Genomic DNA, 140552 nt, shown 5'->3' on the forward strand with positions numbered 1-140552 from the left:
GACAATGGTGGGCTAATGGAAAGATATTGAGACATCCTGGCTCTCAAGACAAGAGAGGATTTTTTCCACACTCTAAATAAATATGTATCATCACAGACTGAAGGAAAAAGTATTTTAAAAGCAGGCTTGCAATTGAGGTTTTCTTCCAGAAACTGAGGGACAGTCATTTGGCCAGTAATGTCAGCGAAACGCTGGCTTGTCCCGATGGCTAGAGGTACACTGGGAAACTGTTCAAAGGCAATCGGTAACTTGTATTAGAAAGGGGATTTTATCTTATATGGAAGTGTAAAGCCTAAGGTTGCATCTTTTTTATTATACAAGTTACACAGTAATGTTTACTCTCCCTTACTATTTCATCTTTGAATCTGTGGCTTTTCTATTAAATCAACCTTTAGTTTATTTTTACTCCAAGTAAACTGTGTTCCCCCAAAGTCAACTGATAACGGAGGGGCTAGATTCATACCTTCAGGGGTGATGAACCAGAGAGGAACAATCAGAGGTCTGGTAGTTAAGAACTCAGGGAGGATGGATTTGGGGAGACTTGGGAATAGAAGGGCTGTTGGTGTCACCCTGCAAGAAGTAACTAGGCTAGTAGAAGACAGGGTGAGACTTTGTGCTTGTGAGCAGGTGGCTTGTGTCAGGGATCTGAGCCATAGTAGCACAGCATTAAGGGACCCCAAGGTTATGGGGCAGGTGATAACAGAACCCCTAACTAGTGGGTGATCCTTAAAACCATCACAAAAATAGTGTAACATTATCAGTGAAATAAGTACAAGAGTTAAATATATTTATATTTTTTAAATCATCCCATTCTAGCAAACATTTCAGAACAGATCCTTAGTTTTGTCCAAGTCCTTTTCACGCTACTTTTGCTGTGATACAAAGAATTTAAAATGACCTCAGACAGCTTTACCCCAAATGCTTTTCCCACCACTTCAAGTGGAGTATCATGTACAAGGGGAGACCATAGCACACAGCACTTCAGCTGATCCGCTAACAATGGAACATTCCAACTCAGTGTCATTTAGAATGGCTCCCAAAAAAGCCAAGTACATGCAATGTTGTAGCTGAGATTTTACAAAGTCAAGGAATTTGGTGGTTCCCATAGCAGTCAAACCAGTCCACATACATAGTATGTTCTATTCTAGTCACATGTTAATTTATTCTTTAAGGTTAAAAATTAAATTACAGCTGTTGTGGGAACGATAACTTTGAATTTCCTGGTACTTTCCTAACCTTTGTATGTGTAAAACTTAAACCACAATGTTATTAAGGTAAGTCATCAAACTATTCAAGGACACTAACAATATTTGTTGAGGACAGAATAAGCAGTCTTATTACCCTCCCAAAGTTTAAAAACAATCGTTCTGTGGGCACATTAAAAAAAAATAAATAAATAAAAAAAAAATCACACATTCAAAGTTCCAGCAGAATGGTTCTAGTTTGGAAAGTTAACTAGAAATGGTTTAAGGTCAGGATGCATTTTTCCAATCATTTTTTCAATTGATGTAGCTTAATATGATTGAAAAAGCCCCATCAATATGCATTTGAAATAGCATTAGCTGGCCCTATTTTAGTCTAGGGTGAAGTCTTTATACATTTTTAGAAGGTAATATTTGATTTAGTTCTAGAGTTATACTTCATTCCTCCCAATTACCAATAAAATAAATCAATAAAGTAAACCTTTCATCTAACCTATGTTCCTAAGAAACAGGATAAGAATTGTTCAATATTTCTTACCTCATGTCCTTTACCCTTAAATTTTGCATTATCAAATACATGTCGCAAGGCTGGAAGTCCTCTCTCTGAAATTAACCTGTGAATATGAAAAATGTCCTGAGTTAATATGGTTTTCAACTTTTTTTTTTTAAACAGTTATTCAACTAGAAATTCTAAAGCTTAATATTTGTGATATTTTTATTAGGGCTGTCGATTAATTACAGTTAACTCACGCGATTAACTCAAAAAAATTTAATCGCAATTATTCGCAGTTTTAATCGCACAGTGAATAAATTTCAATTGGTATTCTATTGTTTAACAGTGAGATTAATCGCACTGTTAAACAATAGAATACCAATTGAAATTTATTAAATATTTTGGATGTTTTTCTACTTTTTCAAATATATTGATTTCAGTTACAACACAGAATACAAAGTGTACAGTATTCACTTCATATTATTTTTATTACAAATATTTGCACTGTAAAAATGATAAAAAATAGTATTTTTCAATTCGCTTCATACAAGTACTGTAGTGCAAACCCTTTATCGTGAAAGCGCAACTTGCAAATGTAGATTTTTTTTTGGTTACATAACTGCACTCAAAAACAAAACAATGTAAAACTTCAGAGCCTACAAGTCCACTCAGTCCTACTTCTTGTTCAGCCAATCACTAAGAGAAACAAGTTTGTTTACATTTATGGGAGATAATGCTGCCCCCTTCTTATTTACAATGTCACCTAAAAGTGAGAACAGACATTCGCATGGCACTTTTGTAGCCGGCATTGTAAGTTATTTACGTGAGATATGCTAAACATTCATATGCCTCAATCAGGATCAGGGCCCACATTGTACAGTGCCTAATATGAACACGTAATAAGAAACAGTCCCGGCCCTAACAATTTACGGTCTATGTGGAAGAGAGAGGACGGCCAGTGCTAGTATACAGATAACCAAAAGGTTAAAATTGAATGCTTCCAAGACACCAAACTATGATATCCTAGAATAACATTTAGTATACTTAAAAGACACATCTTCACAATATAGGGATTCAGCTCTGTTTACTGTCCCACTTAAAAATCAGTTTTGCATGCAAAAGGAAATAATTTTCTACTCCTTAACAATGCTGCCTAACTCCTACAAATATAATCTCAAGAGCAAGAGTTTGTATATCTATAAAAATCAGATTTTACTGCACTTCACAAGACTGTGGATAATACCCGGAAAATATCAACAGTCTGAAGTCTCATTTTGAAGGATTTCCCAATTAAAAAAAAAAAAGACAGAAGAAATGTTCCTGAGGCAGGCTGAAATTTGAAGTAATCTGAAGGACGGACAAAAGATATTATATAGACAAAAATGCACTCTCATATACGGCACTTTACCAATAAAAGAGTTTTCATGTCCCAAAGCGCTTACAATAAAAGTATGACTTAGGATAACAGCACTATAAAGGTAAATGAAGAACAAAAGGATCAGGTACATTCCGCAACAATAAGCTAAATATATTCATCTCTAACATCCACAACCTAAAACTTGGTAATGACCAAGTGGGTAATGTTGAAACAGATAAACTCCCTAAATCAATTTCTGCCAGGCAGCCACACAAAGATTATTATTTTTTTAAACACTGAAATCATCACCTGTACATAGGAACATTGCGCAACAAATACCTTTGAGCATCTAATTTAGGTATCGGCCTTTTAACTGCTTTCTGTGTAGACACAGTAGAATCCTTCGTTTGAGATGGTTTATTTCCATCTTGCTCTGACAAATAGAACACAACATACTATAAATCTATAATGCAATGATACCAACTATCATTACTCAAATTAATGTTTTATACATCTTTATGTTCTACTCATATCTCCCTGGCTCTACCAGTTACCAGTTTTCCTCTGAATGTTTACAGTGCACATTCTGTATATGTTACTGTGAATAACTGATCCCTGTATGTTCTCTCCTTCCCTTCCCCCCAAATCCACTTTATAAAAAAGTGTTTAAAAAGAAAAAGGAATATTCTTGATATCTTAAAAGAATGATCTTTTCTGGCAAATAATAAAACTATTTCCCATCTTAATGAAAAGCTCTACTTTTAAAATGTGTACCTTAGTTTGTTAATTGTAACCAACAATACATTGTGTGTGCTTTAACAGCAAAAATCAAGGCTATAAATTATAACTATGGTGTCAGGAGTCCTTCAGGATTTTTTTTTTGGGGGGGGGGGGGGGGGATGAGGAGGGGAAGAGAGGAAGAGTTAGCTCCAACAACAAAATAAGGGTAACTAGACTAAGGCCTGATTGTGCAAAGATGTACACACATGCTTAACTTTACACAATGCATAATCCTATTTTCTTTAACAGTGCGTAAAGTTAAGCATGTATTAAGAGTAAGTCTTAAGTGCTCTCAGGATAAAGCCGTGTGAAGCTGGTATCTAGTTAGGGAGGCAAAACTTTCTCAAGTGCCCTAAGCCAGTGTTTCCCAAACTTGGGACACCGCTTGTGTAGGGAAAGCCCCTGGCGGGCCGGGCTGGTTTGTTTACCTGCCGCAGCGGCGGCCAGCACATCCCTCAGCCCGCACCGCTCCCATTGGCCTGGAGCAGCGAACCGCGGCCAGTGGGAGCCGCGATCAGCCGGACCTGCGGACGCGGCAGGTAAACAAACCAGCCCGGCCCACCAGGGGCTTTCCCTACACAAGCGGCGTCCCAAGTTTGGGAAACACTGCCCTAAGCCAATGGTATTCAAACTTTTTTCATTTGCAGACCAGTAACAAATTTCGAATGGAGGTGTGGACCCTTTTGGAAATCTTAGACATAGTCTGTAGACCCCCACTGCCCTAAACAGATGGTGATTAGTTCAAAACTGAATGAAAAGTAGGGATGCTGACCAGAGCCACCTGAATAATGGCCATGCCACTTACATTTTAGAGAGTTATAGTAGAATAACCAACAAAGCAATACTTTAAGGCAGATCCATGAACAAAAACCCGCTGATTTCAACAGGACTATGTGGTCACGGGGTCCATCCTTACAGTTCTCATCACAAGACTAGGGTCAATGTTAATCAGATTTATTACAGTAATACTTAAGGGCCAACCAAGAACGGTGCCCCATTATTGTAGGCACTGTACAATCTGTACACAAGTTCTTATATTACATGCTTTATTCTCTGAAGTTCAGAAAATTCAAGCGTTAGGAAACTCATTTTCACATATCAACGTTAGTGTGCTTATCCAAACCAATCTATTCCTAATCAATAAGTGTTCTACTTTTATTCTAAAAAAGATGTAAACCAAGAATCAAGGAATGCATACGTAAAATCTAATATTTGAGAAATCGAAATTTAACATTATTCATAGTCAAAGTATACCATCTTTATATATAACAACTATCCAGTCAACTTATTTGGCTATCAGATATTCAAGTCTTTCAAATTTTTAAAGGAAGAATAAACGAGCTACCATAATGAGTCAGACCATGGTCCATCTTGCCCAGTATCCTGTCTCTGACAGTGGCCCATACGAGAGCCTCAGGAGGCAATTATGGAGTGATCCACCAATCTTCTGCTCTTGGCTTCTCGTGGTCAGAGGTTTAGGGTTGCCCCAAACATGGGTTTGCATCCTGATCCTCTGGACTAATCGCCATTGATGGACCTATTCCTCATTAACTTATATAGTTCTTTTTTTTAAGCCAGCACACTTATTCGGCGGAATGTTACAACTCCTGTTCCATTCAAAAAAAGTAACACTTTGCAATGTATGCAAGTATTTTATTACTGATCATCTGAAGCAAGTGATGTTCACTGACTATTTTGTTTCAGTGTTGTAGTATTCATTCCTTTTCATTGATATTACAAGAATATAGATTTTTTTCAGAATAAAAAAAAGTATATTGAAAGACCTATTTTGTTTTACAGATATTTTGATGGGGTGTGTACAATATAGAAAATGTTTCCTTCCCCTGCAAGGTTTATCATGCACAATCAGGTCCGATTTTAATTTACAGAAGCAGGAGAAAAAAATTCCAATCAATTTCAGATAACTAGAATTTTATAAACCAATTTAACAGAATATGACACTAACATCACAGTCAGTTTCATCGTATTTCAGTATCTATGATGTAATACAAATTCTTTAGTTCTAGAAGATATTCACCTTCATTGGTGAGGGCTCCTTCAACATCATCTCTCCCTGGGGAGGAAGGAGGTGGAAGAGGTGGAAATGTTTCATCTTCTGTATCATCATACTCAGGAAGATCAAACAAGTTGTTTGCTAGTGGATCTATCATCTTCACAGTTAAGCTTTTTCTCCTAAAGAAGAGGATATTAAAAAGATGCACATCTTTTGTCTGAAGATACCTGCATTTTATGAAAAATATGTTTGCCAGTTAACATGACGGTATCAAAATATTAATTAGTCCAGGAGATTAAAAGGATGGAATACTTACACAGATAATGAAACTGTTCAGCCCTCCTGTCTGTCCCATAAATTGACTAGTCAAAAATTGTCCATCAAAACAGTTTGACAGAAATATTGGGTTGTTAACTAAACTATTTTATGACACGTGTCTGCTTTCCATGGAAAACATTGACTTCGTCAAAAAACGAAAACACTCTGGGGTAATTTTGATGGGGGGGGAGGGGAGAAAATCAACATTTCCGGGGGGGGGGGGGGGGGGGGGAGAGAGAGAATAACATAAATCTTTGTGCTTCAAAGCATAGTTTAACCACAAATTAACTGGGCTAGAATAAAACCTTCCCCTTTCGCCAAGCTATTCCATAATGACCCATTATGAGAGGGGTGGGGAACCTACAGCCCGCGGGCCGGAAGCCCCAGCCTCGGCTTGCCCCACTGCGGGGGAAGCTGGGGTTGCCAGGTCGTTAAAAGTCCGGTCGGCTCCACGCAGTTCCCGGAAGCGGACGGCATGTCCCTGCAGCCCCTAGGAGCAGGAGCGATCAGGGAAGCTCTGCAGGTTGCCCCCAGCGCCAGCTCTGCAGCTGTGGGGGTGCACCACGCAGAGCCTCTTGGCTGTGCCTCTGCCTAGGGGCTGGACATGGCAGCCGCTTCTGGGAGCAGTGAGGAGCTCCGGCAGGCAGGGAGCTTGCCTTAGTCCTGCTGCCAACCAGGAGCCAGCTGAGGTAAGCGCCACCCGGCTGGAGCTCGCACCCTGAACCCCGTCCCAGGTCGGAACCCCCTCCCACACTCTAACTTCCTCCTGGACCCCACACCCAGCACCCCCACCCCTCCCCGGTAGGAACCCCCTCCCTAACTCCCTCCCAGAGCCCTCACCCTAAGCCTTCTCCCTCACCCCAATCCCCTGCCCCAGCTGTGAGCCCGCACCCCAAACCCCTCGGCCCCAGCCCCACCTAGGGTGACCAGACAGCAAGTGTGAAAAATCGGGTGGGGGGGTATATGGAGCCTATATAAGAAAAAGACCCAAAAATCGGGACTGTCCCTATAAAATTAGGACATCTGGTCACCCTAGCCCCATCCCAGAGCCCACACCCAAACTCCTGCCCCAGCCAGGAGTCCCCTTCCACACCCTGAACCCCTCATTTCTGGCCCCACCCCAGAGTTTAGGGGAAGCCCCCAGTCTCTACATCACCGCCCAGGCTGTGTGTGTGGCCTGCTACTGATTTTTTTCTGTGGGTTGGGGGCCCTGATAGAAAAAAAGGTTCCTCACTCCTGCATTATGAGGATTTTAGTGCTTTCTTCTGAAGCAGTTAGTCCACTGCTAGAGACAGGTTGGACAGGACGTCAGCTTGACCCACTCTGGCAGTTCCTAATGTCCCCAAAACTAGAGAGAGAAATAGTTGGCCTCCGATTTCCTTCAGTTACAGGCATCTCAATCGGTACCTGCAGCAGCAGCAGGCATCTCCAGGCATGGGTGGCTGCTAGGACTACCCCTGTCCCTTTTACATGGATAGCTCAATGGTTTGAGCATTGGCCTGCCAAACCCAGGGCTGTGAGTTCAATCCTTGAGGGTGCCACTTAGGGATCTGGGGCAAAAATCTGTCTGGGGATTAGGCCTGCTCTGAGCAGGGGGTTGGACTAGATGAGCTCCTGAGGTCCCTGCCAACCCTGATAGTCTATGAGTCTCTGCCGGGGGTCAGCAGGCTCCGGACCGGACTACAGCTCAGCCGGCTGCGTGAGGCGGGCAGGCAACACGTTCAGCCCCGTCCCTCCTCAGTCGAGGTGCCCAAGAGATCCCACTCCCCTCTCGCCCCCAACCAAGGCAGCGGCGCTGCCGCCTCACCCGGAGCTCGCCTGGGTGCAAAGTACTAACGAGCCGGCCGGGTCCCGGACCGCTCAGGCCCCTCACAGAGGGAGCCGCGCCAGCCAGCCCCTCCCTTCCCAATCGGGGGGGAGGGGTGCTTGCCCCACCCGCGGAGGAAGAGCAGGGTCTGAGAGGACCGAGCCGCCATGGGAAGGGGGGGAAGGAACCCGAGACCCTTCGCCTGACAGAGCCTCCCCGAGGGAGCCCCTCTTTCACTCCGTCCCCGAGGAGACCCAGCTGAGCAATGGGGAGCGAGGGAAAGGCGCTCTGTACCTCAGGGCCGGCCCCAGCCTCGGCCTCGCACGGGCCCCTCCTCCACGTCCCGGCGGCTGGAAGGCAACTGCAGCGCGCCCGCCGCTCGCATGCTCCCGCTCCCCGACAGGACAGTCACACGGATGGAGGAGTAACGAGGAAAGACCGCGAGAACACGGTCCTGCTCGCGACCTCTGCCCTTCCCGTCAAAGCTTAGCGCGCCTCCCGCCCTCAGTAATGAAATCTCGCGAGCGTTCAAAAACACCGCGCGCGACGCGCTCTCGCACCCCACCGCCCCTTTGTGCTTAGGCCTCTCTTGGCGCCAAAAATCGCAACCCAACGGCCTCGCTCGCTCGGTTTGAGGCACTTGGCGCGTGGTGAACCACCACGGCTTCTCCCTCAGTCTCTAACTCCCTCCAGCAACAATTCGCCTTTTTGAATGACGCCTCACCTTAGCATTGTGTTGTTCTTGGAGACCCCTTATAGTCCGGAGTCAGTAATTCATTAATAATTGCTAATTGACCCCAAGCATTCAAAAATTAAAAGTCAAGCCTGCCAAAGATCATTAGCTTTGTTCCATAATACACTGTGAGCTCTTATTATTTTCCTTCTGGGTTTTGAGCCTTTTGGTCAGTCTCAGGTCATGGTTTCATGCATTTTCCATAAGTTGAGGGCTAGGAATCCACCCTCCCCCCAAAAAATTATCATATAATGACAGGCTTTCAGGACTTGGGGCTTTAAGGAATACTTAAGTTGCTGTGAGAATTAACAACACTGCATCAAATATAATACAATATAATTGAGCTACACTTAAAACAATAGGATTGAGGTTTTATCATATAGTTTACCATGGGCTGCCTATGTTGCCAGAATCACAAATAAAAAGTCACTTTTCAGTAGGTCTCAGAAATGTAAATTGCAAGTGAAAAAATCCTTTTCCAGTCTGTCTTTCATATTTCCATACAAATATGAGATAAATCTTGACATAATACATTTATCTGGTAATTTATTTTATTCTTAATATGACAAGTAAAACAACTCACTTTTCAATGAAGCAAAATAACATTTCTATCTTTCAGTTAAAAACTAATTTTACATCTGATACTGTAAAACTATTTCATCACCAACTGCCGGAACATAATATATAGGAAAGAATGTATGCAAAATACTAAGCAGACTATTTGTTTAGTAGCTGTTTGAAACTATTAAATTTAAAAGTCATACATGTTTGTCAGCATTCCTGTTTGCATTTATTTCTCTGCTTTCTAGATATCGTGTCAAATCTCTCTAATTTACTGCAGCTCACTAGTTTGAAAAGAAATATAGCCAAAGAAATATTAATAGTAACATGGCAAGTGTTGTGCTTACCAATCAAAATACATAATGCGCTTTACATAAAAATGTGTAGATATATAATAACTAATTCACATTTAATGTTGGTTTCAATAATGACATGTGAAAGGAAGCATAATTACAGAAAATAAAAATTTCATAAGCCATAGTAACACTGCTCTTTGTACTACAAATCTAATAAATAATAATAATAATAATATCCCTATTTACACATTAACAGAAAATCTCCACAAAAGAAGGAATCATGTGAATAATTTATATGTGGTGGTTTGAAATGTGAATATATTGTTGATTCAAAAGTGTTACTGTGTTGTATCTTTTTCTTGAGGGTTTCTTCGATTTGTAATATATTGTTGCCTAAGAATTAATTGGTTTTGGATTACTTAGGCTCTGCGAATAAAGGGATATATCTTTGATTGTGCCAAAGGTGGAAAAATTGTTTTTCCAACCATTTGCTTTTAAGTAGTGTGAGGATATCTTGATTTATTCAGAGCCTTGTCTACACTAGAAAACATTTATAATAATTTCTTGTGGTTCCTAATACTGATACAGCTGTATGAGGTTAGCAACACCAAGATCCCTAACAGACAGCTCCTTGGTATTGGGAGCTGTTTTCAGTACCATATTAATAGTGTTCCCTGTTTTCAGTTTTTACCAATTTCTAGCGATAAATTATCAGGTTTTTTATTAAAGGATTCAATTTTTACTGATCTACATCTGTTTATCAATCCACTCAGTATTTTTTGGGTACTTTTTGGGTACTTATTTTTGTTAAATACTAATGCTTTACGTGATTGTTGTGTCCTGCAGCTCCGAAATTGAAGCAGTTTCACAGAAAAACACACAACACATATATGGTGGTGGTCGGAAAAATCAAACAATGTTAATATCGTGCTATGGTTAGCTCACAAGGAGATGCTGCTCACCTATTTCTTTAAATCCATTTAGTGCAGCGCTGAATTTAATCAATCATGGGGTGAAAACGCAAATTTGTGTCTGAATGCCTATAAGAAAATCCCAGTGTAGGCAAAGCAGTTGTTTTCACATATATTAGCTAGTGAAGTAAACCCAGATTCCTTGCTAGCAGTTACCTTGACCTGCTCATGCATGTAAAACTATAAACTGCCATTTCCACACTAGGCTTATACAAAGCGTTAGTTACCACATTAGCTTACACATGGTTAAAAACTACCTTTTTACATAGTGTGGAAAACACCCTCAGGTTTCTGGGCAGATTTGATGGCATGGTCTGGTACAACTTGGTGCATATTTTATTGTCTTATTAACCTTTCTCCACAGAAATCATAATATGGCCCTTTGTTTACCTTGGTTATTAAAACAGGTAGCAGGGACACCTATTTTGGAGGCATAGTCCTTACTTTCATTAATGTCCATTTTCTATACATGCCCTATTTATATATTTTTTTAAATATTGGCAAACACGCCCATTTCTGTTTTGGCTTTTTTTAAGAGTTCTCATATACTTCTATCATAAACATTTTCTTCAAACTCAATCATTTTTCCTACATGTTAACGGTTTATTTTAAAAAAACAAGATGCATATATGAAAAAGATATAAAAAATTATATAATTTTAGTTTATGTTTTAAGAAAAAATGCATTTTAAAATCTATTGGAGTTTTTTCAGAAAGGATTAGCAGATTTGGAGCCAATTCCGATCTCAGTTACACTGATGTAAACTGATTAATTATAGTCTAACTGGTCTGAGAGTCACTTTGTGGTGCTAGATTCTGCTCTCAACACATTGCTGTAAATCTGGAGCAACTCTTCTGAAGATAGATTAGTGTAATTCAGAGTGGAATCTAGTCTACTGTATGTCCAACAGAATTTAAAGTTTCAGTGACTTTTAGCACTAGGCCTAACAGACTGGTTTAGCTATATATTTTTGCTAATTACTTGACTATTGACATCTTGGTAAATTAGAGACCAGTTCTTCAAACCTTTACTCCCATGAGCATTTTTATGCTAGTAATTCCACAGAAATTTGGGATTATGTATCTGAGTGAAGATTTACAGGATTGGACCCTCATTTATTGCATTTTTGAATGTCATTAACAAGTAAGAGTTAATAAATTGGTCTTGTTCCTGTAGTCAGATCAATGCAGAGTGCTAGTGCCTTAAATGAGACTCTGTGCAAAAATAATGGTCAGCCTATGCAGATCAGATTGAAGAATCTGGGCCATTGTTTTTAATAACTTGATATCTACATGCCATAATATTATTTTAATTTGTATATTCAGTCAATTCAGAATATATATTTATTTTCTCATTGTAACGCAAAGTGGCATATTATAGGCCTTAAAAGATATAGGGTTAATAAAACACATTTTCCTATTGCTTTACAATATTTCAGAATTGTGTTTGCAGTATAAGTATAGATTTTACCACAGGAGGGAGCTATCTCTTAATCAGATATTATCAGTTACTTGGGGCTGGGGAGAAGCTATATGTTTGATGATCAGACCTGTGAAAATGATAAGATAATTTTACCTTTTGTAATTTAAAAGGGGTAGGTAGCTAGGAGTGATATAATAAATTATTTTGTTATACAAAAACAAACAACATTGAAGGGAGAAAGTAATTCAAACACCAGGAGAAATTCTGCACCTGACAGGAAAAAACATTTCCTTATTGCACAATTAATTTTGTTTAAATCACCTTAATAAGCCAGGTGATTCTAGAGAAGAAGACAGAAAAGAACTCCAGTGGAGAAAAAAAGCAGCAGACTTTTAAAATCCCACTGGCAAATTTGTGTTACCATAATTAGGGCAGGCAGTCACTACAATTGCATGTGCAATAGCAGTATTTGTGTATACAATCAACAAGTTAGATATCTAAGTGTTCTGAAATTATCATAATTGACATCACTGGTTACTTGCACATGTAATTGGATTTGCACAGTTAAAAAGATCTGGCTAATTGAAAAGTCATTTTTGGTGCTTGGTGAACAAGTAGTTTTTGATATTCAGTGCATATTGAAGAATAATTCAAAGATTTAGACAAAATAAGACTGTGTTAAAACAATACATTTTCATAAGCAAATGTAAAGTGGAATAAATGGCTGCTGTAGAGAGAAGCTCTGGAGGATAAGAAAAAGGATTTGGAAAATAAAATGATGGCTCATGTATTATCAGAAGAAAAAGACACCCTGAAATGGAGGTGCTCCTAGAAACTAAGAGCTGTTTTCTGGATATATGAAAAAATAGGTTTAATAACAAAAGAAAAGCTAACAGTCACAGTGAGAAATGGCTACATCAATTTCTTGTGACAGATAAATCCACTTCTGTTCTAGAGAGAATTCTGTCAAATGGGTTATCAATGGTAAGCATATCCTATTCATGTTGAGGAGTAGTACATCTAGATCAAGAAGGGCCTGTGAGTCAGGACACTTGTCTTGAATTCTATTCCTGGCTAGGGCAAGTTATTTCACCTTTTGTGCCTTTGTTTCTCTATGTGTAAAAGAGGGGCCCGCCTCATCCAGGCCTTGGCTTTACTAAGAAAAAAAGTAAGCTTTTAACATGTTAGTTAACATGTAAAATCCTAGTGTAGCCAAGACAAGTTGTAATTTTAACATTTTAGTTGGTTGAGATAAACCCTATGCTCCCCACTGGGGTTTACCTCAACCAGCTAACACTTGTTAACACTAAAACTGGCTTGTCTACATTAGGATCCAGATCCTCAGCTGGTGTAAATTGACATAGCTCCACTCCTTGGCTTCAATGGTTCTGTGCCAATTTACACCAGCTAAAGATCAGGGCTAGGCTTTTAACATATATACCTTTTTTCCTAGTGTAGACAGGGCCTAAAAGACACATGAGGTTGAGATAATGTCAGAGTGAACATCCTCTGGCCCACTCATCAGTTGCATAGCTCAAATGACATACAGACAGTGATCTACAACAAAGGGGTACATTCAGTAGCTTGCCTCACACAGAAATATCTCTGTATGAAAGGTTGTCAGAGAATTACTGAAAAGATGCATAATTGCTTACAGTGACACTGTCAACTTGAGATGTTTTAAAAATGATTATTTTCAGTTTTCTGGTAGGGCACCCTTTAAATATTATATCCTGAATTTTAAAAATAAAAATTCCTTTACAAAGTTGTAATAGTTTTTCTGCTTCTTTATTGATGTTTAAAGAGGTCTTTTGTGCTAATAGAAAAGCAAATAAAATGCTGGAAAAAAAGACGCAACATTCAGTTTGAAGCAGAATAATTTTCTTGATAATTAATACCTTTTAGATTGGCAAATAATTGCATGAATTATCTCCTAAAATTGCATTCATGCTATAATTAAAAGTTACTTATTTGTTTTGTGTAGCATTTTGTTTCTGTTGATATGAGTGCATCTGGAGTGATGGAATGTGAACTCTGCTATTAGCTTTTACAATAAATGTGTTATAAATATCACTGAAGAGTGTGTGTAAGGGTAGTGAACACACTCAACAGCCATGGTGATTTCAGTGCTAAGATTCAAGATAGTATTTATTATCTACAGACGCTGACTTACACAAGCGTTCCGTTCTGGAACGCCTTGCATAACTCGAATTTTGTGTAAGTCGGAAACGTATACCTGACCATTACACAAAACAAACAAACAAAAACTATTTCTAACTTACGGAACTTTTTTCGTAAGTGCAGATTTGCGTAAGTCGGGTTTGTGTAACCCGGGGCGTGTCTGTATAGTAAAAGAATGCTTTAGAGACTGACATCCTAAAAATACTGGCAGATAGAACCCATTTACGTATAGTCGAAAAGCCCTATAGATGTGTTAACTGGATCCCACAGTACAGTGTGTTAGCCTTAAGGCTTTACCTCATTTATTAAGAAAAAACACTGAAATTCTTTTCAAAGCCTACAGCATAGTTAGTGATCAGTCTTAGAAGAAAATGTGCTACTGGGAGGGTCTGATCCAAAGCCCATTGAAGTCAATGGAAAGATTTCATTGTCCTAAGACAGTATCCATTTTTCAAAATTAAACTGTTATTGAAATAGATGCTGTATTTCATAAGTTCTTTTGATTGCTCACCTTATAATTAATGAAAGTAGATTTGGGCATTGAATCCAGGGGCTCAGTTGTGAGCCTTTCTGTGCACTGGCACAGAGGGGCAAAGGCGAATAATGGATGAAACATGTATCTGTCCCACACAGGCCACCTATGTCTCTGGAGTCTGTGTGGGGTGGGGAAATAGCAGCCGCTTCCTGTAATCCTGTTTTAAATACAAAGCACAAATTAAATGGCTCTCATCTAGTTATGGTACAGTGACGTTCTTCTGCTTAATTTATGAAGTATTAGCTTAGTTGTTGTACCTTTCAAACAACCATTAACTTACAGGATATTCTGGTGACATGGGACCCTAATATTCACCCTTATGAATTATAACTATTTGGAACAGCTTAAAAAATAAAACAAAACTGGCCAACAAATTATTAGAATGCAGCAGAGAGGAAAAAGCAGAGCTGGATTGTGTGGGTTTCCTGTTGTCTTTCTGGAAGCATTGACACTGCAAAGTAGGTTGCTACAAGGAAACGTCTAAATGCTAAGATGCTTTTAAAATACATATAACATTGCTCTTTCACAGATTTCAGAGTATATCACATTAAATGAACTGCTCTATCATGTCATCCAACCCTCATAACTGCATAATAATCACAACATTCATATTGTTTTGATCCATTTTTGTGACTTCCGATGGGAATCATGTCCTCCTCTAATTTCACCCTCTATGTCACTGGACATAGCCCATTCTCCTTTTGAGAGAGATATGTTTCTGTATATTTTGCTCGTTGCTCTTGTCTTGTAATCCCCTTTCAATTTATAGTTTTAACCAGTGGCACCATTTTGGATTTTGAGGGAGGGGGAGGCAACTTTAACCATGATTCCATTCCAGGGGGTACTTAGGCACCTGAAAACTCTAGTTTTTTTGCAGGTAATAACTTAGAAATTAGCTGACAGGAACACTGTTCCTAATTCCTATTTGGTAAAATCCAGGCATTCACAAAGGAATCAGTGTTTCTGTGACCCAGCCTATGGACCTGATCCAAAGCCCATTGTTGGCAAAGGAAGAAAGACTCCCGCAGACAAGTGGAACTAAATGGCAGAATAAATGGCCACACTGGGGTGCTGCCATTCGCTACAAAATTAGAGAGTTGGGGAAAAAATTTAAAGTTTTAAGTGTAATTTAAACAATATTTGTGATGGTGGCAGCTCATGCTTGTTTCTTCACAGCAGGGAAAGGTTACAAGTTTTCTATTCTTCAGCACTGCTCTTGCAGCCCGGCTGTGCTTTACTTTCTGCATTTATCTAAGTGTAGACCATGGGGAAAAAAATCAGTTCTACAACTTTTAATTCATTTCACTTTCAACATCCTAGTGCTCCAATGTTTGGGTTTCAAACACTGCACAGGAATCTTGGTCTACGAACTATTTTCAGTCAGATACATAGCCTTTTAAAAAGGGTTTTGGAACCTGTTGTAGTCTATGGTTTTATAACTTTTTTTTTTAACATAAGTTATAGATGCTGGAACTAGCGGTCCTGGGGGTGCAGCGCCCCCTGGCTTGAAGTGGTTTCCATCACATACAGGGCCAGCACAATGGCTGCATGATATCTAGATTATTCTTGGCCATAATATTTTTGGAGATCTTTCTAATTCATCATGAAAGAAATGTTCAGATTATGTGTTGTAACTTGGTCTTTCACCACTAACATAAATGAGCTGAACTACAGGGGTTAAGATGAACATTTTAAAGTTTGTCAAGGGGGAAAGTAGCATTAGAGAGAAAGTATGTGCATTAATTAACAGATGGGGAGGGGGGATGAAATTAATGATGGCTCAAAAGTAGATGAGGCATCACACTTTAAAAAAAGGTTTCAGAGTAGCAGCCGTGTTAGTCTGTATCCGCAAAAAGAACAGGAGTACTTGTGGCACCTTAGAGACTAACAAATTTATTTGAGCATAAGCTTTCGTGGGCTACAGCCCACTTCTTCGGATGCATAGAATGGAACATATATTGAGGAGATATATATACACACATACAGAGAGCATGGAAAGGTGGGAGTTGTCTTACCAACTCTGAGAGGCCAATTAAGTAAGAGGAAAAAAAACATTTGAAGTGATAATCAAGATAGCCCAGTACAGACAGTTTGATAAGAAGTGTGAGAGTACTTACATGGGGAGATAGATTCAATGTTTGTAATGGCTCAGCTATTCCCAGTCTCTCTTTAAGCCTAAATTGATTGTATCTAATTTGCATATCAATTCAAGCTCAGCAGTTTCTCCTTGGAGTCTGTTTTTGAAGCTTTTTTGTTGCAAAATTGCCACCCGCAGGTCTGTTATTGAATGACCAGACAGGTTAAAGTGTTCTCCTACTGGTTTTTGAATGTTATAATTCCTGATGTCAGATTTGTGTCCATTAATTCTTTTGCGTCGAGACTGTCCGTTTTGGCCAATGTACATGGCAGAGGGGCATTGCTGGCACATGATGGCATATATCACATTGGTAGATGTGCAGGTGAATGAGCCCTGATGGCATGGCTGATGTGATTAGGTCCTATGATGATATCACTTGAATAGATCTTTAAAAAAAAATCTCTTAAAAAGTCACTGTATAATTAAATGATGGATGTTAGCAGCATGGATCTATAATAAATTTTGGCAGCCAAATCTTACAAATTGTTCAGATTGGCTTGGGTTTATGTGCACTGAAGGGTTTATACAAATAGTTATGATAAATACAAAGGATTAAATTGGAACGATTTGAGAGAGTAAACACGTCAATGAAATTCACGGATGATACTCTGCCCCCTCGGAAATATTAAAGAGTAAATAAACAGGAGCTAAGATTACTTACCAGCTGGAAGAGAAGGACGTACAGCACAGCAGACACACAGCTATGAAATGGCTGTGTAAGGGCAGCAGTTGCTTGTATCTGCACAAAAAGACCAAGAGCTCCTCAAAAGCTGTTCTGGGAAAAAGGTCCTAGAAAAGTGCCACCCTGAAGAAATTTGGTAAGATCAAGGCATTCACAGAGGAATCAGCCTTTGTGTGTAACAGCCTGTAGAGCCCTACCTGGTAACCTGACCCAAAGTCCATTGTAGGCAAAGGAAAGACTCCTACAGACAAGTGGGACTAAATGGCCACACTGGGGTACTGCCATTCCCCAAAATATTGGAGAATTGGAAAAAATAGGAAAGTTTTAAGGGTAATGTAAGCAATATTTGTGGTGCAACACCTCATATTGGTTTCTTGACAGCAGAGAACGATCGCAGGTGGTCATTCTTCAGCACTCCTGTTGCAGCCTGAACCTTGGGCTGGCTGTGGGGATAATTATCTCCTGAATGCGTGTGGGGCAGCAGCCCCCCCCCATTCCCTACCTGAGCAGCCCTGTGTCTACTGATGTCACAAGAAGAACAGGAGTACTTGTGGCACCTTAGAGACTAACAAATTTATTAGCTGTCACAAGGGGCTTGCTCCTGCCTTCGTAACATGTCAACCCGTGAAGTTGAGTCTAGGCAGATCATGATGAAATTTGCAGCAGGCATCTTCTGACCTAAGCACAGAGGTTCCTTTCCCTGACCCCTCCCTGAACATGTTTGTTTCAATGAAAAGAATGAGTTTGAAAAAAGTGCTGCAGAAGCTCCCAGCCCTGCTATTGGCTCTGCCAGCTACACCTCTGCATTCCTATTGGCGGAGCAAAGAATAGCCAGCCCAGGGAGAGGAGAGGGGGCCTGATTGGGATCCTGGCAGGTGGGTGGGCACAAAGCCCGCCCATGTCTAAAGCCCCCTCCCCCAGCCTCGCAGGAGGGACCACTGGACCTGCATAGGGGGGACAACTCATGAATAACAGGGTTAGGAGTGAAGGTCACAGGTTGCAAACGAGGGCTGCAGAGGGGGACACTGAGCGGAGAACCCCAGACAGGGGCGGGGGGAGAAGAGAGACTTTCAAGCAGCTTGGCTGTGGCGGGGGGGGACACACTCAGCCAAGCTGCCCCTGCTGGCTGGGGTGGGGAGGGGGAAGATGAGTCCGTGAGGCCAGCCACGTGACTGCTGTCCCCTTTGTGTTTTGCTTTGGCTGCTGCAGTTCTTGCCAATCAGGGGCTGGAACCAATCGCTCAGGCGCCTAACCCGCCTCCTGATTTCATGACAGCCCCGGGAGCCAAGCAGGCGTTTGCATGGGCTGGGCCTTTTGTTGTGCTCCAGGAGTGTGGCTGTCTGCTCCCGCTCCCGCTCCCGGCTGGGGCAGGGGGAGGAAGGAGGCAGAGGAGCGAGCAGCCTCTCCCAACGACACTCGGGGAGGGGCTGTAGCTCCCTTCACCCTCCCGGGGGGGTGAACAAGAGGGGTGGGTGGGTGAAGAGAACTGAGTGACTCCCCTCCCTGAGTTCCTGCCCACGAGGGGCTCTGTCCGAGAGGTTCCCCTCCCATGGGAAACACCGGATGCACGAGTGAGAATGAAGGGAGAGTAGGGGGACCAGTTTTCAGAGTAGCAGCCGTGTTAGTCTGTATCCGCAAAAAGAACAGGAGTCCTTGTGGCACCTTAGAGACTAACAAATTTATTAGAGCATAAGCTTTCGTGGGCTACAGCCCACTTCTTCGGATGCATATAGGTGACCAGATGTCTCGATTTTATAGGGACAGTCCCGATTTTTGGGTCTTTTTTCTTATCCAGGCTCCTATTACCCCCCCACCCCGTCCCGATTTTTCACACTTGCTGTCTGGTCCCCCTAAGGGAGAGAGACCCTGAGCTCCCTGGCCTGGCCGCAGCAGCCTGGGATCCGGAGCAGAAGGGCGCCCTGGAGCCCCAAGCCAGCACCTGACCGGTTCCCGAAGGACAGCGTAACTCGCTCACCCCCCATCCCCCGGACCCTGGGAGGGAAACTCAGGGCAAAGGCCAGGGGAAGGGCAGGGGCTCCCAGGCAGCTTCACTTCCCAGTGCCCATGTGCAGCGGCGCCACACTTGCGCACTGGGGGCGCCCGAGGCGTTCGCACATGCACAGTAGCGGAGAGGGACACATTTTGAGAGCGGGCAGTGTTCGCTTCCACGGTGCGGCTCGGGGAACTCCTCGCTGCTCAGTCGGGGAGTGGCCCCGGGCGCCGCCGGACCAGGAGCCGCCAGGCGCGTCCCTTAGCTCTGCTTAGCGAGGGAGAGCCGGCTGGCCGGTCGGAGCAGGAGCTACTGGAGAGGTCGCCCGGTAGCCCGGCTGCAGCGGGAGCTGCCGGAGGAGCCCCTAACTCTGCCTAGCGGGAGGGAGCCCCCTGGAGCTGGCCGGAGCAGGAAGGGGATTTTCGGGAGTTTAAGCTCCGTTATTCCTATTTAAAATGCCTAAAAAGAAGCCAATGCCCATTCAGCTGAACCCGGCTCCAGAGAGTTCCACCATCAATGGGACCAGCACTGCGGAGTGAGTACCGCCTCTCTGGGGTTTGGGTGTTCCTTCTGTCTTGGCGTGGGGAGGGAGGATGGGGCTGGTGAAGTTAAAACACACGCTTTGCTCTGCTGCTGCGTCTATGGGGACGGTGCTCCGAAATCTCGGAGTCTGGGGATAATGGGAAACGTTATTCTTGCACACTCTTTAGGACTCCAGCAATGCAAAGTGAGAGGATGTTATTTTACAGGAACTCCTCAATCTCGGTTAAAAAAAAAATGCACACAGCAGGTGTTAAAGGGTACTGTCAACATGATTTAAAAAAACAAATACCTGCCGTTTAAAAAAAACAAACCACACAGGTTCTGTTAGAGCAGCATGGCCTAATTAAAAAAAAACAAAAACAAGTTTGTTTGTTTTTTTGCTCCCTTGCTGATATGTGTCTTTTCAGAAAGGACAGTGTCTCTGGTGACACAAAATTTTGTCAGAGATGCATAAAGTAAACAAGGTGAAAAAATTGCGAAAGTTATAATTTAAGTTACAGTTTGTAATTCTAGTAGATACAAAATTTTCAGATGGAAATGTGATTGCCAAGTTAATGGTATCGTTTTAATGTATATATTGTAGAATAAGTACTTAACAAATGTCAAGTAAATTTTGCTTTTATAATAGGAAAATTTTATATACGGCTGTAGAAAAAGTAAGTTGCAATGGAAATCGGAGTGTCATTTCCCCCCTTTTATTGTATGATAGACTGAAAGACAGATTTACTAAAATGGACTGCAGTCACCTCAGCTGTCACATTTGCTTAAAAATAATACTATTGTGGAAACTAGATACTACATCTGAGCTTTCCTGGGTATAATGAAAACATTGCAAAAAAAAAAAAAAAAAATCAGGAGGGAAATAGCTATACATGGTGGAAAGGGAGGTTTGACTAACTGATTTTGATTCTTCATTTAACAACAACAAAGATTGCAATCCTTAAACCGTTACACTTTAATTATGGGTTACCTGTGAATTTATGGGTAAGGAAAGATGTTTGCTTGAGAAGCCTGTATTTAGAATGAAGTATTACAAAAAGTTTGCTAAAGACAACAGGTTTGCACTCATCACTTCATTCTTAGCCTGAGGTTATGAGAGAGATAAATGGAGGTTTGAAATACCTACATTCCCTGGAATCACAGGTTGCTGTCCCAGAAAGGTCAGTTCAGCCCCTTTGCTTTCTTAGGCAGATAAAATGAAGTTTGTGGGTGGGTTTTTCAGAGGACACCTGAAATGGAGGTCCTGTTAGTCATGTGGGCCCGACACCCGCAATTGGTGACAGGTTTTCAGATGAGCTCAGCTTCCATTGTTACCTATATAATACTCTGATTTTCAAAACTACATAGCAGCCAGTAGCTCCCATTGTGACATTTATAACCAGATTTTCAGAAGCACTTAGTGTGCATTGTGCTGATCTTTTAAAAAAAAAAAAATTAACTACTTTGGTGCCTAAATGGGAGCTGACTTCTTCTGAAAATCTGTCTTGGACAGCAGGTGTAGAGCTCTTCTGAGAATTCTGGCCTAAGTGTCACATGGGGTTTGCCCTGGATTGCTTGGTAAAGATTAATATAATGATATTTATATAACATTTCCTGGTGAAGGACCTTCATGGTGGTTAAAAATCATAATTTGATGTAACATTACACAACTGTGAGAGGTGGATATCGTTATCCCCATTTTACAGGTTCCCCAGAGGAGAAGCTGAGGCACAGGTAAATTTTCTTTTTATTTTGATACCTAAAATTTAAAAGCACCTATCAATTGCATCTCTCCAATGTTCCTACTTTCAAGGGATGTTACTTCTTTTAGTTGCAAATTTCCATATAACATTGCATTCAAATTTGGAGTCCCCTCACTTCTCTTGTTGCAAGTTATTTACCTCAGAAATAAAGAGTCATGAAACTAAGGTTATATAGAAAATGTTGTTTACACTGAAGATCTGGATCTCACCGTTTTCAGTTTCTTGTAGTAATACTTGTTATGTGTTTTCCCCCCCCCCCCCCCCCTTCCCCCCTTTTTTTTTTTTTTTTTTATTTTTTTTTTTTTTTTTCCCCCCCCCCCCCCCATTTTGGATCTTTGTTATATGTTGCATCTCATATTTAAGCCTTGGGAGGTTGAGGTATACTAGGTGCTTTTGATGACACAATTAATATAAAGAGCAAATCCAGCAACCTGCCCATACTTACACAGAAACAATTAACCAATCAAAAACACTCAATCCTCCCAACAAATACTAACCCTCATTGTGATACTTCCTGTGTGACTTTTGATGCATGAGGCAGAGCTGGGAATGAATCCCCAATCTTACTCCATTTCTATGATTTCTGAGACCATATTATACTTCCTTTTGCCTTCTACCCCTTCCTTTCCAAGTTCTGCCATGTCATGATTGGTTAATGCCTGCTTTCTACTGCAGCAGAGGTGCCTGAATTTCAGTAGTGTTGTATGCATATCACTTGTAAAGTTTTGGGGAAGAAAGGTGTTATGTATTTGTAAGATTATTACCTTTTTGACAGTTCATTTGCAAGTTTTAAGCAGTCCAGGCCTATTCAGTTGCTGGTCATTTGAGCCCCTAGTAGTTACTCCTTTGCTGGCCTCGTACACATACTTGCCAGTCCAGCGCCATTGTCCAGGTTGTCCCTGTATTCTCTTTCTCTCACCTGTTCTGTTGTATAGTGAAGTTTTTAAAATATATATTGCAAAGCCTGGTTCTCATTTACACTAATGCCCCTTTATAATACCAGTGGTATAAAAGTGGCTTTAGTGTAGTGTACTTTAAGGGTATGTACACTGAACATTTAGCCCCTGAATTCCCGTGGCTGTTGCCTACAACCAGTGCTTCATTCCCCATGATGTGGATTGTTTATTTTAATCATTCACCCAGGCTATTTCAGATTCATCTGGGGCTCCCCAATGCACTTGTCAGCCCAGCAAATACTATGAAAACTTGGTGCAGGTCCTCTGCCAAACTGTTCACTGTTCTTCAGGGTAGTGTTAAAAATAAAAGTCTCCTAGGAGGGGGGATTGCACCACTGCTGTACTCTTTGCATCCACTGCTACCAGAGGGAGTAGCTACACCACAGTGGAATTTAGTGCAATCCTGACCAGATTCATGTTAGTTTTATTCTAGTGCTGCTGCAAGTGGGGAGCAGAGATTAGATAGAGAGGGCAACAAGCAAACAGAAAATAAGCAAACTAACTAATCAGAGTGGAAATAATTTTTCTTTCTCCTACTAAACTATTTGTGATAATTCATTGGCTTGATAGCCAGGAGAAACAAGGAAACAATGTCAATTTTTCATTCCCCTAAAACTTCTGCATTCCCTTCCTCCATTTGAAATTTTGGAAGTGTTCCAGGTCCATGTGAGGTTAAATATGCTCATTCTTAAGGCCAGGCTGGATCGAGCATCCTAGACAGAACCTATTCAGTGAAGCAGAGAGAGAGAGAGAGTAGTTTTAGAGATAATACTTCTTTTTATTCTAATAAAGTTTCTTGTTTATTGTTAGAAGAAAGCGACTCCATGTGATTCCTAGGCTGTGTCTTAACTCCAAAAAACAAAGTGTGTTTTTTATATCGAGATAGCTATCTCGATGTAAAATTCTAGTGGAGCCAAGGCACAGGTAGTTTTTACCTGTTTTTACCTTGATGTAGCTAGTCAAGGTAAACCCCAGGTGGAGGAGTATAGGGATGACCTCTGCTAGCAAAATTGAGCTAAAAACTACAGTGCCTTGTCTCCACTAAGATTTTATATCGAGATAGGTATCTTGATGTAAAAACACTTTATTTTTCTAGTGACGACGAAGTCTTTTGCATTGCCACATGATAGTCCCGTGATGGAAAATATGAAATGAAAGCACAGTATTGTCTTAGAACTCCTAGCTCCTGATGTCTCCTGAGCACTTCTGTCCTCTTAATTTTGCACTGCATTAATGACTCATCTGAAACACAACAGCAGAAGTCCCAGCACAACTAGCAGCAGCAGCACACTATGGGTAAATCTGCACCTAGAGCTAGAGGTGGGATTTCCAGCTTGAGGAGACATACTTGAGCTAGTGTACTAAAATAACATACTTGGGACAGTGTAAGTGGTGGAACAGGCTAGCAGCCCTGAGTACATAGAAGGGTCTCTGATGGGTGCATGCTCAGGGTAACTAACCCATCCTACTGCTTACTCTGCCCTAGCTACATTTTATGTTTAGCATGCTAGCTCAATGAGAGTTAGTGCAAGAATGTCTCCTGGAGCTGGGAATCACATCCCTAACCTCAAGTGTAGATATACCCTAAGGGCTGATTTACAAACAAGCTTGCACCAATTCAGCTAAACTGTTTTCCTAAACCCAATCTAGTTATTTTAGTGCAAGTCTATGTTTGAATATTTGCTTTGGAATAAAAGTGGCTGAACGTGATTTAGTTAAAATTGGTTACACCAAGAGGCAACACCTGTGCAGTGCATGGTGGCTCCAAGGAGATTGGTATAGTTACACCCTCCAAGATAATCTTTCACTAATGTTTACTAGGTGTTTTGTTGGGGCTCACTGAAAACTATCAAATAAAAGGATCTGTATAATGTTGGGTTATAATTTAAACTGATTAATTCACGTAAACTCCATAGTTCATGTCTAAATATTGAAATAGCCTCAGAAAATTGGATAAACTTATATTTGCAAGAATACCTATGCACAAAAGGGTCTGTAAAGGAGAATCTGGATAAACTTGTGGGGTCTAGACTACATGTAAAGAGACTGGTTATGAACGCATATGGTATTAATAGATCTTCTAAAACCATGTACTGGATTGTTGTAACATTGGTAGTAAGCACTGTCCTCTTTTTGCCATTTGAGACAAGTAGGTTAATTTGTGTTTCCCCAAGATGACTTCTGTTCCCTTCTGAAAACAGCCATTAATCGTAGAAATGTAGGGCTAGACAGGGCCTCAAGAGGTCATCTAGTGAGTCCACCTCCCCCCCTCTCCCCCACACACACACTTGAGGCTGGACCAAGTAGCCATCCTGCAATGTCTGGCATTGCTGAAGTACTTACATTTTTAATTACAGAGGTAGCACTTGGGACCTCTCTAGATTACTGTGCTTGCTCATGAGACATACCACCAAAATGCCTGCCTACTAATGGGGCAATTCTAAAGTTCAATTTTTACCTTGACTTATTAGATAATCGATACTCCCCTTTCTCTGACACTATAATCTGGACTTGTGTGGAGTGCCTAAAAGTGTGGGGCCTTCCTGATGAAATATAAAAACAATGTAAAGTTACAATTGTAATTGAAACTTTACTCATTTGGTATCACTTTTTTGTGTATTGTATCATACAAAAGTTTTAATTGCATAAGAACAGCCATTCTGGGTCAGACCAATGGTCCATCTAGCCCAGTATCCTGTCTTCCAAGTGTGGCCAATCCCAGGTGCTTCAGAGGGAATGAACAGAACAGGTAATCATCAAGTGATCCATCCCCTGTCGTCCACCCCCAGCTTCTGGCAAAAAGAGGCTAGGGACACCACCCCTGCCCATCCTGTCTAATAGCCATTGATGGACCTATCCTCCATTAACTTATCTAGTTCTTTTTTAACCCTGTTATAGTTTTGACCTTCACAACATCCCCTGGCAATGAGTGCCACAGGTTAGCTGTGTGTTGTGTGAAGAAGTACTTTCTTTTGTTTGTTTAAACCTGCTGCCTATTAATTTCATTGGATGATTTCTGGTTCTTGTTTTATGGGAAGGAGTACATAACATTTCCTTATTCACTTTCTCCACACCAGTCATGATTTTATAGACCTCAATCCTATCCCCCCTTCATCTTCTCTTTTCCAAGCTGAGAAGTCCTAGTCTTCTTAATCTCTCTTCATACAGAAGCTGTTCCATACCCTTAATCATTTTTGTTGACCTTCTCTGTACCTTTTCCAATTCTAATATATCTTTTTTGAAATGGAGGACCAGATCTGTAGGCAGTATTCAAGATGTGGGCGTACCATGGATTTGTGTAGAGGTATTATGATATTTTCTTTCTTGTTATCTATCCCTTTCCTTGTGGTTCCTAACATTGTTAGCTTTTTTGACTGCCACTGCATATTGTGCAGATGTTTTCAGAGAACTATCTTCAATGATTCCAAGATCTTTCTTGAGTAGTAACAGCTAATTTAGACCCCATCGTTTTGTATGTATAGTTGGGATTATGTTTTCCAGTGTTCATTACTTTGCATTTATCAATGTTGAATTTCATTTGCCATTTTGTTGCCCAGTCACTCAGTTTTGTGAGATCCCTTTGTAACTCTTCATAGTCTGCTTTGGACTTAAAGGTGATTTGAATTGAAATCTCAAGTTAGATTCTTGTTTGTTTATGGATTTCCAGAATATTCAATGTACAGAAGAATATACTTTATCAGCATCTGAAAGTATGCTGAGCTCCTCCAGTTCAGATAAAAGAAATGATCTCTGCTCCAAGAAAACAATTCCAAGCCAACTTCACACATGATGCAACAAGAGGTAACAGGACAGTAGGGTGAGATATAAGAGAATGGAGAGGGGCACCACCAATAAGATTATGTTCTTACTGAACAAGGCTAATGACGGTATGATGAAAAAATATTTTTGAATGAAATAAAAAAGGAAGAATTAATAAGTAGAAGATTTAATTAGCACACTTCTTGGAGGCATTGTGTAAGAAGTGGGTCTTGGGAAGGATTTAAGAGTCTGCAAAGCCACTATCTTCTCCTATCTCAGGAAAGGTGTTTCATGCATAGAGAGTGGCATGGAAAAAAGGCCACAGGTGATTGTGGGCTGTTTCCTACTATAGGGAGATTGATGCTGCTGCAATCTATGCAGCAGGGATCGATTTAACGGGTCTAGTGAAGACCTGCTAAATCGATGGCAGAGCGCTCTCCGGTCAAGCCCGCTACTCTGGCTCTACGAGAAGAGTAAGGGAAGTTGACCGGAGAGCATCTCCTGTCGACTCAGCGCATTGAAGATACCGGGGTAAATCGACCTAAGCTACGTTAGTCACGTAGCTCGAGTTAGCGTAACTTAGGTCAGCTTACCCCTGTAGTGAAGACAAGCCCTGTGAAACAAGTAGAGAAATAGGGTATAAAGAATGGCAGTATCATTGACAATGCAGAGTTGGGCACAGGGTGAGATACCATATATACTCGATCATAAGCCGGTTCGTTTATAAGCCAACCCCCGCAAGATGGATAAGTAAAAATGGAAATTTTTTATGACCCATTCAAAAGCCGACCCTATAATTCAGGGGTCAGCAAACTTTGGCTCCTGGGCCATCAGGATAAGCCACTGGCGGGCCAAGATGGTTTGCTTACCTTGAGCGTCTGCAGGCACGGAGGTAAACCTAAGTAAACAAAGTGTCCCGGCACGCCAGCTGCTTACCCTGACGGGCTGGGACAGCAACTGGTGGGGAAATTTTTTTGGGGGGAGAAGCTGGGAGTCAGAGGAGTAACCCCTGTGACCACCTCCCACATGACCCCATCCCTAGACTGGGACCCCCACACTCTCCCCATCCCATCCCATCCCACCTTATGTGGGGAGGGTCAGGGGAGGATGTCTCTGACCTGGCTGGAGCTGTTCCGCCAGGCTGGGCGGTGCGGCTGCAGCCTGCTCCGGCGGGCCGGGCTGGGCGGTGCGGCTGCAGCCTGCTCCGGCGGGCCGGGCTGGGCGGCGCGGCCGCAGCCTGCCAGCCCCGGAGCTGCAGCTGCTTCGGCAGCTGGGGGGAGAGCAGCGTGGCCAGAAGCGGAGAGATTCTGGCCCCGCCTCTTCCCTTCTGGCTCTGCTGGCTGTGCTGCCTCTCCTAGCTCCCTCTGTTGGGGGGAGGGGCTGTGTCCCACCTCTCTCTCTATACCCATTCATAAGCCGACCCCCTTCTCTGGTGCTTCCCTTTTTTACTAAAAAAATTCGGCTTATGAACGAGTAGATACGGTAAACAAATATTGTTTCTTTTAGTCTTTGTATAATGGATCCAGTCCTTAGGATATTCAATGCACAATTAAGAGTAATTCCTGAGAAAATTTTGAGTAAAGAAATACCTTTGCAGCATTGGGCATATTTTAGCTCTCCTTGCAGCCTGTTCGTTCTGTCAAATGGGATTAAAGAAGCCACTGAATAGCTGGTCCGATCCTCTGCTTACTGTTGCCTGTATTTGATGGCCAGAGAAGAGTTCAGGAAATTATCTCATGCAGAATTGGCTTGGAATTGAATTCATAATACAATTTGCAAATGAACTATACAGTGACTCATTTCATATGTACCTCACAGGTTTCTCTTAGCCAAAACATCCTGGGCCAAAATCTTCATCCAGAAAATTTTGTGTTATGCCTAATGGGGATGAAAAGGCACCTTGACTCCAAGCAGCACTGCTGTTGTCTCTTCAAGTCTGTTTTATAACATTCTTTCATTTTTACTCCCCCCCTCTCCCCAATTATGATGATTTTTCCTTTGCCATTGCAAAATGGACCTAAACGAAGAGTGTAACAGAGTTAGATAGGTTGGGCCAGATCCTGGCAGTTCTGGGCCTCTGAGGATTTGTTCTATGTGGGGGAATCATTAAGAAGTGTAGGGCTACCAGAGTCTTTTTTACCACCATGTCTTTAGGCTTCCTGCAAGTGGATTTAGACAACGTGGTTTAAAAAGCAAACAAACCAAAACCCACTGCTTGTCTCAGTAATGCTCCCACTGTATAATTTTTTTTTTTTTTTTTTTTTTAAAAGCTCAGTTTAGAAACAGTCCATACACAGAATTCCCACTGACTTCAATGGGAGCTCTGAGCTTGGAATACTCTACCAGATTAAACTCTAAAGCCTCTGAAAATTGGAATTTTATAATTGAAATAGCTGAATAGCCATTATAGCTATCTTTTTATATATATATTGTAGATTTAAAAAAGTGTCTCTCTTAAGAGCTTATGTTAAAAGCCGTCTCCTTGTTCATCCCCTGTTGATAACAGGTCAACCAGTCTTTCAAATATGTGTGGTACTTAGTAGACTGGGCATTATGAGTTCAAGATAATTCCAAGCTAACTATGAACCTTTTGTTATTAAATAGATCCTTCAAATTAAAACCCTACCCAGTTCATATCCTCCAGTTCAAATCTGCATGTGGCTGATATTTTCCTTAATTGCATTAGAAATTTAGTTTTAATAACACTTAATGTTATATTCTCTTTTTTGTTATCTAATATAAAAATAATGGATATTCAGAATCTGCAACACTATCTTAATTTTCTCCACTGTGACTGGGTATATGCATTTAAAAAAAAATCCTAAGTAACTAATTATTTCAAACTAATACAAAAATATGCACAAACACTAAACAAATTAAACAAAACCTACATCATTCATTGCTTCTGACAAAATAAAGTCTATCCATCTGGTAAGGATACAGAAGGATTTTCAGAGGCTTAAAACTGATGTTCCAGCTAGTAGCAAGTCTTATTATACACTTCTGCCTGTGTGACAGCAAAATATCAAAATATTGAAAAATGAATTACAGTAAAATCACTAAGACAACTTTGGTTTTGTTTAGTAAGCATAAATAAATTAAGCATCAACAAAACTGTTTTTTGTTTAGCGAAGTAAGCTACAGTATAATGAACTGGAGTGGAAAAAAGCTTGTCAGATCACTTTTAAATTGGCTAGTTACAGTCTAAACATTAAATAAATGTATATAATTGTTTCCTATAATACCAAATTTGCAAACACTATTTGTAAGCTCAAAAATGTGTCTTTTTTGCCAACAGAAGTTGGTCCAATAAAAGATATTACCTCACCCAGCTTGTCTCTCTATTATCCTGGGACCAACAAGGCTACAACTATTTCTGAGATACTTTACTGCATTGTGATTAATTGCTTTGTTCTTCTGGATATATACTGAAGTACTGTATAAACATGATTAATTTCACAGTGCACTTCTCTCTAAAAGACTATTTCTCTTTATACACAAAATCTCTGGCTTTATTTTAATTTCTGTTTTAAACAGTCAATATACAGCAATAGAATTAGATGTGAGAGTCCAGCATCACAACAGGGATACTATAACAGAGCACCTATAGTTCCATACTGCTACAACCTACTATATCAAAGACCTTTTAAAATATTTTAATTACTTAAACTTTGTATTAATTTGTATAAATATTTAAAAAAAACTAAACAAATAAAAGTTCTATTAGAAATGTAATTGATTCAGTATCATGAGAATAATGGCACAGGTTTCCCACAAGTTAAAATATTGTCCTATTAAGCAGTAAAGTCACAAGAATGCTCTTTAGTTTTATTTATTCATTTGTTTTAACAAAACTGAAGTCTTAAAAATATTATCCTTGCTGATCAAAGGAAAAATATTCTGAACTCCTTCCAGTCCTCCACACACGCAGCATACATGTGAGTGCTGTACTATCTTGAGCTTGGAAATGGTTAAAATCTTAGCAATGTTAAATAGAGATTGTTTCCTTTTTTTAAAGAAAAGTTTAAAAAATGTACTTCATTATTTTAATTGCTGCACATCCTACAGTTCTATAATCCAGAGTGACTTTGTGTTTTGTTTTTTAGAAATACCACAAAATATTTTTTTAATTTGTCATATATATTAAAAGGTCAGATTTGCTTTGATGTAGACCGCCAAAGGATAAATGGACAAGTGTCTACCATTTCCCGTTTAAAGAAAAAAGCTCAAAACCATCAACCAGACAAAATAGATAATCTTTGCTCTTTTTCACATCTCTACACACTCAAGTACCACAGAAAAATTTGTAGGCCTGATTCTCTACTGCTATGCACCTGGTATAGTCATTCACACCTATGCATAATAAGTCCATAATGTTTCCATTCCCATTTTACTTTACTTGCATTTAGCATTTTTGGGGCTCCAAGAACAATACTACCAAACTTGCTTGAACCCAGTTCTCTGCTGATGCATGCTTGCTGCATCTTTCATTTATAGTTTTAGCTTTGCTGCTGCTGTTACTGGTAAACACCCATTTGGAAGACATGGGGAACCGGTGTATACTTGAGTTCCGCCCACCGCAGTTCAAGAAAGTGTCTTCCTGCCCATGCATGAGACAGGAAGCACAGCTGGCCAGAAGCAAAACAGTGTAACTGACTATACGTTACGTTTATTTGTATACCTGTGATACGCACACTGAAAAAAAAGTGGGAATTTCTATACATGGAAGAGAGAGAGAGGTGTTGCTTATAGAGTGGGTACCAAATTTTTGGATATGAATGTCATTGTTTTTTTTTTAAGTCACTCTTTACTGTTGCTAGAAGCAACCCTGGGGATTGCCTGGGATTTATAAGGTTTCCAGACTGTACTGCTGTCAGCCAAAAATTCCTCTCCTAGGAGGAGCAATGGCTGACAACTTCAGGTTCTAACTTGCAGAATTTTCATTTTGTTTCTCCCCCTCCCACAGGTTTTTCTTTGGAGGGAGCAGTCAGCTGTAAGTGTTTTCTAGATGCATATTGTTTTATCATTGGAATGTCATGACCAAATGATTTCTGTTGTGGTAAATGTTCAATAGTATTAGTTCAGACAAATATTGCTTCTGAGGAGACAGTTCATTGGAAGGCACATGCCAGCCGTGCTGCCAGTTACTGCCCACAGGGAATGAACCACTGTTTTGGAGAAGGGAATAATTCACTGCTTAGTAACTCTTCTCAAACATCTGCTAAGGCGGAACCCATTGTTACCCACAGCTATCCATACAGTCATGCCTGAACAAGAAGAGAGTGAATTGCAATAGATCTTCATCTACTGTCAGCTTAATTTATGATCTTGTGCCTATGTTGAATCAATTCTGAGACATTCCATCAGGAGAGAGTATGGTGTGATGTCAGTGACCAGATGATACATAGGAAACTAATGTGCAGGAAAGTAGATTATTTTAATTTACCATCTCTGTGGGACTTGGTAGCAGAGAAGCTACAACAATTCTGTCCACCAGATTCTCTATAGAGTAATATCTTTTCTTTTTTTCCTTCTTATGGCACTTATTTTTTTTAAAGACCTTACCAGCAGCATTTTTTCCTGGATTTTTTAAGTCTGTTTTGTGCTTCATTGAGAGGGGGAGGAGGTATTGTGAGTCAGCAGTTTTGATTCTCAAATAAAGGCATTTGAGGATAGCTGGATGTGTGATATAAAGTCACAGCAGAGCAGAGGTTCATTTGATTCAATGGCTGAGTCAGCAAGAGCAAGTTGCATAGTTTGTCATAACTATAGACAGACTTGTGAACTTTATATCAAAAGGTTGATTTAATCCCAACAAGCTTTTTGGGGGAGTTTTTTTATTTTTTGTTAATTTTATTTCTCTCCTCCGCTTCTGCTCCATTAAGCTGGCTCCAGGTTGTGACAAAGTTCCTGGTATGTGTGTGTTGCTTCCTTGTCTCCACATATCTAAGGAATGTGTATGAGATTGTGAGTCATGAACGTCTTACTTCTAATCCTGGCTCTGCCACAGACTTTGTAGCCTTAAGCAACTCATTCCATCCATTGTGCCTGCCATCCTCATCTCTGCTATGAAAATAATAATATTTACCTACCTGTCCGGGGAGTTGTTCAAAATGTTTTACAAAGCAATTCATCTTCACATGTAAAAGTGCTGTATCATCTAAATATTATTTGTATGTAAAATATATAGTAACCCAATAGAAGGGCTATTTTGTGTATTAATTGTAACTGGTAAGTTGACCACCCATCAACTGGTTACACCAGTGGTCCTCAACCTATTTACCATTATGGGCTGCTGCATATGCAGCTCTCTGTGTTATATGAGCCTCATCCACAGAATATTTATACTATCTGTATGGCCCTGAGAATGTCACATGGGCTGCAGCTGTGTGCTAATTGGGCCACAAGTGGCCCCCGGGCTGTGGGTTGAGAACCACTGGATTACACAATTGTGTTTGCAGTAGCTGGGTGGCGCAGCTTTATAATGTATAAATATATCCACTAAGACTGGGTAGAAGCCATTGGGATACTTTTACATGAGGGATCTGAACATGGGTATCTGGAGAAGAAATGCTAATGCACTAAATCTAGTGATATATGTATGAAGGCCCATTCTGCTTTGAAATGAAAATATAGTTCTGCATCACAGAAATAGATTATTGAATACAAAACTGTTTAGGCTCTAAACAAAGGGAAAGAAAGGTCAGCTGTTCAGTGAAGGTTATTTAATTGCTAAAGGATTGGACTGTTACCAGAGTACAGAGGGCTTTATATGTTGTTTGTTGTTAAGGATTAAACTAAATCTTTGGAAAATGGATAAAGTAGCTTGAAAAAATCCCTCGTTTGATTTTTTTTTTTTTTTTTTTTTTGTAATTTTATTTATTTATTTATTTTGTATAGTGTTTGCTTTTATGTGTATTGTTGGTAACTTGGAGACTGGGGAAAAAATCAATGATTTTTTTTTTTTTAAATTGGAATTTACCTTGATTACAGGTAGGCATTATTTTTATTTTATTAATGACTAACATCATGTGAAGTGAAATTTTGCTTGTTTTTCAAGACAATTTAACCAGATTTAAAGCACCCTCAAACTTTAGGGAAATTCAGACCCAGATCTGGATCTCACCTCCATTCTAAACTAAATGGTGGATTTTTCTGGTCATGTCAACTGTAAGTTAATATTTACTATTAGTACATCATGATGTATTGTATACCATGGAAACATTGGACTGTTCTTAGTCACTCTTCAAAGCTTTCTGGATATAGTACTTGCTGTAAAAAGTTTGAAAACCTGTAGCTCCCTTGTATTCCATCCTAATGAAAAGTCCCACAGAGTGACTGGCAAACCGTAACATGTATTTTTACTGATGAGGGGCAGTCTGTGTATCCAGAAGAATTTCCAAAGAACCCTTTAAACCTATTCAAGGGACACAGGCTGAATGCTTTAAAAAGCATTCCTTACGTGTTTTGGTAATCACTCTGTATTAGAACTGAAATAATTTTGAAAATCTAACATTTGCTTTCTCTGAATGTTTGTCTACGTCATTCAGATCATGTGACTAGCATGCAGAAGTTCTAATTAGATAGATCCACATGTGTTATGGACGCAGAAATTGTTTGACATGCAGTTTCTGTCAACAGATTTATATTAGATAGTTACTTGTCAGAAACTGGATCAGAATACATTAAAGATGTTTTTTATAAAAGTTGATTCCAATTGCAACTGAGTAGGAATGAGTGCCACACCGAAGACATGTCTACATGGAAACACACAGGAAAGTTAAGGTGAATCAACTGAAAATGTGAAGTCAGTGCACATAAATTTAAAAAATAGTTTAACCCTAGTTTGCTGTAACTTTGAACTAAGGACATAAATGCCTGTCTAAAGTGCATTAAACCCCCAAGGGGATGCTCTCAATGTATGTACATTGACTTCACACCTTTGATTTGCCTTAACTTTCTTGAGTGTCCCTCTGTAGACAACCCTTCACAGTAGTGTACACCTTTGACAATAAGATCATTAGTTTAATTCAAGAAGAGGCTGCAACAACAATAGTTTCCATATACTCTGCACCTTGGGATCAAATTATTTTTCTTCTTGGTATGGTTTTCCAAAGGTGAGACATGGGTAACTGTCACCGCTCAAACAAAATCTGTATGAAAGCTGAAGCAAGATTTTTTTTTTTTTTTTAAATGGGAAATGTGTAGCTAGCTTGAAGTAGTAACTTTATGGCTTAGCCTATGCTTAAAAGTGAGGTCAACATAACTGTCAGTCAGGGGTGTGAAAAATACACACCCTGGAGTGCCACATCTATGCCAACGTAACCGTGGTGTGGATACCGCTATGTCTATGGGAGAATGCTTCCACCAGTGTAGCTACTGTCTCTCAGGAGGTGGTCATACAATGACAAAAAACCCCTTTGTCAGAGTAGACTTTGTCTACGGTGATCTCGCTATGCCAATACAGTCTCCATAGGGTAGACATACCCTCTATAACAAATCAAACCTTATCTGTTGTCTAAAACATTTGAAATAGTTGTGAATTGTGTGTGAGCTGCCCACAACTGAGTCGTTTAACTAAAATTCCAGTCTTAGTTGAGTAAGACCACATCTTGATTATCATATAAAATGATTTAGCTAATGCCTTTGGTGCTGAATACTCCATGATTAGCAGCATGTTCAGAACATTCCTCTTCTCTAGACATGTTTTAATTAAATTTCTAAATTTACCCTTTATAAACCTCAGTTGGTAAGAGGCTAATTGAAACCAGTATTTCGCTCCACTGTTTAAGTAAGACTGAGATATTTCAGAGAGTCTGGAAAACATGCCATCCTGAGCTCTTGTATGCAGTGTAGTTGTAGCCGTGTCAGTCCCAGGATATTAGAGAGACAAGGTGGGTGAGGTAATATCTTTTATTGGACCAACTTCTGTTGGTGAGAGAGACAAGCTTTTGAGCCACACAGAGCTCAAAGTAGGTACTGAAGAATAGCTCTGTGTGGCTTGAAAGCTTCTCTCTCTCACCAACAGAAGTTGGTCCAATAAAAGATGTCACGTCACCCACTTTGTCATTCTGAGCTCTTGACAGTTTTTTCCACTGACCAGCTTTTTTGCACTCTGTAGTCTGCTAGCAGAAAACCACAGGGCCTGATTTTCAGAGGTGCTGAATATCCATAATTCCCATCTCATTCAATTGGAGTGATGGATGCTGAAAACACCTGCAAATCAGGCAATTGGATTTTCTGTGCCACTAAGCACTACACTCTCACACTCCAGCTCTTACTTTATAGAAAGACAGGAGAGTTTACTGTAACTTGAAATCTAGGACAACTGTATTTTAAATTCTGTGACATGCCTGTTTGCCCAAGAGCTATCCCCATCATTACCATCTCGATCTGTATCTCCTGTTCTTATATAGAGAAAATATATATACAGAGATTAATAGTACAGTGGAAAAACAGGACCTCTGTAAGCAAAAATAGATTGTTGGTGCTTACAGCCTGCTACTGTAATTTCTGAGAGATGTTTACCTTCTACTGCAGTAGTTTCTTTTAATCCATTATGTAGGTGTATGCTTCTGTCTACAAGCAAGACCTAAATTGTCTGTTTCAAGATTCCTGTTGATTATGATGGAAGAGAATGAATTTCCTTTGTCAGTTATTTCTGAGTTCTTACTGAGTTTTCAGTATCTTTTGTTGTTGTCGTTCTTTTAACCTCTGATTGAAACCCTTGTTTATAGCAAACTTGAGTCTGGCGGTAAGGCCTCCTGTGGAGGTCTTGTTAATTGGGCAGAAGCAACTAATAAAATTGTCGGGTTTTGCACCAACCTCAGTCCCCGAGGCTTCCCTTCTTCCTATGATCTGCTCCAGTGTCTGTTTTTGTTTCAGTTCAGTTCATACATGTTACTGAGACTGCCTGCTCGAAAAGCATATGTTTCAGGTTTTCTGTGACATCAGGAACGCTGTGGCAAAAGAGAAAGAACCAAGAGAAGGATTCTTGGTTTTTCAGTCCAATCTATAAACTTCTTTTTCAGATTTATTTTGTGCTGTTGGTTGCAGAGCCCTTACTCTGCAGGATTTGTGCCAGAGCCCTTCAACTCATCTGGCCACCTCTTTACCTTCCTCGTCTGAAGTTTGTTTTCCAGCTTTTGAAGGTTGAGGACATGGTTTGTCAGTCTGGAGAGAGAATATTATACAAAACAAAGTGTGCTTGGCTATATTTTCTTTTATCATTGAAGGTCTGGTTTTTAAGTAGAGCTGTCTCCATTTTGGTCCTCATTGATGTTTGTGTCCTGATGATACTAAACCTGAAAATTGTATCTTAATCCATCCCAGAAATGAGGTGATGGCTAACCTGCAGGCAACTCCTGACACTAACCTTTTTTATTTATGGGCTACTCAAGGGCATGTGGGAAATTGAGCAGTTTCTCTGATGACTGACTGCAGTGGCAGCCTCTATATTATGGGCTGATCCTCAGTGGTTTAAATCAGTGTGAGTAGCTCCACTGATTTCAATGGAGCAGCTCCACTGATTTCAATGGAGCATCTGTTACCAGTTATCTTTAAGAAGGCTTATGTTTCCACTTGGAAGAAGCAGGAGGAAAATAGTCTGAATCTCTTCTTTTCTTGGCAATATATGAGGACTTCCTCAAGATCCTAACATACTTCTGGCTTCTTGTCTAATCTTAGTCTGCATTGCTTCTTGGGTAGGTGGCAATGGGAGAGTGTTGGAGGAAGATCTGAACCAGGCATTAAAGACTACTTCTGAGTGGATACATTCTTCTCGCATTCTTCCTAGCTGCTGGGCAGGTGTTCAGTAATTTGGCATATGCTGAACTACTGTTTTGGGGGAAGCTGTTAAAATAAATACATATTATGCTGTGGTAGAATTTCTAGAAATGGCTCCTCTAGTTCATCCTCATCAACCCTCAAGGCCTCAGAGAAATTCAGACCAAAGAAAAATGTAACATCTTCTATCATCTTGGGCACGTCACACCATCATCTTTGCCTCAGTTTCTCCATAGGTAGAATGGAATAATGATACTTGCCTTCTGTTCTATAGTTCATTGAGTTATGCGGATCTGATGTGGTATAGTAGAGCTTATTATTGTTTATTTTTTCAGAGGAGAGGATCCTAAAGGTCAGAACATGATTTAGCCTTTATAGAATGTAGTGAGAAAAGGAATTGTGCCATTTACTTGGTTGCTATCAATTACCATATCTTCACTGGATGTAGGAAAGAACTTGATGAATTTTCTACTCTATCCCCCCCCCCAAAAAGCATTCTTTTAAGCTTCGCTATGCTCTTTGTATGAAAGAATGGAGCAACCAGATGCATAGGAAGGAACGGGTTGTGTCCAGGCATGTGATAAGTTTGCAGTCCTGTCTGTTTTTGCAACAGAAATACTGCGCAATAGTTTTTGCAAAGTGATAGAGGAGTTTTGTTTCAGTGGAACTACTCATGGAGTAAAATACTACTCTGTGTTAGTCAAGGTAGGAGAATCTGGACCTTAGAGCGCTATTCGAGAAAGATGTGAAGCACAAGCTAGTCACATTCAATCAATACCTAACATAGAAGTCAGTGAGACAGAAGCACATACTGCAGGGCTTTGCTGAACTGGGGCTTATATATGCCAACACATATGAAGAAACTCCTATTTGGATTTTTTTCTTTTATCTCTATTAAATAGATGGACAGATAAAGTTAATGCATTGGTGCCAAATACAGGTTATCCAGTCGTGAGCATTAATTTTGAAATCAAATCTATTGTAAAAATGGAAAGTAGATTATATTGAAAATTGACAGAATGTACAGAAATTATTACTGTTTTTGTGGCAAAGAACAGTGTCCTTGGCACATTTTGAATGAATTTACATATCTTGGATAAATCTTCGGGGACTGTGTTCTGGCTGTCATATTTCTTACGCAGCATTTGAGTTACACCACAAGTAAAGAGAGACTGTTGACACTAGAAGAAGCTTTTGTACTAGCATAAGATATTGCTCTATGCTACCTATTATTCCACAAACCATTTCTTCTGTGAGAAGAAAAATAAATGGGAAATTTCTCTTATCACCTAATTTCAGTACAGTCGTGCAGAATAGAAACCACTTTGTCTTTCAAAATGTATAAGATGTCCTCATGATCTTAGTTCAGAATTTTTTTCAGTCCCTGATTGCGGTGGTTCATGCAAATCATGTAGTGCACTGCCTACTTTCTTTTTAAAGTTGACAGGTGTGTAGGCGCTTGGAAAAGCGTTACTGTCACTGTTCCAGAAAACAGCCCCCAGTAGATCTGAAGGATACTGTACCTTCTTGTGCAGTCACAGAATCGCCTCTTTTTGAATAGATTGTAAAAATACACACACCTAAAATTAATAAAAATCAGCAACTCGTAACAAATATTTGAAGTATTCAGGCACAAAGATTTACAGATAACTTATTACCTCAAAAAGTATTTTAAAAGAGTATTAACGTGGTATATTATTAATTATTCTGTCACAGATGTGAATCCAAAATGATCTTACCCTCTTTTAAAATGTAAATAGAAATATATTTGGTTTGGTCTAATGGGTTTGGCATTATTGCTAGTGTGCTTTGAAAATGAAGAGTTCTTTTCTGCTTCTCTGGGGCTAGATTGTGACATTACCATCTAGCACAGAGTAAGCGGTAGCAGTCTCCTTTCCAGTCTCCCAGCTGCTCCAAGGAGGGAGCATGCTGCTTCACGTTTCAAGGTACGCTGTCTAGATTGATGGGCCTTAAAAGGGACCTAGCAACCTAGCTTAAGTGGTAGCATCTGGATGACATTTTGCCCCTTCAGGAGTCCATGGGTGAGATTATGCACTGCTCCTTTAGAAGGCCCAGCTCTGTCCCCAGGGACAAGTAGGGACTAAAGTGGATTTTAGCCAGCTGTTCACCCTTCAGATTCTGGACTGCTCAAGGGGCCCTTTGTCTAATTTAGTTGGCTCTTGGAGCCTAAGTTATGGTAGCCTTTCTGGGCTTCCCTATGGGCAGCAGCACTGGTTAGATTCTCCACTGTCGGCATTCTGTGCTGTTGGCCCTGCCCCTGACACACTCCTTCTGATTCCAGCTATGCTCCTGGCATACCCTCTGTGCCGTGATTGCTAGAGTGACAGCCCTGGCCAGAACAGGGGCTTTTACCTGTTATAAAGGGGCCGGCGCAAGATTATGAACCTCTCCCCATGTATGGCAATATTATTGATTGATTGATGGGAAGCTGATCTCTGCTACTACTCACACACAATCTGAAAAAGTAGCCCCAGTTACATAGTTTGCAAGAAAATCCTGCTTTTCAATTGGTCCGCATGCATATGCCTAAATTTAACTTAGACCTATGCACAGCACATTTGTTCTGGTTTGACTTTATTGCAGTGAATTGCTTAGAAATGCAAAAGCAGAATTGTGTAATTATTGCAGTTACAGAAATGTCCCTTGTGCAAGAGGTGGAGAATTAAGTCTGCAGTGTTGTGTCTGAGGGCAGGAGGGAAGAGGTAATGCAACATACCCCAAGAGGTTTATGACTAGGCAGGATGGGAACCAGAGCCAGCACCCAACCCTGTAAACCTAATACTTTGACACTGGTGCTGCATTTTCTTTAAAAAGACATAAGTTCTGCTGCTTAGTTGTGTGTGTGTGTGTGTGTGTGTGTGTGTGTGTGTGTGTGTTTCTCCCCCTCTCCCCCCCCCCCCCCCCCTTGCCCCAGAAGGCATTCTGTAGGCTTAGTCCCTCCAGCCTGACTATTCAGGCACGGCACTTTCTAGTGTGGCTCTGGCTGAGTTAGCTATGCAGCTTATATATTGGTTACTGCTAGCTAGCTGATCATGTATTTATTGTATGTGCTATCCTATGTAGAATTATAGGGTGCCTTTAACAAATGGAGAGACCTTACTGATCATGGCTACAAAAGCTGGACTCGTTCACTACTGCAGGGTCTAATATCTGTGCTTGTGTTGGAAAGCGATAGAAATGAATGGAAATGGTACCACCTGTTGATTTAAAATAATACTTGGAATACTGAAACATTGGATGGCTTGATTATTTCTTGCTTTGATGGAACTCTGGCAAAGGCATAGCTTTTTGACAGTGAAAAACTGACTCCAAGACCGCATACAGCAATGGTGATGAATTTTAATAGGTAGTTTGTCTTTGAATAAGAGTTTATATAAAGATACAGTATCTACCAGAGTGTCTTCTGCACCCAGACTTTTTCACGCTCAATTACTACCTCTTCCAGCTGATCAAGCTGCCTTAATGTTTCTCAGAGTGCATTAGTCTTGAAGATACTGGTTTATGAATTCCCCATAATCTTCCTCTGTTTGTTTCGTAAAATTTCATATGCAAGGCCCTGGGACGACATATCTACAGAAATTTGGGGATCTATAGGACTTTCTCCCTTCCTCTTGCTCCATATTCCTTACTCTACAACTTGGCTCTTACAGGGAATTTCACCTGGTAAGGACCAAAAGAATAGAGATTTCCCTCTGCTCTTTCCAGACTTCTGAGTTCCCTGGGTTAGTTCAAATTCCCCACCTTTGAGAACTTAACTACCAATGTGTTGTTGCTAGAGATTTGTTTGTTGTGCAGATCGCCCCTTCCCTGACAAACTGAAATGTTATATTTTTTTTATCTGTGGCAATTGATAAGGATATTCCATATGAGCAATATGGCAGCTGTAAGATTTGCAAAGAGAAAATGCTGAATGAGTTGAAATTTTTCTTTTCCTCAAAAAGGATATTGAAATGTGGTCTGGCATCCTGTCTATATGAGTCTGGTTTCTTGGTCCTTCCAGTTGTATATTTCTACCACTGAGGGCAGGTCTTCACTACGGCGGGGGGAAGGGGGGAGGGTCGATTTTCAGATATGCAAATTCAGCTACGCGAATAGCGTAGCTGAATTCGACGTATCGGAGCCGACTTACCCCGCTGTGAGGACGGCGGCAAAATCGACCTCCGCGGCTCCCAGTTGACAGCGCTTACTCCCACCTCCGCTGGTGGAGTAAGAGCGTCGATTCAGGGATCGATTGTCGCGTCCTGACGAGACGCGATAATTCGATCCCCGAGAGATCGATTTCTACCCGCCGATTCAGGCGGGTAGTGTAGACCTAGCCTTAGAGACAATCTCTTGTTTCCTCTGACTGGCCTTCAAGAGGGTGCAATAGCGCCTTAAAGGGAAGCTTTGTAGGAAGCCTTTTGTTAGCAAATGTAACAGCCCCCCTCAAGACTACTTGCAAATAAAGACATGGATTTTGGCACGCCCCCCTCCCAGTAGTCAACAGCATACAGACCAGATTTTCTAGAGTTATTATTATCCCCCCATTCAGGCCAGACTTTCAGAAGACCTCCATCCCCATTTAGGCACCAAAATCCGTGGCCAGAGCTGAACATGGTGAGTGCTGAACGCTCTGTTATTTAGGCATATGCTTTTCAAAAGTGCCTAAGTGACTTAGGAGCACAAGTCCATTGAATTTCAATGAGACTTGTCCTTCTAAGCAACTTGAGTGCTTTTAAAAATCCTGCCCTAGGTGCCTAAATAGGATCTGAGCTCTTTTGAAAGACAGGCCCCAATTATGGTGTCTGAGCACTTGTACATCCGTCTTTGAGCTCTTTTGAAAATCTGGCCCTTTGTGTTAGACCCAGGACAATGTGTCTTCTGCATAGAAATCATGTTAGACAAAAATGATTCTTTAGTTTAATACACCTTAATGGACCATATGTTCTTGATCATCACAGGCCCTATTTAATGCAAAGAAATAAATAGCTGAAAAGGACACTATGAAGGAGTTCAGTTTTAATTGGAGCATACTGAAGCTCTGGAAAGGTGCTCCAGTTAGCCATAGGGAGCCATTTTAAAGGATGCAAAATTTGGATGGGTGACACAAAGAATATCAAGAACCCTTCCCTCTCTTCACCCTCCTGTAATTTTATAGCTTTCCTATAAAGCATATACGGCTGTACTTCCAAAGTGTATTTATCTGTATCCGCAAAAAGAACAGGAGTACTTGTGGCACCTTAGAGACTAACAAATGTATTAGAGCATAAGCTTTCGTGGGCTTCAGCCCACGCATCCGAAGAAGTGGGCTGTAGCCCACGAAAGCTTATGCTCTAATAAATTTGTTAGTCTCTAAGGTGCCACAAGTACTCTTGTTCTTTTTGCGGATACAGACTAACACGGCTGCTACTCTGAAACCTGAAATTTATCTGTCTTTGTATCTCTTTATTAAACAATATGTTCAACATTGGTTAGGAATGTGCATGGAATGTTTGTTTAGTTCTCCTTCAGTGACCAGGTAGGTGAGGTAATATCTTTTATTGGACCAACTTCTGTTGGTGAGAGAGACAAGCTTTCAAGCTACACAGAGTGCTTCTTCAGGTCTGGGAAAGGCACTCCGAGTGCCACAGCTAAATACAAGATCGAACAGATAGTTTAGCATAAGTAGTTAGCTCATATGCTAAGGGACCATTCAAGGTGAAGTGGCCCATGATGAATGGACAATCTGGTCTCTTACTGGCGAGCTGTGAGTGTAGCACATGGCCATTTGATTAAACTATAACCTGCTGAAGACTTCAGCTGACATGGTACACTCTCTGACTTAGTAAATGGACATAAGGTGAGTGGGTCTGTCAGCATGTGCTCTTTGAAAACATGAGCTGCTTATTCTCATCTGTCAGCAAACTTCCGGTGCAGGGTTTAGAATTTGCTTGCATCAATGCTCAAGAGTTTACTGTAACATAATAAAGGGTACTTAACTCCTGTTAATCATTGCCTGCTCTTATTTTTATCATGTAATTATCACAGTAAGAAAAGAGACAGAGGACAGCTGCATTCCCCCAAATATATATTTTACTTCATCTGATGCTAAGTTATTTTTTCACTGGGCATATTTGAGAAAATTCTAGTGACTAGTTTGCTTTTTGTCTTAGGCTTGGGAAGTTAGATGAGAAAAAGTACCCCTCTTTCTTTACAGTTCAGCTTTATAACAGTGTCTGTCTGCTGGACTTCTTTAGCTATTGAGCTTTTCTACATGGAAAAATGTTTTATTACAGCTATGTTGAAATAACTGTTCCATTATAGTGATACTGGTGTAAGTCCCTGTGTGGACACTTGATTCTGGTATAACTACTCTGCTCCCAAATTATTCTGTTAATATCTGAATAAAATCACTCTGATCCCAGAATAAAGTGTCCATACAGGGACTTATAACCAGTATTACTATAGTGCAGAAAAATGATTATAGTATAGTTTATACCAGGAAATTTTCCCATGTAGACTAGTTCATATGTAAAGTTAGCCTTACAAAATTACACTTGTCCAGGGTGAGTAGATTGTGCATTTTTTGTTAATAAGTGAGTAAAATATTATATTTCTACTCATCCTCTTGGTAAGGGTGAATGAGCTGATCTTGTGCCTGGGCTAGTAAATCTTCAGCATTATTGCAATGAGAATAGGCTTCAGTATTGGAGAAATAGACCTCAGGAATTCTCATACTCTGTATACAACTTGCTTAATAAAGTGATAATGCTTAGAAAGAACTAAGTTAACCTTAATTGTGCCTTGTCTAACTCAACCGTTCAGACTTTTAACTGATCTAGGAGTAGGGTGGCGTACAAGCTCTGATAGTGATCGTATTCAGGGAAAGGGCTGTTAATAATGTCTAGTTTTTTGTTTTGTGTGTGTTTTTTTTTTTTTTTTTTTTTTTAACCCTTTCATTTTCAGATAGTTGGATTAAGTTTTCTCACAAATGGGCTCTTAATTGAACCTGCTTACCCTTTCTTGAAACCTTTCTTGATGCTAATTCCGTGTCTGCTGTGGAAGCTCAAAGAGGGATAACTTCTAATTTTGGGTGCTCTCTTTGGCTCTGAAGGAGCAGTTTAGCGGAAGTGAAGTGAGGGAAGTCACGTGCCTGATACTTTTACCATCCGTTCAGACTTATTGCTATATTAAGATAATTTGTCGCTGCTGTTTAGAGAATCTACCTTGCAGCAATTGAAGTGGTCTGTGTCTGGCTGAGAACTTAGAATGCATCTTCCCTTCCATCATGGTTTTGAAAGTGAATAGTATTTATAAAGTGATGCTTAGAAATGGTTTTTCTGGATATCATCCTTCACTTCTTTAAAATCATCCCTAGAGAAAGTGTTCCTGCTGCATTCTCTAAAGGGCTGTGAGCCAGCTCCTGAAATCCTTACTCTCACAGCACTAAGTTCATTGGGAATGTTGCCTGGGTAAGAGCTTCATGATTTGGCTGAGCAATAATTTGAAGGCTTGTCCCTAGATATTTGCTGCAGCTGCAATTTATTATTGTTGTTGGATTCAGGAATCTGTGTATCTGCCTGGGTTCTTGTTCGGATGTACTGTTTCTTAGACATGACATACTTTTAAGACCTGGAGCTAAATTATGGTTTGTTTTCTTCATGTAGAAGTTGAACGTATTGGCTGCTGTCCCAAATTTAGCTGTCCTTTGAATTGCTATATTTGGCTCTTCTTCTTTATTTTTCGACCAATATTAAATCAAGCTTTCTGGTTGGCATGTTATTGACTAGAAGAAGTAATGAACTTGAAACCTTTTTGACTGGTTATTATTGAATCAGTTTATTTGATCCCCGCAGTGGCTATTTTATGTATGTATTTTCTGTTTGTGCATGATTGGAATGGCTTAATTGCTTTAGTCTATTGGCTATGCTTTATTTGCTCCTGTTCTCTGCCTGTGGTACACAACAATTTAGTCTCCGGAGGATTATAATACTTTGGTGTAATTCTGGTTGTTGGGGGTTGATGTGTGAGTACTAGGTGGTCTTGGTGCCCTGTGACATACAGGAGGTCAGACGAGATGATCTGATGGTCCCTTGTGGCTTTAAACTCTCTGACTTTCTTTGTATCACAATGGAAGTCAGAGGTTTTTGAATGGATTGTCAGATCTTTAATCACATGTGCAGATCAGTGTTTAAAACATTTAGACAAACTTTGCAGGAAGTTGCATATCACCTATTAAAAATCTGAACCCAAAAATAGTTTGTGTGGAGGTGGTGTAATATTAATCAAACCATTAACCAGTACTGCTGAGTCATTGAACCCACTAGGTGGATCAAGGAGTTCCACCAGGCATGAATTTGGTCCAGTGCCTCAAAGAGGAGGGGGATAGATATTATCTAGCTGCTCTTGTATTATTTTGTCTGTACTGAAACTATTTACATACACCAAGGACCTAGTTGTGTGACTCTTGCTAGTGTGCACGTAAGACGTGATCTGGCAAGATGATGCATGTAAGTGCAAGGATTCAGGGTCTTACTCCAGTAGTCTTTGATTTCAGTGGTGGTACTCCTCTTACCCCTGCAACATTGCTTAGTCCTGGTCTACTTTTAAAAGTTAGATTGATCTGGCTTTGTCATTCAGAGCTGAAAATTTTATGCCCTGACTGCTGTAGTTAGATTGACCTAACCCCCAGTATAGACATGGATAGGTTGACCGTAGAGTTCTTTCAATGACCTAAGTACCACCTCTCAAGGCTGGTCTACACTAGGCGGGGGTGTCGATGTAAGATACGCAACTTCAGTTACGGGAATAGCGTAGCTGAAGTCGACGTATCTTATTTCGACTTACCTCCCGTCCTCACGGCGCGAGATCGACGGCTGCGGCTCCCCCGTCGACTCCGCTACCGCCGCTCGCCCTGGTGGAGTTCCGGAGTCGACAGGAGCGCGTTCGGGGATCGATATATCGCGTCTAGACGAGATGCGATATATCGATCCCCTATAGATCGATCGCTACCCGCCGATCCGGCGGGTCGTCTGGACGTACCCTCAGAAAGGTGGATTAACTGTATTGATGCAAAAACCCCTTCTGTTGATGTTGGAAGTGTCTATACAACGGTGCTGCAGTGCTATATCTGTGCCACTGTAATGGCTGTAGTGTAGACATATCCTCAGTGAGCTCAGATAGCTTAATCAAATTACACTCTCTTTGCTGCATAGGACAAATTTAGAGGCGCTGCAGAAGAAGCTGGAAGAGTTAGAATTGGATGAGCAGCAACGTAAACGTCTTGAAGCTTTCCTTACTCAGAAGCAAAAAGTTGGGGAACTGAAGGATGACGACTTTGAGAAAATCAGTGAACTGGGAGCAGGAAACGGCGGCGTGGTCTTCAAAGTATCTCACAAACCTTCTGGCCTCATTATGGCAAGAAAGGTGAGAACCTCCGTGGCAACAGGAGCTTTAATGATGCCTTTTCAAAGTTTAGTGCCCATCAAAAAGTGACATTGACACACAGAATATTACTAAAGACCAACTTCCAGGAGAAGTGGAAATGCCTTCTAAAAATAGCAAAGGTCAAATACTTCTTTAGCCTCCATTTCCCCTGTCTGCGAACATGGTATTATGTTCCACGTTGTAGCGATGAAAGGCCAATAATCCCCTCCCTTTTTTGTTAGCAGGTTCTCATATTTTGTAAAGTAGGAGGTATTTTATTTACTGCCAAAAATCTTCTCTCTCTCTCTCTCTCTCTCTCTCTCGCTCTCTCTGACGCAAAATCTAAATACACTGTAGAACCTCACTAATGACTAGGATATCCACAACTAATTACTAAATGTTTTGGATTAGCAAAGCGGCATATCCTGTCCCCTAAGCCAGGCTTGTGTACAGAGGCTTAATACATTTTACACTGTTGGGGTTGGAGGAGGGGGAAATTCTCCTCCTCATACCTCTCCCTCCACAGGCTGCTGAGGAGGAGTAGACCTACTCTGTGTCTGCTACTGCACCATCAGGGCTCCTTTATTGTGGAGCAGGGGGAATGGCCGGTGGAACCACTGTCTCAGCCCCCCTGCCTCCTTCACTGGAATGCAGGAAGAGCCCCTTGTCTGTGTAGTAGGAATACCCTGCCACAGGGAGAGCTCTTTCTGGCGAAGTAAAAAATGTAACTTTATGCATTTGGCAAGTGTCACGTAATTATTTAATATTGCATAGCATGCTACTAAATCATGTTTATTAGAGTAGTGACTAAGGGCCAACCAAGAATAGGGTCCCATTGTCCTAGGTGCTGCACAAACAGAGCAGCAGACTGCCCTGGCCCTGAATAGCTTGCACTCTCAATAGACCACGCAGACAGGGGAAAGGGATAAATACACAAGTAGTGTGAACAATGTGATGGTGGCAAACATCATGTTAGTGCCACAACATATTTATTGTTTGGGATTGTTTTAGTTAGGAGGGGATCAGCTAAACGGAAAGCGGAGGGGGGAATAGGGTAAGAGGGGCAGGTGTGGAATGAAGCTGACTGAAAAGACCGTCTTGGCGGGTGGGACGAGGGGGAGCAAACAGCCAATCAGCACAGGGCAGAGGCTATCCGAGAACTTTCTGCAGTTCTCACTGGAATATCCAGGGGTCCAGAGGTCCCTCCTTTGGCTACTTCTGGTTCTACTGGCCAGAGTCTCTGGCTGCCTGTTCTCTGCAGTTTTCCCCCAAGGTCATATGGTGGTGTGGGTGGGGGAGTGGAGGCGAGGCATCACTTGGACCTTAGTGCTCCCTAGTGGAGGAGGAGGTCTCCCCTCTCCAGTTCTGGGTCCAGGTGGTGGTTGGGAGCGGGGGAGGGGAGGGGTCCATGATGGTCCAGCTCCATTTCACCCCCTCTACCCAGTGCAGCAGTCTGGCAGTTTCTGTAAGAGGAGTAGATTGAAAACTTTCCATCAAAACTCTTTTTCATCTGAAAATTGGGATTTCAATTACATGAATTTTTTTCACGAGAAGCATGTGTTTTGTGGAGTTTTTTTTTTTTTTTTTTTTACTTTTACTGAAAACCAAAAAACTTCGATTTTGAAATGCTGCTCTGGTATCTCATGAGAACTGTAGTTCAGATGCATTATGCCCCCATTCTCTATGTGCTGGGTTCCCTGGCCAGACTACATCTCTCATCAAGCACTGTGGTCAGGAACGTCTATTATGCCCTGCTTTGGCTCAGCAAGAGAGGAGGCCATCATAAATCACAGGAGATGTAATTCAGCTACGGAGCTTGGCCCATAGAGGGGAATGGGGCACGAGGCACCCAAATTATAACCCTTGTGAGGCACCATGGCAGAATTTCAAAATCAGGGTTTTCAGCTGAAAGTTTTTAGTTTAAATTTTTGGCTCAAAAGTCAAATATTTCCACAGAAGATTTTCAAGAAAGTGACATTATTTTCATTTGCATCAAAATTTTCCACAAGGGAAAAAAACATTTTCCAATCAGTTCTCTTTAGTAATATACATCACTATAATGTTCTGCTATCAAAGCTGTGGGAATCAAGGCGAGTTGGCCCTTTTTCAGGGTGAGACTTTTGAAGTTCACAGATCAGTGAGAGTCTCTTGCACAGAACCAATTTACTTGATTTTTTTTCCCACCCATTTTATAAAACGTTTAGAGGGAATTTCAGCCTAGTTTGTGTCATTTAACACTTATCACTTATAGGCTATTCAATCAATTATCTTTGCTTAATTGCTTTCCTTCAATGTGCCCAGTACCATTTTGTTTTCCATAAAGTATTCTCTGAATCTGTACTCTTTCTGAGAGAAATAAAAATCCCTTATTTTGCATTAGGCAAAACATAGTCTAGCTAAGCAGTGTAATTTTATAGCTTCTCTTTAGATATATATTCATATTGATGAATTTTTTTTAAATGCCCAAGGTGTGACTGAATTTTGTTCTTCGCTGAATGTATTTGGGACATGGCTTGCAAGCAGCTGCAGAAAGACATCTGCCCAGATGTTTGCAAAGCAATTAGGCATTGTGACATATTTTGCTATGTAACTTCATTCATGGATTTTCCTCAGTATACATGGTCTAAATAACTAAAATAGATCCATTAACAGTAAATAGATGGAAGAGGAAAAAAATGCATTGGAACAAAATGTTCCCACTGAAGAACTTCTTGAAAAGATAAGATAAAAATCCCACTCTTGGTAATATTAAGTACTATACATCAGGTATTCTTTTATGCTATAATTAATGTCTCTCAAGAACTGTGATTGTCATAGAGCAAAGAGTAACATGTTGCATTTTAACAATTATAGTAGATTATCTTACTTGCCTATCATAATTAGAATTTTAATTTTTATCAAAAGAGCAATTTTCTTGCTACCACTGCAGGTTGGGAAGATTATCTTGCATTTTTGTTTTAATATAGTTGTTTTCTTTTGTATTTTGGGTGTCTTTAAATTGAGGAAGAAAATGTCTTTACACAGTACTCTTATCTGCAATGTTGGGGGCTTACTTGTGTAGTTCTAGAATATCAGAAATGTCCTCCACTTGAAAAATAAATAAATAAAAATCCACACCTTTGGTGCACTCACTGTATAATAAGACTTTTTTATATCTTAGTTAAGGTCTATTTGATGTTGTGTTATTTATATTAAATATAAAATATTAGTTTAAAAAAAAAAAAGCATTGTTTAGAATGTTTGTTTTAGTTGAAATAGACCATTCCCTAGTGGCCACACACATGCACAGAAAAGTTGCATATTGCAAATTGCATCCTTTTGTTAGTTTCACCAGAAAAGCAAGCTATTAACTGGACACAGAGACTTAGCTATCTCCTGTCTTCAGACCCTTCCATTCATGTCAAGTTGGAGACATAATGGTGCGGCTCATATGGGGAGCTTTCATTGCTCTATGTGTACTGTATCTATTCTGAGGATAATTCCATTGCTATAAATCCAGCATCTTTTCATGAGCACTGGAATTCACGTACTGTTGTTTTTGTAAAGGGTACAAATGTGGAACTTCCCCAGTAACAGGTATGCCTACAGTTCTATAGGACGATAATGCTTAGTATTATTATTTTAGTGGGTTAAAATAAATATTGCAGTATCCAAGTCATGTATTTTTCTTTTAAATTGTCACTGAGGGAACAATAACAATTGATTTATTTTACAGTTAATTCACTTAGAGATCAAGCCAGCTATTCGAAACCAGATCATTCGTGAGCTACAAGTTCTACATGAATGTAACTCTCCATACATAGTGGGCTTTTATGGAGCTTTTTACAGTGATGGAGAGATCAGCATTTGCATGGAACACATGGTAAGTACATGTCTATCTGTGTGTGTTAATCTAAATTTTGGTATCAAACTCCTGTGAATATAAAATCCAATAGATACCGTATTCTGCATATATTCAAAGAACCTCTGTTAACATGGGAGCCTTTTATGCATGTATGGCGAGTGGAATATTGGAGTACAGCTCTACCATGCAAATCTGAGGACTTTGGATTTAGCATGGTTATGTTTTTACACCCTTTCCAGAGATTGATCCTCTGTATCTGTCATAGCCCTACAAAAGTCCCTATATTCTTCTCCTTTATCCCTAGTCTTTTCGAATCCACATTATAGCGACCATTCTTACAGCCAGTCAACATGCTGTTTAATCAGTCAGAGGCGTTACTGTTGCGGAGTATGAGGGGAAAAATAATCTCCTTTTACAGCAACTGCCAGCATCAGTGTGACCACCAATGTAAAAAGGGCTCAGATGTTTTTACCACTTGAAAACCTGTTCTGAGCTGGGGTTTTTTGACACAATGTTAAAAATACCTGGACTGTAATGCCAGTGGTGGCTTATCATTGGTGCAGCTGCTGTAAATATAGGTATTTAATTTTTCGAGTGTAGATGCATTCCCTCTGTTCTCTCTGAAATGATATCTGCCCTGCCCATTCTTTCTGAATTCCTAGAGGAATTACAGAGGAAACTAGCAAGACCAGAAGCACCATAAACAATGGTTGTTTCATACCGACATAATTTTTTTTAACTTTTTCATTTTTAATAGAAAAGTACAGATTATTCTAGCCATCTGCCAGCATTTCTCTAAGCCATATGGAGCCCAATGTTTAGAGCAATTTTTCTGTGATTAAAGGTTATTCAGATCTCTCCCTCGTTCATCAGGCAGAGGAGGCTTTGAACAATTTCTGTTCAAAGAGCCACATTTTCTAGCAAATAAAATGGTGTTTATAAAAAGAAGGTCTCTTTATTTTCTGGGGATATTATATAGTGTTATATTAATGTTGCCTTGACCTTCTTTAAAGGAAATCTTTAGGGAAAATGTATGGTTGCCTAGGTGCATGTGATCTAATTTCTTTTATTATGTGCAAACAGAATATGGTGCTATCCAATAATATATATACTTGATGCTTTAAAGAGGCCAGTTCCCCAGAGCTGAAACCAATCATGAGGAAAACTGAGTGGGTGGAAATGCTTAAACATAAAAACAGGAATGATGATTGGTAATTGTATTAAAAATGCTTTGATAGATGCCCAAAAAACACAATTCTGCAATCATGAAAGATGATTTCTTTTGGTTAAAAGCCATCTTGGTTAAGAGGGGAGGTGAAATAAGTGCGTGCCCTGTGTGAGTGTGTATTACACATACAAATGGAGAAGCTGATAGCAATGAATACAAATACAGCAGTTAGGAAATGCAGACAATTGATAAGGGAAGCTAACGTTATCAGTCAGTAGGAGTAAGAACAATAAGAAGGAATTCTTTAAATATGTCAGGAACAAAGAAAATCCTATCAATGCAGATTAAGTGGGGATTTAAATTATTGTCCTTGTCCAGCTGAAAATATCAGAAGTGAATCTTAACTTCAACTAGCAACAAGTGCTTGATAAGCAAAATATTTGGGGTCTGCTCTTAAAAGCTGCTGAGCACCTAGACTTTCAAGGCAATTGAAGGTATCAGCACCTTGCAGGACTGGGGACTGATTCAAAGGTCTATTGATTGCCTTGGAGAGTGAATCCTTCTGTCTGATGAATCAATTTCTGAGAAAAAAGGACTGCATGTTTTTTCTACATATTATATAATGTATGTATTTTACATATTTTCCATTGGCACTCTTATTTATTTTGCCTGAATTCATATTTGATACATGAAGGTGAGTACAACATTTAACACAGGCTCATATGCACTTTTTAAAATCGTTCCCCTGGGAACATTGGGATGCACTCCTTTGAATGATAAAAGCTTGCATTGTAGCTTGTATACTACACTTCTACCCTGATATAACGCGACCCGATATAACATGAATTCGGATATAACGCGGTAAAGCAGTGCTCCGGGGGGAAGGTGGGCTGCGCACTCTGGCGGATCAAAGCAAGTTCGATATAACACGGTTTCACCTATAACGCGGTACGATTTTTTGGCTCCTGAGGACAGCGTTATATCAGGGTAGAGGTGTGTATGGTTCTCTTTAGAGGTATGAAAAGTGACAGAGCACTTCCCACTGCTGAGTTTTGTAAAAGGAGGCAGAAAAATATTATCCCATGCCCAGGGGTATGATTTCAAGAACTCTGGAATATTGCAAATCATCAGCCATGTAATTGGATCTTGTTTTTGTTTAAAGAAATAAAATTTAGAAGTTCTGTTTTTGTTATGTAGTCTCTGTTCTAGAAAATCTGCACAAGGCTACTGTTGAATTTGATCATAATTGGTTGCTAAAAATAAGTATCATTTATGCAGCTTTTCTTCTCTGAAGCTCTTAGCAACAGAGTTGCTTGAATTTGAAAGGGTGCAAGTGCATGTGTTAGTAACTTATTTAACTCTGGTAAAATGAGTGGAGCAGTTACTCAATGTGAAATTTGAAAAACAATTTTTTTTCTATTTTTTTCCTATTGGTGAGTCATAGCCTGTCCCCTGTGTCTGCATGACATATTGGCACCCTCAGTTGCCATAAATACTGTCTAGAGTTCGTACGGTACTTGCTATCAGTGGGGTTCCAGGGAACATGCTAGTGTTATTTGTTGCAAAAGAGACAGGTTGACATTACTTGATTTCTGAGTGCAGTGGCGCTGATAAATAGTTAAATGATTCCCTATCTAGTGCTCAAAGTTCTTCAGAACCTCCCGTTAACCTCTGAGGTTGGTCTTCAGGTGTCTTTCATAATTGCTATACTGTCTACTCAGAGTGTTCAGGAAATAGAATTACAGAATCAAAACATATACAGACAATGTATGAAAAAACAGTATATGGTTGTGGCCTTCCCTATGTTCCTTGTCGTCTTAGATTATAAACTTTCAAAGATGTCAATCTCTGCGCACCGTACATAGCATAATGGGGTCCTGATCCTGCTTAGAGCCACTGCGTGCTACTGGAATATACATAATAGACAGGAAGATTGTCCCATCGAACTAGACTACTGTATTTCCCATCCAGATAAAATGATTTTGAGGTCTGGTCTTGCCTTTATCCCAAAGATCAACTCAGACCATCACAGATCACAAGATATCAACCTTCCATTCTGCCCAAATCCTGAGCATCTAAAAGAGAGACAGTGGCACCCCATGGACATGCAGAGAACAGTTAAAATGCATCTAAATACAACTGTAGGCTGCAGAAAGCTTACTGCGCGCCTAGTGCTTTGTCACTGCTGGTCATGGACAAGGCCTCCTTAGTAAGGAGAATCAGCCTGTGGATCATAGATTCATAGATTCTAGGACTGGAAGGGACCTCGAGAGGTCATCGAGTCCAGTCCCCTGCCCGCATGGCAGGACCAAATACTGTGGAATTATACAAGGCCAGAAGACCATTAAATGACGCAAGGGTCCACCTCAGTGGTTGCCAGGTCTCAGGTTGTTTAAACTGATTAGTATAAAACTGATTAACCTTTTCTAATGACCAGTTGCACTTTTTCCCCTGATACTCACCACTACAATATAAAGCAAAAAGGATAGTTTATTTCATCACAAGCAATGGGAAACAGCGCATTGTCTGCCTTCAAAATTATAAGATTTTTTTTTCCTCACAGGCTGTAGGCTTTAAAATGTTTTGGATAAATATGATTAATGTTTTAATATTCAAACACTTATTATTAGGATGGCGGGTCCTTGGATCAAGTACTGAAAAAAGCTGGAAGAATTCCAGAGCAGATTTTGGGCAAAGTTAGCATTGCTGTAAGTATATTTGTAATGTACTCTGGGAAGCAGGGACCAGATGTCTCCATATTATATTAGGATAGTGCCAGATCCAGAAGGCAAAAGCAGCCGGTTTGGGGGATTGAGGAAAATTTAAGTGGGACAGGCAAATATTACTAGGCTTTAAAGTGGTTTTTCTTTTTTTAAGAGAGATTTTTTTTTTTTTGTAATACATGTCACCACTTTGTAACTAAGGGCATTTGGATGGATCACACATATTCCATTGTGTGTGTTTGCTTTGATTTTCCACTAAGGGATGTCAGCTGCTGTTACTACCACTGGGTGGGAAAAGAACCAGCAAAATAATTAAAATGGTCTATTCAATGTTTTGAATGTTACCCTTTAAGTATCTGTACTGCAGTAGGTTGTGTCCATGACATTTCTGGTGGTTGTTTGGTTAACATGATTCTCTTTTATGGGCAAAGTGGAGTATAAATTTTAACATGACTGCCTTTTATTTTCTCTTTGAATTCTTGCCAGGGTGTGTTGTGCTTTTGATTGTAGATGACGTTTTGAAATTCTTGCTTGGACGAAACTCATGTTTTCATTTTTACTAGTTTTACAGCTTTGAAATGTTGAATTTTCTTTTCTCTAGGTGATAAAAGGTCTCGCATATTTGAGAGAGAAACATAAGATAATGCATCGAGGTAAGACCATGCATTATATCCCTGGCTTCTCTTTTCCTTGTATATTGAACATCAATAGAAATCAAGAGGTGGTTTTTTTTTTTCCTGTTTGTTTTTCAGGCTTTTATGTCTCCGCTTGAATTTTTTTTCACTTGATGGATTGTTTCTCCAATCTCTCTTTCGACCATTAACCCTGTAGCTGGTGGGTGCTCTCACCACCTCAGTATGTTGCAGGTGTGATGAGCATTCTTTGAAATGTTAGCATTTCAAAGGAAATTCTCTGGCATGGGAGGCAGCTCTGCATGCGGCTTCCATCCCATCACTATGCAGTGGTGGTGATGTAGCTGTGTGGGTCCCAGGATGTTGGAGACACAAAGGGGATGAGGTAATAACTTGTATTGGGCCAACTACTGTTGGTGAAAGAGACAAGCTTTGAAGCTTACCAACAGGTAAGCCCAAGCCAATCAATGAGAGACATGTAAGAGTGGGTGTTTGTGTGATTATATATCTGATATACTCTCTTGCTTTATGAAGAAAACTGTTAAAATACATTATGAAACAGTATTTATGACATTATAGTTCTCTAATTGTAATGGGTTTTCTTCTGGTCGCAACAGGTCTATTAGCCATCTTAGCTAAAAGCTTTGAAGCGGTTCAAAGAAATACAACACGCTGCTTTTAATTTCTGTTAATTTCCATTATCGCCATTAAGACTGTGGTTCCTCTTTAAATTAAAAGTCACAGGCTTTTAGTCGATGTCTCAGGCATTCATGTGCTATTTATAGAAGTCTACCAATCAGAAGCGCAGCCCTTTATATTTATTACCTCGTTGAACGGTTGTTAACAACATGGGTAATTGTTAAATCACATAAAAAAGAGGCAGGAGCTTAGTTCTAAATCTGCCCAGGTCTTTGAATAGACTTCACTGTGGGGTAAACACCCCTATTGTTTCCTGCATCGTTTACCTTAGCCTTTTAAATCCAGCTGTTTTTTTAATCGGCTGCATGTCCTACTAAGTCAGAAATGGCGCTTGTGAAATAAAACATTCTGTAGTTTCTTAGGTCACTATAAATTACGCACCAGAGATGGCTTACTCTACATTTTTGTTGCCTCAGCTCATTGCAGTGATTATACAATATAGCTCTCAGTACTGACCATTCAGCTAGTCTCTTGCATCATTTAGGATTCCACAGACTTTTGGTTATAAAAATATTCCATTCATCAGACTAGTCACTTGATACGTGGTTGTTAGCAAACCCAAGAAAGGATGAATAGGAACGCATGTAGATGTGACAGATTGAAGAACCATTTTAAACATGATGCAATAGTGGGATTTATTACATGTTCTCTTTTGGGTTTTACAAACAGTTGAATATAGGCTTCTGCCAAAGAGGTAGTAGGGTCTTCATATGGATTTCTGATGGTAGCTGCAAAGGAATGTGGTTCTTAGTTTAGCGCTTAACAAGGTTTCTTGGAAAAGAGACCCGCTGTTTTAGGGCAGACCAAAAATGTGACACTTGCACACTCTCAACACCTAGGTCAGCAATGGCATAACTCCTTTGACATCAGCGGCCTCTAATGACAGTGCAAAATTTGATCCTTCAGTATTAAACATCGTAATGATGGGTGTGGGGAAGAAGGAGAATAAAATGAACTATATAGCAGTGTGGCTTTTTTTCTGTTTTGTTTGGTGGTAGTGGTGATTTTCAGGAGGGGTTGTTTGAGGGGGTTGTGTTGTTTGAGATTTTCTTGTTTGTGTTTGTTTTGCAACATTTAGACTTGCATATTTTTGTCATTGGTATATTTTTGAGGTTATAAAAGGGAAAATCAAACCACACCACCTCTGGTGGTGATCCCATCACATCTTGTAAAAAGACATAGTTTGGCCTAGTCAGTAGATGAATGGGACACCTCCAAAAAAACACCTTTGTAGTGTTGATAATTCAGTAAGTTGGTGGCATTCTTCGGTCTGACCTCTGTTCTGATGGAGATACTGGCTGCATTTTCAAAAGCTCCAAAATGACTTAAAAGCCAAGTACTATTTTCAACAATGACTTAGGAGCCAAAGTCTCATTGAAAGTCAATGGGATTTAGGCTCCAAAGTCTTGTAAGCATTTTTGAAAATTTTACCCTTGATCCTTTGTAGAAATCATAGAAATGTAGGCCTGGAAAGGACCTTGAGAGGTCATTAAATCCAGCCTCCTGCACTGAGGCAGGACCACGTCCCTGACATGTGTTTATCTAACCTGTTCTTAAAAATGGAAAACAGATGATCACTGTCCTCTTTATAACAGTCCTTAACAGCCTTCAAATACATTATCAGTCTTCCTTCAGTCTTCGTTTCTGAAGACTAAATGTGGCCAGTTTTTTTTTTTAACGTTTCCTCATAGGTCAGGTTTTCTAAACCTTTTACCGCCTTAGTTGATCTGCTCTGGACTCTCTCCAGTGTAGGAAAGATGTAGACAAAGTGTTGTGCCCAGAATTGGACACAGTACTCCAGCTGAGGCCGCACTAGTAACGAATAGAGCGGGTTACCTCCTGCGTCTTATGTACAACACTTCTGTTAATACACCCTAGAATATTAGCCTTTTTCACAACTGCATCACGTTGTTGACTCATGTTCAATTTGTGATCCACTATAACCCACAGATGCTTTTCAGCAGTGCCACCACCTAGCTAGTTATTCCCCATTTTGTAGTTATGCGTTTGATTTTTCCTCCCTAAGTGAAGTACTTTGCATTTATCTTTATTGAATTTTATCTTGTTGAATTCAGACCAATTCTCCAATTTGTCAAGGTCATTTTGAATTCTAATCCTGTCCTCCAAAGTATTTGCAACCTCTCCCAACTTGGTGTCATCTGCAAATTTTATAAACATGCTTTCCACTGCATTATCCAAATAATTAATGAAAATATTGAATAGTACTAGTCCCAGGACTGACCCCTGCAGGATCCCACAAGAGTCACCCTTCCAGTTTGACAGTGAACCATTGATAACTATTGTTTGAGCATGGTCATTCAAGTAGTTGTGCACCCACCTTATAGTAATTTAATTTAGACCACATTTCCCTAGTTTGGTTATGAAAATGTCCTGTGAGACTGTGTCAAAAGCCTTACCACACGGAGCTGCTCAGCACTATGCAACTACTGCTCTAAAAAGGGGTTTGGGATCTGTACCTGGTTGCCTGAGGCAAGTGATGATGGTGGTTCCTTTATTTGTTGTTGGCATGGGCCTGATTCAGATCTTTTCATTTGTTGTTGGTGGGCTCAGATCCAAACCCACCTTACCATTCCAAAACCGGGAGGGGCCTATTTTCTGCTAATTGTTCAGCTGCATTGAGAATCTCTCAAAAACAGGCATTCTCATAGGATTTAGGCCCAAGGGGGTAGAGATCTGGTGAGAATAGCTAGTGTTGTTTTATGGTACCTAACTGAACCTGAGCCCCACGAAAATCTGGATCTGAGAACCAACCACCACCTCCTTTCTAGTTTGACACTAGATTCTTACTTAAAGGTGGTCAGCAGTGTAAAAACTCGTGTCTCTTTTCTGAGTTAAATTCTGCCACAGGTTGTGTCGAGATACCACAAAGTCTGGGTTTCTGTTGGACAGTTAATGGTGATACTCTATTCTGTACCCAGCCTTTTCTACTCGACACACTGAAAACTCACATGGTGGGAAGTGCTTCTTGCTACTTATAAACTCTGAAACTTAGTTTTAAAATTAACTTGAGCTAATATTCGCACTTGTGGACCTCCTGCTGCCAGTCATTATCTTGGGATGCTGGTGTTAGTGGAAATCAATGAGAGATGGCAAACCACTGTTAAAGTGCAGTGAAAAACATTTTAAATAATTTGAATAAGAAGTCTGCTGTTTGAATTTGTTGGTACATATCAAGGAGCTACAGATGTCCTTTTGTTTTTAAATCCCCAATAAAGCTGGATGGAATCTCACTTGCTGTCTCTGATACTGAGCCTCCATGTATTTGAGCATAAGCTTTTGTGGGCTACAGCCCACTTCATCGGATGCATAGAATGGAACATATAGTAAGAAGATATATATACACATACAGAGAACATGAAAAGGTGGGAGTTGCCCTACCAACTCTAAGAGGCTAATTAAGATGAGCAATTATCAGCAGGAGAGAAAAAAATTGTTAGTCTCTAAGGTGCCACAAGTACTCCTGTTCTTTTTGCGGATACAGACTAACATGACTGCTACTCTGAAACCTGAGCCTCCATTCTATCACCGTCACAAACAGGTGTCACTTTTCACTCCTCTGGTGGCTGCCATATAACACACTCAATAGCAGAAGTTTTTAATTAAAACTTGATTTTAAAAAGTTCTCTTTCACAGTTAGGACATGGTGAGAATTGCATCTCTCCATGGGAGCTCTGTGAATGCTGCAAGGAGTAGAATGAGGGATTAATCCAAAACCATTGTAGTTAAAGGGAGTATTTTCATTGACATCAGTGTGCTTTGGATCAGGCCTACAATGGAGCTTTCTTTGTCAAGTTGATAAAGATTTATGATCTTTCGAATGTATATCTTGAAGTGAATGCCAGCGTGTTTCATTGTCCTGGTTGGTGACCTATTGAATAGCTTTGATGACTGATTTTTGGGAGTGCATTGAGGACGCTGACTTTCTGGCTTAGCAGGTGCTAGATATGAAGCATCAATCAGTCAGTTGATGTGAAGGGGCTGATTGTGTCATTTAGGAAGTGATCTCTTTTTTCTGATGTTTGGCTCCTCACTGGCAGTGTCATCTAATAGAAGTAAAGCAGGCAGTGCTTAGAGTAGTTTAGTAGAAGCGAAGATGACACTGGCAAGGCGTGGATTGAACTAGTACACAGGGCTAAGGTGTAGTGGCACCTCTTCCACTCTCCTTCCTTGTTCTCTGGACTCTAAGAATCAGTTAATTAAAAAAAGTTTGTGTCTCTAGCCATTGTTGCCGGGATACACTTGGGTCACGTATTTGAGACTAACTGATGCGGTGACGGCTGCCTGTTTGCACAACCTGAAATAATTCTGAGGTGTGAAGCCCTGCCCGTTCATTTTGATGGGCGTTAACTCAGGTGCCCACTGATAATACCTTAAATGTCAACATTCCTTACAATTTCATTGCTCATCAAAGCATGTATGGAGGAAGAGTGAAAATCTTCTTATGAAGATCTGCCCAAATCTACTGTGAGAGACAGCCCATTTGGCCCCAGGAGTGAGTGGCTTTGGTAGATACAGCCACTCCTACCCATATACATACCCAATAAAGGAGTAACCTAGCAGCGCCCAGCTGGGCCTCTCCACCTCCCTCCCAAGAGGGAGTCAAGCTCACAAACCCCAGTGGAACATCTGAGGCTCGTCAAGGGGAAGCCAGACCCAAGAAGCCCAGTGACGGCAGAGCCCCTTCGTGTATTCAGATCCTACCAAGGGCGAGCCAAGCACCAGGAGCCCAGAGAACATGCATGATTAGAACTTGCACAGTCTGCCATGATGGGTGTCTCCGATGGGCAGAGCTTGGAAGAGTAGCACTCTATTTTCCAGACCGAACCCTGACCACTGTCCAATCACAGAGAACAGGGAGCAATCCCATAATGGTCAGCTGGTAGAAGTCCTCTAGCTCCATTCAAATATATAGTAAACCTTGTAAAAGGCATCGGTCAGAACTTAACCTGATGATACTGTCAGGCTCTGACAATTTTTAGCCGAACTTTAGGGCCAGCTGTCCTTGTGGTGGGTTGGCCTTAGCTTTAGGTTTGTAAATCAGATAAGTTCTGCTGTGGTAGCTTTGTGGGGGGAGGGATAGCTCAGTGGTTTGAGCATTGGCCTGCTAAACCCAGGGTTGTGAGTTCAATCCTTGAGGGGGCCATTTAGGGAGCTGGGACAAAAATCTGTCTGGGGATTGGTCCTGCTTTGAGCAGGGGGTTGGACTAGATGACCTCCTGAGGTCCCTTCCACCCCTGATATTCTATGACTCTGTTTAAGTGCAGTCGTCCCTCACACTCATGGATGCATCAGAGGCTGCTCTTTCAAAGTGCATGGACCAACAGAAGTTCCTCCTTTACATTCCTTCAGTTTATCTATGTTATCCACTTACGTGTGCTCCATACAGCCAACGAACTATATATCGGCAAACAGAGCGTTTTGTAGTCAGCTTTGATGTGCTGTGCGTTAGCAGGGTCAGGAATGTATTCAGTGTACACACACTACGTATTCTCGGTAGAGAAACTCTTTTAGAGTTGTGGGGTGCTAGGCAAAGCAGAGAGTTTAAAATAATATTAAGATGAATCCTTTGTACTTTAAGGTGATACCACGAGCTACAAGATCAAAAGGAGGAGGAGCAGTCAGTATATTTCCTTATCTTGACACATGTACATATCTGAGTTCCACTCCAGTTCCAACTTGCGGACTCTCACTTGTCTCAGTGTAAGTCCCTGGTGAGTGTGGTACAGGTTCCTCTCTGGGCCCAATCGGCAGAGGAAATGCCTTTGTGATAGCCACAGTTAAAAAGCGTTGGCTCTTTAGCTCAAGCAGCAGCAGCTCTGGAGGACCCAGTTCAGTCCTCAGTGTATTGGCCACGTGACTTTGAGGGACCACAGAGGGACACTGTATAAATAGGCTGACTTCATGCCCCACCTCTACCCCTTTATCCTGCTATCTAAGGCACTTGGCTGATTTTTAAAGTTAAAGTAGCTTTCTTACTCCTATTTGGAAATGGTCTCATTTCCTGAGACTTCCTTGATCTCTGTCTTGAATAAAGAGCTCCTGGTTGCATATGGACCTGGAGCTGGGGTACTAAATAAAGGACAGCCCAAGCAAACTAAACTGCTTGGGAAAACTTAGGCCATGTCTACACTAAGATCGCTTTGCTTATCTAGCTATATATACTATTATATTATACCAGCAAAGCGCTCCTAGTGTGGATGCACCTTGTTACCAACAAACGTGCAGTTTTGCTGGTATCGCTTATTCCAGTTCCCCCAAGCAAAATAAGCTATACCGGTAGAAGCACAGTTTTGCCAGTATAACTTCATCTACACTGGGGGCTTTTGTTGGCACTGCTCTGTCATATCTCTTCGCAACCCTGACAGCCATAGCTATGCCATCAGAAGTCAGTAGTGCAGAGTAGGCCTAAGATCCTATCACACACAGCAAAAAGTGTCAGCTATTTAAAGAAGATGGTATATATAATCAGGCATGTATTGTACCAAGGTAAGTTCCCTTAATGGTAAGATACAAAATGTGAACTCACACCGTGGAATGAAAGTCCCCAAATGGTCCTATTTCAAATTGAAACATGTGTATTATCTCTCCAGCAAATAATCCCTGGCAACTATGCTGATATTGTAAGATTACAGCAATCAAGTGACTTTCTACAAAAATATGGCTTCACAAATAAATCTCTGCTGTCTTGGGCCAGTTTTTTAGTTGTTGTGGTTTGTGACCCAGTCATACTTGGTCCAGAAAATAGACCCCTTCAGGATCCGAACCAAGAGAAAAAACATGAGGCAAGTTTGGATGTAAAGATTTTAATCAAATTCCTTTGCTCCTTCACACATGCTCTCCCTTCTCTGAAACTCAAAGATGTTCAGATTCAAGCCTCTGGTTCGGGCTCAGCTCTACTAATAACATTTATTAATACAGAATGTGCTTTATAAATCAAATGTTCTTGTCACAGTTTTTGCAGCTTTGCATTTAATTCTGCGTAGTACTGGTTGTTTTAAACCTTCCCTGCAGTGCTGGAAAATAAAACCACTCCCCTTCCCTCCCCTGAGCTGCAGGCACATGCTTTCTCTTTCTTTGATGCATTTAAACAAAACATTCAGGATAATCTCTATTCTCAGGTAGAGTGAAATACAGAATCAACGTTATGGGACTAAGCTATGTGCCTCTGTCCTTTAATTTTTCCGGACTGTGTTTCTTGGATCACATTGCACCGTCGATATCTTTTGGAGATTGGGTGGAATTAGGGTATATCTACTTAAGAGGAATCAATAGGTACTTGGAAACTGCATTAATGTAATTGACTGCAGCTACTGTTGGTCAGCGTAACTGACTCTGCAGCATTGCCAGGCAATAAAACACAATATGGCAACACTACAAAAAAGACACTCTTACATTTTTTACAAAAAAAAAAAAGGTATTTTGTCCTAAGATGTTAACAATAGAGTGCTCCTGAGGTCCAGAGCTAGTGTCACTGGTCCAGAACACTTTCCAGCACCTAGCAGAATGGGGCCCTGACTTCTAGGCATTACTTGAACACAAATAAATAGTAATCATAATGCTGACTTGGAGAAGGAGAATGAAGGGGAAAGGCAAAACTTGGTGGTGACACAAAATTAGTTAGAGTAGTCAAAAGCAGGGCGAATGATAGACCTGCAGAGAGACCAAGTGAACCTAGGTAACTAAACAACATGACATTAAGCATAGCTACGCTGGGAGGCTCAGCTTATACTAATCAGGCTGTGTCTACACTGCCACTTTCAGCGCTAAAACTTTAGTTGTTCAGGGGTGTGAAAAAACACCCCCCTGAGCAACAAAAGTTTTAGCGCTGAAAAGCGCCAGTCTAGACAGCGCTTTGTTGCCGGGAGCCACACTCCCAACTATAAGGCTACCACCCCTCATTTGGGGTGGTTATTTTTTATCGCCGGGAGAGCTCTCCCCCAGCCGTAAAGCATGTCTACACTGCCCATGTCACAGCGGTGCCATGGCCACGCTGTAATGTGGGCAGTGTAGACATACCCTTAGGGCTGGTCCACACTAACCCCCCACTTCGAACTAAGATACGCAACTTCAGCTACGTTATTCACGTAGCTGAAGTCGAACTATCTTAGTTCGAACTTACCGCGGGTCCACACGCGGCAGGCAGGCTCCCCCGTCGACTCCGCGTACTCCTCTCGCGGAGCAGGAGTACCGGTGTCGACGGCGAGCACTTCCGGGATCGATTTATCGCGCCTAGACAAGACGCGATAAATCGATCCCAGAAGATCGATTGCTTACCGCCGGACCCGGAGGTAAGTATAGACGTACCCTTAGAGAGACAGGTGGATCCTGAACTAGCTGTGACCTTTCAGGAAAACTATTCAGGCATCATTATGGCCGTGAAGAAGTCATTAGGGTGCATTAAGAGGAGAATGGAAAATGTTATGCCTTTAGATAGCTTAACTCACTTGGAATGCTGTGTTTAGTTTTGGTCCTCCTCTCTAATAGGAGAACTGGAAAAACTTTGGAAAGAAAGAATTAAATCGAGTGGACGTAAGGCAGGGATGGCTGGGGAAGAGGAAAGGAGAGGCAGGTAGTGTGAAGAGTTTACCAGGCTAAGAGGATTAGGACTCTTTTACAAGGAGTTAGCGGAGGTGTGATAAAGCAAAGGTACATATACTCTCCCATAATACCAGAATAAAAAGGCTCCAGATGATATGGAAACAAATTTCCATACTGTGACTAACCCATGAAACTCCTTGTTGCAGAATATTAAGACAAATGACATGATAGTTTTATTGTATTTTTGTTGTTGTTTGTTTTTTAAAGAAACCATCACTACGTGAATAAAAATAGCAAATAGCACCTGCAGATGAGCCAGGATAAAATTCCAATTGCTATCAGCTGTACTTTCATCTCATGCACTAGTTGTATTTGGGGAATTTTACACACTCTGAAGCAGCCAGCATTGGCCGGTGTCAGACACGTGATACTGGACTAGGTGGATTAGATAAGTTCCCTGTGTAGAGAACTTGTGGCAAGGCTGAACAAACAGATTTTTATAACTAGTCGCCCGCGCCGCTTCCCGCCGCCCCCATTGGCCCGGGATGGCGAACCGCGGCCAGTCGGGGCCGCGATTGGCCGAATAAATAAATAAACTGGCCTGGCCTGCCAGGGTGCTTACCCTGGTGAGCCGCGTGCCAAAGGTTGCCGATCCCTGTGTTAGAACAATGTACCAATGGTTGTGGTGGATTATTCAACACTGAAGTCAAGATTGGATGGATATATTTTTAAAAGATCTGCTCTAGCTCAAACTTGAATTAACTCAGGGAAGTTCTATGGCCTGTGTTATACAGGAAGTCAGACTCGATGACCACAGTGGCGTCTTATGGCCTTGCTTATGAATCGCTCTATTTAGCACCCTCGTCTCTTCAGTGTTGTATATCCATCTTTCTGTCTTGAGAGGACTAGCTGGGAATGCTCAGCTCCGTTCCTCAGTTGTCTGGAGGAATTGATGTTAAGTGACATGCGACATGCCCTTTCACCTTCTCCAAGGGTTGAGTACATGGCTCCTGCAGCACACGCCGGCCAGCTCTTCTGTGTGATAGCACAGAGCCCGGGACTGATCTCCAGGGGATTGTCCTTTCCCTCAGCGTCACAGCCAAATGCTTCCATTGTGAAGGGTGTTTTGACATGCTCGTTCCATTTGGGCAATATAAGTTGCGTTGGGAAAATACTGGCTGCAGAGAAGCCGCTTAAGAGTGACCTGTTTACAGAGGTTGCGGGTGGGGAGTGGGCAGTGGAGTTCCAAACATCATGTTCTCGTCCGAATCAGAAGCTTTAAGGAGACACTGAATATGCTCAAAGCATGGCAGGCTTTATTTCAAAGTCCAGGGTTTGCTGGGCTGTTGTAAGAGCTACACTATGTGATTATCAGAGCTGTCAGTAGAAAAACACATGCAAATTTAAGCCTTCAGAAGCCAGCTGTATTCCAGGTAGTCCCCAGCACCGGAAGCACTGTGAGAAGTTCACTGACAACGGAACGCTGACATTTTAATTGTTTCTTTTGCCGTGAAAAGATGAAGATGGAATGTTTGTGCTGCTCAGCAAGAGCTGTCAAATGAGATGACGATAGGTTTTTTAAAAATGTCGCCTGTGCCTGCATTACATACCGCACTGGTGGGTACCTGCATAAATATAGCTAATATAAATACGGCATTCAGCATTATTCCAGGGGCTGCTGTGGCGTATGAACATTCGCACCCTCACCTGTCCCAAAACAAGGCTAACAAGCCTTGTCTGAAAATCCTTGGGTAGCCAGGAGTTTTTATAACCTCTCACTGCTGGCCCCAAAGCGCTGGTCTGTGGCTGCTGCTTTCTTACGACTAGGGTTATCCTGCTTCAGGTTCCCAAAAAGAGGACACTGCTGGATGGGGGGAGGGTACAGTTGGGGAGTGCTGGAGGTGTGTGTGTACTGGAGAGGGGTACCTCAGGGTGCTGAGGGGTACTTGGGGCCTCACCCTTGAGGTGGGGGGCAGTGTTGCTCCCTGTCACGGTGGTAAGACGGCTGGCGCCGACTTGGGATGCAGCAACAGCCGTCAGTCAGCACTTCCCTGTGGGGCTCTCCTCCTCCCCAGCGCTGGGAGCCTGGGCTCGGGTGGGCCGGATCCAGCAGCTGTGGCTGCAGGGGAGGGACCAGTCGGGGCGCAGAGATTGCTCTTTCTCAGCTGCAATATCTCTGTTCTGCGAAAATCTCAGACATTGCCTCTTATTCGAAAAATCCGCCCGGACGGAGGGCGGAGGATCAAAAAAAGAGGCGATGTCCGGACATATGGTAACCCTGCTAATGAGTGGAATTTCAAGCTTAAAGACTTACTGCAGAGAGAGACCATGGGCTGGATCCCTCCTACAGTCAGTGGGCAGTGACCTAGCTAAGGGGGAGGAAATCTCCGTTGTGTAGAATCCCCTCGGTTGTTCTGTTGTGGAGGTGGGGTTTACCCCTGCCTGGAATTTGCTGCAAGTCTGGCCCTGAGCCCATGAAGGTCTCCCAGGATCTCTGCCTGCATTGATGCACTCTGCACATGCCGCCTGGCAGCAAGCTCCAGGGGAGTCGTGCTACCAAGGACTCCCCCAGGAGCTCTTCCCTCCCATAAAGGGGAAATCTGTGTTGCAAAAAAGGCTCCATGGCAAAGCAGTAGGTGTATTATCTTTCCTAGGCGATCTCCATGGGGCTAGGAATGGGATGCATCCCTGTGGATATCTTTTTGGGGCCCTATGTAGCGGGGAGGGAGACTGAACTGTGAAGGCAGCTGAGCTCCTCTTCTCAGCACGAGGGGAGAGAGTCATGTGTGCAGCGTCCCCTCCATCTTGAGATCTTGGGGCCATGCCACATGTGGCCCCATGTTAGGTCAGTGTGTGGATTTGCTGTGACTTAAAGCTAGTGCTGAGTTCTGTGCAGTTACGCTGGATTGATGCTACTGTAACTGAGCTCAAGGAGCTCTGCAAGGCATTGAAAAAGCACTTCAGTGTGCCTGGGCATCTTCAGGTGACCTCTTCTAAAGCGGAGATGCTTGGAACCAGAAACAGCAGCAAGAATTTTGAAAGGCAAATAACATTTCTGGTCTGTTTCTTTTAGAAGTAAAAAAAAAATCAATTACTTCTAAAAATATACCCTCCACCTCTGTTTCCTGGTCTGTACGTCTCTCTTCAAATCAAGTGTAACCTTTTACACAGAGCCCTCCCTGTTTTGGGCTGCTGTGTTAGCATCAGCTTTCCAAAATTACCCTGCTACGGACACGAACTGCACACTGACTCCTTCGGGGATGTGTTGCAAGCTGCCTGGAGTATGGTTTATATAAATTCTGAACGAAAATATAGAAGAAAATGTGCTTGGGGTGGGAGCTGCTAAAACGTGCAGCAGCAGCAGTGTGTAAAACAGAAAAGATTCTGCTTCAAGCATGCTGGGCATACTGCGTTTACCCAGCTTGCTGTGAAACATCCAACTTCCTGAAAGCTATTTTAGGCTGTCTCTAATCTATCCATTTTAGGTATTTCCAAGGCCTCATCACCTGCTATCTAAGTACTGTCTGCTTGCTAATGGCACAGAGTATTTTGTATCCAGTTAAAATGCAATGTATAGAAAAGAATTTGTCAGCACAAATCTTTCCCCACCTACCTCTTGAGTAGTGCTTAGATTTGAGTGAGGAGACTATGGTAACTAACAAGGAGTTTCAGAGTAGCAGCCGTGTTAGTCTGTATCCGCAAAAAGAACAGGAGTACTTGTGGCATCTGAAGAAGTGGGCATGAAAGCTTATGCTCAAATAAATTGGTTAGTCTCTTAGGTGTAACAAGGAGTTGCAGTCAGTGTGCTCTGGGGTCACAGATGCACAAACAGGAATTTTGAAAGTTCAGTTCCTCCCTCAGTCCAAACCAATTTCTAATAATCTTTTTTTATATTTTTTTAAACTCATTGGTGGCATTCTTTGCAAATGTGGCTGCCTGTTTCATAAGCCCTGTAATTCATTGGTAATGACTCTGGGTAAGTAGTCAATTATATTGAGAAATTTCTTATACCTACAACAAAAAGATTAAAAGAAATGCTCCCAGCACTTTAGCATGCATAAGTAGTTGGTTATTAGTTGCCTAGTTACCAAAGACCTGCATTAGGTTTCCATTTAGAGAAGTAGTGCTGAATGTAAAATCTCAACCAGTTTTCTTCCATCTCAGGTAAACTTGATCTCAAACTAAACAAACATTTAATTTAATGCAGTGTTTCAGTATCAGAATTGTTCTCAGTTTAAAATAGCCCATTTACTTTGTCTGAGTTTATTTGCTAAAGATAAGAAATTGCTTTTTTACACACACTCAAATATTTTTATCAGTTTGGGATGATAGGACACATGGTTGCATTTCATTTAATGACCCAGTAAACTAAAATGTATAGATTATTAATGATTTTTTATTGAATATAGCTTGGCACAAAAAAAAGCCATCTCAAACAGGAGTTAAGTTTGAAAGTACGTTAGCATGTCTGAGACCCGAATGTGAAAGTCCTTACAAGAATGTTGTAGACACTACAAAACATACATTGGAAAAACAGGAAATTCTGAATGAGATTTAAACTTAAACACAAACCTTTTGTACCTTCCCGGGAGAGGAAGGGAATCAGGTTGGAAGTTAAAAGGAGAACAAAGGGAGGCACATGGTTACTCCCACCTTTCATGTTACTTTCATTGTCAAATATTCCCATTTTATATATCTATCTCATCCATTCATTTTTTTTTTCCAGATGTTAAACCATCTAACATTTTGGTAAACTCTAGAGGTGAAATCAAGCTTTGTGATTTTGGTGTCAGTGGACAACTGATAGATTCAATGGCAAACTCGTTTGTTGGGACACGGTCCTACATGTCAGTAAGTACAGCTCTTTTAGCTTTGAGTTTACTATGCATCGTGGTATAGTTTTTGGTGAAATCACTACTGCCGTTACTACAGTTATTTACAATTATTACTCATTGCCTCACTGAAGTATTCAAGTATCACATCAAAGTTCAAAAATGGATTTGTTGCAATGCGTGACTTATGACTTGGAGTCTTCTAACATTGCAAAAGAGATGCTGATGCACCTGCATTGCAAAATCCAATCAGCTAATGCTTTGGAGTTTTGTGTACATGCATCTGCAATAAAAGCGTGTAGAGTTTGTTCTCCTTACACAAGTCTTTTTCCCTATCCCACCCCCCAAAATTTCTCACAGTTGCTACAATTGCGAGGCTAGGCAAGATGCTGTCTACACAAGTGCTTCTACCATTGCTATCATAGGGTGAGTTATAGTAACAGGGGGAAAAGGTTCATGTAGACAAGGCTTAGTGCAGGGGTGGGCAAACTACAGCCTGTGAGCCGGATCCGGCCCGCAGCGCCGCCGGCACCACGTCCCTGTGGCCCCCGGGCAGGGGGGCAGAGGGCTCCATGAGTTGCCCTTGCCTCCAGGCACTGCCCTCCGCAGCTCACGTTAGCCGGGAATGGGGAACCGCGGCCAATGGGAGCCTCGGAGGAGGTACCTAGAGGCGTGGCAAGGGCAGTGCACGCAGAGCCCTCTGCCCCCCTCCCCCAGGGGCCACAGCGCTTCTGGGAGCAGCGCGGTGTGGGGCCAGGGAAGGCATGCAGGGAGCCTGCCCTGGCCCCAGTGCGCGCTGCTGCCGCCACCCTGGAGCCGCTTGAGGTAAGCGGTGCCAGGCTGGAGCCCGAACCCCTCCTGTACCCCACCCCCCAACTCCCTGCCCTAAACCCCCTGCCTGCACCTCGCAATCCTGCACCCCAACTCCCTGCCCTGAGCCCTGTGCCACACTCCGCACCCCTCCTGCACCCCAACCCCCTGCCCTAAGCCGCCTGCAGCACTCCGCATCCCAACCCCCTGCCCTGAGCCCCCTCATGCACTCCGCACCCCTCCTCTGCCGTAATCCCTTGCCCTTAACCCCTTCCTGCATACCGCACTCCCTCCCGCACCCTAACCCCCTACCCCGGCCCTGCATACAATTTCCCCACCCAGATGTGGCCCTCGGCCCAAAAAGTTTGCCCACCCCTGGCTTAGTGGCTAGTGTGGGACTACCTTAGTGGGTGTTCTCTTCTGAAAACTAGTATTCAGGAATAATGTGCTATTTAAAGAAGCACTGTGTATCATGCGGCAACCAGCACGAACATGAATTGTGGATCTCTTTCACTCTAATGTATGATGGTATTTGTCAGTTTAATGCAGATTCTATTAACTCATAAAGCTAGGGCTTTCAGAGTTTCTTCAGTAGCTATGAAATTGAGGCTGGACCTAAAAACAAAGAGGGGGGGGGAAAGGTATACTGCTCATTCTACTCAGAATGGATCCTGCTTTTCAGGATGCTATCTTCTCCATTTGTCATCTGAGGTGGGTGTCCGATTAGAAGTGAACCAGCAATTTATGTTGCAAACTTGAGATTTGTGGGTGCTGTTAAACAGCAAAAAATTGTCACAGCTCCTCACTTTTTGCCCTGGGCGCTGGTGTTTTTTGTTTTTATTTTTCTTCAGATCAGGAACACTTGAGGAACAAAAGTGTCGCATAGCTTCAGTTTCCACTGACATGTCACTTCCACAGGTTGAAGGTCTAGCTTGGTCCCGCGGCATTGTATTTCAAAGATCAAATCATGGTGGTGAATCTGCTTGTTCTCTGTAGTAGTTCATTCTTTTGCAGGCAATTACTGATATTGCACAGTGTCTCTCTTGGCACTGTTTTTCAAACTACGGGCGAAAAGGCTTTGCTGGACCATGATCATTTTGCAGGCAACACCTGATTTTGATGTCTCAATACAGTGAGATTAACTTGGAGCTATTTTCTATCTCCTGTCCACTACACACCGTTCTGATGCACTTAGTGCCCTAAAGGTCATTTTCATGGCTGCTGCCTGCTACGTCTCATTCATTCACTTTTGTTTTTCATCTAATACTCTAGCAAACTCTAGAATGTATCCCCCTTTGGATAGTTATTCTAAAAGGGCTTTGGCTCCAGCTCAGGTGGGACACTGGAGAAGGTCTAAGCAGAAATAGTATGTGGTTAATAAAATACCAATTACACTTGTCATAGTGGTTCAAAGTTGTCATTGGTTAAAGGGTTTAATGGCTATAGACCACTCTGACATCCTATAGGAATATGAGACTGTTAACTCAGTTTTCAAGGTATGAGTGCCTGAATGTGTTCATTCGAGTCTTTGCTCTTCTGGAGAACTTGAGGCTCAATAAAGAGGGGGGAAAAGGGCAAGATGAAGTTTTGTATTGAGCCTTCTCAAAGAAAAACGTATATGGGAACCACGTGGACTAATTTTATATACTAAAACTACAAGAGGGAGAGTGTTTTCAGTCTTTACCACTGTGGTTTTTTTTTTTTTTTTTTTGGCCACACAATACTAATAAAGCAAGTGCAGTAACTGACTGTATATTTCAGTCTGTGTTTTTCACTTTATACACTGTTCTCATGGACATCTTGAGAACCTTTTCAAGTGATTTTTGTTGGAATGGCTGGACTAGTTAGTGTGACTGTACCTGAAATACATGTTTCATTTCCCCAATGTGTGATTCAATTTTAAAAAACAAAACCATATTTTTAGTTGAAGACGTGCCATCTGTTAGAGAGGCTCCTACCTACATACTTCCCACTTGCTGAAAGGGTAGGTTGGCATGAGTGTGTATACCATGTATATTGCATTTTTTAATCTTTACATGAGATTTTTTTTCTCTTTGTCCCTTCTGTGCTCTAAGCTTTCCTAGGCAGAACACAATCCCAATAACATTACATTTCAACATCTGAATGGTTTTGAATGTGCCCATCCCACATGGAAACTATTTGAAATATTTTCCTACATTGTTTTCACACTTGTCAATAAAGAACTCCAGGAAACCTACACATTACATTTTACAAGCCGAACATATGTTGGAATAGGACAGACTCTCATTTTTGAAAAACCTTTCAAATAATTTAAATCTGTTTTCTTCAGAAGTAAATTAAGTATTTTGAAAAAGAAACATCTGAAATTGGAGTTTATTGTTGCATAATAAGTACATTCTTCACAGTGATAAGTTTTTCCTTTTATTTAAAAAAACTTAGTTGAGTCATTGAAATTGTATAAGAACAAATATTTTTAAATAATATTTTAATATTCATGACCAAATGCTAACTGTTTGCCTATTCCATTAACTACAGGAGCTGTGGTACATATTTCACCTCTCCTGAGTCATGCTATACAGCCCACAGTTGGCAAATTACTCCTTTGAAATACAGTAAATAGATACGCACCAATGTGTTCAAGCCCCAGTTTCATTGTGTCACAGGAAAGTTGGCCTTTTAAGGGGTTCAGGGTCCAGCTTCTGTTCTGTGCCTAGTTTCTGCCCAGAGCAGAGGCATTCTGGGACTGGGTATGGGAACTGTGGGCTATGCAACAGTGCAATGGAAAGCCAAGTGGAATTTAAGGCTTTTGCAAAATGCACTACTGCACAGTCTACAGTTTCCGTGTGGCCCTGGAGAGCTAAGGCAGGGGAGGTAATATCTTTTATTGGACCAATTTCTGTTGGTGATAGAGACAAGCTTTTGAGCTTACACAGAGCTCTTCTTCAGGCTTGGAGAGCTGTCCGTCTCAGATTGCCTGTCTTCCGGACAGAAATCTGATGTAGGTAGAGGCTGGACCTTGAACCTCCTTAAAAGGCCAGCTTGCCTTGTGACATTTAGAAAATCTTTAACGTTTTCCCCTCTTTCTTTCTTGAGGAAAGGGGTGAATCCTTGATTGCCCCAAAATAACTTTGATTTTCTTATTTTTTCAATTTACATGTGAGTTCTAGCAATGAATTCTATTGCAATACTAAGATACTAGCTCAAACACTAGTATTTTCTTTTGCAAAAAGTAGTAAATCACCATTAACAAAATGTTTTAAAGGTAAATTTCTATAAATTTAACTGAATTGGGTATCTGAGTTGTGCTACTGACAGTTAGTGATTCAATTCAATGTTTATTTTTAAATTGTGATGAAATTGTAATGATGGTCTTTAATTGTTAAAGATCCAAAGTACCTGAGGTTTATGGGACTGATGAGAGTTCAGATTCCAGACACTTTTAAAAAGTCAGTTATGGACTCCTTGACTGCCATAATGATTTTTTAAAAAGTCATATTCATATGCTCAAGTGTTTATTTTATCCATCACTCTTTCCAGGTTATTGCACTGTGTGATTTTCTTACTACTTACAATGTTTTGGCTTTTCTTTTCGTAGCCGGAACGACTCCAAGGTACTCATTATTCAGTGCAGTCAGACATCTGGAGTATGGGATTGTCACTGGTAGAAATGGCCATTGGCAGATACCCAATTCCCCCTCCTGATTCCAAGGAGCTGGAGCTGATGTTTGGCTGCCCTGTGGAGGGAGACTCTCCAGTTTCTGAGACTTCACCCAGGCAAAGAACACCTGGCCGACCAATGAGCTGTAAGTGACTGATGCAGTGTAGCATGTGAAAGCTGGATGGGTTTGATGGGAAGAATACATAGCCCAAAGGGGGGGTGGGGGGAGGAGGAGAAGAGGGAAAGCCAGATTCATGCTGTCTCCTTCCAGCTTCATGGAGATCCCAGAAAGAAGCGATTAGAACTTTGCTGCCTTTGTCAAACAGACCTGTGCCTGTACCCTTCTCCAATGGGACAGTGTGTTTGAAAGAGCAAAACCGTAGTATTGTCAGACTGAATGTATTTCTACCTTATTTTTCAAACAGTCTGGTTTATTTTTCAATATATATCATCCATTTGTAGCTTATGGACCAGACAGCAGGCCTCCAATGGCAATCTTTGAACTTCTGGACTACATCGTCAATGAGGTAAACAGCTGTTTACATCTATCAGAACTCCCTTTTAAACTGTTAATTCAAGATTTTGGGGTCCATATTTTTTTTAAGTGTATATTGTAAACCAAGCCTCTTAGTTCTCTTTAAAAACACAGTGGACCAAACTCATCCCTGGTGCAAATGCACTGGCTTGAATGAAGTTATTAGAGCCCTGCGCGGATACAAAATTTGTATCCGCATCTGATCCACAATCTGCAAAAATGGTCTGCGGATATCCACGGATATAAAGCTGATATCCATGGATTTGCAGGGCTCTAGAAGTTACACCTGGGATAAATTTGGCATAATCTATTGCAACCGAAGATCAGGCTTTAAATAGGTCTGTGGCTTTCCAATGACACATGTGGTTAGGAGAGAGGATGGCAAAGAGTAATATCAAGTGCCTGCATAACTATCCCTGTCTTTGTTTTACCGCTATAATTGTTGTCTCTGAATTCCCCAACTACAGCTAAACTCTCATAATTCCAGTGCTTGCGTCTTTATTGCATCATCTTCTATGTGCTGGCAAGGGCTGACCTGCCATAAAGAACAAGAGAAATCCCAGTACCAAGGGATCAACAAACTACTAACTACCAAAGTCAAAGAAATTAAATATGATTACTGGTGATTCATGTATAGGCATTTCTAGGACACTCATAATTACCAGTCAGCATTGATGTTTGGTTCTCCTTGAGTACTAGATTTTACCTGGGTTACTGTTATGCTACTGCAGGGGTTCTCAAACTGGGGGGTCGGGACCCCTCCGGAGGTCACGAGGTTATTACACGGGGGGTCGCGAGCTGTCAGCCTCCACCCCAAACCCCGCTTTGCCTCCAGCATTTATAATGGTGTTAAACATATAAAAATGTGTTTTTAATTTATAAGGGGGGTTGCACTCAGATGCTTGCTGCGTGAAAGGGGTCACCAGTACAAAAGTTTGAGAACCACTGTGCTACCGCATCTGTTTCTAAAAGACAGAACTCCTCTCATGCTCTTATTTCAGAGAGCTTTACAATACCTCTCCTGGGGTCAGTCGAGCAGCCTTAACACTGGGTGTCATTGCAGAATCTTGCGCTTTGGACTGAAAATGAGGATGTTAAAACATCAAGGCTGATATTTCGCTTCAGCTCTTCTTCCTAGCTGCATTGAGTCTTCAGACACGGGGCTAGAGAGTGGCATTATTATGGATACAAATGAACGTGTGTGTGCGCGCACACTTGCATTTTCATCCTCCTCACATATAAAATGCCTTCTGTCTTTTATAAGCGTTTACTGATGTTTCATGTTTGTAATCCATTAGCTATATATATAAAAAAGTTTCAAAATCTGACTTGCTGCCAAGTCCATGACCCCTGCAAACACTTCTCATTCCATAGTAAATATGAGTGCACATGCATTGCCATGGAAACACTAAGTATATGTTTTCATTCTTGAAATACAGCTGGTTTTGCCTTACTTAATACATTAAGGCCCTGACTGTGCAAACACTTACACTAGTGAGTAACTTAATGCACAGGAGTAGCCCTATTGAACTCAATGGGCCTACTCTTATGCACAGTTACTCACATGTGTAAGTGTGTAGATTTAACTCTAATCCAGTAGTTAACAACATGGAGGAGAAGGCAGTGTCTACCCACCTTTACATAAAATAACTCTTATCTTACCAAAATGCTTGGATTTTAGCTAAAGATTTTTAATTCAGAACCTGACTGTACTAATTCCCTGTGGCAGGATATTTAAATTAGGCTAGAAATGTTATGCAAATAAAGATATGTAAATGGCCTCTCCCCCCACCCCTAATGGAGGATGGCAATAGATACAAATTGAATTAGACCGTACATACTTGCTGTAAGCCTGCTTGAAGCCCTCATTGTTGGCAGCTATCCATAGACAAATTAATGTGAGCTGTGCATGGTGCTTACCAGCATCTGGGTCCGTCATCGGCAGGTAAAATTTCCAGAGAAGGGAACTGCGGTGAGGAGCATATGGCTAACATGGCGACATTACAGTGTTCATTTGTAACTTTTTAAAAACAGACTCTTCCTTCTGTTTAGTAATGCAGGTGGGAGTGCTTTCTTCTTTTAATAAAGACGCTCAATAAGTTAATATTGGACTATGGCATTAATCACTGCCTATCATTAGGCACAGCCGGGAGTAGCCCCACCCTAGCGAGAGACTCAGGAAGCCTCTGGTTATATGTGTCACATGGACTCATCCTAGGCAGGGTTAGAAAACACAGAACTTAAAACGGCAGCATCTTGTCTACCTGAGCGCTCCTTATTTGGCTGCCATCGGCGGAGCTGTACCAGCTGTGGCAGGAAATGTGAGGGAAGAATCCAGTGTAAGCAGGTGCAACTTGCATTCCCTTCTGCAGCCAGCCAGTTCTGATGGCCATTGTGGACTTGGGGCGGAGCTTTGGCCCCACCTCCTTTGCAGAGACTAGTGCATGAAGCAACACTAGCCCTCAGAGTTCATGGATTCACGGAGCACAATGACTCCACTGTACTGGGTCACAAAGTGGAGAAGCTCTTTTCCTCTTCGCCTGGGCTCTCACAGGAGGTGGGGAAAACGTCTCTAAACGTTCAAATGGAGAGTGTCCCAGTTTGTATAATACGCAATATGGTAACATTTCCCCTTAGGCCAGCTGTCCCCGGGGCACCTATAGTTCAGCCATTGCTAATGACATTCCAAAAATTGGCCAGTGTTTGATTGTAAAGTGCAGTAGGATAGCAGGTTTCCTCTCTGAAATCACGTGTCAGCGTATCTAATCTCCACTGGTCTGAAAGCCAGAGTCATCTTGTCCTTGCTCCAACGCCTCAGCCATGAAGGACAGCACAGATAGTGTTGCTGTTACACCACTGGGCCCAACAAGCTATATACAGACTTATAACACAAAAATAATCAACTCCTTGAGATGTAAGAGCATCACTCATTCCTTTTGCTTTAATCTACCATTGATTTCATTTCCAGCCTCCTCCAAAATTGCCCAGTGGTGTTTTCAGTCCTGAATTTCAAGATTTTGTGAACAAATGGTGAGTGTTTTATGAGGTGATTAAGCTTCCAGGGGACCATATGTGGGACATCAGTTTTGCTTTTAGTCAGAAAAATGTATTTGCTTTAAAAGGATCTCAAAGCTAAGAGATTAGTTCTTTCTTCAAATGTGAATGCTGCTACTTTGTGGAGCTGTGAACAAATGTTTTCACGTAGTCAGGACTCGGTGGTCTTTATGTAATGTCAACTGCAAAAGGGAATACAGTACAAACTTGGGGCCTGATCCTGTAAACTGTTACTGCTGGGTGTAGTGCTTACAGCCATAAGTAATCCTATTGAAGGCTTGCAGGTTAGGAAGCGCTATACCCAGCAGGTAGGGGTGCAGAATCAGGTACTAAATCATCCACACTTTTAGTACTTGGTCCTGTCTCCCCACGGTGATTATTTACACTAGAACTTTCCCCAGTTATGCAAAACTTGTGTCCCCTGTGGGCACTCCAATGATCAAACTTGTAGTGAACTGGGTGTTTTCTGTATGGATTCATTTCCTATGGAAATTTTACACCTGAAAAATTACGTTTAATTTTTAACATATTTAACAAACCCAAAATCTTATTTCTTGGGGCTGAGGTGTCTTGACTGACTGGAGCTGCAGCATTTTCAGCTCCCGAGGGGAACAGGGGACATTTACAAAACACACAGTCCCACCAGCCCCTTCCAGCTGGGAGGCTCAAAAGGGGTCCCCCCCCCTTGCTCCTTCTCAGTCAGAAGGATGATGTTGCGGGAAGGGATTTTCAGGCCTGGCAACATCCATATTTTGCAGACTGAAAATTCAGTTTAACACAGAAATCACAGGAATCCTTTCCAGCTGGGTTCCTGTCATGTATTCCTGCCCCCACAAGAACACACATACAGCACAACAACCAGGATAATTTCATATACGAAGTTACAGCCTAGAGTGAATTTTACTACCCCTTTATGAACACCTAAAAAAAGGTAATTGCTTAGACCCTTAAATGTATATAGTAATGCACTATAATGCTTAGAGGTGCAATAAGAAAAACTTAGCTAGGACACTGAAAAAATTTTCAGCACAACCTGCTGGTAAAGCGTGTCCTTGACAAGAGACAATTACTCAATACTTTTGACATTTTCTATTAACATTTTATGTTTTCTTAGCTTAATAAAAAATCCAGCCGAGAGAGCAGATTTGAAGCAACTCATGGTGAGTCAAAGCTCTTTGCTCAGTTATTAAGAGATTCTGGTCCGTATTAGATAACCCAGTACTGTAGCTCTATGCGGTTTGGTCCTTCAGAAGAGCCCAGGTAGAATTCTCAGCTCACCTAAGCAAAGAGGAAGGCAAAGATTGGTGTAAGCCATCTCTTCACTTGTTGCGACCCTGTGGCCAGCAGGGCACCAAACTGGCTCCTAGCACAAGTTAGTTTGAACAGTCTCCTAGGGAAAATTCTGCCAGCCTGGGATTGGTGGATGGCATCCGGCTCCAGCGCTATTCCTTCCTGCCCCAAGAACAGCCCCCCCACCTCCTCGGCCAGGAAGAGTTGACACAAAAGGTGGCTATTTCAGGATTCTCCCACACTGCAAGAATCCTCAGCTTACCCTATAAAGGCAGCTTTAAGGTCACTGCACTATTCTAGTGGGTCACTGCGACCTTAGCAGGACTGAGGATCCAGTGAGCTGTTTTAGGTCCTTAATTTGGGTGATGATAGGTTGTGTCATTTTTTTAAAACTAGTATCGTAATAGAAACATCTTTCTGATATTTGTTAATTACAATGAGGACAGATTATTTACCTCTTAAACTTCCCTTTCACTATTTAAATGAGCTGCAAACAGAATGGTCTTTGCTTTAATTTAGTAATTAAATTAATAAAATATATTGGTTATCTTCAGAGGAAGAGACAGTAAGTGCATGTTCCTTTATTGTGGCTGGTCATTATCTGCTGGAACATCTTGGACTGTTTTGGGGGAACATACAGCTTCCCTTTTTTTTACTGTCAGAGTATTTTTAGAAGAGCTAACATCAAAGGATGTAGCGAATTTGCAGCACATGGTCCCTAATCCTGCAAGTTACTCTGCTTGGGCAGACTCCATTCACTTTATGCAAAGTAACTTGCAAGATCAGGGCCTCAGTCTGCAGCAGAAAGGGAAGATGAATTAAGACTGCCTCTCTCCCAATCGTAAATCATGGATGTGAAGAAGTAACCAGATAATTTCCACCACTTAATATAACAGAAATGTAGCACTATGTATTAAGGCATAATACTTAGTGCATTGTATGACTTTACCTATCTTGGATAATTGTGACTCAAATGTACTGCATACTAAGGTGATTGTCTTTGTAACCAAACACTATATATATGTGTCGCATGACAGTTGGAGTTCCTCAAGAATGTTTTGCAACACATATTGCTTCATTATATTAGTGTAGAAGACCTGAAAAATGAAATGAACTAATCTGTTCTAATCAGATCATGTTGAGTACAATGCAAAATAAAAGGACAAACAACATGAATGGTGAAAGTAAATTAGACTTTAAAAGTTTTATTTCCATGTTAATTATTTTTAACATGTTTAGTTGTTTTAATCTGTGTCCCATTATCTTGTTCTTTAGCTCATTCTCTTTCCTTCTGTCTCTTTATTATAGATTCATGTTTTCATTAAGAGATCTGAAGCTGAGGAAGTGGATTTTGCAGGATGGCTTTGTTCGACTATAGGCCTCAACCAGCCTAGTACACCCACGCATGCTGCTGGAATCTGAATATTGACAGCAAATCTTGTATTGTACATCTGTTAAAACAAGGCTATTTTGGTCTCATTTCTCAAGCTTGTATCTGTTCAAATATGTATTTCACCTCTTAAGGAAGGAAGTCTGTTCTAGCATGTGCCAAATCTTGTTTGTTTTAAATTTTTGTCCTAAATTAATTGGTGGTGTATTGGATTACTTTTACTGACCAAAATGTTTGAGATGTTGAAATTATAGTGCTTGCTGATTAAGTGAACTTGGATATTTTTTGTAATGGAAATCTCACTTTGGGTACTTAGTCCCAGATTGTTTGAGCTCTATCAGGATTCCTTGTAAGTTGGTGGTACTGTACTTCAATCATGCTTATCTAGTCTCCCATACAAGGTTGTTAGAGATCCTCCTAAACAATATTTGTCAAGCATGCTTTCGCTGTTATCAAAATGTGCATCTCAAAGTTAGTCATAATGGTTCTGATCTTGCTTTTGTGTAGAGAACTCTTGCCCGTTTAACTGGGAAGAGTCCTGTATTGCCATGAAACACAAGGCATCATGACTACTTTTAGACTTCTGTTTATATTTCTATATTTATTTTTAAATGTACTGTCATACTTGGGATTGTTTAGTAGTATGTCTCCTTTAATTGGTATTTTTTAAAAAGTAGCTTTTTTTTGAATGTCCTATAGACTCAAGAGCTAAAAGTGCATCAGACTTGCTTCCTTTTAACCCAACTAAAGATGACTTATGACAACTGTGTGTATAGTGTCTAAAATGTATGAAAATCCTTTTAATTACTTATTCTTTCAGATGGTTAGCAGTTTAAGCTCTTATACTAATAAATATATTATCAAGTAACTTCTTTAGAGGACGGGTATTTTTAAATTCTTCAGTGTAAGTTGGGAGTAATTGGAATTTAACTGACAGAGCGCACAGCTTTGTTGTAGAGTTGGGTGCACACATAAAATGAAGCAGCTGTTTAAATATCTTCAGGAAATAAGCACCTGTTTGATACTATTGTGTTACACAGGATTCGGCACGCGGCTCGCCAGGGTAAGCACCCTGGCGGGCCGGGCCAGTTTTATTTACCTGCTGACGCGGCAGGCGAGAAGCCGCGGCCAGCACATAGCTCGCCTGCGCCGCTTCTCGCCGCCCCCATTGGCCCTGGACGGCGAACCGCGGCCAGTAGGGGCCGCGATCGGCCGAACCTGCCGCGTCAGCAGGTAAATAAAACTGGCCCGGCCCGCCAGGGTGCTTACCCTGGCGAGCCGCGTGCCGAACGTTGCCGACCCCTGGTGTTACATAAACCCCTTCCAATTACCATAAGTGCACATAGGCCTTTTCTCCTCACTTTTCACTGTCTCATGTTGAAGTAAACTGGAATCCAATCCTCTCTTTTTCAACATACATAATGCACTCACCTGGGTCAGCTTGAAAAAGGAGTTCAATACTACCGTCTCTCTAACAGCATCACATACCCTATTTCTGAACAGAGCACTCTTTTCTTACACAGTAGGTAGAGGCTCAGGCCTTCAGTTTACATTTTGTCTCTAGCGCTGTGCTGAAACTGACAGAGCGCACAGCTTTGTTGTAGAGTTGGGTGCACACATAAAATGAAGCAGCTGTTTAAATATCTTCAGGAAATAAGCACCTGTTTGATACTATTGTGTTACACAGGATTCGGCACGCGGCTCGCCGAATGTTTCTCCTGTGTTTTGGTGCCAATGTGCACCGTAAGAAGTGTTGTTTACTCCTTCTCATAACAAGAACTAAGGGTGACTAAATGACATTAATAGGCAGCAGGTTTAAAACAAACAAATATTTCTTCACACAACACTCAGTCAACCTGTGGCACTCTTTGCCTGATGTTGTGAAGGCTAAGACTGTAACAAGGTTCAAAAAATAACTAGATAAATTCATGGAGGATAGGTCCATCAATGGTTATTAGCCAGGATGGGTAGTGATGGTGTCCCTAGCCTCTGTTTGCCAGAAACTCGGAATGGATCACTTGATGATTACCTGTTCTGTTATTCCCTCAGAAGCATCTGGCATTGGCCACTGTCAGACAGGATACTGGGCTAGATGGACCATTGGTCTGAGCCAGTATGGCCGTTCTTATAATCACATGTTCCTCTTGCTGCAGTTTGCACCTGCTGTGTGAAATCAGATGCTGGTTCAATTGTAGCATCTGGTAGGTAGGCAGTATCCCCTCTAATTCTGCCTGCTCCTGTGGGAGATGAGGGACTTTGTTTCTGCCCTTCTTTAGCCGGTGTGGTCAGGTGTTATTTTGCAAGTGTTGTCCAACAGTCTGATGTGTACCTTGACCCTGTATTGTATACACTTTACTGACCTCTCCCAAATTATGTAGCACAAACCCTGCATATGTGAGACTGGTGTGAGAAATACTATCCCGTGTAAACAAGCACAGACTCGCTAACTGAATCATCAGAAAACAAAACAAATAATGGACATTTGAGGGTACCATTTCCCCTTGTCAACTGGGTTTCTTGTTAAGAAGCCAGCTTTGACTGCTAAAAGCTTAAAGCAGTCCCTACCCCATTATGTTTTGTGAGGGTTGTTGCATGTTTAATATGTGCTCAGCTGTTTTAAAAATGTCCTTTTTCCAGAGGAAACTGTGTAGCCCTTTCTATTAGCCTCTGGTGCTATTCAGTGAGAGAGCATTCTGCAGAAAGACAGCAAAAACAAAAACCCCACCAAAAACCAAGTGATTGGGAAATCTTATGAGAACAGACTGTTTGAGATTTCTAGAGCTTTCTGGTTCCAGCTGGGCCAAAAACACTCAAGATAGCCTTTCTTGTGGTAATCACACATTCTGTTTCTGCAGCAACCCGGAAGTGCAGAGGCAGGTGAATTTAAAGATCACCCACACTTACAAACATTTGAGAAAGGTTTGTTAAGAGGAACGGGAAAAGATCTGGATCACTCTTTACCTTATCTGAACCTGTTTGGCCATCTGGACTCTGTTATAATCAAGGAATGATGGGGATAGAATAGGTATAAGATCAGTAATAACTTTCCCTGGAAGCAATTTTAAGAACAGCCTACACAGTCTTTCAAATTAATTTGACCTTTAAAAAATACATTGAAAAGTAGAAAACCTTTTGCGGTATACAAGATATACTATGCTTAAGCTTGGAAGGATTAGACTTTTTTCATCGGTAAGTGTCAAACAATTTCACCCTACACACAGATGAAAAAATATTTCCATTGATAATAGAAATTTACAGACAGGCAAAGTAAGAAAAATGCTGCTTGAGAACTTAGTTTGATTTAAGGATATTTAATTTGTATGTTTTGACATGTGATGTTCACAATCTGTGTTTTAACAGTTATAAAGCTTTAACTTTTTGAATCTCAATGTCTACTGTCATTCAATTTCCTTCAACTGAAAATTTAAATAGATAAAAATAGGAAAAAAATTCTTAAACATCTGTTGAAATTATTTTAAAAATTGATTCCTGCCAAGCCTACCTAGGTTTATGGTAAAAGCACTGACCGCTCTTGCCCAAGCTCTTATACACCTAGGCTGAAGTTTGGAAGAGCATCAATCCCATGGGGTTTTAAAAGCAAAGAACCAAACTAAAATTGGATCCCATTCTTGATATTACTCTGTCAGATAATTGTAGCTATGAACACCAAGTACATCCAGTACTGTCCAACTAGAGAGGGCCCAGTCAACACTGGCTGAATCAGTTAAACTCATTTTAGATTTGAATACTGTTCTATCCCGTTCAAGTTTATGCCACCCTCATCATCAAGTATCTGAGCACCTTCGATGTATATTATGATAAGTAAAATAAGCCATGTGACTTATTCTGTCTCAGCAAAGAAAATACTCTGAGCATATATTTTTTTAAGTTAGACTTTTTCTTTTGTATTAGTGAAGGCAAGGAAAAATCTGCCTTGGCCTTAGAATGGAAGGTGGTGAGGTTTATGGTAGGGTAGGTCCAGTGGGAGTTCATTCAGCAATCTTTGGCTGGCCCCAATGAAAACACTACTTCCTGCACAGATAACCTTTACCCTCTCTAGAGACACTTACATTGTGACTGAGGAGCAAAGATGTCGAACACAGTTCTTGTCCTGGAATTATGACTGACACAATATTCCTTGGGGAGCCAGTGTAGAGAGCTGAGGGCAAGTTTGATATGCTCACAGTAGCTGCACTGCTGTATTTTGTAATAGCTGGAGTTTCCTGCAGGCTGATTGCTTCATGGCCACATAGTTTGTATTGCTGTAGCCCAGCTGGGAGGTGACTAATGCATATATTATTGAGGGCAGGTAATCCACCACCAGAAGAAGATAGAGACATTTAAACAGCTGGGCATGGTAGCAAGCAACTCATTCTCAGGAAGAGCTTAGCATCAGCAAGGAATCCAGGAGCACTCCTAAACTGCAAACTGACTTGATCAACTGTGGATATGTATCATTAACCAAAGGAGACTGGACAGTGGCTGCAAACTCAGTGCTTTCCTCTGACATCAGCATCACGTGTCTTGCCTGGATTCAGCATCAACCAGCTTTTGTTCAGCCATGAGCTGGTCTCATCCAATCACTAACTTGCTGAAAGTGGCATTATTGTACATTGCAGAGAGAAGGTAGAGCTGTGTTCATCTGCATATTGTTGGCAATACAGTCCATGTACACATTGAGCAGAAGTGTACAAAGCATTGATCCTTGGAGGATACTCAAAGTAAGGCATTTGGTGGCAAAGGAGCAGCTTTTCCATCTCTAGGGCTTTGAGCCAATGCTTTCAGAAAGGACTCAAACCATTCTACCACGTTGCCCAGGACTGTTGTCATCCACCTCAGTTTCTCATGCTCAGCAAGATCAAATGCTGCAAAAGGAGGATGGCAGTCTGCCTCCATCCATCAACAGCATATCAGCCATCAGTACTGCTAATGCTGTATCCATCCACTCGCTCAAATCCAAACTGTCTGGTCCCACAGTACAAACCATGTTTAAATGGAGTTTAAAAGCTGTCCAGGCTAAGGTCCTGTCTCCAGTAGAAAACTATACCATATGTACAGTAGTAGTGGCCCAGAACTCTCAGAACACATAAATCCTATTTTGCCAACACTTATCCACACAGCCAGCAGCATGTTAACCACTTCAACTGCATATGGCCTCAGTGGAACAGTGGCAGGAGGCCTAATTGTAGCATGCAAGCTAATTTGCTAGTGTTGCTAGCATTAGCACCACAACTTTAAAAGCAAGCATGGGCTAAGAACAAGTGTTATTTAGACTTCATCAGGGCAAGGCTAACATGGTATAAAGTATGCCTTTAAAACGGTAGCAAGTGTGTGTAGACACTCAGCCAACAATAACATGTCATAATTGTCCAGAGTAGATGAGGCTTAAGGCTAACTGTTATAGAACATGTTTTGCCTTGAGTTTAGGCAAGAGAAAGGAGGGCAACAAGCGGTCGCTGTCTCAAGATATAAGGGGAAAGAGTAGGATCAAGTGCCAGCAAATATACTCACCTCTACAAAACAAAGGAATGACACAGGTCATGTCCCACAACCCTTACAAACTACGTGTGCAAGAGTATACACTTTTCAAAAACAATCCGTTTATTTTGACATCCTAACCTAAACTTGGGACATATCCAGCCCAGAAACATTCTGCTAGCCTCCCCCAACTCTGATGAGTTTGGGGAAAAGCCTGCAAATCATTCTCCTATACAAGATTGAAACTTCAATTACACTCAGAGCCAGGCAACAGAAGATGATGTTATACCCACATTCTAAAAGTTAGTTTCCATAACTACAAACCATAGCTAAGCTTTAACCAAGAGCCAACAGTCGTTCCTCAAATATTTTCCTACAATCGGGCAGGAGCTGTCTAGAAGTTGGATCATGTTTTATAACCACATCTAGAACACTGAACATATTGCAAACTTCCCCCTCCCCATTTGTTAAATAAGTAAAATGACATTTATTTGGTTTTCTACTAAGTTCTTGTGCAGGGCTAGTATTGCTAAGGGAGACATCAACAGGAGCTTTAAAGCTTAATCCTAATCAACACTGGAATGCTTTACACACATTTTATAAACCAGATTTTTCAAATCTAGTGTATAAACACTGTATTCGTATGAGAGGTTGACAAGGGTGTCTCAGTTAAGATATTACTTTTATTTTCTATTTTTAGCAGCATAACACAAGTTTGGTTTTCTATGCCTTCTAACATCTATTTAAGGAATGATACAAGAATCAGCTGCAGCGATTTAGTATCTGCAAGTCATCAGGAGAGGAAATGCTTTGTCTGCTGCTAAGTGCAACACTAACTTATTAGTATAACATTACATGAATTCTGGACAGGCCATCATTTTTCATTACCTAGATCACTGCAATTTCCTAATCTCCACTTTTGTGGAATTACAGTTGGAATAGTTATTGCTTTTAGTGCACTAAATTAGTTCAGTTAACTACATTAACTTTTCCCACCTATATACAAACAAGTAGTAAACTACATTTTAGGCTTTAAATGTAAAAGGGATCATGCTACATATTTGTGCAACAACTTTTCATTCATTTAACATCCAAAACAAGAGTTTGACAAGCTTGTGTCATCTGTGCCACCAGTCTAACCTCACTGGAACCCTCCAAAAGTAATTTTCATTCATTTATGTAGTTCATATCTGTGTACAGCACCAAGTAGAATCTGATGGGAAGTTTTGCTTGAACAAAGGGGAATTTCCTGAGTCTAGGATAAATAACACCAGTTGTCTCCCATTTTTCCCCCCTTCAGGAGTCCGATTCATCCTCCTCTTCCTCTTCATGGTCTTGAATACTTAGCTGTAATTCAGTTTGATTGATAGCAGTCTCATTGTCCATCTGCCCAAGGGTCTGGTACAACAACAAGTTCAAGTTATCAATCAAGAGGAATAGTAATACTGAGCACTTCTATAGCATCTTCCCTCTGAGGATCTCAGTGCTAATAAAAAATGAAATAAGCTTCACCTTTCAGAACCTCAACAACCTTTTTAGAGGGAGACCTTTCTGTACTGGACCCACTGAGCTGGTAAGCAGCAACTTCTCCACAGCATAGTTTTAACTAGTTCTAGCCTGATCATATATTCAGCAAAGAGTTACTATTTGACAATGCACCAAATTTCCACCCCCTGTAGTATCCTGGCTAAACAAAGTTACAGCAAAAGCTTTATACTTCCTTGCTTACAGCATGCTAAGCTTTACTGACTGTGAATTAAAACAGTGTAAATGTAAGGCAAGTGTTTCCCAATCCAACTCCCAGAAACAACCTGGTGTTGTTAGGAGGAAAAGAGGGAGAAGTCATTTATTTGGTCTCTTAGCTGGTGAGTAGTGTAACAATATAAGAACCCTACATAAAATGTTTACCAGAAACTTCCTCATATAGAGTGACTCAAACAAGAACAGATAATATTTTGTTGCTTTCATATTCTTTGATACTTATGCTTCTGTGTAGTATTACATGAGAAATGAGTGAGCCTTCTTCCTGTCAAAAGGCAAGAAGAGTGTTCCTTACTTTTTGAGTCTCCTCTGTGATACCTGGTGGAGAGACCATTACATTCTTCTCTCTGGAGCTAATCATAGATTGAAGGGCCAGCTCTTCCACCTAGAAATAAGATATTGGAATAAATCTTTCCAGCAGTTATTTCTTTGTGCCTGTTAGCAAGATACACTCAAGTTCTATTTATTGTTTTTGAAGAGTGACAAAGTAGCCTTTTGAAGGTAAATTCCAATACATTGAACTCATAGTACCTACTGTTAAGAGCTCTTGTGATGATCTTGATGCGAACTATATATCCTGAACAAAGATGAAGCTACACACCAGGTTCTGTATCATTTGTCTTGTGGAACAGCCCACAGCATAGGAACTATTACTAGTTAATAATACCTTTAAAATTACAAATTCTACTTTTAACACAATATGAAGAAAACAGGAAGCAAGTCTGAATATAAGCTATTCACCAAAGACTGCTACATCCTGGGTGGCATACTTATACTCGCTTACTGGTATTTGACAAGTCTAATCTATTTCTGATACATACAAAAAAGCATGTCAAACTGAGCAGAGCTTTGTTGCTCTGCTCACATGCTTTTCTGAAGTTAATTTTACAATACCATGTCTTTTTAAATATGGTGAGATCTAAAGGTGATAAAGTGACGGACATCACTTCTGAAAACTGTGATGCTGAAAACTCTGCACATACCAGCATGCTTCTGAAAGACGTTATATCCCTTGCCGGAAATGATATATGATCAGTGCATTCCCTGGGTGAATTGTCTATTAATAATTCTGTCACCTTTCTCATACCGCAGTCTTGGCATCTCACAGACAGTCACACTCTGCCTTGCAAAACTTTACGGCATTCAAACAATTGCTGCAGGAAATAGCTATGAAAAGGCTGTATAGGTCATGGCAAGCTATCTCCTGAGTGCTGTAATGAAAGGAGCCTTCACTCAAATAATTTTGTCGAAGACCAAAATAATTTACGTTTTAGTATTTTGCACATATACATTTTCAATCAAGGATCTCAAAGTGTTTTAAAAACAACTTAATTAAGCCTTACAAAACCTCTGGAACAAAGCCATTATCTCTACTTTAAAGATGAGGAAACTGAAGCTATAAAGCAACAAAATGATTTGTCCAAGTTTACAGAATGAATCACTTGGAAAAGAATGCTGGAGTCTTGACTCCCACGCTCTTGCTCTAACCACCAATCATGCCTCCCAATTTTTAAAAGTATTTTTAGTTATTCAAGACATAAGTAAAATCTAGCTAACTACATCATAATGTCACTTCTTCTTTCGAACAGTATACGGTCTGACAAAAATAAAGAAAAGGAAAATAAGGGAATACACAAACAAATGCAAAATAATAAGTTTCTGCTTGGTTGTCTAAAAGGCCTCTCTTCAAAGAGACTGTACATTGAGAGGGGGGATTAAGGTGTGATTCCAGTTAGAAACAGAGATGTAAATACTTTTTAAAAAGTAAGTGTTTAAACGATTTTAAAATAGGTCGTTGAAACGGTTAACGGATTGAGCAGCTGGGCCGGCGCTGGCCGGTGTAGGGCCTGCGGCTGACGCGCAAGGTGGCTGACTCCGCTCTCCGGTTAACACTGTACATCCCTACTTAGGAGAGTGGCCATATAGGCAGCGCCCCCTTGTAACGCGTCCCAGGGAAGGGGCAGACTTCGAGCCCCCTTCACCGCAACGGAGCTAGGCCAGGCCCCGCCCGTGGGCTGGGGAAGGAACCAGGGCGGGGCTCCCGGGGCGGGCTCAGCGGGATCCCTCGGCGGAGACGGGCGGGGCCTAGGGGAGACAAGCCCGGGGGGAGGAAGCAGGCAGCCCACGGGATGGGGGGCGGATCCCGCTCGAAGGCAGCAGAGCTGGGCCGCAGCGCTCGGCCCCGAGCCAGGGCAACGCGGGGGCGGGGGGAGACGCCGAAGGGGAGGGTCCCCGGGGAGGCGGGCCCGGGCCCCGCTGACCTTGAGCCGGTTGAGCTGATCGTGCAGCGCCGCCTTCACCCGGAGCAGCGTCTCCTCCTCCTTCCGCAGCTCCTGCAAGCGGCTCAGCATCCTCCCCGCGTGGGGCCCGGCCGCCTCCAGCCCCCTGGCGGCGGCGCGTCGCTCGCCCCACCCCCGGCACCTCAGGCGCCCCTCCAACCGCAGGCAGGCGGCGCAGGCCGATGACGCGTCCCCCGAGCGCCGCGCGTCGGGAGAGCGGCGGGGAACGGCGCCCTCGGGTGTGGGCGGAAGTGCTTCGGCGGCTTCCGGCCCCCTAGGAAAGGCGGGGCGGGTCGCTAGCGCCACCAATCAAGGTGACAGCGCCAGCGTCCCTTCGCCGGCTCCGGGGGCCCACGCCAGGCTCGGCCACAGCCCGCCGGGGGCACGCGGCGAGGGGGAGCCCGGCCCGCCTCAGGCTGCCCCCCCCCCCCCCCCCCCGGCACGCGCCGCCGTGTCTTCCTGAGGGAAACTGGAACCGCCACGTGCAGCTGCCAGTGTGTCTCGCGCGTCCCCTCTGGGCCCGCCCCGCGGCTGCTCCAGAGCCTGCCTCATGCTGGGGGCGGGGGTCGGGTGACCTGACAGCAAGTGTGACAAATCCGGACCGGGTGGGGGGTAATAGGCGCCCAAAGCCCCAAATATCGGGACCGTCCCAATCAAAGCGGGACATCTGGTCACTTTAGGGGGAGGCCCCAGGTTCCATCGCTGTCCTGGTGGCCTGAATAGCAGCTGTCACCCAGACAGGATAGGGCCAGGCTCACCCAGCAGCGAGCCCACCGCCACAGGCCCTTCACCATCCTCTATGTGAGTATTTTAAACTGAGGTTCAGAGCCCCCCTCCCCCCCCCAGTTTTCAAAATGTAGATGTCTTCGCTACAGGCTGGGACAGAGATTGCCAAATGAAGGGGTTAGGAGGATGGAAATCGAAGTTCGTGATGTGGCTGACAAAATCTGGGAAGCAGGATGTCACTGGTTCAGACACACACCGGATGAATGAAAGGGATATATATGGTGAGGAGAGCATGGAAGGAGAGGAAAGACTCAGAGGAGAGCGAAGAAAGTAATGGATGGATTGAATCAAAGATAGTAAGCAGGTGCCGCAAACAGATAAACATGGTAGCTGCTTGGATGATGACTCCAACCCCAAATGATGGGGTAAGGGGAAAGAGGAAGATTTTACATCATGTGTATTGACCTCAACTGGCCAGTGCAGGCTTCACAGGGAGAATAGGCACACCGTAACCTAGGTCTGTTTGAAAACATAGGGTCTGATCAACATGGAAACACTGCCCACAATCATAGGTCTACTATTTTAGTGAGTAAATGATTCTATTCTTGTAAAGGTCAAATTAACAGTCCTTTGAAAGTTCACCATTTAAATGTCTCTCATGATTGTAAAAGAACAGAGATTGTTGCTAAAAAGGGATAGAGATATAAAACATAAGAGGCTGTGGATAACGAAGCTTTTTTAGCTTTTGTTTCTCTCCTTTAGGGCTTGAAAATGTCTTGGTGATAATCAAAACACAATGTTATACTATTGTAGAAGCTTGAGGCAGGGATATTAAGATATTTACAAACAATATCTTGCCTTGGAAAGTGAGGGATTTGTTTGCAATTACAAGTCTGTAGCATAGCCAGAAGTCAAATTTCTCTCTGGTACCATCCACTCCTATGCCTTTTCCTCAAAACCATTCTGTCCTTCATTTCCCATGGGGGAATAAAGGGTTGACTACTTAACACTTGAATATGCAATGGTTTTCTCAAGGCACTTGTCAAAGAACCTTAAAAACACATAATTTAAAAACCTTATAATTCTAAAAGAGTAAAAGATGTCATAGGACCCATAAGTTAATTTGGTCCTGCTACAAGGCAAAACTTCTCCTTACTCCTCCATAGATCACCATAGTTCCAAATGCACTAGTACTCTTCAGTCATTGGGAAGTTGACATCTTCCATGTGTAGTAACATAAATAACATTATAGCAAAAGTGCAACTATAGTACCAGCTCCAAATACGTCCATATTGTACTTCATCTGTGTGTACACAGTGGTTTCTTACCCCTTCCTGAAATAAGTTAATGCTTTTGTGTGCTAAAAACTTGATTTTGTGTGCTATTTAAGATGCAATCCAGACTCATGCAATTCAGAATAGTCCTCTAATATTTGGGATGGATGGAGGTTTGTCAGATACTTTAAACTTGAAGAGGACGTTACTTTACTACGCTTTGTCTGGCAGCTGGTAACAGCTGGAAAAAAAAGGCATGAAGCAAACAGAAGAGCTAAGAGGCAAACTGGTTTCAGTCACTTGTTTAGGATGGTTTAGGAAGGGTATATTTAAATCCTTGGGCCAGTCTACTCTTTGCACCACCCTCTACAAAGGTGATGGAAGAAAATGGGAAAACAGAAGGAAAATCTACAGTAAAGGAATGAGTATAAATAACAAATGATCAAATATTTTTATAGGAAGTTATATTATACTAGATAAGATATAGTAATAAACTTGCAAATCAGTACCTTTGATGAGGGTATCTTTTTGCCAGACTATAAAAAGCTGTCTATTTTCTCTGATCTGTTTTTAAATATGAGTACTAGTCTCACTTTCCCTTTTAGCTTCCCGAGTCTTATCAGAAATTTTATTAAATGAGCTTATTAAACAAATTAACATGTGGTCCCTTTGTTTGGGAAAAGTTGAATTATTTTTGTAATAAAAAAACTGACAACTTTTGTATCTAAAAAGCTAGAGGGAATTTGAAATATTTAATTACTGTTGTACCCACAATGTGAACAGGTGCAAGTTAAGGGTGCTTTCCAGTAGCTTATGTGTATGGTAAATAAGGTAGTAGCCCTGGACCTAAATGTCAAATCCTTTACACCAAATTGTGTTGCATACAGGATAACTAATATAGTATGAATGTCATATCATCCTTAAACATTTTGCAGTCACTAACCATAACCAGTTGCTATAGCATTCCTGCACAAGGGAGATGGGAAATAAGCAGTCTACTGTAATGACACTCAATCCTAATGCACTACCTATCATATTCTTCTAGTTGAAGGCTAATTGCATATATATCTAGTCTATGAGCATGGTTATTCTCATCCTGTTCTTCCCTTGCTGCATTTTATATTACACTATAGAATCTTTAGGACAGGAATTTGTTTTTACAATGTTTATGTAGCTCTAGAGTAAATGGGGTCCTAATTCTCATTAGGCTCTTAGCTTCTAAAATTGCCAAAACAATTTTAGTATCCAAGACTAAAATACTCTTGGAACAACATTTGCCTTTATTAGTTTGGCAAGAGAAGTAGGTTGACTAAACAGGCATGGAGATTTCTACTTCTCAACTGCCACCGTGTGGTTGTTACACATATTGAGCACTTTGAAAGCTAGCAGGGTTCCCATACTGGGTACCTTCACTATTTTTGATCCAGAAACTATTTGCATTTTATCTGTGATTTCAGATGCAATCCATTACAGATCTCCTTAACTAGCAGGATCATGTACACAGTTACTAAGGAATAAGTTAGCTAGGCAGGCATTTAAGTGTAAGCTCTTGAAATCCCCACATCTCAAATGTAGTAGTAATGGATTAAAAATTCTGTTTATATCCCCAGGTGGTTCTGCAGCAGCAAAGGGCTTTGAGCTTTCCAACAGCTTAACTGAACTCATTAATCTTCATGATCCCATGTTAGGTTTATAAGTTAGAGCCTTAGTAGCATAGTGAAGTTTCAAATTTTTCAGCCTATCATAGCTAAGATTTACATCTGTTTAACCAGTTTCCATTAAAAACTGATTTTGAAGTTCTTTTGCATAATGTCTAGTTCCTGTCCAAAGAACTGTGAGAATTTAAGAGGTTAATCTGAGAAGCTATTTTTGAATTTGATAATGTTGCATTTGCTTTACATTTGCCCTAAGAGCAGAGGATCCTATGTCTAGGCTTAGTTATAAAAAGCCTGTTAATTCAAGACAACCAACTGCATGTTATATATTCAGCAAGAGAAAGCAAGTATCGAGTTCATTCCATCTAGAGAGTCATAGTACTGCTCCTAGCCTTTGTAGAAGACAAACTTCAACATAGTGTTGCTTTACCCATGTTACCTCCACTATGAGGTTATTCTGTCACTGTTGTCTTTCTGAATAAAGGTTACTCTGCCTCTTCAGTCTCAGAGTAAGCCAGCTCATTAATGTCTTCTTTTTATCCACTCCTGGTTTCCCTCATGCTTTTCCTGTACAGAATTGCACCCTAAATCCCTCCAACCACACCCATTTTTCACTTTACTTTCACTGCTGACCACCAGTCCTGTAGTCTATTCCTCCAGTCTTAAGCTTCCTTAAAAATACAATTTAGAATTTGTCATCCAATTCAATTCTTCATGTCAGTTCTCCTCCCTCCCTTCTCTACACTTTTTTGTAAGCTGTATATTACAACTGTGAGGAGGGATAGTCTGTGGCACTAGTGCACCATGGCAAATTTGACACTATGCAAGTGGTTTAGATTTCATGACTTAAAAGTACTTGCATAGTGTTAAACTTGCCATGGCACCCTAGTGACAAAGATCCAAGTCAACACCACAAAGTTGGTCAGATTGTTTTAATATTAAAAACAGGTTTTAGGCAGGAAAGAATCAGTTCTTCCTAACTCTCTGGGTATTATACATAACTAAGGCTAGTCCAATTTATTGTAAACTGGATTTCTGTGAAATTAATATTTTCATTGAAAGTGTCTTTGGGAAGCTTTGATTTTGGTTTTCAAAAAGCTTTCAACCACTTCATCTTTCAACCAAAAACTTGTGTTTTCCATGGGGAAAATATTTATTATTGACAAGCTTGATTCATACACAACAGAAAAATCTTGTATTGTTTGGCAAGTAGTGAGAGTCTCCATACTTTAGAAGCTGGATGGGTCACAGGGAGCAGTCAGTGTTGGCATGGGAACCTTACTATAGATTTTTAACGTTTAAAATAGCATGCGTGGGTCATAGTTCAATATTAAAGGGAAATTTAGCTCAACTCTGAAGTGAAACTTCCTTAGAATAAACCTGCTTATCATCGAGGAATTGTCTACACTAGGGGCTTTCCCTTTCCACAGTTTCCCACTGGGGCTAACACCAATGCCAGTAGTAATTCTGGAAGCCCTAGCCAGTGATCCCACAATAACCCAGGTATCAAGTTCCCTTTTAATAAAGTTTAGCTACATTTAAGTTTTACAATAAGGCAAGACTTTTTTTTTTTTTTTTTTTTAATGCACCTTTCACTTGCATCCCCCATTATGCTTTCTGATAGAATAACAGTGGACACTAAAAATAACTAATTGCTCATCTATGGTTTAATTTACTTTCACTCCACCCTCCCTCCCTCCAAAGCATTTGCAGTAGTGGTCACAAATAAAGACACTCCACCAACTCAATAGAATATTTATTTGTTGTAAATCCACAGTACAGCCCTTTGAACTTAAGTGGATAAGTCTGATGAGTGCATTATGCTACAGCCTTGGACTTCTTCTCTTGTTTGATTTTGTGCTGGGGGGGGGGAGAAGAAAAGAAAAAAAGATTAGTCATCAGAAACATGCAAAGAATATATAATAAGTAACACTTAGTTTAGACAGCTAACTTGAGTCTCACATTTTGAGCGTGGCGCAGGATAGTATTGCGTCGCATTGTCTTGGCATATGGATTCAGTTTTATCATGACTCTCAGGTTCTTCAGAGGATTCTTCTTGAGAACTCTACGGTGAATCTTTTTACTGTAAAAACAAATTCTCAATTAGTGTTCTTCAGGGAGATGCAAAACTGTTTAAGAGTTGGAATACATTATTTCTTCCAGAAAAGTGGACTTAACATAGTTTTTTGAAAATTAAGGATACTACAGTGTCTGAAGGACACTGATAACATCTTTGGTCTTACATCCAGACACCGTGTATATTTAGTTTGGTAAGGTAAAGTTAGAAAGTCAGAAAAACAGGGAAACAGTGAAGGATTATGCTACACGATGTATGGCACTCAGCTGGGAAGGGACTGTCCACATTAATTTCATATTTCATTCAGCTTGGAAAAAATGGAATGGAAGGCTAGCCAGTTTCACTTTCTGGTATTCCTATATTAGCAATATTGTATTTTTTTGTTTGTAAATACACTGCAGAATGTGTAAATTCCTAAGCAATAGTTGAAAAATATGGAAGTGTTTCTAAATATTCAATTTATAGCCAAAACCTTATTTTTAGAGCTAGAACCACTTGACCATGTACCATGAATTAATCTACATAAAGTCAAATTCTTCAAATAAATAGATTTTAAACCAAGAAATTGAAAGGATAAGAACATTCTGGTTTGCCATGTTGAGTGTCCTACACCCTCTCATCCCAAAAAGTTGCATAAGTGTTCAAATAAACCCTTGTACTTTGTAATTAGATAAAAATAATTACTTTGGTGCACGCAGGGCCTTCTGGATCTCCTGGCTTTTTAAGATTCTTCCAAGGTCTGTATTGGTCATTTTATGCATTGGTAGGCTACACAAAACACAAACATTTAGAATCAAAATTAGGTGGGGATATTTAATCTGTACTCAATTTTATGAAGAGCCAGCTATTTAGAAAATCTTACATCCTTAGTTAAGACTAATCTTACCACTAAACGAAAATTTACAGAACTTTTGTGTTGACTAATACCATATCACTTGTCAGAATTGTCTTACCGAAATTTTTAGCCAAGTCAGATTCTAGATATACATACTTATAGTCACTCTTTAGGGTAGCAGGTTTGCGCCAGGTACCATACAACTCATCCAGCTTGCGGAAGGCACTTTCAGTCCAAATGCAGAAACGCCCAACATGGCCACCTGGAGCAAGTCTCAAAAGATTCAGCTTGTTTACATTGAGAAGAGTAATTCCTAAAATGAGACAAGATCACAGTATTTGTATTTCACTTGATACAATAGCAAAATCAGAGCAGTTCAATCCACAAAAAGCAAGTATGGGTTTACTAGTTTTAAAGACTTTATACTACAAAGATATACAGGCATCAAGATTACAAAACAAAGTATGAAATTTAATTTTACAATATTTGAAACAACAAAAAAATGGAGAATGTATCAGTAACAGCAAGTTATCTTTCTGCTCCATATGAACATTTTGTCAAATAAATGAAACAGATCTCTAACCATGCCCTTGAACGTACTAAACAGATTCTTTCAGAGATACAGTAAAAACTGCGTTATCTGGCACTTCACCAGCTGGAAAGCTCTATTAACCAGCATTTCTGATATCTCCCAATACAAATCTTCAATCTAGTAACTGGGACTAGTATACTGCCCAGGTTATGCAATTGCACATTCTGCACTCTACTTTTATGCAAAAGAGGCAGAAAACAAGCAAGCAAGCTGATATCAGGGATTTATTAAAAAAGCAGCTTCCAGGGTGTGTCATAGGGTCATTACAGATTCAGCCCAATCTCCTCCACCTTCTACATCTACAATGATAACTGATGTTGATAATGATGACCCTGAGGCACTGCAAGATCCTGAAGTGCCTTCTGAATCAAAGATTAAATTAGGTTCAGTACAGTTTTAGCGTTAAGTGTATTTTTATTGATCTGGGTGTATGCTAAGCGCTGCCCATAGTGATAGATAGTGTCATAAGATAACCTACATGCCAGATAACAAAAGCTTTTACTGTATATACATTCACTGAATTCAAATAGTAGTCAGAACTTCCACAAAATCATGCGTTTCAGAAACACGGACCAATGAAGTGGAATCTCATCATTCTAGGTACTCTCATCCAAACAGAAGATCAGAGCCTCCTGATAATAGATATACTGCCATTTGTTCAGTAATTCAAAGTTACCTGGGATATTTCTAAAAGCCTTGATGATGCCATTGTCCTCATTATAGATAATGCAGGGTCCCCTGCGCTGGATGCGACGGCGATTCCTCATTTTACCCTTCCCAGCACGCATACGCTGAGAGGCATAAACCTATGCAGAAAGAACACATCTAGAAATCCAAACAGTACAATTCTGACTATTAAGAAGTAGCACAATCAAGAAGTCAGATTTTCACCATCATCACTGTTCATCTGAAACACGGACCAGTGAAAAGTTCATCATTCTGGAGATAAATCAGGCTATTAAAATGCTTTTCTATGCAACACTGAAATGAAGAGTCTTAGAAGGAAGTGGGCAGAGACGTGAAGCAGCATAGTGAAAGAGAAATTTTCATTGATCGGCTATAATTTGCTTTGAACCTACTATAGTTTGTCAAGTATTTAATTTTTAGCAAAGTGAAGTCAAGATATGACTAGGGCATATAAAAGCAAACATCAAAGTTTATATTATTTACTAATTAAATTATAGCAAATGAAGACTTTAGAGCCAACATATTAATTTACTGAGCTGCAGTCTGGCATGAGCAATGTTTTAATGGGGATTTGTAAAAGGTTTACTTGTACTGACAGTAAACAACTCACCTTTTTAATGTCATTCCATGCTTTAAGCTTCTTCAGAAGCAGAACAGCTTCTTTGGTTTTCTTGTAACCCTCAACTTTGTCCTCAACTACCAGAGGAAGTTCTGGGACCTCTTCAATGCGGTGGCCTGATAAGTATTTTATGAGAATTTGATTATAAGTTATCTATTCTTTTTTGCCCACACAAATCTCAATGTAATAATGAACATGTATAGCAAAAGCAGTAATGCAAACTTCACCCCACTGGTGTCCCCTCAAATCACACCTATAGGGACTACTTCTAGGGCTGAGGTTAGTTCAACTTGTCTTGGGCCTCTAATAAGAGTAACAATCATAGTGGTGATCTGGAATGTGACTCAAAACTGGTATTTCTGCAACTACCATAAACTACCAGGGCAAGATTCACATCAACGACAGGCTGTTTCCATTCTGTTCTGTATAATCTCGATGTACTGTTTGTTCAGCTTTACTCAACATATATGCTCCTTTTATTTGAAACACTTCACATGAAGTGGATATCATTAAAAAAGTTGTACTGTAATACTGTACAACACTCAACTTCTTCGGAGTAAACTAAATTACCCCATGGCAATACAATAATGAGCTGTTGGCATGCTGTGCAGCAGTAAAGAGCAAGCGTTCTGGAATTTTCAACATACCCACCTTTAGACATAACCAGTGCTGGGAGAGCAGAAGCTGCCAGAGCAGAACAGATGGCATACCGTTTTTGAGTTGTATTTACTCTGCGGTGCCAACGTCGCCAAGTCTTGGTTGGGGCAAACATACGGCCTCCGCGACACATCTGTGCATCCATAGTTAAGAATAAAACTTTTCAAATGTTTTTACAGAACAAGACCTTTTAAAGCCTTGCTCAGCATTAGCTGTTCGTCAACCATCTGTACCAGCTCACTGACAGCAGGCAACTGTCACTGAATACAGAGTAAGACGCAAATTACGACATCATGGCAAGCTAAACAGACAGCAATGTGTATCTCAAAAATTAGAAGAACTAAAGATCTTTCCTCATGGTAACAACGAGGAGTCCAGTGGCACTTTAAAGACTAACAGATTCCTCATGGTTATCAGTTAATTGTTTTGTACATTAAAATACATTTGAATCCAGACAAGTGGATCTGTAGCCCTCATATTACCATAGACTTTTGAACTTTTGATGATGCAGTCCAATCTACAGTACATGTAGAAAGAGGAAGAACCTTCACATTTAGCATTTAGATAATCCTGGTAATTAAATCAGAAGATTTCTGCTCCCCCCGTCCCTCAAAAAGTTCAATTTTACACCGACTCAATAATTACAATCAAAATCAAAAGGATACATTTCCAAAAGCACCTTGGCCAGAGCGATGAGTTCCACCACCTCGCACTCGGGGAATACGAGCAACAGCTCTTCCAGTACCCCAAGATTCAGCACTGGTCTGATGTCCTGAAACAAATTTTTTTTTAATTCATCAGTAAAAGTCCAGAGAAAGTGAAACAATCTATTTTTTCTAAGTCATAGGAATAAAGAATTCAAGAGAATCAGAACTTCCACTGATATCATATAGTTCAGAAACACGGACCAATGAAGTGGAATCTCATCATTTCTATGTAGTTAAATTAAGACAGATTTTGAAGCTTGAACACAAATTTGGACAGAGACAATAACTGGGACTATACCATTACACTATCAAAATGTGAATGTAAATTACAAAGTTTACTTAACTTTAAGATGGACACTGTAAACATACAGATTTTCACACCTTATGCCTGTTTAAGTACTTGGATGGGAAACTTCAGAGGAAAACTGAGATAATGACCTAACCACCAATGGCAATCCGGTATTCTATGGCAGCGGTTCTCAACCAGGGGTACGCGTATCCATGGGGGATACATCAACTCATCTAGATCAGTGTTTCTCAACCTGGGAGTCCTGAGCCCTGGGGAGGGAGGTGGCGGCGGCATGGGATGGATTTAAGGAGGGTTGCAAGTGCAGGGCTGGTGTTAGAGGGTGGCAAGCAGGGCAATTGCCTGGAGCTCTATGCCAGAGAGCCCCGCAAAGCTAAGTTACATGCCTCAGCCCTGGGCGGTGGGACTTGGGCTTCAGACTCCTGAAAGGGGTACAGAAGTCTGGAAAGCTTGAGAACCACTGTTTTATGGCACTACTCATAACAGGGTTGTTTACTGATTTCGCCTAGCAAAAATTCCCCTTGTGGTTCTAATTGACTAAGATATTTTCTGCAGTGTTCATTTCTGGTTCCACACCAGAGGTAGCTGCAGTTCTGAGTCCTTCTGGTTGTAAGGTACTATGTAAATTAAGTCCTAGTAGTATTAGAGCTAAAATTAAAATAATGTAAGTGGCATGTATACAGTAAGTTGGTAAGTATTATATATTAACGTAATAAAACAATAATCCTGATCTAAATGAACCTATTCAAATTCTGTACACAAATCATACCTGCAAGTTCACTGACAGCATAGGGTTGTCTATTGTTCTTGCGCAAATTGGTATGAACGAAGTTCACGATATCAGGGCGAATAGGAGCTTTAAATATAGCAGGCATGGTGACATTTTTGCCTGATACCTCCCCCTTTTCGGAGTACACAGATATTAATGGACGAGTACAAGCCTGAAAAAGACAAGAGTTTTCTTCAGCACCAACAAGTTGAGTGCTTCAGATTCAAAAGGTGTTTAAAATATTGCTCAGGGTCAAGTGTCTTCAGTTCAACAGCGCCAGCATGCTGACAGCAGGCAACTGTCACTGAACACTGGATAAGACGCAAATTATATCATCACAGCAATAACTATTTCCATTTATACTTATACCAAACAACTTTGTAACACTGTACGAGTAGTCACACACACACTTGGGGGAAGTCAGCAATGATGTAAAACTGTTTTCCCCTCCAATGCCTAATAAGAACCTCAAATATATATAACCAATATTTTGGAAACAAACTCCTGGCCTTAACAAAATGGTGTGGATCTGCCATTAACGTTGTGAGGGAGGAAATATTTTTCATTCCAACCAACTTCTGTTGTGAAAAAAACCCCAAGGTTTCAAGTTACAGAGAGCTCTCCTTCAAGTCACTAACACAATACTAAAAGTTTCTCCCTCCCTTCTTCCCCAGTTTTGCTCATATGAGCATTTAGCTAACAACTATGATACATACTATATATTGCAAAAATTCCTAATAATGAAAGAGTCCATTACACTAATTTCCAACTACAACCTCCATCAGCTAAATCTGTAGGCTGGGCTGGCAGAATACATGCAACTACAGGCTGTTCAAACCAGGTTCTTGCCTCATGCTACTACGTGGGAAGTTGTAACATGATTTCACCCCAAGCGTTTTTCAAACCCTGTATCTTTTTCTGGGTGGAAGGTAAGGAACCGGGACAGGGAGAGGGCACGGCCCCGCATGGTCCATTTTAACAACCCTATAGCCAACCCTTCCATGCTTTAAAAAAGGAACAGTCGGGAAGCGGATTAAGCCGAGAGTCAGGCTAGACCCGTCCCCATTCTCGCCCCCCGTCAATAAAATGAGATTCTCAGGCGGGGCCCAGAGCTGAACCACGCGCTACGGGATCTCAGCCATGGCCCGTCCCGCGGGAGCCAAGCCCGTTTCCATTCCCGCATCGCACACCGGCCTGCTCCGCCAGATTCCGTCTTCCCTCCCGCCCAGGCCTACTCCGCTCCCCCATGCCGGCACCACGCGGCAGGCCGAACGCTGACGACTCCAAAATGGCGGCCGACTGCCCCGCGGCCGGTGCCCTCCGCCCGCAGGCGGCCCGGCTCTGCCCACCGATTCGCGTTCCCCCCTCCTTGGCTTACTGCTCGCCCCATTGCCCGGCACCCCCTTATCGACCTGCCACCCCACAGCCCAGCCCCACAGGCCGCGCCTCACCATGCTGGCAGAGGAGCCGCTGGTTCTCGCTCCTCACTCCGCCACGGCCCCAACCGGAAAAGGAAGGACCTATTACTACCGTCTCCCTATATGTAACCCTCCACCGCACCCTTCCCTAACCGATCCCTCCCAAACCTGCCAGGAGACGGCAAGAAAGCGGGTCCTCTAATCTTCCCACCCACCCTCCGGTTGAGGTTGTGGAGATAGTCTCATACCCCGACCTCCCAGGCTGCCCATCCCTCCCGAGCCTGGGGACTATTTTTTGGCGGATGGATTCCGAGGCGGACCTGACAAAAATTATCCTATAACGTTTTTTTTTTTAATAAAATGATGGTGATAACATGACAAAAATAACGCGCAACGAATGGTTAGCGCTCAATACATTAAAAATAGTGTTTTCTGATCCCGGGCTGTGCTGGGTGTAGTCCCGGCTGGAGGGGCCGTGACCCCAGAGGGGCGGGAAGGCGCGTAGTTCGCTTCGCTTGGCTTGCCCTGACTGACTGAGGGGCCGGCAGGGCGGGGAATGGGCTCCCACTGGCACCAGGCGGCCCGGCGGCTGTACGACCGTCTGCTGCAGTGAGTGTCCCCTCGGCCCGGGGCTGGCCTAGCCCAGGTCTCCTAGAAGGGTCACTGAGGGGCCACCGGCCGGGAGACGGGGGCAGCGGGGAAGGGGGGCGGGCTCGTGAGGAAAAGGCCATGGGGCTCCCGGCTGTGGCGCGGCCCCGCGCGGACATCCACGGGGTTGGCCCCACCGGCGCCATTGCAGCCGGATCCAGGGTGGGGCAGCTTGGAGCGTTCGCTGGGCCGGGACCTCTTATTGCCACTGCTTGGGTGGAGCTGGTCCTCGCCCTCGGTCGGAGCAATGGCCTTCGCCGACGGTTACCTGTGATACCTGTGGTGGGGTGCGGGGCTCTCGGGCTGTGCTTTGGCCGCCCTACCCGAGTCATTTCCAGAGCATGGCAAGTAGGTAGGCAGGCTGGTTCTGCCTGCTGGGGTGAGGATTTTGCTATCCTAAGTAGACCCCCTACCCAGGGCCGGTGCTACCATTAAGGCGAACTAGGCGGTTGCCTAGGGCGCCAAGATTTGGGGGCGCCAAAAAGCAGTGCCCCCCAATTTTTTTTTTTACAGCGTTCCTCCCCTCCACTTCTCCCGCCTCCCAGGCTTGCAGCGCCAATCAGCTGTTTGGCACCACAAGTCTGGGAGGAGAGGAGAACTAGAGCGGGGGCGGTGTGCTCGGGGAGGAGGCGGAGCAGAGGTGAGCTGGGGTGGGGAGCTGCTGCACGGCTCCGCGGGGGGGGGGTGCCTTAGAGTGGGGGGGAGCTGCCACGGGGGGCGCCTCGGGGCGGGGAGCTGCCGCAGGACTGGGGGGGGGAGCGCAAGGTGGAAGTTTCGTCTAGGGTGCGAAACTTCCTTGCACCGGCCCTGCCCCTACCTCACCCTTCCCCACTGTAAGTGCGTCAGGATTTGCCTCTGTTTCTGTGTCTTAGGCCTGGTCTACACTTAAAAATCAGACTGACCTCACTAGGTCACTCAGGGGTGTGAAAAATTTCATGCCCTCAGTGCCATATTTAAACATTTTATGAAAGCTAATGTTAAAATTATATAGTATACAGGTTGAGGAAAGAGTGTTTGTACATCTGGGCATAGTGTTTAGAATATCCACAAATTCAAGGTTTGGTTTTGTCATAAGACACATATAGTGCATAAGCATCAATCACCCAAATTTAGGTGAATGAATTTAAGAATACAGTTTAGATATTTAGCATCTAAGTATTCGTGTACATTACTCATGGAAAAAAGTTATACAGAGAGTTGGTGGCGGAAAGCAAAATATATCAATGAGTGAAGATTGTTCCTCAGTAATTGAGAATTTAGGGTAGGTTGTCCATTTAGAAAAAAACAGTCCATCAGGAAAGTATTTCAGTCACTTTCCCGACTGTGCTTTTCATCAGCACTCCAGCTTATCCCTCCTGGTATTGTCGAGGTCCGGTGATGTGTTCTATGTAGATGTTCCTCGACTGCCTGATGGCGTCCAACACCATGAGTTGCCGCATCAGCCGAGCGTAGCGTTGACCGATGCCACGTTGTCTCAGCACTCGCTTGTTACCGGAGTCCCATGCACCCAGGGCTCTGATGATCAGTGCATGAGTTTGAACCTCGTAGCCCCTAGCTCTCAGGGTGTCTATTATATTGACTTAACTCCCAGTATAGATGTGGCTTGGTTGACAGAAGGATTCTTCCACGGACCTTGCTACTGCCTCTTGGAGAGGTTGTTTAACTACATCGACGAAAAAGCCCTTTCTGTTCAAGAAGGAAGTGTCTACACTGTGGCATTACAGTGGCACAGCTGTAGGGTTGCTAACTCTCCTGGTTTGGCCAGGAGTCTCCCAGAATCGGGCTTGATCTCCTGAAGACTACTGAGGCCAATCCGGGAGATTTTAGGTCACTAAAAGTCTGGCGGTGCAGCGGGACTAAGGCAGGCTCCCTACCTACTCTGGCTCCATGCCACCCCCGGAAGCGGCGACATTTCTGGCAGCGGCTCTTAGGAGGTGGTGGGCCAAGAGGATCTCTGCGTGCTGCCCCCACCCTGAGCGCCAACTCCGCAGCTCCCATTGGCCGGGAACAGGGTACCACAGCCAATGGGAGCTGCGAGGGCGGTGCTTGCAGGCAGGGGCAGCATGCAGAGCCGCCCGTAAGCCTAAGAGCTGCTGTTGGACATGCTGCTGTTTCCAGGAGCCACCTGAGGTAAGTGCTGCCCGGCCAGACCCTGCATCCTGAGCCCCCTCTTGCACCCCAACCCCCTGCCCAAGCCTGCACCCAAACTTCCTCCCAGAGCCCCCACCTGAGCCCCCTCCTACACTCCAACCCCCTTCTGTACCCAAACTCCCTCCCAGAGCCTGCACCTGAACCCCCTCCTGCATCCCAACCTCCTGCTCCAGCCCTGAGCCCCCTCCTGCACCCCTGCCCCAGGCTCAGCCCGGAGCCCCCTCCCATGCTCCAAACCCTTTGGCCCCAACCCGGTGAAAGTGAGGGAGGGTGGGGGAGAGTGAGCGAGCGACTGAGGGAGGGGGGCTGGAGTGAATGGGGGGGGCCTCGGAGAAGGGGCAGGGGTGTGGCCTTGGGGTAGGGGGCGGGGCAAGGGTGTTTGAGTTTGTCTGATTAGACCAGAGGTGGGCAAACTACGGCCCGTGGGCCACATCCGGCCTGCGGGACCCTCCTGCCCGACCCCATAGCTCTTGGCCCAGGAGGCTAGCCCCCGGCCCCTCCCCCGCTGTTCCCCTTCCCCCGCAGGCTCAGCGCGCCACCTGCACAATGCTCTGGGCAGCCGGGCAGTGCAACTGCAGAGCCACGGCCTGATCCGGTGCTCTGTGCTGGGCGGTGGCGTGGCTGGCTCCAGCCACAGCCGCACCGCAGCCACCGGCACTCCAGGCAATGCGGTAAGGGGGCAGGGAGCATGGGGAGGTTGGATAGAGGGCAAGGGAGTTCGGGGTGGTGGTCAGGGGGCGGGGGTGTGGATAGGGAGACTCCGGCAGATGTTTAACTTAAAACTTTTTATTTTTCTAAAGTTTATAAAATTAACTAGATTTGAAATAGATAATTAATGTAGTTTAAATGTAGTTTTATTTGGAGTTAGTAGTGTGCCATATATTAAACTAAGATCCGAGGCTCATTTTCTTTCTAGTTTTTAGAGAAAAATGCCATTTGGGGAGGGGAAAAAAGAAAAAATAAACTAAGTGAATATTTTGTTTTATTTCAGAGTATATAATGAAGGAAACAAAGGTATCCCCAAAGACCCATTTCCCTTTGAGGTAAATACATTTTGTTTCTTTTATTTAAAAATAGCTCTTTAAGCTTAAAATGGTTTGAAAAATTTCTAAAGATATCTCAAAGGTCATTATTTATTTTTAAATTTATAACAAACAGGAGTGTGTAGAAGAGAAGCATCTAATCTTGGGATCTAGGCAAATTGGCATAATTTTAAAAATGAGTAACATTTAAAAACAGCTTTTCCAAAGCTAGAAAATAAATAGCTGAATAGAAATGACAAATCAACCAGTACCTTTATTGCACTCCTTTTCTTTTCATATTCAAAAGCCTGAGTAAAGAGCTGCGCAGCCTTGAAAGCAACAGATTTGGGCTATTTGGGACCAGCTCAGGGAGTGAATTCCAAAGTTTAGAACCCCTTATGGAGAAACTGTCATGAGAAACTCACCCTCTCTTTTATACCAAGGGGACTACAGCTTGAGTACCTCCACTGACTGCAGCTGCAACAGTATGGCAATCTCTTAGGTCCTAAGCTATTTGGGGTTTAATAGGTCAACTTAAACCATAAATTTCCCCTGGAAACCAATAGGCAGCCAGTACAGATTCCAGAGCTGTGATTCATGATATGCTATTATTAAGTGGCTTGCAACATTCTGCATCATCTTAAATTTCTTAGTTGATAAGGGTTAGCTCCATGTAGAGTACATTGCAGCTGTCTTATCTTGAGGTGAGAAAGGCATGGATTATTAATGAATGGTTGAAATGATAGTAGAAAATAGTTTGTTGTGTAATTAGTTGATTTTGAAATCTTTATCACAAAAATGTCTTCTAAACACAACATGTAAATGCAATACATTAACAAAATTTTTCTTTTCCTTTTCCAGGCTGATGTCCAAGTACATTTGATTGGCGAGGGTTGCAGAAGTCCCTTAGAAAGTTTTTGGAATGGAAACAGTATGATATTCATTATGCAGAAAGCTGTAAGTGGGTTTTGTTTGTTTTCTTTTAAAACTAGAGCCTTACATTTACATCCCTAGAAATGTTCAAATATATTCTAATTTTCAGATTTACTTGTGCATTTCTTTTAAAGGGACATGTTGAACTAACTGACCAAATGGAAGAATCACAAATAGATGATGCCACTTATATTTCAGAGTTTACACCACAGAAGGGTTCTGGACCAGTTGCTCTATCTGTTACAAGAGGAAAGTAAGTTTCCATAGTTTTATCTTTTTGTTTAAAAGCAGTTTTATACCTTATTCAACACAAAAGTAAATTCTGTGCAGCAATGTAACTAGCATACTAAGTGTTGTGTATAGCTAAACTAAACAGGCAACAGGGGATGGATCACTTGATGATTACCTGTTCTGTTCATTCCCTCTGAAATACCTGGTGCTGGCCACTGCCAGAAGACACGATACTGAGCTAGATGGGCCTTTGGTCTGACCCAGTATGGCTGTTTTTATGTTCTAACTAATCATAGGAATTTGCAAAGCAGATGGAATTTTGTGTGTATTATGTATATTGTCTACACGGTTTGAGGAAAATATAATCTAGAAGGAGAAATCTAGATATTTCATACTTTTGATGTTATCCTCATTATTGTTAAGAGAACAACAACTATTCAAATGTGAGACAGCAACCTTTGGCAGGTTCGGCCGATCGTGGCTCCCACTGGCCGCAGTTCGACATTCCAGGCCAATGGGGGCTGCGGGAAGCGGTGTAGACCGAGGGATGTGCTGGCCGCTGCTTCCCGCAGCCCCCATTGGCCTGGAACAGCGAACTGTGGCCAGTGGGAGCCGCGATCGGCCTAACCTGCAGACGTGGCAGGTAAACACGCTGGCCCGGCCCGCTGGGGGCTTACCCTGGCGGGCCTCGTGCCAAAGGTTGCCGATCCCTGCACTAGATTTTGAAGTAGCATAAACAGAGAGGGGTTAGCTAAAATCATGCTAAATTTTGTTAATGATTGTTCTTTTCTTTCCAGGCAACTGATTTCACTCTATACAATGGCACAAAATCCAAACATGACCCATTTGAAGATAAGCAAACCAGTTGTGCTTCCTCCCCTGTGGGTAAGATGTGACCGCTCTGACCCTGAACATACCTGTTGGCTAGGTGCTGAGCCTCTCAAAAATGGGAACAAAATCACAGGGATCAGTTTCCATATAGTTACATGTAATGGTAAGTTCCTGCTAGCTATGATGTTACACAGTCAGCCCTTCACCAAAGTTGAAAGTGTGGAGGACAAGAAATAAGTGAGAGTTAATACGGTAACAACCTATATTATCATGATAGTTGTCCACTTGTGCTCTATAATCTAAATTTTCATTTTAAAATAATTGTCTCTAGCCCAAGTTGTATCAAAAATAACCTTCAAAGTGTGAATGGAATGCAATCCATGCAGTGATGTCCAGACAGCTCTTCAGACAGTCTGACACACTAACTTTTAGAGAAGTGAGAATTGCTCCCATTCATCTCACTGATATATAGTAACTGAACCCTACTAAACATTTAAAAATGCTGTTAAGTTGCACTGCTAATTGTACAAAAACAATAGAGGGATGATTGTATTTTGAAGAATAGCTTTACTGTGAATGGCAGCTCATTTTGGTGTCACAAGCGAGCAGAATTTGCATTGTGAGTGGATCTTGGGAGAATACCACCACTTATTTTTTTCCATTTTGACCACTTAATAAATACATCTGAGTGCTAAATTCAATTTGTGGTTAGCATTTTCTGAAAGCCTCTCTTCCTTTCCCAGGTCCTACAGCTGATAAAACCTGTTTTGCAAATCTAGAAGACCTCAAAAAGGCACACAAAATCAGACATCGCTCATCTATTGTAGGTTTTTCATGCTTTCCTACCCTTCAAAATATTGTAAATTTAATTATTTTAGTTTATGAATTTAAGTTGTAAGATTCTTAGTATATTTGTTGATTTGTGGGACTTTTTTGTTAGCTTTATGGCTGGTGTTTATATCTTGATCTGTAGCACTGTGAGCTCCTGCTAATCTGGGAAGCAAGGTACCACACATGGTACCTAACTTTTGGATGTGCTACATTGCAGTATGTTTCTCTGACAATAGCCAAGTTTTATTTTTAAAGTTCTCTTAAAAATGTTTGATTGGTGGAACACCTTTCTAGTACTACGTTGATTTGGCATTTTAGGGCTCTTTTGCAGGCTTCAGGAAGTATCACATAACATTCTTTTGAAAATAATCCTTAGAATGGTAGATTTCAGTTGTAAATGTCTATTTAAAATATATTCATTCTAGGTGACAACCAAAGGCTTTGCTCAATATGAGCTCATTCGATCCACTACATTGGAGGATACAGTGGTTGAATCAGAGAGTAATATATATGTTGATATTACTTGGAATATTGTGGATACGATTCTGCAGACACCTCCACTCACTGCAGCGGCGATATTGGTAGGAGAAAAACCCTTGTCACTGTTTATATCAAGTATCGTAGATCACAGAAAATATGCTAATTTTTGCTGGTTATATTATTGTTGCAGTAGCAATATAGTGTGTTGATAATATCCATAATAAATCGTTCATCCGTTCTGTTAATAAGGTTTTAGCAAATTTTTATTCCAGAGTCAGAATCTGATGTGTATTTTGGAATTTTCAGAACATTAGATTGGAATCTGGGGACCCCAGGAGTCCTGTGTTCCAGTTACATAGAGAATTGCAGTTTCTCCTTGTAAGTATAAATGTGAAATTCCCAATTGATATCAGTTTGGTTGTCGTTATACCAGGAATGGTATTTTTACGTTTTTTGTGTTCATAGAATCAGAGAAGGTCATCTACTCCAACCCCCTGCTCAAAGCAGGACCAACCCCAACTAAATCATCCTAGCCAGGGCTTTGTCAAGCCGGGCCTTAAAAACCTCTAAGGATGGACATTCCAGCACCTCCCTAGGTAACCCATTCCAGTGCTTTACCACCCTCCTAGTGAAATAGCGTTTCCTAATATCCAACCTAGACCTCCCCCACTGCAACTTGAGACCATTGCTCCTTGTTCTGTCATCTGCCACCACTGAGAACAGCCAAGCTCCATCCTCTTTGGAACCCCCCTTCAGGTAGTTGAAGGCTGCTATCAAATCTCCCCTCACTCTTCTCTTCTGCAGACTAAATAAGCCCAGTTCCCTCAGCCTCTCCTCATAAGTCATGTGCCCCAGCTCCCTAGTTGTTTTCGTTTCCTTCCGCTGGACTCTCTCCAATTTGCCCACATTCTTTCTGTAGTGGGTCACGCAAAACTGGACACAATACTCCAGATGTGGCCTCACCAGTGCCAAATAGAGGCGAATAATCACTTTCCTCGATCTGCTGGCAATGCTCCTACTAATGCAGCCCAGTTAGCCTTCTTGGCAACAAGGGGACACTGTTGATTCATATCCAGCTTCTCGTCCACTGTAATCCCCAGGTCCTTTTCTGCAGAACTACCGCTTAGCCAGTCAGTCCCCAGCCTGTAGCAGTGCATGGGATTCTTCAGTCCTAAGTGCAGGACTTTGCACTTATCCCTGTTGAACCTCATCAGATTTCTTTTGGCCCAATCCTCCAATTTGTCTAGGTCACTCTGAACCCTATCCCTACTCTCCAGTGTGTCTACCTTTTCCCCCCACCTTAGTGTCATCTGCGAACTTGCTGAGGGTGCAATCCATCCCATCATCTAGATAATTAATTAAAATGCTGAATAAAACCAGCCCCAGGACCTATCCCTGGGGCACTCCGTTTGATACTGGCTGCCAACTAGACATCAAGCCGTTGATCACTACCCGTTGAGCCAGATGATCTAGTCAGCTTTCTATCCACCTTTATAGTCCATTCATCCAATCCACACTTTTTTAACTTGCTGGCAAGAACACTGTGGGAGACTGTATCAAAAGGTTTGCTAAAGTCAAGGTCTGGTGGTCTGTAGCGGACGCCCACCACGACATCAAACTTGTTGCTCTCGCCTCTAAACTTAACCCAAAGACTCTGAACAGGCTTTTCTCCAGTTTCATACTAGAGCTCTGAGCAATCATATCACTTTCTTACGTACAATGGAACTCCACCTTTTCTCCCACGCCTGTCCTTCCTGAACAGTTTATGCACAGTCATGGATGAGTTCCAGTCATGTGAGTTACCCCACCAAGTCTCTGTTATTCCAGTCACATCATAGTTCCTTGACTGTGCCAGGACTTCCAATTCTTCCTGCTTGTTTCCCAGGCTTCTTGCGTTTGTGTACAGGCACCTAAGATAACTAGCTGATTGCCCTACTTTCTCAGTGTGAATCAGGAGGCCTCCCTCTGTTGCACCTTCCTCCTTGTGTTTCCTCCCGGTATTCCACTTGCCTCAGGGCTTAGGTCTCCATCCCCCGGTGAACCTAGTTTAAAACCCTCCTCACTAGGTTAGCAAGCCTGCCTGCGAAGATGCTCTTTCCTCTCTTCATTAGGTGGATCCCTTCTTCCTGGAACAACATCCCATGGTTGAAGAATCCAAAGCCCTATCTCTGACACCACCTGCGCAACCACGCATTTACCTCCACAATTCAATGGTGTTCTTATTTAGAATCTCTGTAGCTGTTTAAAAGGTTCTTTGAAATTACATGAATATATTAAATGCAAAATAACTTTTAACACAGTGTTAAGATTGAGAAATAAAGAACACACAAATCAGAACATTCTAAACATTTCTAATACAACATCAGCTTGGCAGTATTGCATACCATATATATTTCTTGGTGGAATTTTCATACAGTGGGTAATTTTTTTTTTTCTTTCAAGTTTAATACACTTTTATATTCTATGTTATATGCAGAACCTCAAACAAAATAAGTGTGTCTGGATTTTTTTGTGCTGTTAGGTTTTGGCTGAAGGCTTGAAGACTGGCGTGACTGAATGGCCTGAGCCTTTGGTAGCTGAATCAGCGGTTGAGCTCGTCAAGGAACTTCTGAATGGTATTTTTGTTTAATAATTTGAGATGCTATGATTGGGTAAAATTGTGCGGAGAAGAGTAAATCTTGTAATAAAAATTTATGTTAAGAAAAAAATGGCAAGGGGCTTAAAATTTCACAAGAATGAAATGAAAATGCCACATAATAAGATTATGATAGTATTGGAACTGGAGATGATAATTTATAAGGTACAGTAGTCCACCAAAAGTGTTCAAGAAACAGTTTACTTTGTATACCTCTAACTCTCCTGGTGAAATCATGAGGATCCTGTGCAATGGGTAAACCATAGTGTTTTTCCCACATTGTGAAGAATAGGAAGAAAAAAAAAATGAAATGAGACAAATAAAAATCTCTCCTACAACAGTTTATAGACTGAGAAGGGCAAGAACACATGTAAACATAGTGGCCAAGATTTCAGTAACTAGTGATTTCAGTACACCAATCTTTGTGTGCCCAACTTGTGTTATCTTTAATTATCCTGAATTTCAAAAAGTGCCAAATGCCCACTCTCTGAAAGTCTAAGGTGTCTCACAATGAGGCTTCCAAAAATCACTAGTCACTTCTGAAAATTCTGGCCATTAAGTGCAAAAAAAATCTTGTCAGAGAGACTACAGACATGCAAGTTTAAGGTAATAGAAAATGGATGTAGAAGAAGAGAAACCGAGAACTTTAAAATGAAACTGAAAATATCCACAAAAGTAAGTGTGAAAAAATGACAAAACAATTTACTTTAAAAATACACAAGAAGGGACCATCCCAGACTAAACTGTCCTTAATAGATGGGCGTTTAGAAATAATATAACAAATCCTTCCGTTATGCAGCTGAATGTATTAGATGAAGGATTGTTGTGATTTTCTTCAATGTGTGCGCACCCCCCCCCAAACCCTTCTCTTTCCCTTCCCTGCCCTCGGGGAAGGCAAGGAACCCATGACAACATTCTGAGCTCCTTTTGAGTGGGGGAGGATTTTTTTCAAAAGCCTGATTAGATCATCTACTTGAGGTCCCTTCCAACTCAAATAATTCTATTATTATCTAATTTTGAGTAGTAGAAACAGTGTTTAGAAGGAATCACAAAGAAAGATAATACCTTTCAGTATTTGTTATCCATACATCTAATCTCTGTGAGTAGGACCAAAATTGTAACATGTCTGAGACTTATACTGTTGTTCAGCTGTACATGATGTATCATAGTGGTACAATTCCTTTCCCTCCCGCTTTTAGATTTAAAGAATAAACTGGATGGATTTAATACATCAGTACATAAAAATGATGCAGAGGTATGTGTATTTTCTTTCTTTCACTGTCTCTGCAGTAGTTTGAAAATCTCCCCTGTTGTCCTTACTCAGCAGGAACTGTAAGAGATCTATTGTTTCAAAGGCACATGTAGCCTTTGGGCACTTAGCTGAAAGTCAAATGTCATTTGTGCCTTTTCAAAATCTCCTTCAATGTTTTATATTTTAGCATTTTCCCCAGAGTTTTACTTAGCTTTTAATATTGATTGTTATGTTCAAAGAGAAGTAGCTATGATCTTGTCCAGCAGGCAACACCAATCCTGATGGATGGGAGTGGATTAACTCCACAAAGGTCTGCTTCCTTCTCTCTCTTCCTCTTTACCTACGGGTTGGAGATCTCTCTGATTTCTTCCAAACACGATCACTTTTCATCATCTTAATCTTCCCCTCTCATCTCCTAAAGTGATCAGTCTCATGCTGCTATTTCACCTTCTTACATGAAGCTACTTTGATCTCTGTGCCAGTTTCACTCTGTCACTGGCTTGACTCTCCAGTGGTCCATGGCCTACTAGAGGTTCTGGAAACTGGCACATTTATCTATCTAGCTGTTAACACACATCACCATGATAACTTCCTGCCTTAAATAACTTCAAACAATTTTGTAGGGATTTTAATATTTTTTGTATTTTTTTTGTATTTATTTTTAATAGTTATTTAGTATTTGTTAGTATTTATTTATTTGTCTGTCTCCCTCCTCACAAATAGTTGAGATTTTTTTTTTCCTTTTTATAGGAAGGTTGTCAAAGAAATTAATTTTCCATTTTAATCTACTGAACACCAACAAAATGATAAACTTTAGCCCTGCATCAAAGATCATGGGGAAAACCATATGCTCAGAAGAAATTTTTTTTTTTTTTTTTTTTTGTATTTGGTGCATTGCAAGTCGTACATTAAAAACAAACAAAAAAAATCACACAACTCTATCATCTGTGAAATCTGTGCAGTATTAGTCATATCCTTTACTGGTGCTTCTCTAATTCCATCACTGCAGCTGTTTATGCCAGTACTTTCAGTCTATACTGGTATAGCCAATTGTAAGTCACAGTGGAAGGACGTGTTTGAGGGAATTAGCGTCAATTTTTACTCCATCTAGGCACGCATTCTGGTCAAGCTCTGCTTTGCAATGGCCAGAAACCCTTCCTCCCAACAACAATGTCCTTTTGTGGGCACATAACCTTTAGGAATTAGCTGTTTCCCAAGAGGTTAGGACAGTGGCTCCTCACTACTTTGTTAAGACTTGGTAAAAGCATGTTTCTTAATTGGTATGAAATATGTTTATTTATTGAACTACTGATTAGGCGGGAGAAGAAATATTAATCTTGCAAATAGACTTGGCTATTGGAGAGGATTTGATTTATGTGGCTCTTTAGAACAGTGGTGCGCAAACAGTAGCCTGCGAGATTCTCTGGTGTGTGTGTGAAGAAACTGGGATCCTATGGGTCCTTCAGGACTCTCTGTCATAATAGTGGGAACAGGATAAAAATAGAGTGGGTATTGTGGGGCAGGACAGGAGCAGGATTAAAAATATAGTCCTCTCGCGCTGCAAACAAGAGCAGCCACCACTCCCTGGCCACCCAACTCTTAAGGCCGCACTGTTGCCAGCAGTAGTGCAGAAATAAGGGTGGCAATGGAGGGTAGGATGCAATAAATTCTGTGAATTTTAAAGGAGGGGCGCAATTGGAAAAGTTTGCGCACCACTGCTTTAGAATGTTATGACAAATGTTTGACTTTATTTTGAAGGACCATTTTCAAGTAAAACTCTCTCTTTCAGAAAGTCCAATGTGACTCAGCTGCAGTGGACAGTTCAATAAAATCACTTTTTAGTGAGCGAGGAGACCTGGATTTTCCTGAACAGTTGTGGTGCAAAATGAGAAGGAGTAAGTGTTTGTTTTATCTTTTTCTCACTGCCTTATCATTTTTACCCATTTCTTATACCACTTTTTTATATATATTTTAAGAAATTGGTATAAGTTTCTCCAGGTTTTAAGAACTGATTAACTCTTCAGGCCTAAGGCTCGTTGTCATTCATTTAATCATAAGATAGCATGTTCTACTTACAGTATTATAGGAAAGTATGGTGACTTGTGGTATGTGCATATTTTCTGTTTGCCAACTTGATTGTTAGTTCTTTTTAGCAATAAATAGTGCTTACCTACTTCGTTACTGACAGCCATTTATCTATAAAATAGACTTTACTGGGGCTCGTGGAATATATTTAAAGTAGGTAGTTCTGTAGAAAATGTTATAGATGTCAACCTTTGCAAATAATATTTGCAGTCTTGAGGTCCTATTAATTAAATCCATTATTGCTTTTTGATTATCAAGTGACAGTTTTGGCACATAAATGCCTTTTTTTACTTGTAGGGCTGACTTGGAAGTCATGATAATTCTTTTCTGATGTGAATATTGCCATAATAATCAATGCCTTTGTAACATCAAAAGCAGATGACTAAAATGTACTCTATATAAATGTACAACATACCCTACTCAGGTATATCAGTACTTGAAGGTTTCTGCTGATGCAAAATGCAGACACTTCTTCTCTTAAGTGGGGCAAGCAGTTAAAAGCATATTTTAGTTTCTGTGAAGCATGAAGCATTGTTATCTGTTTACTTTGGTTTGTAACAATCACCTTGAACTGTAGTCTATAAAGCCTGACACAGTCTAGGACTTAGTTAACTGAGAAATCAACTCTCTCTCCTCATGTCCTGTTAACAGTAATTATAAACTGTTGAGTTGCTTTCACTGTTGGTTCTGGAGCTGTACTCTAGGACAGGCATTAATAAAGGGCCATTCTCTGGAACCTGCTCTCACGGACCTCTTGTCAAACTTCATGGTGTAGTGCAAGAGCTCTTGGTACAGTCACACATTTAAACTAATCTTTGGGCCGTTCTATGCAGTTCTATGCAGGTTTTGTTGTTCTTGGAGTTTTTTAAAGTCCTATATTTTGTTCATTGATCAACTTTTTTATCATTTATGTGGTAAAGGCAGACAGATGTTTTTGTAGCCATTATAAATTAAATATTGGAATAACTCTTTTCTCAAGGTGTCGCTTCCTATCAAGACTTGGTAGAGTGTTTCACACTGATCATAAAATCCCTAGAACATGGTGAGATACAGCCTTGGGTATGTATGTGTAGCCTGAATATGTTTTCATGATAAAAGTATCAGCTTTGGTTGTGTAAATAAAGTAGGTTACATTTCTTTTAAATGTTTGTAAATTGCTCCTCATTTTGACAATATGTTAAATCCATTTTTTAAATAGTTCACTATTAGTTTGTCTCTTTTTTTTATAATGTCCTGCTTGTAAATTACTCTGTATATTTCATCTATATATTACAAGAAAACATCTTATTTTTTAGATTCATCAAGAGAGTAGCAGTTTACTAAGCAAATTGATTCAACAATCCTATCATGGAGCTATGGAGGCTATTTCCCTCAGTGGTGTCACTCCAATTCAAATGCTTCTGGAGATTGGTCTGGACAAAATGAAGAAAGATTATGTCAGTTGTTTCATAGGTAAGCCTGTTATTTAAAACCATGACTGGAAATTCACAAGAAAAGGCTACTTGACCTAAACAATCAATCATTTCTGTTTTTGTTGACCTTAACTTCACCTCTTTGTCACCTTAGCCTTTTTCCTTATTGCCCATAAAATCTGTACTTACCACTTAGTGTGTTCCTTTGCTTATTTTACAAATTAAAAGTACACCTTTACCCCGATATAACGCTGTCCTCGGAAGCCAAAAAATCTTACCATGTTATAGGTGAAACCGCATTATATCGAACTTGCTTTGATCTGCCGAAGTGCGCAGCCCTGTCCACCCGGAGCACTGCTTTACCGCGTTATATCCGAATTCATGTTATATCGGGTCGCGTTATATCTCAAAATAACTATGGCTTATAACTAAGGCTGTAACAGTTTTCTAAACTAATCTTTTTATGTAGGTTTTCATAAATGTCTAAATGATGGAAACCTATCAGTCTGAAAAGTCTGAAGGGAGAAATTTGAGTAATATTCTATTTATTTAACTGGAGCCTGTTTTTAGGTGTGATAATGCACTAGGTGGGGAAAAAATGTGTGTCCTTCCTTACTGTCTCTCTTTCCTCCCTTCTTGTAATCAAAAGGGGTTGAGGAGAAGACAGCCAAGAATACTGACAGTATAATTTATTTTACAAAATGAATAAATTGCATTCTTGAGCCACACCTTGAAACAGCAGCTAGCATGTAGGGGGAGATATATATATATATATATATATATATATATATATATATATATTTTTTTTAAATTAAATTGTTACTTCAATGGTGTTGTGGCTTTATCTTCAGTCTCATTGTTTCTTTTGCTTCCATTCTGTTGTTGTTGTCTCCCTTTTTGTTTTGTTTTTTGTTTTCCTATTTTTGTCATTGTCACTTTTATCTTACTCTTTGTTGGAATTATTATTTATCAGGGTATTACCACAAAACTAATTTAACCATAAATTCCTTTTATTAAATCCAAAGGTCAAATGACATTTATACAATTGTTCTAAACATGCCTAAAAAGTCTAAATAATAAGCAGTTTACTACCTCCAAATAGTAACAAAACATTTATAAGCATTTGATCAGGATACTTACAAACAGGACAAACTCAGGGAGGCTTAGACCCATAGTGGTCGACTCCATCGTGGTCTGGCAGGTATTACCAATAAAGTCTTTAAGAGTTTACTTTTTTTATATCCATTAACAAACTATTGATGTCATTGCCAATTACCGGACCTTAGCTAAGGCCATATGAAGGATTTTCTTATATTGTCAATTATTTACTGCACCTGATACCCAACTGATTGTGTTTTATTACCCTATTACTTCAGCCCAAACCTTAAATAAGATAACACTGGTATTTTGAAGGGTCACTACAAGTTTAACACAATAACTTTTCTTTTTGATGTTCTCATTCTTTTTGGTCACATGCTTTGGACCTATTTCTCATGCTAATATCCCAGTTCAATTTAAAACCATAGTTCACCCAATCTAATGTGGGCCTATATTCCTATGCTACTTTTTTCAAGGCTTCTCTCTTCACCTTTTCTTCATTCCCTGAGTCTTCCTACCACACTGCCAGCCGGTATGCACTCTCATTTGCTCACCTGGTTTCTGTTTCTGCTGCTTCAAACCTTATGCTGTTTAGGAGGGAGAAGCGTTGAGAACTTTAGGGCTGGTGACTCAGCTGATCCTAGCACCTGCTATGCCTACGACTGCTGCCCCTTTGCATTTCCATGTAGGGAAAATGCCATGTTGGTGGCTGGTAACCACTGTCTCCAACACCAGCCACTTCATGTTTCTCTTTGTACTTATAGCAGTGAGTACAAACAAGTCCTCAGGTGTGGTGATTGCACTCTTCCCTTAGTGTGGCTTCCTGTGGCCACCTGTTTTGCTTAAGCTTGAAGCAGCAAAAGAATGTAGAATGTTTTTGTTAAAAAAAAAAAAAAAAATCTTTATTTGTTTTGCAGGCCAAGAACTTGCAACATTAACCTACCTGGTGAGATATTTTAATTCTTATTTTGAAAGCAATATAGAGTTTTGACATATATTTGTTTAGATTAATTTTCTCTCCAAATTCATAAAGCCTATTTGCAGGACTATGACATATATTCTGAGTTCTCAGCCTTGAAAACTGAGTGTTTTAAACACTTCTTTTTAACTCTGACGAGGGGGGAAAGGAAGGAGAAATTAGGTCAAAGCTGAGGTACCACCTTCAATGTCCTTATTTACAGAGCTACATCCACTTGAAAAATATGATAGAACCGTGCCCAGGATTTTGTAGGGAGCTGTGAAATCCTGTCCATTAATTTGAATCTGCTCCTGAGAATAGAGTTCTTACAGCTGTTGAAACAAAATTTTAACTTCAGTAGTAGAGAAAATTTACATTCAGTCATGAAGGCGGACACTGCAGAAGGATTGCAGTTAGAAATAGGGTTTTGTAGCTCTTGCATTACGGTGCCCCTGAAGGTTTTGCTTGTCTGTCACTCTTTTCAAAAGCTGATAACACTCTGAATTGGTGTTTCATACATATCTGAAGTGAACACTGTCAACTCTGACAGTCCTAAAATTCTACTAGAAAAACACTTTCTTCCGAATCATATTCTTGATCATGGAAAGTCTGTCACCTCCTTAAAATTAGGGTTGCTGTATGGATAAAATATCAAAGTGTGGGCTTAATAGCTTAGGTGGTTGGTAACAGCAGCTTAGTCCCCTGGGTAGGGCACCATATTTTAGGTCAGGAAATCTAGATTCTCTTCCATACTCTGCCATTGACTTGCTGTGTGACTTTACACACAACAAGTCACTTAACCTCTGTGTATTTTTCCCCATCTGTAAATGGAGATCATATTTCCCCATTTTTGTAAAAAAGCTTTCAGACCTAAGAATGAAAATCACACTATGAATGCAAGATGGTAGTATGACATCTCCTTATTTCATTTCCAGCTCTCTGGCTCAAACTCAGACCGAAGCCCTGATTCAAACCTACTGAAGTCATTGGTAGTCTTCCCACATCTGTGGTGATCCAAAATTACCACCATGTTACAGCTGTTTGCCCCATGTGAAAAGAATTGGTAGTCTAGACCGTAACCCATATCGCACAAGCCATCCCATTTAGCATTTTTATTGGTATTTTCAGCAGAGAGCCAAAAATTGCATGGCTATGGAGGTTAAACTACTTTCTCACCTAAGAGGTGGACTTTCCAGGTCAAGGTTGGGGTATATTTGCAGATTAAGAGGGAACTTGAACTCTAGCCAGTTATCTTGCCAGTATGTCCCATGTACAATCCAGTGTCTTTTTCACCATCACTAAACTATTTTTTTTTTTTAAGTAGGCAAGAGATTGACATTCTAACTGCACTGACATTTGACTCAACATCAACAAACTGTGTGTTCTAGGGTCACTTCAAGGTTGTAGGTTTGCATGGAGTGTTGCTTCTCTCAGCTGCAAGAAAGTGCATGGTGTTTAGTTTGCAAGAAATCTGCTTAATGAAGCATTCTGAGAGCAGGATTTTTATAAATCAATACCCTATTTTCTCATAAAAAAGGGGCAGACAAGTGTAGCAGAGAGAGTAGACCTTCAGAATGTGTACAAATTGAGTACTCATCTGGTTAGCATATTTAACCCACCCAACACGAACAGTTACCTTTTAAGAGCTTTGTTTATTTCTTGTTTTCAAGTCTATATTTTCTTCTCTAGGACTACTTCATATCCACATCAGTAGAGCTACAGGAGCAGGTTCATCGCATTCAAAAACTTCATCATATGCTGGAAATATTGGTCAGCTGCACAGTCTTTCTTCATTTCAAACATGAGAACCTCTTCCCTTTGATGCAGTAATTATTTAATTTTTACTTTCTGCCATTAAATGTCAGTAATAAATGGATTATTCTGAATAACTAGATATAGTCAAAAGGCTAACTTTTTATAAACCGTATTTTATTGATAATGATTGTGAGGAACGGGGACGATACTGGGAGCATTTGGATCTTACTGTTCAATTTTTCTGCCCTGGTTTAATACCCTTTCCCCATACTGTTTTAATATACTTTCCCAATCATCTTGTGAAGGCGTTCAGGAAAATCACTAGAATACTAATTTTCATTTTCTTCTCTTCTTCCTTTTCCTTTCTGAGCTCTCAGATCCCAGCCATTCCTCCATTCTGAAATATGTAAAACAGGTATTCATAAGAACATACCTTCAGAATAATATTCAAAACAAACATTTAGTGGGTTTTTTGTTTTTTTTTACGTTAGCTTTTTTGTTGCTGCAGCTTCTTTCTTGCATGTCTTGTTTTATCATCCATTTCAAGTCATGCTTCCAAACCTTGCAATTTTTTGAGGCTTTCATCCATTTAGCTCTCAACTAGCGCAAAATCCCAACATATTTCATATTTATTTTCAATGGTACAGAGCTTCTGTGACTGGATAGTGTGAAAAATTAGCCTTCCATTCTAAAAAATACCATGGTTTTAGAGGGAACATTTGTGAGGAATAAATTATTATGCAGTTGCAATTTGTCAAGTATAGTAACTCTTATGAAGTCACTGTTGTGATATGATCATTTTCTACTGTCCTGGGAAGCAAGAGCCAAAATCAAGTTTTGGAATCTATGTTTCAAGCAAGTGCATAGTAACTGATCTATTGTCATGAAAGCATGTAAAAGGAAGTTAGTTTTGCATGTATATTGATCTGGGGTTGAATAGTTGCATAAACACTTATCCAAGAAGTAATAAGGAACAGTATTTGACTGCTTTTATCACAGGTCCTGCATAAAATATTACAAAGAAAATCCTCTGAATGAGAAGCATGTGTTTCAGCTACCAATCAGACCAGCTGTTGTCAATAAGTTCTATCAAAAGTAAGCCAAACCTCAGCTTTCATAATACGGAAATTCAAATCTTGATTGAGTACATAATTATTAGGGTTTTTTGTGCTATTTGATTATTCCCTCAGTGATCATGCACAAATATGGAGGGTGGAAATAAATAGTGGACATGGTCAGAAGGAGGTTAAAACAGTATGGCAGCTTAGTACTAATCCTCCTGTTGAACATATGACTTCGAACAACCTAGGTAAGGAACCATTTCTGGTATAAAATATTAAAGTGATACTGTCAGCTTGAATTTTTTTAAAATTAACTAGTGATGTATTGTTTTGTTTGATCCAGTGTCTCATATAGCACTTTTTAAACAGTGTGTCTTAAATATTTTTTAGTTCCTTTTTATGCATAAGAATCTTTTCAGCAAGGGAGAAATTGACTATATGTGGAAAAAATGAAACTGGCTAAATGTAAAAAGTGTTGCTGCATACACGAAGTAAACAAATGAGGTGGGGGGTAAACCTTTCCGTTATAGTATTATTAGGTATTAGTTGTAACTATATGAGGTGCAAAATTTTCAGTGTGTGATGATTTTCCCTCCGCAACCTGACAGTTACTTTTAAAATTAATTGTAACATAGTTCTAAATATAACTATCTTTAAACTTTGGCATCCCGCTTCTCAGTCCAATAGAGAGAGGGTAAATGTATTGTTAACATGAAGAGTAGGTGTCCAGATTCACCATGTTGGCTGGAGTACATTTTAAAAAACTCTTGAAAAGCTAGGGAAGAATTCCAAATATAGGACAGTGTAGAGTTCATTTGCCTTTCTTTTGACAGTGGCAAAAGAGATTAATGTTTTAGTAGATCTTGGACATTTTCTTATCTTTCAAAATAATTTTGAGAGCCTATTAATTTCAGTGGAACTTGGTGCTTATAACAAATTCTTGAAGCCATCATGTCAAACTTTCTTATGAGCTGTCATTTGTAAGAATACCATGTTAACATTTAGTTCTTTTGTATTGCAGAAGTACTTTGTGATACAACAGTTAATGGAAACACTGAAGAAACTATGTATTTTATTACCATGGCTAACTGCAGTCAGGTGCATTTTACATAAAAGATTGCTGTTGTACAGATAGACGCTTAGAAGGTACAGTAAATGGAAAATATTGTCAGCATATCTGCTTCCCCAAGTATATCTAAATATATTTTATGGTTGGAAGAATGATGCCCTATATTTGGTAGTTATTTGCTGTTGTGTATTGAAGTTAGAATCTGCATAGACCTATAATTCAACAGTATGTGTACAGTTTGTTTAAATACTTGGTAACATGCAGTTATTTTTAAAAAAATATATAAAATGTAATTGCTTTAAAAACTAATTTTGATAGTTTATAAATTCTGAATATTTTACTTTTTTACATTGTTTTAATTTTATTTTTATTGTTTACTGTACAATGTAGTTGACCAAGAGCAAACAGCGTTATAAAATCTTTGCTGGTGTCACATGATGTTACATCAGTAAGACCTATTTGGAGAGATGCTCTTCCAGTGCCATATACATTTTGTAAAAGAACTTCAGTTTTCTCTAGTCCGATATTTATATTTTGGAGTTGTTCTTCTCATCTAGCCCAAATTCAGCATTCCTTCAAATGCAAATAATTGATTTTAATCACTTTTTTTCATTTGTACTTTTGAGTTATTTTCATAAAGAACATTTATATAACTATGAAAACATGTTGATTTGATTATTTACAGTTAAATATAGCCTTTACATTAGATTTGGTACTACATTTTGCTAGGAGGATGCACATTTATCTAATTATATAGCATAACATACATTTGTTCTGTAATTTGAGGCTAAAGCTTTTCTGCACAACAGAAACTGTAAGTACTGACATTTGGAAAAAAGTAACTGCCAGCATTCATTCCTTTGTCAAAACTGAAAATGATATAGATGGTACCATATTGTTAATTTTGACCCCAAAATGTAGTTAAAGATGTTTTCGCCCTGATTTTATATACCAAAAAAGCAGCTTTTATAGTTTGAAAATGGCTCATTGAATCAGTGTATGAGGTTTTTATATATTCAAATTTATATTAAATTATTTTAATAGATTATAGTCAGTTTAGGCCTTAGCATAGGTTGTCATAAATTCAAATTTAAATAAATTAATATGTCTTTAACAATAAAAACACATTTAAATTAAAGTTAAATTTTAAAATACAGTTTAAATGTGTGGGTTTTTTCAAGTCATTTGACTTTTATTCACTCTTCTTGAATAGAAGCTAAGAAATCTATCCATTTTGTGCACAGTTAATCTGACACCCACAAATTAGTTTATGTTTTGGAATTTTGGTAAAAGTTGAACATAAAGTCTTGCTTTGAAGGAATCATTTCAGGCCAAGCAATGGCAGGTTGCTAGCCGTACTCTGGAACTAGTTCAGTTCTGTATAAGCAGGTGCATCTTGATTAAGCTGGAGCAGGACTGAATTTGGTACAGTATCTTAACTCACATGTCCAAGTCCTTGGATCACATTTTTGTGTGTGTGCAACATTCTCTAATAAAGAAAGAGATGTATAATGAGTAGGGCCCTACCAAATTGACAGTGAAAAATGTGTAATGGATCATGAAATCTGATTATTGTCGTAGTATTGCGACAATACTTACTTCACTGCTGCTGGGGGCAGCGCTGCCTTCAGAGCTGGGTGGCCAGAGAGCAGCAGCCACTGGCCGAATGCCCAGCTCTGAAGACAGCATTGCCACCAGCAGCAGCGCAGAATTGAGGGTGGCATGGTATGAAGGGGGTTGTCATTTTGGGGGGTAGCGGAGCTGACCTTATGGTTGGGTGACAGTGGTGACTGCCCAGGGCACCGTGGTCACTCCCCCCCCCACACACACAGCCAGCCTAAAGTCCCTTTAACCCCCGAGCGCTGGGCCAGGAGCAGGGCTGGGAGTTCTCCAGCCAGGGGTACTGTGTGCTGGGCTACAGCTGCTAGTCCCGGCTAGGCTGGGGAAGGAGGGGACTTCCTCTTCCCCTGCGTGGGCTGCTCCCAAGGCTGGGTCAGCCCTCCCTTCAGGAACCTCCCCTGGCTCCAGGAAGCTACGCGGGTGCTGGCTGGGAGCCCAGCTCTGAAGGCAGCACCGCCACCAGCAGCAGCGCAGAAGTATGGGTGACAATACCATACCATATCACCCTCACTTCTGCGCTGCTGTTGACAGTGGCGCTGCCTTCAGAGCTGGGCTCCCAATTGTCCAGCTCTGAAGGCAGCAGTTCAGAAGAAATGGTGGCAATACTGTGAACCCCTACAATAGCCTTGACACCCCACCCCCCAAAAAGCCCTTTCTAGGTTGGGACCCCCACGGTTACAGCACTGTGAAACTTCGGTTTAAATATTGGAAACTGTGAAATTTACGATTTTTATAATCCTATGACCATGAAATTGACCAAAATGGACGTGAATTTGGTAGGGTCCTAATGCTGAGGTAGGTCTAGTGGCCTAAGCATAGGACTGGACATCAGGATTCCTTACTTCTGGTTCTGGCTCTGACCATAAGTCTGTGAACAAGTCAGTTAGTCTATCACATTTATTCCACCGGTGTGCAAAATTTGGGTTAATAATACCTAATTATTATTGTATGGAGATGACTAGTTAATGTTTATGCAATGCCATTAAGATTTTGAAGTATGATATGCTGTAAGTATTCTATGTTCATATTTCGTAATTAGCACTTCATCACTGTATTTTTAATTACCATGGAACAGGTTGAAAACAGAACTTGCCAACAATCTGCCTATCCTTGAAATATATATTGGCAAGCTTTGAAACAATTTAATCTCAGTCACCTGTTGTCCTAATGAGGAAAATGCATACACCTCTACCCCGAGATAACGCGACCCGATATAACACGAATTCAGATATAACGCGGTAAAGCAGCGCTCCGGAAGGGCGGTGTGCGCACTCCGGTGGGTCAAAGCAAGTTCGATATAACGCGGTTTCACCTATAACGTGGTAAGATTTTTTTTTTGGCTCCCGAGGACAGCGTTCTATCAGGCTAGAGGTGTACTTTGCAAAACATGAAGGAAGATAAAACCTGCAGTTGAATTTTGATAGAAAATAATACTGAGACGTGAATTGCCTTTGTAAGATTTCTAAATTACGTCTCAAATTACGGCTGAAATTGAATAAAATGTAGAAGCAACAATATGTACACAAAAGTAAAGCTGGATTTTTTTTTAACATTGCAGTGTTACGTAAAGGAGGCATCTGTGGAAACCTTTAAAACAGTGTTAGAATAAGAGTGGCATTTTATTGCCTATGCAAAATGAAGATGTTATGTAAACTTGTAGTTTTAGTTGTGCTTCCGAAGAAGGAACATTAATAGAATGGCACTGATAAGTATGCAGAGTGTGAACACCGTTGGTACAACAATTTCAGTCACCATTTCCATGTGAGTAGTCAAGGGATCTGAAATTTGAGAAGAGAAAAAATAATAGATAAGATCTGTTCTAATGGAATAATTTTAGTTATTTGTTCATTCTATTTTTTAAGCTTTGAATCTTTTTGAACATAATTTGTTTAAAGCTAAAATTAATTTTTTTACATATTGGCTTCTGCATTAAACTGGCGTCACTAGAAACAACAGAGAGAAAGAAATTGTAAAAGATAGAATAAACATGTTTTATATATTTTGAAAATCTGCAGCAAGTTTATGTTAAGCTCTCTTCATCTATATCTTTTGTGGTAAATTCTGAAACATGTCAGTGCTCAAAGGGTTACAAAAAATTGTGCTTACCATGAATTAGTCTCAGTATATTAGCAGCAGTATTCCGCTGTTCCTCTAATTTTCAAGGAAAGGGGAAAAAAGAAAATAGTCAAAAATCTTTGGAAAGCACTCTAACCCTTTGAGGACTGCATTGTATCTCTGTGGAATTAAAATTAAATTGCTTCTTTAAACTTTTATTTGGTGATTGTAGTACAAATTGTTTTGATGCGCACATATATATTAGTAGCCCTCAAAGAGTTGAATGAGAAACACACTTAAGCTATAGTGATATGTTAATTCATAGGGATGGACCCCTCATATCTTAATCCTACAGCATGGGCCACACACATGTACCATATTCATCCCATCTTCCTTAATGGTTTCAGGAGTCCACTCAAGTAGAGTTTTCCCCCCAGTTCAGGAACTGATGACCCCTTCACAAACCCCAGCATGGGAGATGGAGCTGGAGGCAGAAGGGAGGTGTTGGAGGCAGGCCACAGCACTGTGGATATTCCAGGCAGTGCTGTGGTTTGTAGGGCAGTCTGGGGAAGCTGCCTTAATTTAGTTTCTGAGAGCCTGTCTAATTTATGCCAGGAGCTTCTCCAGTCCCCAGAGCAACAAAGCACAAAGGTGGTTTAAAGTCACCTTAGCTCTCCCTCCCACTGGGCTGCGAGTTCTCACCCCTAGTTTTTATGCTCATCATTCAGAGGCTACACATTTGCTTTTTTTTTTTTTTTTTTCTTTCTTTCCCCTGTTGCATGATTGCCCTGGGTTTGGTTTTTGTTTTTGTTTTTGCTTTTATGCAAACAATCACTGAGAAATACTAATATCTGCAGAAGTAAGTTTTTAACAGCTGTGACTCCTCAGTGTTTTTACTATAATTCTTAAGAAAAGAAAATTCAGAAATATTAATAAACTGTAATACAATCCTGTTAGCTGCACTATTTTGAATTACTGGTAGTAAATTAAGAGGTACTGTTTGATTCTGAAGTTTGTCATAATTTTAAAAAAGATTTGGCTTTCTCTTTTCAAGGAGAAAATATTTCATGAACCCAGTTTTAATGTTCAGTCACAGAAGTGTTTTCCCTTTAAACCCATATAATATATATTTACTGGATGAGTAATACAGAATAAATGTAATTACCTGCAGCGAGGAGTTGGTTTGTGATAGAACACGTCTCTATGGCCTTTTGGTGCCAACTTTTCACCTAACAAAATCAATATTATTTATTATTTGATGTGATACTAATGGTTTCACCAAACTATGAATATATTCAGTCTTATTAGCACCATTTTCAATGCCTCTGAACTTTAGTCATTTACAACTCTTTCCAGTACTCTTATTCTCACACTACATGTCGATTGTATGACCTTTTTATGTTACTTTGTACATATTATGATGAATATTATTTTAATACATTTTCATGTTAATTGCTTGGGACTATACAAAATAAACTGGAAAACCCACTCAATATTATTTCTCAGGGTTTTTCTTGTTTTAGATATCATGCACATGCAATGTCTGGAAAGCACAAAAGGCAATGTCTCTAAACACAGTAAATTAATAATGTGGGTATTGTGATTACAAAGTTTTATTTAAGTAGTTAATTTACTGATGTGTTCAAAAACATTGAAAGTGTTATAAAAGAACAATAATAGTAAGATTAGATTTCATCATTCTCTTTCCCCTCTCATCCCCCTCTCGGGTGACCAGATGTCCCGATTTTATAGGGACAGTCCTGATTTTTGGGTCTTTTTCATATGTAGGCTCCTATTACCCCCACCTCCGTCCTGATTTTTCACACTTGCTGTTTGGTCACCCTATCCCCCTCCCACAAGTTGACACAATCCTAAATTAAATGAGTAGGTATACTATAGTAATCTAAGGTCAAATCCCACATACCTTACTCATGCGAGTTATTTTTTTTATCTCAAACAAAGCAGAATTTGGTCCTAAATTAGGAATAAGCAGGTTTAATGATAGAACTCACCTCTCTTGGATTTGGGAATCCATTTGCACAGATGATCATCTTGTAATAGTGGACAGATGCCTTTGGGTATCGGGGTTTATTCCCCTTTTTAAAGTCAACATGGTATAATCCAAATCTTTCAGAATAACCTTTATTCCATTCAAATTTATCCAGCAGAGACCAGACAGTGTAACCCTTTACATTAACGCCATCGTTTATGGCTGAAAATAGATTTCAAATTTGTTAACAACCAGATCAAGTTTGTCTTCACTAGAAACATAGTGCTAAGCAAGCCCTATTTTATACCAAAAATGAAGGAAAAATTTGGGGTAAAATTTTCAAAAGCATGAAAGTCACTTAGGTACCTGACTCTTATTGAAAGTCAATGAGACTTAGGCTCCTAAGTCACTTAAGACACTTTTGAAACTGTTATCCTTAGTCTAGATGCACTGGAAGATTTCATAAGAGTAATTATGGTATATTATTAGGTGCAGTTTTTTTATTTTGTAAATATGGAAATTGATAAATTATTCCAATGTTGAACCCAGTATAGGTCAGAATTTAAGAGTTAGAATATCAGAATGCTTAAAAAATGGACAAAGTCACAATAAAATGTGTTCCAAAATTTGTTTTTAAAGTTCACCTTTTAGCATCTCATTAATATACCCTTTCAGATATTCAATTCTCCATTCATCACATAACTGAATACACTGCAGCTTTTCTGAAACTCCATTCTCTGTTACGTAAATGAGAGGATTCCCATACTGTGTCTACAAAGAAAAACATTCATTTTGGAATAATGAAATAATATTATACTTCATACAACTACAATTAATTTTTTTTAACAAAATTAAATTTCTGGAAAACTGGTTTCAATCTATTTACTATATATTTTTTTCTACTATGGTTACATTTAAAAGAAAAGCATAGTTAAAAATTTAACTTTTTCTTTGGGTTAGCTGAAGTTTATTATAAACTATTTCTATGAATATAGCGCAAAGAGACCCCAACTGAGATTGAGGCCCCATTGTGCTAGGTATGTGGCAATAAACAAGCCTTCAATATGCAGATAAGAATACTGGTGGATGTGTTGGATATTTATGCTTGACACTGAGATACAGATTCATACCCTGTATTAATCAAGACTGTTAGTTAACTTCCTTTAAAGAAGACTTAGTTTAAAATTACCTTAATGAAGTTGAGTAACCTTCTAAATCCCCAGGGCACAGAATATAGCCATTTAGATCCTGGATCTGGCCACTTTGGATCAACCAGTTCTACCAAATCACGATCAGTGTGGTAACTGGGCCCTTTGAGGGCGGAATAATTTTTCTGTATAATGTAACGAGTGGTAAAATGACTTAATCCCAGGAAATCAGATGTACCCTTAATGTAGCTTTTCTCTTGCACTGAGAAGGTTGGTAATCTTGACATGCCCAGGCCTTGTTGAGCACTCTTTCTACCTATTAAATCAAAATTTTTCAAAAAAAAGATAGTAAATGCATCTTCCGCACATGATTGAATGTGTCTGCTTTTCTTTACACCACAAAAGCAAAACTAAACTATCCTAAATTTTAAGTGCTAATATTGTGTAGCCTTGAATGAGCACTTTCTCTCTGAACACAACAATCTTCCTCTTTCTACCTTTAAAGAAAGGATAGTAAAGGATAAACTTTACTTGATGTGGCTAAGACTGAAGAAATGTGGTTTAGATTGGGATTTTCAGAGGTGCAACAGGAATTTAAGTGTCCAACTCCCATAGTCTCCTTTGAAAATCCCAGTCTTAAAGCACATCACTAGGAGTCAGGTGTTCGCCGCTAACTTGCCATGTGTTCTTGGGCACATAACTTAACTTCTTTCTTCTGTTTCCCCATCTGTAAAAATGTGGATAATTATACTTTTTAGAGGAGCATACTACTGTTTGGTTTTTAATTAACAAAAATAATATTTTTGTTTTTATCTGGAATCTTTCAGAAAAATGATTTTTATTAATAACCCTCCTCCAAAACCCTATCCTTAATTTGGACTAAAATACACATTGATCAGATTGTCACTGTTAAGTATCAGGGGGGTAGAGGGGTAGCCGTGTTAGTCTGGATCTGTAAAAAGCAACAGAGAGTCCTGTGGCACCTTTAAGACTAACAGATGTATTGGAGCATAAGCTTTCGTGGGTGAATGCCCACTTCGTCGGATGCATGCATGCTCCAATACATCTGTTAATTGTCACTGTTGTAACTATATTATTTATTCAAGGTGTAAATAGTCAGCATGACTTACCTACATAATTCTTCATAACTTCAGGATAGTCTCCACTGTAAATAGGATTTGCAAACCATCCCAAGTAAAACTGTACGTATCTTTCAGCAGCTTCAATGTCCTTCTGGCTAGTTAGATCAACAGGTTCACCCCAGGCACTAGTTAAAGAAATTCCAACCATACCTTAAAATAGAAAGTGACAGTTCTGCAGTTATGCATAATCTTTTAAGCCCTTACTGCAGAGGCATAATTACACAATGAATACTTATTACCTTGTTGCTTGTTACGCCATGTCTTATTATAAGAATGCCAGACCTTTGCATGAGTCTGTAATTAAAAGAACATATGTATATGCTAACCTATCGTGCAATAATCAGTACAGGAAGAGTCAATGAATCTCTGACAGATACGGCAATATCCTTTACAAACATTGTTGAATTAAGCTAAACCTTATTAATTTAAATTTCAGTACCTTTAGAGTTCATTATATTAAAAATGCAAATATGTATGTATTATTGTGGGATTGTATGTAATGTCTCTAGAGAGGAGACATGGCTAATGTGAACCCTGGGAAGTGTTATGAATTTCAAATGTCTCTTTGAAACAATGTGCTAGACAGGGGTTCTCAAACTGGGGGTTGGGACCCCGCAGGGGGTCGTGAGGTTATTACATGGGGGGTTGCGAACTGTCAGCCCCCACCTCAGACCCCGCTTTGCATCCAGCATTTATAATGGTGTTAAAAACACTTTTTAATATATTTAATTTTTTAGGGGGGTCGCACTCAGCGTCTTGCTATGTGAAAGGGGTCACCAGTACAAAAGTTTGAGAATCACTGTGCTAGACAAACAAAGCTCATTGGGATTCCTAGGAAATACTTGGAAGGAGGGAAAGGCAACTTTTCACTTCCCGACCCAACCTTTCGAAGTTGTCCCCTGAGCAGAAACCCATTGTCTGCTGATCACTGTTACGTGAGGACAAGTTCAGAGGCCCAGACTGGATAAAAGAGTGATTCTGAGATTCATGGGGGTGGTTGTTCTGAGCCAAGGCAGTTATGAACAGGAAAAAAAACAAAAACCTTGGTGGGGTTTGAAGGACTGTTCACTGGCCAGAGCCCCTCTTGGAGTTGAGGTGATCTTTGGTAACCTTATTAGCTAGTGTGTAGGTTTTTATTTGTTTAATATTTTTTCTCTGTAATGCTTTTACCTTAAGGATAAATGTACTTGCTTAGAAAGAGCTGTGTGGTAACTTATACTGGTAGAATGCTATTTATAGCCTCAGGATTCAGAGAAGGCAAAGCACTGCTGAGGTCATGTATTCTGCTGGGGAATTCACAATGTAGGTAGGGAACCTGTGCAGCCTGGATACACCCCAGTCTGGTGGAAGAGAGATGCATGTCTCCACCCAAGAAAGGTGGTGACATGGGAGCTGGGAGTCTGAGAGTGGATGGACAATGGAGGGTACAGTTGTCCTGAGCTGTGATAGAAGCATGGAAGATAAACTTGTTGCACAAATGCACATCTGGAAATTGTTACCGTAGGTTTTAAAAAAAAAAAATTCTGTTTCTCATGGAAGCTTTTGTTTTACATAAGATGTCAACCAGACCTATGTGAGAGTCCTTTGCAGCTCCCAAGATGGCCTCGTGAAGGTGACATGCAACATTTAATGGAGAGTTCTGTTTTACTGCAGATCTGTTCTACTGTGTGTCTATATTTAAATGAGAAACTTTTTCTTTAAATGAAGGTTGTTCACTTTGGGTGAAATCCTGGCCTTGTTTAAGTCAATCACAAAACTTCCATTGAGACTAGTGAGGCAGGATTTCACCCTTTGTTTATAGAAGCTACCTTAAAATTCTCTCTTCTGATCTATTTGGCAGTATGTTCAATGAGACACTTAAATAGAGGTTTTTTTAAAAAACCTGTCCTCTGAATTGTTGCAGCTGAGTGCTATGTCATGCATCCAATACTAATTAAGTATGCACTGTCTCAGCACCAGTAGTTTATAATTCCATTTAAATTAACTCTTGAATGCTTTTTGTATGCTGTTCAGAAGTTGAATCTTTGCTACAAAACCTTCTTTTCCTGGGGAAAAAAAATTAAGACCCACTTATCTCAGTCATAAAATAAGATAGCAATACAAGAAAGAACATATTTCTAGTTTTACTTTAATGATATGATGTGCTGCTTTGTATGCCCCTATTCCACTGAGCTTCAGTCCTGGTGCATGCTCTCCTGTCTCATAGCCCTCTTCAGCAACCGCCTACAAGTACATGAGAAGAGGAAAAAAAAGTAACTATAGGGTCACTCCCAAAATTTGGGGACCAAATCTATGTAGCCCAAAAGAAAGCCATCAGTAACTTACCCAAGGGTTATTAAAAGTAATCCAGTATTTCACACGATCGCCAAACTTCTCAAAACACAGATTTGCATAATCATTAAAATAACTTATCATGCTTATATTCTGCCACCCACCATACTTTTCTTGGAGCACCTGTATATGTAATAATTACAAGAATTAACAGATATGTAACTTAAAATTCAATATGCCATTGTTTTTTGATAAAGGTTATATTGTATGTAACTCAATATAGACACTAGCTAAGCTATGATGTGACTTAAGGTGATTTAGTGAAACTGAATAAGCAGTTTGAATGAGGCAGAATTCAGTGACTCACAGTGGGAATGTAACAGTGCTTAAGTATATAAAATGATAGCTCAGAGAAATTATTGATAACTTGAAAGCATGCTGGAATATTTAAAATGTTTTCTTAAAATGATCCAGATGGTGTTTATTTTTACAAACAAGTTAGCTACCAGAAACCCTAGATTAGACAACATAATAAATTTAATTATTCTCAGACCTGTGGAAGATCCCAGTGGTAGAGGGTCACAATAGGGATAATCTTGTTCTCCAAAAGACTATTAATTGTATCATTATAGAACTTTATCCCCTTTTCATTCACCTGTTCTTCTGGGGAAACAAATGTTGAAGAAAATTAATTGTTTTTACATCATTTAGATAGTAATCATTGGAAAATGTTTTCTAAAATGATGTAAGCTATATATATCTAGATAGATTACATTGGTGTATGTATAGGCACCTGTATACCATGGAAAGGGCTGACATTGTAAGGACCCTGATAGAGAAATAGATATATATTTACCAGTAATATGTGACAAATATACCATGTCATTTTTTATGGTATTCTCAAATGTAGCAAAGTTGTTTTGCCTATATGTGCTTTTAGGTTTACAGTTAAATGGTTATGCTTACTTTTAATACCAGTGGGCATAATACGAGGCCATGAAATAGAAAGCAGGTAATGATTAACTTTCAACTCCTTCAGTAACTGAATATCATCCTGCAAAAAGAAAATCCAATTAAAATATTACTCACTAATCCCAATAGACTAATCTTTCAGATTATTAATCTACAAATTAAAGCAATTTTAACGAAAGACTTTGAGTTGAGGAAATGTGAAAGAAGAGAGGATTGCACAAAAACAATGTGCTTCGCCAGTTATTTTCTGTTTCCTTTGAAAAAATGATTTGCAGAAGCTGGTGGGGCATGAGTTTATTCAAGTACAAAGAAGTCCTAAGCCTGTGTATTTTACCTCAGTCTACTTGCCATGGAAGTTGTGAATGTAATGTTAAATTCAGAATTCATTGACTTCACTGTGGAAGCAAGCGTGGAAAGAAAATGTGTTGTGAAGGAACAAGTTTTCTTACAAAGTGTGCCTAGCATCATCTTAAAATATTTTTAACTGACCGTCTCTTTCAAACTAAATACATAAAATAGGGAGGGTTGTGGATAAGAGCAACCAAGCTTGGTTCACATACCTCTGCCCAGGTCAGAAACTATGTCCATGCGATCTAGCTGCAGGCTAAGGTGGGGGATGTCTGGGGGTGTTAATTTCCATGTTTGTGTAATTGCTAAGAAGGAGTCAGTGTTCAGCCCTGGGCCTCTACCCCTGTCCTCTCCTTTTGCATACATAACTTACTGTTCCTACATTTTTTTCATGTACAAGTAGCTATTTGTACATGCAGTGAGATAGTTGGGTATCCAACTGCTTGATTTGCATGTGCACATATGGAATATGAGGGCACCTATTTATGGATACAGCCTGGTGTATGTCTGCAAAATTAGACTGAAGAATTTGGCCCCAAACATATTAACTCTTTGCTAGAACAAATTCATGCTGGAACTCTTGAATATAAGGATTTTATACAGGGTCATCTGCAAATAAATCACCCATGCTGCTAGACTCCCAGTTTTGTGTACAAAGTTCTGTTAATTTGGAATTTATCTAAATTTTCTGGCATTGTCATATTCTGAAACCCTAACACTTGACACTTGGATCTGCTAGACAGAACTTTTCGGTCTCTCTGTAATACCAGTAAACTCTTCAATTCAAATCTGCCATTTTATTTACATGATGCAAGAACGGTTGGGAAACTTGCATATAGTGTTCTAGTTCCAACAGTAGAAAAATACCATAGTGGTTCAACATACCTGTTTTCCTGCCCGCTGGTATAGGAATATAATATAAAGATTTCAAATATAAGATTGTAGAGACTGACTGAACTTTGTTTCCAGGTTAGACTCTAGTATAGCCTGACCACAAATAATTAAATTACTACTTTCCAAAATCCTGTTCACTAGATTTTTAACTTGAGTTATTTTCTAGCATTTTGGTTTTCCTTACTAAGAAAAGTAAGTTACTAGCTGCAGGGCAGCTGTGTAAAGACACCATGCAGCCAAGTTCAGAGCAGACACACCAACATTTCTATGCTGTCTCAAAGTGGAACCAGCTCCACAATGAAAACCAGCAACCTATTGGACTCTGATTCTTCTAACCATGCATATGCTCAGATATGCTACCTGGGCATATCTCTCAACGATATAAATGGGCCTGCAACTTCTTTTTTAGGCATGAATTTGGAGGCAGAACTGAGATTTTTTTTTTGTTAGGTTCTTTAAAAATCAGGACTGAATACTAGGGCATTACATAATATAATGTGCATTACATACAAAGACGGGCGTGGAAGCTCAAATGTTAGAGGAATTGTTGAATAGTATAAAATAGCATTTAGGGTATTGTCATTTTCCATACAGTTATAAATGGGAGTTGTTATATTACTTAGTGTAAATATTACAATAGTATAATTTTAGGGAGGGGTTTTAGATGCAATATTTCGACTTAGCAAGAGAGTGAAACCATGGTTCAATGGTTAGAGCATGAGCTTGGCGCTCCGGAGACCCGGGTACAGACATCCTAGGCCCCTAAAACTTGTGATGGTTTTGAAAATCCCACTTGGTGCCTAAATACCTTTAAAAATCTGGCCCTTGCGCTCTCTCTGTGCACTACCCTAACTAACAAGGTGAAAATTAATATATTAAAGATTGTGAGAGGCTCAGAGACTATGGTAACTGGGACTATATAATTGACTAAAATATAGAGATAAACCAGTTCCTTCTCCTTTATGACACAGGAGTTAATCCAGTCCTAGTTTGGAAATATCCCAAGAGCTATGTGGGGTTGTGAGGAAAGAGGTCTATCTGGATGTTTATATTGCTCTCATCCCTGGTATCTGAGGAGTAGACTGAGTTGGGAAATTGGCCAGCTAATTTACATGAGTTCCTCACCCAGTAAACAGCTTCAAGACTCCCAGAGGCAGAGTTATCTTCTTTTGTTTTTCTCTTTTTGCTGACAGTGTCTAGAAGGCCCCAATATAATTTCATTTTAAACTGTGCAGAGACTTGTACTTTTCACAGTCCTCTAGGTGTTAAGGATGTTCTTTGCTGTTGAAGGGACAACAGGTTCCTGACTCTGGTGTTCGTAGGTAAGCGAAGGCTGAGCTGTATTTCAGATGTATGTTGCTGACAGTTTTAAGTAAATATTCTGTTGCTGCTTTAGGCCTAGATTGTGTGCCCCCTTCCCTCACCTTCAGATCCACACTTGGATTTTCATCTCTCACACAGAACAGGGCTAAACTCCTTCTGTAGTACTGTTCCCATGATCTAAGGAGGAGGAGGATCTGAATTCAGGGCAAGCCAGTGGCGGACACATCAAGCATAATCTGTCACGGCAGAAATGATAATGCAGTCTGGAGAGACCATCCCCAAGGGTTCTGGAGGCAGCCAGAGCCGTGGTACTGTGCTGCCTGAGAGCTGGAAAGGACCGGTGACGTCCTAGATCCACAAGTTTTTGTGGCAGTCTTTTCTGGTTGTAGGGCAGGGGTAGGCAATCTAGGGCATGCGAGCCGATTTTCAGTGGCACTCACACTGCCCAGGTCCTGGCCACTGGTCTGGGGGGTTCTGCATTTTAATATAATTTTAAATGAAGCTTCTTAAACATTTTAAAAACCTTATTTACATTACATACAACAATAGTTTAGTTATATATTATAGACTTATAGAAAGAGACCTTCTAAAAACGTTAAAATGTATGACTGGCACGCGAAACCTTAAATCAGAATGAATAAATGAAGACTCGGCACACCACTTCTGAAAGGTTGCCGACCCCTGTTGTAGGGGAAGGGAGACCAGTGCATAACCTGTACCCCTGCAATAAAGGGGAATTCTAGGAGCAGAAGATATCCTCCCCTAGAGTGGGATTTACTGGAGAAGGGCAAGCATGACCTGACCCATAGGCCACAAACAACATTTTAACAGTTTGTCAGTTCATCTTAAATTCCAGTGAAAAAAGGCTTTTGTTTGGACTTAAACATTCCTCTGCAGTTTCTGAGCTGGGCTTTTGCAGTTTTGTGCTGGCCTATGAAAACCAGACTGTGAAACTGACTAGAGACCGTTTTCATTTCCCAAGTAGTTTATGAAAGCAGACTCAAAGAGCTTGGCTTGTTTAGCCTAACCAAAAGAAGGCTGAGGGGAGATATGATTGCTCTCTATAAATACATCAGAGGGATAAATACAAGGGAGGGAGAGGTGTTATTTAAGTTAAGCCCCAATGTGGACACAAGAACAAATGGCTGTAAACTGGCCATCAATAAGTTTAGGCTCAAAATTAAGCAAAGGTTTCTAACCATCAGAGGAGTCAAGTTCTGGAACAGCTTTCCAAGGGGAGCAGTGGGGGCAAAAAACCGAACTGGCTTCAAGACAGATTAATACATTTATGGAGGGGATGGTATGATGAGATTGCCTACAATGGCATTTGGCCCATTGGTGACTGCCAGTAGCAAAAAACCCCAAGTGCTGGAGATTTTAGACACTAGATTGGGAGGGCTCTGAGTTATTACAGAAAATTTTCCCCCAGGTATCTGCTTGGTGGGTCTTGCCCACAAGTTCAGCTTCTAACTGATCGCCATATTTGGGGTTGGGAAGGAATTTTCCCCCAGGTTAGATTGGCAGAGACCCTAAGGGTTTTTCGCCTTCCTCCGCAGCATGGGGGCACGGGTCGCTTGCAGGTTTAAACTAGTGTAAAAATGGTGAGCTCTCTGTAACTTGAAGTCTTTAAACCATGATTTGAGGACTTCAATAAGTCAGCCAGAGGTTAGGGGTTTATTTCAGGAGTGGGTGAGGTTCTGTGTGGCCTGGAATGTGGCCAACAGCTTAGTGGCCTGGAATGTGCTGGAGGGTAGACTAGATGATCATGATGGTCCCTTCTGACCTTAAAGTCTATCACTCTATGAGATGACATGGAAAAAAGTCAACAAACAACAGAAATGACTAAGTGTCAATTTTTAATCTCATTTCTTGTAACAAATATTTAATTTTTTCCCTTAGAAACAGTGGACCTGATCCTGCAAACCTCTATTGAATGAGGAAAATCGAGATCTCAAAATCTCTTCTGAATTTTCCCATTGTGAGTCAATAAGGTTTTATTTATGATTTTATCTTACATCCGAACCCTCCACTTGCTCCTAGACTTTCAAGTTTAGTCAGCCCCACTAAGTAATGGAGTAATAACAGTTTCACTAGAATTCCGATTCCTGCAATGCTGGCTCTGTATAGAACAACCATTTGGAATCTCTCTTGCTGTGTATTTTTCTTTTCACTGGGACAACAATTCTAAAAAACTACCCTTAGCACCTTGAAGACTGGACACTTACTGCTGTAGCTTAACAGCTCGGTGTAAGAATCTAGTTGCAGACTTCAAGAGCAGCAGATTAAAGTATCTGTCATATTTTCAGTTCAATGTAACTAACAGTTCAGTATTTTTTTCTATATTAGGGATATTTCCTGTTTTAATCATACCTTAACTTTGTAGTAGCCTTCACATGATGAATCTGCTGTTTCATTCATAAACACTTTCCCTTTTTTGTGAGTAAAAGCATCCCAGATACTTGGTCCTTTCCCATCCTTGTCCCAGGCTCCTTCAGTCTGGTAGGCAGAACTGCCGACACCCCATAAAAATCCTAAAGGTAACAACAAGTACATACATTGATGACAATCTGGAGACTAAACCTCAGAAGTGGCTTTAAGGACTAAATTTTCATATGTGTAAGTAACTGGGATGCCCTCAGAATGTTGCATCTGAGTGTGCAAAGTAGGTGGCTTTGTGTCTAATTAAACACTTTACACATACGCATACACACACAAATATATGTGGTTTTGCACATGCAAACAGGCACTTCTGTAAATTTTTTAGGTGCATTAATGGAGTGTAGTTGAAAATTGGGCCCTAGACTACAGTCACTTTTTTTACTATGTAAGATACCAGTTTTCCAATATACCAAGAAAGGTTTAAATATAACGGGCCTGAGTCTCATAAGACCTCTTTTTATCCCTTAAACTGGGCTTAAACCCATTAGAGGGGCTCCGCATTGGCAAAATGGTATATTAAAGAGCTTTACTGTAAAACAGAATCAGGCTCCAAATCTTTTTTTACATGCAATATTTTTCTCTGAGTTTTTCAGTGAAAACGTATTTAGCTATGTTGACATAAAACATAACAAAGGGACCATTCCATGGTAGGGATTCTAATCTTATTTTTTCAGTGTCTTTTAGTAAAATGCAATTAATCCATATTCACAAATTACTTCAGACATGAAGACAAAATCTGTGCCTAGATTTTTTGTTTTGTTTTTTTAAAACACTTGTTTAGATGGAATAAAAAACTGTGTGTATATTTGACAGAAGGGGTAGCTGTTCATGGACCAACTTTTGATGGTGAATCAGATGTAATTAACAGCTTGAAACAACCCCCCTCCCGGATGATTCATTCAAATTACATAAGAACATAAGAATGGTGATAATGGGTCTGACAGATTGGCTGTCTAGCCCAGTATCCTGTCTCTGACAGTGGCCAGTGCCAGATGCTTCAGAGGGAACGAACAGATCAGGGCCATTTTGAGTGATCCGTCCCCTGTCACCTAGTCTCAACTTCTGGCAGTTGGAGGTTTAGGGACACCAGGAGCATGGGGTTGTGCCCTGACCATCTTGGCTAATAGCTATTGATGGACCTGTCCTCCATGAACTTACCTAATTCTTTTTTGAACCCAGTTACACTTTTGGCCTTCACAACATCCCCTGGCAACAAGTTCCCCGGGTTGACTGTGCAGTGTGTGAAGAAGTACTTCCTTATGTTTGTTTTAAACCTGCTGCCTATTAATTTCATTGGGTGACCCCTAGGTCTTGTGTTATGTAAAGGAATAAATAACACTTCCTTATTCACTTTCTCTACACCAGTGGAGATTTTTAGACCTCTATCATAGCCCCCCCTTAGTCGTCTCTTTTCTAAAATGAACAGTCCCAATCTTTTGAATCTCTCTTCATATGGAAGTTGCTCCATGCCCCTAATCGTTGTTGCACTTTTCCAATTCTAATATATCTTTTTTGAGATGGGGTAACCAGAACTGCACCGAGTATTCAAGATGTGGGTGTACCGTGAATGTATATAGTGGCGTTATGATATTATCCCTTTCCTCATGGTTCCTAACATTATTAGCTTTTTTTGACTGCTGCTGCACATTGTGCAGATGGTTTCAGGAACCTATCAATGCTGAGTCCAAGCTTTCTTAGTGGTAACAGCTAATTTTACTCCTGGGGGAATTCTGTGCCACTGCGCAATGCAGAATTTTGCGGACATTAACATTGTGCATGCAGAATTTCCTTCCCCCCCCCCCCCCCGAAATGGGCTGCAGTGCTGTTGGCTGCCACTAGGGGCTACTGGACCTGGCAGAGCCTAGCACACACATAGAAGACACTGCTGGGGGGGGGGGGAGGGAGTTAGAGAGCTCCTGGCAGCTACAATTCCCAGTACGCCCTGAGGGAAGGAGAGGGCAGGGCGCAGGAAACTCCACAAGACTGGGACCAAGCATCAGGCTGTTTCTCCCTCTGGATCCCTGGGCTCTGGGGGAGAGGGGGGCAGGTATCTGGGCTGGGGGGGCACAGCTGGGTTCGAGGGGGGAGGGGTACAGCTAACTGGGCAAGGGAGGGCCCTGCAGCTGAGCTCTGGGAGGGAGGGCGGGTATTTGGTCCGGGGAGACGGGATTCATGTGTATTGGGCTCGGGGGGGGGGGGGGGGGGGGGGAGC

At 40.8% G+C, this 140552-nt stretch overlaps 6 protein-coding genes and 4 non-coding genes across 16 annotated transcripts in view; 2 read left to right on the forward strand and 8 right to left on the reverse strand.

Moving 5' to 3' along the window:
- Nucleotides 1–8437, reverse strand: part of TIPIN (TIMELESS interacting protein) — a 19375-nt gene extending 10938 nt beyond the window's left edge. Inside the window, exons 1-5 of one of the 2 annotated variants that reach the window (XM_024205521.2) lie at nt 8266–8437; nt 6470–6475; nt 5871–6022; nt 3392–3485; nt 1741–1816 (exon numbers count right to left, since the gene is read on the reverse strand). In XM_024205521.2, the coding sequence (XP_024061289.1) occupies nt 1741–1816; nt 3392–3485; nt 5871–6003 (303 nt within the window). In that variant the 5' untranslated portion in view covers nt 6004–6022; nt 6470–6475; nt 8266–8437. Of the gene's footprint in view, nt 1–1740; nt 1817–3391; nt 3486–5870; nt 6026–6469; nt 6476–8265 lie in introns of both variants that reach the window. The other variant, XM_024205513.2, reaches the window with a different exon arrangement.
- A 10872-nt stretch (nt 8438–19309) lies between these two features.
- On the forward strand, nt 19310–80713 carry MAP2K1 (mitogen-activated protein kinase kinase 1). The gene is made up of 11 exons (XM_024205532.2): nt 19310–20014; nt 46459–46669; nt 50385–50531; nt 54312–54389; nt 55006–55057; nt 69021–69145; nt 73514–73721; nt 74039–74103; nt 77080–77141; nt 78280–78325; nt 79764–80713. The coding sequence occupies exons 1-11, from the start codon at nt 19935–19937 to the stop codon at nt 79875–79877; spliced, it is 1188 nt and encodes a 395-aa protein (XP_024061300.1). The 5' UTR covers nt 19310–19934; the 3' UTR covers nt 79878–80713.
- A 4710-nt stretch (nt 80714–85423) lies between these two features.
- Nucleotides 85424–89582, reverse strand: SNAPC5 (small nuclear RNA activating complex polypeptide 5). Its single transcript, XM_024205546.2, has 3 exons — nt 89346–89582; nt 87380–87469; nt 85424–86721 (listed from the first exon to the last, which is right to left on the reverse strand). The coding sequence occupies exons 1-3, from the start codon at nt 89433–89435 to the stop codon at nt 86620–86622; spliced, it is 282 nt and encodes a 93-aa protein (XP_024061314.1). The 5' UTR covers nt 89436–89582; the 3' UTR covers nt 85424–86619.
- A 5175-nt stretch (nt 89583–94757) lies between these two features.
- RPL4 (ribosomal protein L4) lies at nt 94758–101793 on the reverse strand. Its single transcript, XM_024205622.2, has 10 exons — nt 101720–101793; nt 100269–100440; nt 99151–99257; nt 98480–98618; nt 97820–97944; nt 97199–97328; nt 96087–96243; nt 95780–95863; nt 94981–95101; nt 94758–94878 (listed from the first exon to the last, which is right to left on the reverse strand). The coding sequence occupies exons 1-10, from the start codon at nt 101720–101722 to the stop codon at nt 94837–94839; spliced, it is 1080 nt and encodes a 359-aa protein (XP_024061390.1). The 5' UTR covers nt 101723–101793; the 3' UTR covers nt 94758–94836.
- LOC112110607 lies at nt 97052–97122 on the reverse strand. Its single transcript, XR_002908428.1, has one exon. It is a non-coding gene; the product is annotated as a small nucleolar RNA SNORD18 (small nucleolar RNA).
- LOC112110611 lies at nt 98685–98784 on the reverse strand. The gene has a single exon (XR_002908430.1). It is a non-coding gene; the product is annotated as a small nucleolar RNA SNORD16 (small nucleolar RNA).
- Nucleotides 99349–99420, reverse strand: LOC112110600. Its single transcript, XR_002908427.1, has one exon. It is a non-coding gene; the product is annotated as a small nucleolar RNA SNORD18 (small nucleolar RNA).
- LOC112110617 lies at nt 100512–100611 on the reverse strand. Its single transcript, XR_002908432.1, has one exon. It is a non-coding gene; the product is annotated as a small nucleolar RNA SNORD16 (small nucleolar RNA).
- Nucleotides 101794–102225: 432 nt separating the features above from the next.
- Nucleotides 102226–125401, forward strand: ZWILCH (zwilch kinetochore protein). 6 transcript variants are annotated; one of them, XM_024205566.2, is made up of 19 exons: nt 102226–102295; nt 105477–105528; nt 106369–106464; nt 106575–106693; nt 107469–107665; nt 108246–108325; nt 108759–108914; nt 109120–109191; nt 111335–111428; nt 112648–112703; nt 114490–114595; nt 115765–115844; nt 116081–116237; nt 118213–118241; nt 119943–120079; nt 121008–121103; nt 121199–121317; nt 122091–122215; nt 125317–125401. In XM_024205566.2, the coding sequence occupies exons 1-18, from the start codon at nt 102243–102245 to the stop codon at nt 122180–122182; spliced, it is 1791 nt and encodes a 596-aa protein (XP_024061334.1). In that variant the 5' UTR covers nt 102226–102242; the 3' UTR covers nt 122183–122215; nt 125317–125401. The 6 variants fall into 6 exon arrangements, with proteins under 6 accessions (XP_024061334.1, XP_024061343.1, XP_024061326.1 ...); XM_024205575.2 differs by lacking the exon at nt 125317–125401 and adding an exon at nt 122529–123199; XM_024205558.2 differs by lacking the exon at nt 125317–125401 and having other exon boundaries at nt 122091–123199.
- LCTL (lactase like) overlaps nt 125396–140552 on the reverse strand; it is a 16529-nt gene continuing 1372 nt past the window's right edge. The window contains exons 2-14 of the mRNA XM_024205611.1: nt 138272–138432; nt 133331–133418; nt 132918–133027; nt 132419–132547; nt 132221–132316; nt 130333–130387; nt 130082–130243; nt 128993–129267; nt 128448–128574; nt 127826–128025; nt 126979–127042; nt 125865–125909; nt 125396–125536 (exon numbers count right to left, since the gene is read on the reverse strand). Coding sequence (XP_024061379.1) covers nt 125421–125536; nt 125865–125909; nt 126979–127042; nt 127826–128025; nt 128448–128574; nt 128993–129267; nt 130082–130243; nt 130333–130387; nt 132221–132316; nt 132419–132547; nt 132918–133027; nt 133331–133418; nt 138272–138432 — 1628 coding nt within the window. The 3' untranslated portion in view covers nt 125396–125420. The remainder of the gene's footprint in view (nt 125537–125864; nt 125910–126978; nt 127043–127825; nt 128026–128447; nt 128575–128992; nt 129268–130081; nt 130244–130332; nt 130388–132220; nt 132317–132418; nt 132548–132917; nt 133028–133330; nt 133419–138271; nt 138433–140552) is intronic.

The sequence above is a fragment of the Terrapene carolina genome, unplaced genomic scaffold (assembly GCF_002925995.2).
Source record: "Terrapene carolina triunguis isolate 2854851 unplaced genomic scaffold, T_m_triunguis-2.0 Scaffold67, whole genome shotgun sequence".
NCBI classification, from domain to species: Eukaryota; Metazoa; Chordata; order Testudines; family Emydidae; genus Terrapene; species Terrapene triunguis.

What these genes read in the sequence shown, in the direction of transcription:
- MAP2K1 (XM_024205532.2), top strand. Translation starts at nt 19,935, where the DNA reads ATGCCTAAAAAGAAGCCAATGCCCATTCAGCTGAACCCGGCTCCAGAG. An exon ending in ACCTGGCCGACCAATGAGCT is followed by an intron (nt 73,722 to 74,038) that starts GTAAGTGACTGA and finishes ATCCATTTGTAG; the next exon opens with CTTATGGACCAGACAGCAGG. An exon ending in TGGACTACATCGTCAATGAG is followed by an intron (nt 74,104 to 77,079) that starts GTAAACAGCTGT and finishes TTTCATTTCCAG; the next exon opens with CCTCCTCCAAAATTGCCCAG.
- SNAPC5 (XM_024205546.2), bottom strand. Translation starts at nt 89,435, where the DNA reads ATGCTGAGCCGCTTGCAGGAGCTGCGGAAGGAGGAGGAGACGCTGCTC. An exon ending in ATCAGCTCAACCGGCTCAAG is followed by an intron (nt 87,470 to 89,345) that starts GTCAGCGGGGCC and finishes TCTTATTTCTAG; the next exon opens with GTGGAAGAGCTGGCCCTTCA. An exon ending in TCACAGAGGAGACTCAAAAA is followed by an intron (nt 86,722 to 87,379) that starts GTAAGGAACACT and finishes TTGTTGTACCAG; the next exon opens with ACCCTTGGGCAGATGGACAA.
- RPL4 (XM_024205622.2), bottom strand. An exon ending in GCCAAGGTGCTTTTGGAAAT is followed by an intron (nt 98,619 to 99,150) that starts GTATCCTTTTGA and finishes ATGGATGCACAG; the next exon opens with ATGTGTCGCGGAGGCCGTAT. An exon ending in TCCTGCGCCACGCTCAAAAT is followed by an intron (nt 94,879 to 94,980) that starts GTGAGACTCAAG and finishes CCCCCCCCCCAG; the next exon opens with CACAAAATCAAACAAGAGAA.
- ZWILCH (XM_024205566.2), top strand. Translation starts at nt 102,243, where the DNA reads ATGGGCTCCCACTGGCACCAGGCGGCCCGGCGGCTGTACGACCGTCTG. An exon ending in CTGTACGACCGTCTGCTGCA is followed by an intron (nt 102,296 to 105,476) that starts GTGAGTGTCCCC and finishes GTTTTATTTCAG; the next exon opens with AGTATATAATGAAGGAAACA. An exon ending in CTATCTGTTACAAGAGGAAA is followed by an intron (nt 106,694 to 107,468) that starts GTAAGTTTCCAT and finishes TTTTCTTTCCAG; the next exon opens with GCAACTGATTTCACTCTATA.